Source organism: Ricinus communis, chromosome 4, assembly GCF_019578655.1.
Source record: "Ricinus communis isolate WT05 ecotype wild-type chromosome 4, ASM1957865v1, whole genome shotgun sequence".
In the NCBI taxonomy this organism is placed as follows: Eukaryota; Viridiplantae; Streptophyta; class Magnoliopsida; order Malpighiales; family Euphorbiaceae; genus Ricinus; species Ricinus communis.
The window spans coordinates 30854960-30987509 of NC_063259.1; the positions used below are offsets into that span (position 1 = coordinate 30854960).

At 33.9% G+C, this 132550-nt stretch overlaps 19 protein-coding genes and 2 pseudogenes across 45 annotated transcripts; 7 read left to right on the top strand and 14 right to left on the bottom strand.

Annotated features, from left to right (window-relative positions):
• Nucleotides 1-8929: 8929 nt before the first annotated feature.
• LOC8274378 (probable trehalose-phosphate phosphatase C) lies at nt 8930-16079 on the bottom strand. 5 transcript variants are annotated; one of them, XM_048372512.1, is made up of 12 exons: nt 15731-16079; nt 12963-13065; nt 11870-11950; nt 11480-11647; nt 11201-11341; nt 11037-11108; nt 10810-10935; nt 10490-10543; nt 10166-10267; nt 9940-10017; nt 9723-9863; nt 8930-9319 (listed from the first exon to the last, which is right to left on the bottom strand). In XM_048372512.1, the coding sequence occupies exons 4-12, from the start codon at nt 11636-11638 to the stop codon at nt 9137-9139; spliced, it is 1056 nt and encodes a 351-aa protein (XP_048228469.1). In that variant the 5' UTR covers nt 11639-11647; nt 11870-11950; nt 12963-13065; nt 15731-16079; the 3' UTR covers nt 8930-9136. The 5 variants fall into 5 exon arrangements, with proteins under 5 accessions (XP_048228469.1, XP_002513579.2, XP_048228468.1 ...); XM_002513533.4 differs by lacking the exon at nt 12963-13065; XM_048372511.1 differs by lacking the exons at nt 12963-13065; nt 15731-16079 and adding an exon at nt 12142-12206.
• A 1681-nt stretch (nt 16080-17760) lies between these two features.
• Nucleotides 17761-23163, bottom strand: LOC8274377. 5 transcript variants are annotated; one of them, XR_001534846.3, is made up of 3 exons: nt 22919-23160; nt 18366-20858; nt 17761-18116 (listed from the first exon to the last, which is right to left on the bottom strand). XR_001534846.3 is itself a non-coding variant. In XM_015715829.3 (3 exons), the coding sequence occupies exons 2-3, from the start codon at nt 20726-20728 to the stop codon at nt 18467-18469; spliced, it is 2166 nt and encodes a 721-aa protein (XP_015571315.2). In that variant the 5' UTR covers nt 20729-20858; nt 22919-23163; the 3' UTR covers nt 18162-18466. The 5 variants fall into 5 exon arrangements, 4 of the variants coding, with proteins under 4 accessions (XP_015571315.2, XP_015571313.2, XP_015571314.2 ...); XM_015715829.3 differs by lacking the exon at nt 17761-18116 and having other exon boundaries at nt 18162-19269; nt 19366-20858; nt 22919-23163; XM_015715827.3 differs by lacking the exon at nt 17761-18116 and having other exon boundaries at nt 18162-20858.
• A 2887-nt stretch (nt 23164-26050) lies between these two features.
• Nucleotides 26051-30624, top strand: LOC8274376. 5 transcript variants are annotated; one of them, XM_048372500.1, is made up of 9 exons: nt 26051-26299; nt 26492-26585; nt 27064-27201; nt 27295-27400; nt 27547-27729; nt 28561-28696; nt 29388-29698; nt 30197-30268; nt 30356-30624. In XM_048372500.1, the coding sequence occupies exons 2-9, from the start codon at nt 26571-26573 to the stop codon at nt 30415-30417; spliced, it is 1023 nt and encodes a 340-aa protein (XP_048228457.1). In that variant the 5' UTR covers nt 26051-26299; nt 26492-26570; the 3' UTR covers nt 30418-30624. The 5 variants fall into 5 exon arrangements, with proteins under 5 accessions (XP_048228457.1, XP_048228459.1, XP_048228458.1 ...); XM_048372502.1 differs by having other exon boundaries at nt 26492-26576; XM_048372501.1 differs by having other exon boundaries at nt 26501-26585.
• A 1120-nt stretch (nt 30625-31744) lies between these two features.
• LOC8274374 (probable protein phosphatase 2C 76) lies at nt 31745-37491 on the bottom strand. 3 transcript variants are annotated; one of them, XM_048372497.1, is made up of 9 exons: nt 37029-37491; nt 36255-36562; nt 35318-35445; nt 34550-34648; nt 33968-34126; nt 33237-33323; nt 32573-32664; nt 32320-32394; nt 31745-32185 (listed from the first exon to the last, which is right to left on the bottom strand). In XM_048372497.1, the coding sequence occupies exons 2-9, from the start codon at nt 36503-36505 to the stop codon at nt 32027-32029; spliced, it is 1050 nt and encodes a 349-aa protein (XP_048228454.1). In that variant the 5' UTR covers nt 36506-36562; nt 37029-37491; the 3' UTR covers nt 31745-32026. The 3 variants fall into 3 exon arrangements, with proteins under 3 accessions (XP_048228454.1, XP_048228455.1, XP_048228456.1); XM_048372498.1 differs by having other exon boundaries at nt 37438-37460; XM_048372499.1 differs by lacking the exon at nt 37029-37491 and having other exon boundaries at nt 35318-35440; nt 36255-36393.
• A 4188-nt stretch (nt 37492-41679) lies between these two features.
• Nucleotides 41680-47996, top strand: LOC8274372 (cyclic nucleotide-gated ion channel 1). 2 transcript variants are annotated; one of them, XM_015715719.3, is made up of 8 exons: nt 41680-41916; nt 42568-42719; nt 43127-43694; nt 44146-44358; nt 44798-45081; nt 45630-45741; nt 46383-46619; nt 47067-47996. In XM_015715719.3, the coding sequence occupies exons 2-8, from the start codon at nt 42691-42693 to the stop codon at nt 47763-47765; spliced, it is 2142 nt and encodes a 713-aa protein (XP_015571205.1). In that variant the 5' UTR covers nt 41680-41916; nt 42568-42690; the 3' UTR covers nt 47766-47996. The 2 variants fall into 2 exon arrangements, with proteins under 2 accessions (XP_015571205.1, XP_048228555.1); XM_048372598.1 differs by lacking the exon at nt 41680-41916 and adding an exon at nt 41976-42210.
• A 108-nt stretch (nt 47997-48104) lies between these two features.
• LOC8274371 (plastidial pyruvate kinase 4, chloroplastic) lies at nt 48105-53910 on the bottom strand. 4 transcript variants are annotated; one of them, XR_007215421.1, is made up of 7 exons: nt 53554-53910; nt 53383-53466; nt 52846-53255; nt 50593-52242; nt 50088-50336; nt 49100-49212; nt 48105-48830 (listed from the first exon to the last, which is right to left on the bottom strand). XR_007215421.1 is itself a non-coding variant. In XM_002513526.4 (5 exons), the coding sequence occupies exons 2-5, from the start codon at nt 53428-53430 to the stop codon at nt 50201-50203; spliced, it is 2244 nt and encodes a 747-aa protein (XP_002513572.2). In that variant the 5' UTR covers nt 53431-53466; nt 53554-53910; the 3' UTR covers nt 49937-50200. The 4 variants fall into 4 exon arrangements, 2 of the variants coding, with proteins under 2 accessions (XP_002513572.2, XP_048228554.1); XR_007215422.1 differs by lacking the exon at nt 49100-49212; XM_002513526.4 differs by lacking the exons at nt 48105-48830; nt 49100-49212 and having other exon boundaries at nt 49937-50336.
• A 769-nt stretch (nt 53911-54679) lies between these two features.
• On the bottom strand, nt 54680-59900 carry LOC8274370 (spermine synthase). 5 transcript variants are annotated; one of them, XM_002513525.3, is made up of 12 exons: nt 59632-59898; nt 58557-58600; nt 58130-58347; nt 57975-58019; nt 57467-57543; nt 57228-57350; nt 56582-56686; nt 56415-56487; nt 56204-56275; nt 55764-55959; nt 55362-55491; nt 54680-55021 (listed from the first exon to the last, which is right to left on the bottom strand). In XM_002513525.3, exons 3-12 carry the CDS (start codon nt 58314-58316, stop codon nt 54923-54925), a joined length of 1107 nt encoding a protein of 368 aa, XP_002513571.2. In that variant the 5' UTR covers nt 58317-58347; nt 58557-58600; nt 59632-59898; the 3' UTR covers nt 54680-54922. The 5 variants fall into 5 exon arrangements, with proteins under 5 accessions (XP_002513571.2, XP_048229226.1, XP_015571353.2 ...); XM_048373269.1 differs by lacking the exons at nt 58557-58600; nt 59632-59898 and adding exons at nt 58982-59192; nt 59300-59538; XM_015715867.2 differs by lacking the exon at nt 58557-58600 and having other exon boundaries at nt 55764-55953; nt 59632-59900.
• A 3195-nt stretch (nt 59901-63095) lies between these two features.
• Nucleotides 63096-66614, bottom strand: LOC8274369 (protein phosphatase 2C 51). Its single transcript, XM_002513524.4, has 3 exons — nt 65825-66614; nt 64534-64639; nt 63096-63693 (listed from the first exon to the last, which is right to left on the bottom strand). Exons 1-3 carry the CDS (start codon nt 66485-66487, stop codon nt 63404-63406), a joined length of 1059 nt encoding a protein of 352 aa, XP_002513570.1. The 5' UTR covers nt 66488-66614; the 3' UTR covers nt 63096-63403.
• Nucleotides 66615-69071: 2457 nt separating this feature from the next.
• Nucleotides 69072-70372, bottom strand: LOC8274368 (rust resistance kinase Lr10-like). Its single transcript, XM_048372924.1, is given in 3 exon segments — nt 69072-69343; nt 69346-69912; nt 69914-70372. Coding segments are annotated over 3 exon segments (957 nt in total). The 5' UTR covers nt 70169-70372; the 3' UTR covers nt 69072-69208.
• Nucleotides 70373-72713: 2341 nt separating this feature from the next.
• Nucleotides 72714-74838, top strand: LOC8274367 (annotated as a pseudogene).
• Nucleotides 74839-74972: 134 nt separating this feature from the next.
• LOC8274366 (rust resistance kinase Lr10) lies at nt 74973-78083 on the bottom strand. Of its 2 annotated transcripts, none has more exons than XM_015715869.3 (4): nt 77165-78083; nt 76661-76696; nt 76382-76411; nt 74973-76225 (listed from the first exon to the last, which is right to left on the bottom strand). In XM_015715869.3, exons 1-4 carry the CDS (start codon nt 77967-77969, stop codon nt 75090-75092), a joined length of 2007 nt encoding a protein of 668 aa, XP_015571355.2. In that variant the 5' UTR covers nt 77970-78083; the 3' UTR covers nt 74973-75089. The 2 variants fall into 2 exon arrangements, with proteins under 2 accessions (XP_015571355.2, XP_048228880.1); XM_048372923.1 differs by having other exon boundaries at nt 76684-76696; nt 77165-77336.
• A 552-nt stretch (nt 78084-78635) lies between these two features.
• On the top strand, nt 78636-80437 carry LOC8274365 (rust resistance kinase Lr10). Its single transcript, XM_048373152.1, has 2 exons — nt 78636-78832; nt 79130-80437. The coding sequence occupies exons 1-2, from the start codon at nt 78636-78638 to the stop codon at nt 80286-80288; spliced, it is 1356 nt and encodes a 451-aa protein (XP_048229109.1). The 3' UTR covers nt 80289-80437.
• Nucleotides 80438-80641: 204 nt separating this feature from the next.
• On the bottom strand, nt 80642-83438 carry LOC8274364 (rust resistance kinase Lr10). The gene is made up of 4 exons (XM_025156343.2): nt 82607-83438; nt 82171-82227; nt 82024-82050; nt 80642-81916 (listed from the first exon to the last, which is right to left on the bottom strand). Exons 1-4 carry the CDS (start codon nt 83376-83378, stop codon nt 80754-80756), a joined length of 2019 nt encoding a protein of 672 aa, XP_025012111.2. The 5' UTR covers nt 83379-83438; the 3' UTR covers nt 80642-80753.
• Nucleotides 83439-84142: 704 nt separating this feature from the next.
• LOC8274362 (rust resistance kinase Lr10) lies at nt 84143-86735 on the top strand. Its single transcript, XM_002513517.4, has 3 exons — nt 84143-84902; nt 85409-85435; nt 85517-86735. The coding sequence occupies exons 1-3, from the start codon at nt 84227-84229 to the stop codon at nt 86602-86604; spliced, it is 1791 nt and encodes a 596-aa protein (XP_002513563.3). The 5' UTR covers nt 84143-84226; the 3' UTR covers nt 86605-86735.
• Nucleotides 86736-90097: 3362 nt separating this feature from the next.
• Nucleotides 90098-98332, top strand: LOC8274361. The gene is made up of 8 exons (XM_048373153.1): nt 90098-90928; nt 91154-91180; nt 91265-92378; nt 92491-92626; nt 93096-93218; nt 96060-96825; nt 96937-96963; nt 97036-98332. The coding sequence occupies exons 1-8, from the start codon at nt 90274-90276 to the stop codon at nt 98142-98144; spliced, it is 3957 nt and encodes a 1318-aa protein (XP_048229110.1). The 5' UTR covers nt 90098-90273; the 3' UTR covers nt 98145-98332.
• Nucleotides 92808-95788, bottom strand: LOC8274359 (rust resistance kinase Lr10). Of its 2 annotated transcripts, XM_025156329.2 has the most exons (4): nt 94758-95788; nt 94541-94561; nt 94347-94376; nt 92808-94139 (listed from the first exon to the last, which is right to left on the bottom strand). In XM_025156329.2, the coding sequence occupies exons 1-4, from the start codon at nt 95500-95502 to the stop codon at nt 93010-93012; spliced, it is 1926 nt and encodes a 641-aa protein (XP_025012097.2). In that variant the 5' UTR covers nt 95503-95788; the 3' UTR covers nt 92808-93009. The 2 variants fall into 2 exon arrangements, with proteins under 2 accessions (XP_025012097.2, XP_015571317.3); XM_015715831.3 differs by lacking the exon at nt 94347-94376.
• A 2576-nt stretch (nt 98333-100908) lies between the features above and the next one.
• LOC8274357 (putative RING-H2 finger protein ATL21B) lies at nt 100909-104054 on the bottom strand. Its single transcript, XM_002513512.4, has 2 exons — nt 103181-104054; nt 100909-101440 (listed from the first exon to the last, which is right to left on the bottom strand). The coding sequence occupies exons 1-2, from the start codon at nt 103872-103874 to the stop codon at nt 101001-101003; spliced, it is 1134 nt and encodes a 377-aa protein (XP_002513558.2). The 5' UTR covers nt 103875-104054; the 3' UTR covers nt 100909-101000.
• A 1171-nt stretch (nt 104055-105225) lies between these two features.
• Nucleotides 105226-106835, bottom strand: LOC8274356 (succinate dehydrogenase assembly factor 4, mitochondrial). Its single transcript, XM_002513511.4, has 2 exons — nt 106549-106835; nt 105226-105646 (listed from the first exon to the last, which is right to left on the bottom strand). The coding sequence occupies exon 2, from the start codon at nt 105629-105631 to the stop codon at nt 105311-105313; it is 321 nt and encodes a 106-aa protein (XP_002513557.2). The 5' UTR covers nt 105632-105646; nt 106549-106835; the 3' UTR covers nt 105226-105310.
• Nucleotides 106550-106821, bottom strand: LOC112533894 (annotated as a pseudogene).
• Nucleotides 106836-107228: 393 nt separating the features above from the next.
• On the top strand, nt 107229-108564 carry LOC8274354. Its single transcript, XM_015715714.3, has 3 exons — nt 107229-107433; nt 107983-108131; nt 108391-108564. The coding sequence occupies exons 1-3, from the start codon at nt 107349-107351 to the stop codon at nt 108406-108408; spliced, it is 252 nt and encodes an 83-aa protein (XP_015571200.1). The 5' UTR covers nt 107229-107348; the 3' UTR covers nt 108409-108564.
• Nucleotides 108565-108952: 388 nt separating this feature from the next.
• Nucleotides 108953-120111, bottom strand: LOC8274353 (glutamate synthase [NADH], amyloplastic). 3 transcript variants are annotated; one of them, XM_002513508.4, is made up of 22 exons: nt 119117-120111; nt 118875-118994; nt 118614-118727; nt 118371-118523; nt 117999-118099; nt 117818-117914; nt 117220-117329; nt 116960-117063; nt 116662-116841; nt 116235-116578; nt 116064-116134; nt 115506-115975; nt 114545-115414; nt 114250-114404; nt 113828-113989; nt 112033-113622; nt 111571-111789; nt 111179-111447; nt 110675-110980; nt 110258-110525; nt 109866-110123; nt 108953-109626 (listed from the first exon to the last, which is right to left on the bottom strand). In XM_002513508.4, exons 1-22 carry the CDS (start codon nt 119510-119512, stop codon nt 109336-109338), a joined length of 6648 nt encoding a protein of 2215 aa, XP_002513554.2. In that variant the 5' UTR covers nt 119513-120111; the 3' UTR covers nt 108953-109335. The 3 variants fall into 3 exon arrangements, with proteins under 3 accessions (XP_002513554.2, XP_015571198.2, XP_015571199.2); XM_015715712.3 differs by lacking the exons at nt 117999-118099; nt 118371-118523; nt 118614-118727; nt 118875-118994; nt 119117-120111 and adding an exon at nt 117624-117758 and having other exon boundaries at nt 117840-117914; XM_015715713.3 differs by lacking the exons at nt 117818-117914; nt 117999-118099; nt 118371-118523; ... (1 more) ...; nt 118875-118994; nt 119117-120111 and adding an exon at nt 117611-117751.
• Between the last annotated feature and the right edge of the window lie 12439 nt (nt 120112-132550).

Below are 132550 nucleotides of genomic sequence, written 5' to 3' on the forward strand. Positions count from 1 at the left end.
ATTTATATTTTATATAAATAAATAAATTATAAATTTTAATTTCGTAAAGTGTACTAAATACATAAATTTTAAAGCCTCAATTCAAAGGACGTTTTTGTTTTTTGGAATTTTCTTGAGGCGCAAACTAATACTATGAAGTCTATGGCCGGATGTATTTCTATTGGGAAAAATAAAAAATAAAAATTTTGTCCAAAGACCTGACATAAGTTTTTTCTTTCTTTAAGAAAAAAAAGGGAAATAAAATCGGAGCTATGGTGAGCCACGAGTTACATCAAATGTCGGCGCCAAACACTCGAGTCGATTCTTTTTGCTTTTCTAGACGGGCCAAAAAAGTGCTATAATAAGCATTCTCTTACATAGAAATATAATCTTTATATATATATATATATATATATATATATATATATGTATTATTTAATATATGTTATTATTTTAAAAAATAATATTATTTTACTGTTATTCATTATAAAATTATTTTTATCATCTAGCTTATGCATACGAGATCCTTTAAGAAATTAAATATAAATAATATATTTGATTAAACTACCATATTTTCATATGATTTAAAAAGTTTATAATAATTATACTTCATATAAATATTGAAAACTTAATCCTGCCTTTTAATAATTTAAAATTTTTTTTAGAGAAAAAAAAATTTATTGTCTATTCTTGATATACGTCTCTACTTAAACATCAAATCAATAAATAATTGATACATATTTATTAGTTTTAGATTATGAGTATTGTCAATCATCTAATATCACAATATAAAATACTCGTGCATACGTGTCATTTTTCTATTAGTTGTTGTGTATATAACTAATATAGGTAATTTTTTTATAAAAATAAAAAGATAAAAAAATTTAGATGTCTTTAAATATTAAAAAAAATAAAAAACGCAAGTCCCGATAACTTAGATTTTTCTTAAGAAAAGCTAAAGTGCTTACTAGTGAATTGGATGTTATTTGTTAGGGTTGGACCAACCAAATCTGAAAAGGATAATGCAAGTTGCATAAGCATAGATTAAGATCACACAGCCCACTTGTCAGCCTGCTCACAAATCACCAGCTAGCTTTTACAGTCTTTTTCCCGATGTGTGAATTTAGTCGGACACTTTTATGGGATACGGGACTCCAACGTGGAATAGCATTTAGAACTAAACTCGGGTTTAAATTTAAACTGGATTAAATATATATAAGAGTCATGTAAATATTAATACATTTTTAATGAATAAAAAAATAGTCACACAATTAAATTTTAATTATTTAGTCATTTTAGTATTTTAATTTAATAAGTATTCTAATTTTAATTTTTATAATTTATTATATTTTTTATTTTTTATTTTAATCTAATAAATATCTAAATTTACTGTAATTACTATTATATATTACAAATCAATAAAAGTATTAATATTATTTTTATAAAATAAAAATATATATAAAATTTTATCCAACATTATTATTCTCATCACTTTATCAATCTTCACACAATTTTACTTATTAATTTAGAATCTAAAATACATAAAAAAATTTATTATATAAATCTAATTATATAATTAAATCAAACTACAATTCAAATTATTTTTAAAGTTAAATTAAACTGCAAAGTCAAAAAATTAAATTGTGCTTAAATTAAAAGTTAAGTTATCAAATTGACTCTATAGTACGTCCATTTTATCTTAAATTTATCTGAAAAATGAAAAATTAAAATTAATAATAGGAATTTAAGAAAGCTAAATTAAATATAATTATAAAATTTAAAGATGAAATTAAATCATATTTTATATATAAATTTATATTACTGAAAATAGAAATACTATAGAATATTGTGTATCGGGTATATCCTCGTACTTGAAGGAATAGTATTGTATTCCTTGAGAAGGATTCGAGAGTGCATTTCACGCTCAAGGGATTGAGCTTGAGAAACTAGTATTTTCTTTTAGATATTTAGCTGGGAAAACGTGCCTAGATGGGTACGTGCACGTGATAGAGAAATTTCTTACTACTTCTCTCAGTAAATTTAGTCTAGATGCATTGAATAATTCGTCGTGTCAGAAATAACAGGAAGAAAGATTTTCTTTTTCTTTTTCTATTTTCAGCCGATTGATCGTCAATGACAAAAAGCACCTTATTTTTTTATTTATTTTAATTTTAATAATAATTTATTACAATTTGAGAAAAATAAAATTATTTTAGCGTAGATTGTTAGATAATTAAATATAATTTAGTCACACATATTTTTGCTAAAAGTAAACAACTCAAAATAAAAAGTCTAAATAAGGTTCTGTAAAGTGAGATTTAAAATGAGATGTTTTTTAAATGCTAAATATCATAAATTTGAGAAATTTATTTATACTAAATTTGAAAAGTCTAATTCGAAGATGCAAATAAGAAAAAATAATATAGACCCGTTACCTCTTACTAAATTTCAAAAGATTCACTGAATTTGGACAACAAACCATATGAACATTCCCCAAGCTTACGTCACTCATTAGGAAAAGCTAGCATAAACCGTAGTTTGATGACCAACGCAATTACCTCCTACAACAAAATACTGGCTAGAATTAATTGTTCAAATTTTAAGTACAAATTCTCATGAAAAAGAAACATTACTGTCCCTTTTTGTGATTACTGTATCCTTATCATCACTACTGTTAATAAGTATCCGATTAAATGATTACATATAATTAATATAAAGTTTGTGATTGTCGTGTTACAATATAATAAGCTAATAAATTTTGTAAATTATTTTTCTCAAACTTAGTTTTATAAGAAAATACTAATTCAGTTAGTTTTCTAAAAAATAATTTTACAAATTAAAAGAAAATGCTGACTAGCGATAAGGGCGAGAGTTGGAAGTATATGAAAGTGATATAGAACTGAACCAAGACCTGTTTCAAAGGAATCGGTTAGCTGCAGCTGTTAGATTGTGCCTTTGCAAGTGCCCTTTAGCGTTAAGCTGTAGGGGGTGTCATTTGATTTGCAAAACCCTATAAAAAAAAAACATTACAACTATTATATCTTCGTCGGTCTTTTTTATTTCTTTAAATTTTCAACTAAATTCTTAATTTAAATTCTAATTAAACACAAGAATGATATACTGCTAACAGCCAACACCTGTAGCTATCAGCAATTCAGCGTCAGATTTCACATTAAAAGTTGATCAATGCTACTGCCAAGTGTTAATACCAATGCTTGTCATGATTTGCCTTTTTTATTTGAGAAAACCACTATGATTTTTTACGGATTCTTATAATTTTCATTTTTTAATTTGAAATTTAGTGTATTTTGGTATTAATTAAGATTTAATTATAATTTTTATTTAATTCTATCTCATTAAATTCGTAGAATTAATTATGACTAAATTACATTTTAAATTCCAAACTAATGAATTTCTTTATTATATGATAAAAATAGAATTATCTTTATTTCTATTTTTCTCTTTCATTTCTCTTATTTTAACTTTTCTAATAAAAAATTACTTAAATTACACTATTATATATACACACAAAACACATTTTTAAAAAACTAAAGTATCGAATTGAATTTTATATTTATTGTACAGTATATTACTAAATAAAATTTATTTAAAAATGAATTTCTCAACCAAAAACAGAATAAGGATATAGCTAGCGAGAATTTAAGGCACCAGTGTCATTATAGAAATCAAGGAATAAAGTTGGCCGTTGGTTAAGAGACTGCCATTTTCATTAGGAAATTACTAGGGCCAAGTATTTCTTATCTTCCATAAGACTCTAATAATATACAGACCAATCATATTGCTACGATTCTCTGAAAATATGATGCAATTTTGCTATAAAAAAAAAACATCATATACATTCATACATAAACACAAGTGATCAGGTTGTAACAAATGTGTCAGATTCTAACATGCAATGATCTCCAAGGAATCCTCGTGTACACATGAAAAAGCGACCACTTTCAGGACTGAGAAAAAAAGAAGAACCACTTTCGGACACGTTTCATGCCTTTTATCAGTACCATTTGTTGCTGCTGTCGCTGTGGCTGTATTGTATTATTGAGCATTATGTCTAGAACAATTTTTGGACATGGAAATAAGAGCTTTTTTTAGCTCAATTTAGCAGCCTCGAATTGCCTCCTACAAGCTTGATGGTACATTTCCAGTACCTATATTGCCTCCTATAAGGGTGAAGTGAGATTTCTGTGATTTGAAGGCAAAATGTCCTTGAAAAGTATGGCCCCTGCCTCCCATCTCTATGCACCACCACACATATATATGTACCAGAAGGTTCAAATGTTCCAGTGTACGTACAAAATGTTCCAGTGTTGCCAGACTCAATTTAAAAGGATTTATGCATGTGAAAATCTTCGAGGGTCGATATAACAGGAACAAATTAAATCGTTAATCTGGGTTTTGATGTCTAATACTTGCAATTTGCAAACATATACGGAGAAAACGATGTCCATACCGCTGAAACGAAATCCCTATCTTGCAGCCATTTTTATAATGATTAAACTTTTTATCAATAAACACACGCAAAAAGAGGGAGAGAATATAATAATGGGTTACAATTGGAATCGCACTCACTTCACTTGAAGAATTGAAAGGATATATATATATTATATATATCTAATTTTTTCTTTTGATTTTTCTTTAAGGGGAGAATAAAATTGCAATGGCATTAGAGAAGACAAACAGTACTTGCAAAGTATATACAGCTAACTAATATACCTGACACTTAACATAATCGCATTAAATAAGAGCAGTGGGAGGGGGAAAAACAAAAAATAATGTAGTGGGAGATCTACAAATTTTTATTATGCTTCAATTAACAGAGTACTGTCTATATGGAACGTACCAAATTCTTCCACCAAATCAGCACGTGCAATCCATAGTGGTTAATGGCATTCGTATGCTCGCAAGAAATAAATAATATTATAGAATTAATTCCTGAAACTATATGAGAATGATTGAGGCACTCATCATATATATTATAGATATCCAACTAAGTGAAGTTTTAATTAGGTATCTAGATTAGTGATATTTATTAATTAGTTTTTGATATCTTTCAGATCTTTAGCATAGTGCGTATTGGTGTAACCCTGTAAGTGTAACGCAATAGAAATGATTTGTTGGCACTAAAACAATTTCACCAATAAGAACCCTGATATTGAATTGAGGGTGTGTCTGTTTTTTTCTTAAGACAAATAAATTAATTCAGATATTTAAGTTGTATGTTTGGTAGGATTTTCATTTTCCTGTTTAGAAAGTGCCTTCTGGTGGGACAGTAGAGATATGCTGTGCCATTTCTGGGTTCTTTAATCACTGTTTTCATATTTTGATATCCAAGAAGCTAACAAGTGTTATAGAACCCTACTTAGATTAAACATGACTATATAATAATAATAATAATATTTCTTTTGATATCTCTGTATAAATTAATGTCTACGTTTGTTTTGTCCTTGTAAATTATAATGCACTTTTTTCTTTTAATTATTTTTTAATTTATAAAAAATTTAATAAATTTGGTCTATACAATATGGATAATCTTTTCTTAGACTCACTATAAAAGTAAAAATAATAATTTGAACTCAAGACACTCATATCTAAAAAAGTAATCCATCCTGCCACTTTAATTAAATCTCAATTGTTTCTTTCTTAATTATTAAATATATTTTTCGTTGATTAATAGAGATATTATCAGATTTATATTTTATATTTTAAAATTAAAATTTTTGCAAAATATCTAATAAAAGATATTTTAAAGAAATATGTAGGATGTTAATTAAAAACAATTCATGTCAAAAGTAAATTGTTATTTGGCAAGGAGAAAATAAGACCTTTTATATTATTGATCATTCTCGTTTTATATTTAATTTTTGTGGCAATTCAATGTGTACCAGTCACAACTGGAGGAATCGTAACAAGTAGATTGGGTTTGGCTGTTTTTGTAGTAAAGTTTGAAAAATTCTAAGGATCATTTAACAGAAAACGAGGTAGACTACGTGGCTGTTTGTAGCCCACTACGTACAGAATATGATATGAATACCCAGAGAGCTACAGTTTTTTTTATGCACTGTTGCCCCTTTTCTTATGCATATGCTCCTATTGGTTTTAATTGAAAAAAGAAAAGATGTCAGTGTTGTTCATTTATCCAAACAAAGTCGATAGATTTTAATTATTTACATTAAAAAAATTAAACCATTCAATCACGGCCTGTGAAGAGTTTGAATTACATTTAGAAGTATACAAAAATACAAGACTAATAACTGGTAGCAGAAAACCGTGTCCATGAACACGGATCGGCCGAGAAAAAGCAGCCTAGGGAATCAAAAATAAAATCTTGGGTCATTTTCCTTAAAATATTTATAGAATAAAAACAAAATACATGAATTCTATCAAATTTATAAATTCTGTTTGATACAAGCACTGGGTAAAAAATAATATATATAGTATTTTAATATTTTAATATTAAATTTTATATATATATATATATATTATTAATATTTAATTATTTAAAATTAATAACATATATATATATATATATATATATTTATCATTTATATTTTGTTATATAAATAATAATATACATCTAATTAGCCAAAAAAAAATTAAATTTCTGTTGTTTTACAGTTTTAAGGGTTTTAAATGTACATTTCAGTAGCGTATTTGTAGGGCCAGCCCAAAACAAGCAATACAAATTATGAAGAACAAAAGGCACTAGATTTTATTCGAGGGAGTAAGCCAGATGTTCTGAAAGGAGCATTGCTGTCCAAGTAAGTAAGTCCTACAGAAAGCACGATTAGGGCCAAGATTTGCAAAAGCCGAGTACTGTTGTACCATATATTGCCTTACGACAGATAAGAGATAATAATTAATGGAAATGGTCGCTTAATCTCATTTTTTAGTTATATATTTCTAATTATTTAATTTTAATTACATTAATTTATTTATTTTCATAAACAAAAAATCTACATGTTGTAAAAATAACTAAAAACAAAAATATAACATATCAATTTCTACATGTATAACTAATTGCAATTAAAGTCTAAAATCATTAAAATGAAATGAATTAACCAAGCATGTTCATTATCCACATAAATTGTTGTGTAAAAGGAAGAAGATGTGTAAGCAAGCAAGTGTATCAATCTTAACTTGGATTACACGTCAATATCAAATTGCATAGAATTTCTTTTTTGGGTTCTATATTCGTCTTAGCTTTTCAATGAAAGAGTGATGGATTCCCTGATCTCACGAGAGTATATGAAGTTTGAATGCTTTCTTGGATTTTTGCCCTTCTAGGTTCTTTTCTTGACAAATAATAATCCAAACTACTTCGAATATTCTATTAAAAGAAAAAAGAAAAATCTGATTGATACTGCTTATGAGGGAAAATCATTAAACGAACATGTAACAAAGTGAAAGAATATCTACTTTTTTCATATGCCTATGAATGTAGTCAGAGTTCAAAGGCTTTGGAGTTGATGCATACAAGTAGGTATCTCTCAACATATACGGGTAGATATAGTGATGTTTTATTTATATATTTCTTTTAATTTTTTTACAAGAGGGGCTTAGTTAGCCCCCAGAAAGAAAAGAAAAATAGTAACAAGTATCTGCTTCCTGTAATTAAGTTGCCCACTTCAACAAGCAACCGTCTTAAGTCTCTTTAAGTCCCATGCAAGCTTGTAATTCGTTAAAAATCACCCAGCACAATTGACTCTGGTTATAGAGCATTCGCATCCCATTCCCAAGCCACCTAACCAGACTTTTACATGACTTCTAGTTAAAACCACCCGCTACTCCCATTCCACTGTTTATTAACTCTAAAGAACTGCCATTAGCGTTCAGTTTAAACAAGCCAAATGAAGGAGAATCCCAATTAATATTATGCAGCAATTTGTTCTTACAATATCACACAACCACTATACACCTGCCAGGATGCCTTGTTCCATTGCTCTTTCTAGGTTCCATAAGTAAAACATTTACTAAAGAAAGTTTCTACATCAATCCTACCTATTAAAATAATGTTATATGTGTTATATATATCCCAAGCACTGCATGAATTATTTTGTTATTAATTAATCGTTTAATATGATTATACAAACATATTGAGTTAATTATGCCTAGACATTTAATAAAAGAAATTAAGTCTGGACCAACCTCTAAACATCTCTAAGACGACAGACAAACCTCTACTTGTATAGCATATTCTGAAAAACCGAATACTAACATCAAAATCAACCTTGAATTCAAGTCTTCCATTTTTCTTTTCTTTTTCTCAGTCATTGATTATATATTATATAAATGAGGTTGATGCTCAAATCCGCAGGAAAGGCCCAAGTCAAGATGGAGGCTATAAAAGGCTTGCGAGCTTATTGAATGAACCCAAAGACTGATCCTCTTTTGCTGCGATAGAGACTAACCGTCGTATAGTAGGAAATTTGTCGTCGTTTAAACTAAAGAGAGCAGCTCTTGGCTATAAAGCATTACATATCTTGCGAAACAATAGACGACAAGTTGCCCACTTCGACAGCTCTTGGCTAGTTCAGTTTGTCTTTGAATATGTGCAGCCGTAGTGAATTTCATGTGTTTAGTTCAACTGATTTAAAAGGGAGAAGTAGCTAAGAACAGTTGTGTTTGGTTTGATAAATAGTTGAGTGTTTGTTTGCTGTGATTGTTACTTTGAATGTAGGCTCTATTTCTTTCGTGGACTTTTGTGGTAACCAAACAGAAAATTAGGCCCGTCTGCACATGCAAAGTTGCCAATGATTGCTTTATACCTATTGCAGAAGCTAGAAAATTCGAGAAAGGTTCTCTATCTTGAATAAGGTGTGTGTCTGGATGTCAAATTGAAATGATTTTAAACATTTTTACTGATAAGCAATCTGTTGCGGTTGGCAATTGCATAACTCTGACTGCTTGACACTGTAGACATACACCGAAAGGACAAAGCTGCATTCTTTTAGCCTTATGGAAAACTTATTTACATACATTGTGTGTCAAATTTGGTTGCTGAATCAGGAGCGGGAAGCATACAACACTAAAAGACTCATATCTCTTCCACAGTCTCCCTTTCCCATTATTTCTATCTATAGACCTTTTTCTATTTGTTCCTCTAACTTTGACTCTGCGGTACAAGAAAGACTCGGTTTCAGTTACCTACCCCCCAGATTTGGGTTAGTGACCTGCTTGAAGTGGAAGACTTCCTCCACCTTGCTAGACGTAGCAAGAAAGTTAACACTTCCGATGGGTTACTCAAGGAGTATGAAGCTTTAGTATCCTTTGGACTGGAAGTTACAATTATTGGAAAGCCTTGTCCCCTTCTTTGTATTACCTGCAAAAAAACATCATTAAACCGCTTAGGTTTTAACATCTTCAAGGAAACAACTAGAACCATGAAAAACACAGTGGAAGAGCTATATTATTTTAGTTTTTCTCTAGTATTTTTCTATTTGGAATATGATGAATTGCATAATTCCTACAATCCTCAGTGATAGAAACACACTCATTAAGGAATGGCTTTTGATTGCTTGCTAACTGAAAGTGATTTCATTTTCAGACAATATTAAGAACAGTTACAGAGGTACAGACATCGTAAAAGGATCCACTTCTGGATTGAGCTTCTTTTGACCCATAACCTGCGTTGTCCGCGTTCTAGATCATGAACCATAGACCAAGGTCTTAAACCATGCATTAAAGCATAATTAATTATCAAAATTTGTTATATAATTGTATACCTGGAAAGCATCTTCGTCAGTCCGATCATCTCCAATATAGACTGGGAGAACATCGTTGGAGTTGCTTAAGCCTAGGGTGTCAAGTAAATATTCCAGGGCATGACCTTTGTCCCACTCTATTGATGGTCGAATTTCCATTACCTTCGTATGAATTTCACAAGTATTAGAGGAAAATCTTTAAAGTTGGACACAAAAAGGTTGACAGATTTATCCCTACCTTTTTACCCCAATTTAAATGAAACTCCGGATAATGTTCAAGAACCGACTTCACCTTCTCTTCTAATTTTCCGTAGTCCTGTTTAACAACAAACCTTATGTTATAGTTACTTCTCGCAAATGCCACTAACCATGTCGATGAACAAATAACAATAAATAGAATTTGAATCTAGTATACTGAAGTGGAGATACCATGAAAAAGTTTATATCATTGCTGAGTTTCTCACCTCTTCTCTAACCTGTCGAAAATGTACAGAGACACAAAACCTATTATCCTCTACCCTGGCACCTTGTATTTTCTTGACTTTCTCTTTCAACGCTGTCAGTATCTGTCATAAACACATCAGAACTTGTTATTATATGACAAAATGCAACAAGTAAAATATAACTTTAATTGCTAGGCATAATATGATATTCATTGTAAGCAGATATTATTAGTTCTTTAAAATGAATTTATCATATATGATGAACCGTCTGTGCACTTGGCATGGAATAAAAAGGTCGACTTTGGTATCTAACAAGACCAAAAGTTACATTCACAGCTAGCTTACCTTCTGCATCGCAGGCAAAAACTTCTTAGCGGGTTGAAAGAGAACTTCATTTCCCTGCAAACCAAACAAGGCATGTTATTAGTTAGAAACAAGTCCTTTCTTCCAAAAAATCAATGTACGATACAAAAATTCTCCTTGGCTTTCTTGGTATTACAAACTAAATTCCTTTAAAAAGTTTGCTTAGTTTCTCTTAATTGTCACTCAGAAGTAACTGCCTTTTTTATAAATTAGATGGACCAGGATGATCTTGTGGCAGTGGCATAACTCAAAAGATTAAAAGGAAAAAAAGAAAGAAGCAAAAAAGAAATGATCATATTTACCTTTTTATTAAGGGTGATGGTATTGTACTTCCCATCGCAGGACTTAACTGGCCTTGGTGGTGCCATGATGTCCATGCCATGGCTTCCTGCGTAGTATACATTACTTAACTTCACAAATTCTTTTACCTGCAATAAAAAGACGACGATAATTATCAACATGTCACGAACTTTGCCTCATTCTTTTGTACCTTTGAAAATTTAGAAAATGAAGAAAGCTCTGTTGTTACCTTGTCTCTGCTCCTACCACTAATTATAGCTGTTGGAAAATATTTTGCAACTTCACGTACAGCTGCTCGCATCTGCAAGGAAAGAGATAAAAGTTCTAGCTTTAGCATTGATTGCATATGCTATACATTAGTATGCACATATTTGTATCCATATCAACATTTACCTCATCAGACATGAAGGCAAGATCAGGATTATCTACAATTGGTGAGAGAGTACCGTCGTAATCTAGAAACACGACGATCTTCTTCCCCTTTGCTGCTTTCATCATCTGATCAAATAGACTCAAGGCAGAAGGGTGTTCCACCTGATGAATCCATATTTAAGTATTGTTATTCAGTATTGATAATGTGCACTATAGTTTAATTTGCATTATAGGCTGTATTGCTTGCCAACTATATAAAATAAACATATAAAAGTGCGAGAAGCATTGGTGACAGCTTACCACCCATGAGTTATAATTTGCATCTCTTGGACTACATCCACCAGTTATACGATTGCTTGCTTTTTTTATATTATCACCAGATTGCGATTTTTGTTTATTGGAAGAACATCTTTGAAAACACATGGCCTGATTCAACTTTGCGATATTTTTCTTGAACATACCTACGTACTGTGATAGCATAAAACATGAAGCAAGCGTCATTAGCAAAAATTGATTAGAACACAAATATAATTCTAAAGCACAAGTTAGGATTAGAGCTGAACGATGATGAAACTCCATGCACAATCTCACAAAACTCAGCCTCAAGGGCACAGAAGAAAAGGCGGTGTCAGTCTTGGGCTAGACATCTTATGAAAATCTTCCTATATTATAATTTTCATGATCATTTACCTGAGAAACACTGATATAAATAGGCCGCCTGAGTTGATAAAACTTGTCAGAGCTTCACTAGTCACTTCCTGAATTCCTTACCTGCAATCACACCAGCCTATCAGACATAATTTGTGGCAAATTAAGCCTAGAAAAATGAAAACAGACTTGCTGAAACAGAGAAAGACAGACAAATATGCATGTGACCCTTAAAAGAGATGGACAATAAGGAAAATGAGATGACCCAACGAGGCAAAACACTTTCAAAAGTAAAGCATCCTTGTTATTAAAACCTAACAAAATATGAACCACGTCCTTAAGTTTGCAACGTTGCTCTAAATTTTTCTTCCTTTTCTAGTTACATGCATCCTTTTCATGTGGGTCCCTTCAACAGAGATAGAGAGTCCCCGTGAAATATGAAAAATATATACATAAAAACAACCTTATTTCATTTATAAATATGCATTGATAATGACAATCTTTATTATCACCATGTCAATCTTCTAACATGCGTAATATGATAGGTCTACTAATATTACACAAATAGTTTTATAACGACTAATTTAATTATCTTTTTTATAAATCATACCATCATATATCATGACCAGCAGTAGGCCATAACAAGATACATTAATCTTCTGCAATGGCAGAAATCTAAATTAATGTTTGATTTTAGGGCTCGAAAAGAAAGAAAGTCTCTCGATTGATGAGTACAATTCAAAATGAATCTTTTTCTACCTGAAGAAAATTATATAAAAAAAATCGTTGAAATTATTACGAATGCTCTTCCTCCTAAAGATGGTTTAAGAGAGGTCTCTTTCAGAATACATAATATTATTACACAGCAACAGAGAAACAAGAAGGGAACAAAAGAAATTAAAATAATTAGAAAAGAATAAAAAAACAGGTTGAATGACTAGGCATATACATGGCTTATTTGAAAGGTTGTTAAGTAGGGTTTCTATCAGCCGATTCAGATGATAACGACATGGGCTAGTGTTTAAATGTTTAAGACAAATTTAGACGAATAATACAATGCAGGGTTTCCTGGTCTGACTCCACTCCTAACTGCCATTTTATCTCATTCAAACTGAATTGGATTGCGGAAATTTACATTATATATTGTATAAAATCTTGCCAATCTTTCATGCGACTGATCTAAGGCCTCTTAACCAGTAAGGTTACATTTCATCTTTAATGTCGTCTTCCTCTTCTGTCTACATTGAAAAGGAAATTCTAAAAATAAATTTGACACCTCCAAGAAATTAGATATTAATCTTCCTTAAGATTAACGCAGCTTAGTAACATCATGAGTATTGATTCCTAGATATACATGCAAATTATACCTGCCACTGGACAGATACTTAATATATAAATTGTCTAATTAAATTAGAACAAACAGTTTAATAAAGGAAAATTCGCTATTCTGTATGATGCTTTCCGATGTGTTTGAAAAATTATATCCAATTATTCAAAGTAGCATGAGCATGCATAGATCTTCCAAATCATTTCTTTTTTACGTTCTAACTTCAGAGAGGTGTCACAGATCCTACTGAGAGAGAAATAAAAGAATAACAAAAGCAAACCCAAGAACCAAAGACGGACAAAGAGAACCTCCAAACCCCAGCAGATGCCACGTCCTTGGAGGACATGTGTAACCTTGTTTGGCAATAATATTTTAACTGGACCCATTATCTATTGTTTATTTTGTTGTTAGTACAATTTCTCCTTTTAAAAAAAAGAATAATTATGAAGAAATTGACTTTTGAAACCGTCAGCATAAACATTGGAAAACAAAAGAAAATTAAAATAAACCAGAACAGATTAAATTAAGACAGCAAGTACAAAAGACCAATATCACGTGTCAGCTGGTTAAAGGGTTAATCATGAAGCTTTAGACATCTGGTTATTGTAAAAGCTTTAGCTGGTAGCTAGATACGTCTTTGACCTAAAAAGAAAAGTAAAAAGTGGTATATAGGATAGGACGAAAGTGTCCAAATCTTAAAGAAACTACCACCAACTGCTTAAAAAGAAGTAGTTTTTATACTAAACAATTCAACTACATGTATATGAAATGTTTACATGTTAAATCTATATTTACGTAGAAACCAAGTAATAAAAGTAGCCAATGCTCGTCTTCTTTTTGCAACACTTTTCATAGGATAATCACTTTGAATTTTTAGGTTACTTGTCTTTGTGTTCTCATCTAATCCTATTCTTTTGAGAAAATTATAATATAATGCAAAAGATTAAAGGCTGTTATAAAGATATTAGAAAATTCTACAACCCACATGAGCCTTGATTAAATAAAATAAAGACTACCCTTTTGCTTGCTTGATTCACGCAAACCAAACGCTTAATTAATTATTAATTGCTTTTGTTTAAGATTGTTGGTTATTAGTTAGCCTTTGGTATCCAAGATTAATAATTAACTGAAGCTATGACTCATGAGTTAGTATTAATTAATGAGGTTATACAACAATTTAAGCACAATTATTTTTTAAAATAATGCATGGCAATTAGCAAATAATGTAGAGCCTCTCGCTATCATGACATGCCTATAACCGTTAATTTAGGTACAAGTCGCCTTTCTTAACCCACAAAAAAAGAGAAAGACTTCTGTTACTGGGTCTTAACTTTTTCCAAAGACAACTCGACCTTTTGCCAGAGCTACATGTCGGTGGACCCTAGAATCTCCATCCAACACGTGGGATTTCCAACATCTGACACTACACACGTGTCATTTCTTTGGGGTCCATTTAAGCTCCGTAGCACTAACAGTTCAAGAAAGGCCTGGATATGGAAAAGCAATGTAACGTACAAAACAATATTATATTTACCACTATGTGGGTCCAATGGGCCTACATACGGGGTAGACCCAGTCAACTCATGGGCCCATTTAAGCTACGTGTAGAGTCCAGGTGCCACACCAACTTCCAAAAGGCAAAAGATAGAAAAAGGACCATAAGTAACTAACTATAAAAGTGTATCGAACTCGTTAGGGTAGAGTTCAAAAGGAAAGGATCGCATTTGAGTGCTTCACCATTCTTCCATGGAAGATATTTTAAAACAAAAACCCGGTTTTCCTTTTTTTTTTTTAACATTAATAGCGGTTTATCAATAATATATAATTTTCAAAATATTATTCTCATATTGTGTGCTCCGTTTTGAAGAATTATTATTTTTGGAGTAAATATATATAAAGAAAGAAGCAGTTATGAATAAAACGACCAAAACAAAAGAGCGCGTGAGTTGCATTTTCAAGTGCAGATGATGTACACGGTCACGTGAATCGCGTGGTGGTACTAAATTATGTTTATGCAGCCGAACTAAGCTAACAGCAAGTGCTTTTTCTTCTCATTCGCAATGTTTCTCGCTATTGTTTGAACTCTTAAAGCTTCTTTTTTTCTCATAAAATAAGATTTATTGTGTAAATAAGTGAATTTCTGATCGAAACAAAATGGATATCGAATCCGGGAAAAGAAAAGTAACCACAAAACGCAGTCAAGGGCTCAAGGCACCTTTCTTGAGAATATAAAATAACAAAAACCTTTTTAAAGAAAAAGTAAGCAAATCGTATGGCGGTTATATATCTATAATATATTAGTCCACTTGTTTTAGTAGTTGCCGGTGACCGGAGGACACAGTCTATATATAGATAGATGATGGTGACGGGAAATTTGGAAAGACAAAAAAGAACATGCATGCATGAGGGTGAAAAAAAAAAAAGATAAAAAGAAAATGAGATTAAGAGGAAAAGAAACAGAGAAAGAAAGTATATGCTCGTTCTTGATTAATTAAAGGAATGAATGTACATATATATGTATATACATGCAAAATAATAATCAAGAAACGGAATGATAAAGCAGTCTAAAGGCTTACCTGCTGTTTCTTGTAGAATCTTGAAAAATCTCGACAGAGTCAAATTAAGAGCTTGCAAGAGGGGAACGAAAGAGAGAAGGAATGGCAAAAAAATAGATAGAAAAAGAGTTAAATTGATATGAAAGGAGAGGTGTAACGAGGAGGTGAAATGGGTTTATTTAGATATGTATTTATAGAGTGAAAGAAAAAAAAAAAAAAAAGGTGAAGAAAATAAAGGAGGGTTTTAGTATTCATGGATTTTGGAAGTTAGCAAAGAGAGAGGCATTTCTTTGGATCCCATTGCCTCATAACTTCCTAACTTTTTACTACTTTTGAATACAATATTTCAGATATTGACATCTTTTTTGACCAAATGGGGTCTGTGTATGTATTTCTTCTCTGGCCTATGTGTCCTTGCAACAATTTAAAGGTTTGTAATTTTCTTTTGAAGTTACCTCCTCCAAGTTTTAGATAAACTGCAAAATCATGGCATATAATTTCTATTAAATTGTAGGAGCATCCCCTTTTCCTAGGTGTATGACATTATTGACACCATTATTTTTCCTTTGTCATTCTTTATTTGATAGTCCATTTGATTGTGGGTACAAAAGCTAAGATACTGCTTTTTAAGCTCGACATTATTACATATGATGAATAAAATAACCACTAGTTATTTATTTTGAGAAAGTCTTTGTTTTTTTTAATCTAACTATTAAATACTTTTACATCCAAATAATTGTCTTATGTATGAATTATTGTTATTATACTATTATTATTATTATTATCATTAGAGTCAGTCCAAAGAAAATCTCGAATTAAACAAAAATAAGTATTAACTATTGAGTAGCTCTGTGAATATGAATGGAATCTTAAGAAAAGAATAGCAAAGCCAAACGAGAGTATGAATATACAGAATATTCTACCTGCAATCATGGTATGATTTAGCATTTAAAATTTTGCTTGCTAAGTAAGAAAAGAATTAATGATTATGGTAAACATTTATAATATTCCATCAATTGGCAACATGAAAACAAAAAATTAATTTAATACACGTATACATGCAGTAGCCCTAGATCAGACCACCAAATCCTTTTGTCTTCTATACATAACGTGTTCTTCTTCTAGTAGAACAAACCTAGAAACGTAGGTCTATGTTAGAGGGAGCAACTGTGTTCCCACTTAACACTGCAAGAGCACTGCCCCTCCATCAGTTTCCTGCCATGGAGAAAAGAAAAGAAATCTTAAAAAAAGAACTATAGTAAGTCTTCAAAGCTTAAAGAAAGAAACAAAAGGTGTCGGCATTGAGTGCAGTTTCTCTTTAGAATTCCATGAATTTGACCCGTAAGAGGAGAGCTATTATTGCCCACGAAACTTCTTTGCAATTTACTTATGGGTTTTCTTTCTTTAATCTTTTTTCTCATTAATAATAAGGTTTTCTCCTCTTTCTTAGGTTTACAACTTTTCCGTATGGTGTCTTCAACGAAGACACCCGGTAATTAATACGAAAAGAATATAATTGTAAATTAACAATGTCCATGTTGAATTTAAGATTAGATATATATTTTTTTGAGTTTTATTATTATTATTTTTTTTTTTTGAAAAAAAAAAGCTGATAGGAAAGAGAACCCTAGCTAACTAGATAGCAGGAGAAATTATTTACTAGTATATTATATGGGAATGGTGGTGGCGGTGGTGGTTGGCTGTTAGCCTGTTGCAGTGTAGACTGTAGACTTTGTATAGCGAATATTTATTTTTCTTGTTCTACTTCTACAGGAAGAAGTTGAATGTCGAGGCCGTCCTGCCCACGTTACCGACCATGTGATTTTATTCAGATTCCCTTTTCTTTTCTTTTCTTTTTCTTCTTCTTATTTATTTTCCGTTCTACTTTTCTGGTGCAAGAGATTTTATTCGGATTTAGTGCTGTGATGGGTACGAGATTCTATAATATAGATAGATAGAAGATAATTAATCATTCTTTTAATTGTGGAAAAGAAGATTATTTACTAGTCGACTACTCCCATTTGATAAATTTGAAAAAATAGAAGGAAGAATTTGCACTGAAAAAAATTTATACCATGCATGATTCTACGTTTCATGATAAATTACTTGTAAGCCTGAACTCTTCCTTCCTGGGTCGTGGACGTTGTGTTACTACTAATAACACTGTTTGTTTACAATCTGATCATGCGGCCCTGCAGGCTCACTAAAAGCTGGCCCAAGCCTACTAAACTTCTTCCTAATTTCCAACCTCCTGAGAAAATGGCTCAGCAATTTCAATCCACTCAACAAACAGAAGCAGCAAAGCAAAACAGCATTTGCAATTTCGCACGGCAGCCACACCACAAGGCACATCTCTTGAAAGTGCTTTTCTTTTATCATTTTGCTAAATAGCCGGAGAAGAAAGAAACTGAAAATTCAAAAGCACAAAGTATAAAGGTTGCTGCCACCGAACTTGATAATGGTCAAGCATTAGTTCTGTTGTATCCCCCAATTTAACTGTGCTAAAATTATACAAACACAATAACCAAGAAAATAAGGACTTTGGAGCACTAGCTGATCAAGTATGGTGCAAAAAAAGCATCTACAATTTGGATCAGCTTTACAAAATGGCAAAAAGAGAAAAATCGTTTTAACCAAAAAAAAAAAAAAAAATTACCTATATTGGTGTGTATTAAGCAGTTTCCATTAGGTAATTTCTCAGCTTTTTCAGGATCATCTACAACATTGGCTTCCTCAGCCATCTATATACCAACCTTGTTAATTTTCATTGGCTTGTTCGTAACTTTCTATGGTCCCATCCTCCTTGGGTTTAAAGGCATTCTCCACCATGTCATCAACCTTGATTTCTGTGGAAATTGGTGCCACTTCTTCCTCCGTTTTCAAAGTAGTATCTACTGTTTCTGCCTCATTGGCTTCTGTAATGACCTGAAGTAGTTCCAAAGGAGTAGCTGCTGGATCCAACTCCCGGCACCCCTTTGGAGCATTTGGGGCTTCCTCATCAGTAAGCAGATGATCTGGGACCTGATGAGAGAAGCGAAGCATCTCTTCTTTTGGAATCTTCTTGACTTTATTAGGGTCCATATGCCGATGGAAAACTGTCTTGAATCCAGCAACCTTAATAAGAGGAGCAACAGAAACACCTTGTTCTTCACTATAGTCATCAAGCACTTCCACCATGTCATATTGGTGTACAACTTCATCCGGAGTATGCTGATTCCAGTCTGGAGACCAGTTTGTGTAAAGAGCCCAAACATCTCCCTTACTAGGAAGTATGCGGATGACCCCACGATTGCCTTTTATCCATTTAACCTTGTGGGAAAAAGAATTTAATGTCCCAGTGACTTCATGTCTGCCAGCCCTGAAATCCCCACAAGTCTTAGGGAAACCAGAACCTACCCAATCTAGAGAGCTGAATTCAAGGTTGCTTCTGGAGTTGAGCCAACTGATCCTCATCTTGAATGGTTTCAAGGATATCACCTTATGAATTCGAGCATAGTAACGTGGCATCCCATCATTTTCATCATAGGCAGCCCAAACTTGGTCATCTCCAAAAGAACTTTCTGTTCGGTCCAAATCAAAATTGTGAAAATCAGGATCTGGAACATTAATAGACATTGGTGCACGGGAATTTTTACTTGAATTATCAGACGAAAAACCTGGGAAAGATTTCTTGCTTTTGTTTCCTTCCATAACAGCAGAATCGTCATGCTTCTTATGGTTATTAGCACCATTCCTCACAACGCTTTTTTGTTTTTTATTTTCTTCCAGTTTCATTTGCTTTAATCTCCATTCTTCAAGCTTTTTACGAATATCAAATCGTGCCTTCTCCATCAACATATTCCGAAGCTCAATAAATGACAACTCTCTCTTGCTATTGGGCTTACTATTAATACCAGAAAAACCATAGTGTCTTTCTGTCTCATAATAGCCCTTTCTTTGTTCAGATGCACTCCCCAACCCTGCCCTTCCATTCCCTACATCAGCTCCAAAATAATTCATGGAAATTTCGTCAGATCTTCTCCTTTTAAAGAGTTGGTCAACTCCAAATGCTGAGTTACCAGTCTTCCACTCAGCCAATGCCTCGGTTTCCTCATGCTCTCTCTTCACTTGTTGATGAGCCTGATGAACCGCGTCCCCAGCACCAGCCATTCGAGAAAAATGATTCCATTGTCGGTCTGAATCATTGGATGAATTCACTCCAAACCCCTCGGGTCCACAACTTTGACCAACTCCACCATTTCTTCCAATGTTAAACATGCTACTATAGGCAGCACGATGTCTTGAGTGATGTTTCTGGCGAGAAGAATGATTGGCTGGCTTCATCACATTTGGAGGGGCCTTCTCCACAGCATAAAAAGCCTCGTGACAGTTTGGGCATAGGAGGGTGTGATTTAGATAAATCCTCAGGTATTCATACTGTGTCTTACATCTGTTGCAGATAGTCCAGAAGGTATCAGGTTTTTTATAAGAAGATGGAACTGGTGGTGGCCCTGCCCGAGCATTCTTGTTCTGAGTCCTTGCATCTGATTGTACAGCACTGCTACTATTATGAAAGCCATTAGCAGTAGGTGGTGCTGAGGGAACCTTAGTGTGGGTTGAAATATTCTGATGAAATCCTATCACATTCAATTTCTCATTGTATGCCAGTCTCTTAGCCTTGTCAGATAATAAACTCCATGCCTCTGACACCAGCTTAAAAGCACCATCTGCACCCAATGATTTGTTTTTGTCAGGATGAAGCATAAGGGCTAGCTTCCGGTATTGTTTCTTGACTGTCTCATCATCAGCCCAGGGGCTTACACCAAGCACACAATAATAATCAACTTCACCCGTAATTGTTCTTTTCTCTGCAGAGGCATACACATCCAACGTCACCAACATTTGAGATAGACCATCAAGCTCAGGATACAAGTGTTGGGCCTTCAAAGCAAATTTCTTTGCCCCAGCAAAATCTCTGTCCGTAAACTTCCTCTCGGCAATTTCCTTAGCCCTGACTGCTTCATCTTTATTACACTCCATATTTCCCTACGTATGATAACTCTTGCTCTATAATGTATTAAAAAAGCATCAACCACAAGGATCAGTTTCCACAGCTTGATGTTCTTTCATACTTCACGACAAATAAACAGTCCTTTCAATTATTTGAGACCTGAGCAAAGAAAATGAAACTATCTCATGAAAAACATTAATTAAACAGGAATAATCATCAAGTGCATCCTAATATGATTATAACCTTACAACTACACATGTCTGTATGTGTGTGTATGCACATATCACATGATGCTTTTATTGACTTCAAAATCTATCATGGTTGTATAAACAAATTAGGAGCAAGTTTAACTATTTTGAGCATAGAAGCATGTCCCTATGCACCTCTAATTAGAGCAATAATGTCAGCAATGATAGAAGCTCAAGGTAAATTTCATTTTGATAGAAGCATTAAAGTTCTGTAGAAATGCTCATCACTCAAATAAAATTGTTTCTTGGAAATGTACAGGCATATGAATCACATCAAAGGTCTCTAGTAATTCTCTAGTGAAAAGAAAACCACATTGCTTCTACTAATTTCTTGTGCATCCTCATGTCTAAGAGTAAAAAATACTTTCAGACCCATAAACTTTAGACATGCATCATATATATGATGTTCTAGAAAGTGATACCACGCCAATAAATATTTATGATGATGGACTGACATTTAACATGATTAATAACAGGTATGATATCAGTAAACTCAAGGGCAAAAGAAACAGATTCAGGATAAAGGACCTCAATTACTCTTCATAAAATATCTAAAAGTGCCTAGTGAATGCGTTCACTACTGGCACTAAGATGACTTTATAATTTGAATATTTTCATGAATCTGGAATGATTTTAGCCATCAAACTTCCAACAAAGAGAGAAATCAATTTGCAATATCAAGTATGACTGCATTTATATATTAAACAGCGGATTGTAATATGTCATAATGAGAAAGTGTCTGCTAATAAAGCAGAACAGTACCCTGTGATTACCCTGGGACTTGCCTGCCTATAATTATAGTTTCATGTAGGCATGCTAGCTTTATTATTTTTACAGCACTTTTCATACTTGGAACTTCAAAACCCAACTGACTGTTTTTAGTGCATGATGGCCCAGAAAATGAAATAGGTTTACCTAAACAAGCTTCCATAAGCGTTAGACAACCAAATCAGATTAGCCACTAAGTTTCTTATCTGAAAAGCTAATCAAAAGTGTGCCAGTGCTGGTCAACCATGTCGAGAAAGAGCTATGTATACTACAATTTTCACAATGCAATTTCAACATTCACTAACCACAGGAAAACAGTGTGCGCATTTGCAAACCAGAACGCTTACATCATTTGATAAGCTAATCAAGATTTTTCAAAAAAAGAAGAAGTTATTAAACCTCACAAACCAGAGACATGCCCGATGCTTGTTAAATAAATTTAAAAAGTAAGTATCTGAAATATAGTTAAATATATCTACAGGTCAATATAGAGAAAAAGATATTATATCTGCTCCTCTTTTTTATACAAATGAAGATCTAAATGGAGTTTTCAGTATCTAAAATTCACTTTCTAAGAACAAACGAAATAAAAGGAGTTTTTGGCAAATTTACACATTATAAATTCTCCCTTTTCTCAACAAATACGTAATGTTTTTTTCTTCAACTGAACACAAAATGTACATTTGTTTCATTTTTCTAATTTTTACCTTTCTCCTTATGTCCTTCTCAAGTCCAGCGGATTAACAGACTACAAAAACAGAAATTATACTGATTCCAGCTAAATAAAACTTAAATTCACACATCAATTTTAAAGCTGTCAACCTTTTTTTCTTCTCAACTTATCACAGTACTTGCTTTAGATAACTAAACTCTCGAATTTTGGATAAGCAAACAATGTTAAGAGGCTTCAAACTTAACAAACAATCAAAAGAAACTATGACAAATTCAACAGAATACAAATCAAGCAACAACCTTTGTGATGGATCTACAGTGAAAGAAGTTTAAAATACAAACCTGCAACGTTCAAATTTTACAATTTGAACTATCTAATTCAGTTCAAACTGAAAACCCTAAATTATACAATTTTGAAATGCCCAAATTAAAAGTGAAGACCAAAAAAAGAAAAAAAAAATGCTTTTTTACTACAACAAAAATTGTGGGATGAAAAAATAAAAAGGAAAGGGAAAAAATTTGAGCAGTTACCTATTGAAGGAAATTGTCTTTTAAGTGGAGAAACTTTGAAATCTGAGAGACCAATCAGCACAAACAGTGACTCATTTGTCAGAAACTCGTTCCAACCTGAGAAGAATTCTCAAAGGTGCCCAAATAAAAATAATAAAAAAATAATTTAATGCCTGAATATATAAATGGGAAAAAAAGGTATGGGTTTGCTTCATTTTCCTTTTTCTTTTCTTTCTCTCTCTCTTTTTTTGTTTTTTTTAATAATCAACCCAAATACAACTTTTTATTAGGAGGAAACTTTACTAGGGTCGAATGTTAACTCTTGAAATGAGTTTGCAATCTTTTTAAGTCAACTATGGTTAACTTTTCACTCTAGATTTACTTGATGTGCCAATTTTTAGAAATATATCTTAAAATATTTTTTTCTTTCAATTAAATTCCTATTCATACCACTTTTCATACTAATTTTTAAATTATCACGTGGTCGGATTATTGCTTAATTAGAATATTAATTCTAATTCAACATTCTTTATCTAACTAAAATGAAAATCAAATGTGCTTTTCTTACTTATAATGTAAAATTGTAAATTCTAGTTAATTGATCGAAAGAATATTAAAAATTTACAACTAAATTATTTATAAATTCTCTATTTTAATAATACTGATTTTTATTAAAAAATTATATATAAATAATGAGGAAGAATCACATTTTTATAATAAAAATAAGAGATTCTTATAATCAATCTCTGTCTCCTCATTTCTTAAGATTTTATTTTTAAGATATCATTATTACTTCTTCTTTGAAAAGAAAAATACTCTTTTATTAATTCACCAATTTTATTGATTAACATGTGTGATATTTTTTTTCCTTATAGTTGGTCAAATAATATATAAAAAATCCTTTTTATCTCTCTTTTAGCCCTATATTTTTAGAGATTAAATTTTTTGCAACTATAGAAAAGCTTAATGAAATTTTTAGTCCAAAATAGATTGTCTCGTAAATACTTTTTAGTAATTATATTCGAGAAAAATAAATCTCCTTTAAAAAGAAATTTATTAATTATTTATAAATTACATAAATTAATTATAAAAATTATTCACCAATTTAATTTAATATCAACCCGAGAGTGGATGCATTATCTAAATTATGTATTTTAAAGTGCATATTTTTTCTTATAGAAAGAAAACAACATACATATATCACTGGAAAGATTATATTTTAATGTTAGAAATTTTTTATTTTGTTAAAATTTAATTTTTAACACATTTAATTTTTATTTTAATATATGAGGTTCAAGTTTATGTGTAATTTTATAATTTTTTTATTAATTTATTGTTTAATAAATTACATTCATAATTAAACACTGATTTTAATCATAAGCAATAATATACTAATAACAAATTAGTTTTCTAATTAGATAGTAATTATTTCAAAAATAGCATATTAATTATATTTTAATATTATATTAATTAATCTAATTAGATAATAATTATAATTATAAAAATAATATTTTTAAATATTATATTCATTAATAAATTAATTTTAATTGTATAATAATTTCTAATTTTAAAAATAATAATATCAATTACATTGATACTAATAATTTATACAATATTAGATTAGTCAATATATATTTTTAAAATAGTTTTTATATTACTGCATTAATAAAATCTTAAATTAAAAATAGTTAATTTGCTATTTTTCTAAATATTGTAAAGTAATATTAAATATTAGAATTTATTAAATTATATAATATAATTTTAATTTTTTTGTAACTTAAATAATAATAACGGCAGTTAAATGCACGGGTAAAACATTAGTACTATTAAATTTATTATGAATATATTTTCTAAAAAGATATGTACTTCTTTATCATGAAATAAAATATATTTCCGACTATACAAATATTAATAAATAAATATTTTTAATTGATATTATTAATTATTATTATTATTATTATTATTACTTATTAAAATACTTTTATTAGGTAATCTTTCACTGACAAAATCTGTTCGTGTCATTTATTGTCTAATTAAACAAGTAATATCTCAATTTAAAAGTGTGAATTGTGATGTATTTTGATATGAAGATATTTTGTTATACCAGAAATTTCAATTTAAAAATGAGAATTTATGTCAGGACATGTTCATTTAATATTTTTTGGAGGCATTTAAATTAGTTTATTGTGTTGTAACTTGATAATTTGTTTGAAAAAGATAAAATTTTATTCTATTTCATACTAATTATTATGTTTTAATATCTCATTTAGAATAAAAAGCATTTAATAGATTTAATCACATAAAAAAAATTATTAAATGAGATTAAATTATTCTTCCATATATATTTTTTTAAATCTATTATATATATTTCAATACAATAAAAAATAATATTATATTAAATATATAAAAATAACAAATAATTAAATTACTCTTATTTAAAAAAAAAAGCCTCTATTATAATATGCATAATTTCAACTTTTGCATAAATATTAAATCACGAGTTTGAGTTGTCTTGGAAATCATCATAATTATAGTTGGTAATTAATTGCTCATTGACTCTTCTATTTTCTGTCTTTTATGGGAAGTCTGTTATTTTCTTTAAATTAAAATGAATTTACCTATTTTGGATTTTTTCCTTTTTTGTTTTATAATTATGTAATTTGATAATAAACTATCCATAAGAATTTCATATAGTTTTATGTCGAACGCTTCCGAATTTATATTATTGCTTATTATTATTATTATAAAAGATATAAAATTAAAATAAAAAATTTTAGAAATATTTTAAAATTAAATAAAAATATTTTTATTATGTAATTTTTTCTAAAATTTTTAAAATACGGTATATAATTTTTTTTGATTATTATTTAGCTGTTCTTTAATTGTTTTATCAAAAAGGAATTAAAGAAAAATAAAAGAATAATCAATACAATATCAATAAAAATTGAAAAACTACATTTTTATATTTTTATACAATAAAAAAAAAAAAATTACACCATATTTTCTATAAAAAGATAAAAAAAAGGAGTATTTCAATTATTATTTTTTCAAATTAAAATGAAGGTTAAAATTATAGCCCAGTCCATAGTACCTACTGATTTTGATGAGTCCAATCTTGAGGCGGAAAGCCCAAAACTACAGTATAATAATTTGCAGGCTTCTCCTTCATCTTCACCCGAGTTCAACTCTTTATAAACCCTAGCCAAAAGAAATTAAAAAAGAAAAAGAGAGAATTATAATGTCAAATTTCGGCTGCCATTTTTTTTCCTTTACAGCTCCAGACTTGTCAGTATCCAGAGACTGAGCACGAAAAAGTGATAATCTTCTTCGAAAACGGTTACAGCATTCAGTAACGTATAAAAAGGGTTCGAAACGGTTACAGCATTCAATATCGTATAAAAGGTTTCCCACTCTCCTTAAAATTCTTTATTTCTGTTACTTTTCTTTTTTTATGGAAATTATCAATCTTTGTGCAAAAGCATTTTATTGGTCTATCAACTCAAATAATCTTGTTAATGTGAATTATTATTCTTCTTGATTTTCTAATCCAGTTAATATCTTAGTTCTTGAATCTCACATAACTTTTTTATGAAGGCATTGCAGGTTTCTAGTTCAAAACCATTTGGTTCATTTAATAATCTTATCACAAAAGCGGCCATGTATTAAATTTCAAATGAAGGTGTTACAGGTTTGACCTATTTGGCTTAAGTTCTATCTCATTCTTTAGGTAAAAAGTACCATAAGTACATGATTAAACCTCTATTAATTTCAAACTAACTCAATTATCCTTCAAGTTATCTCATCTATGCACCGTGTAATTTCACGAGAAGCCGTTACCGCATTAATTCTCACTCACATTTTTTTTGCATGTAAGCAAGTATTGACTTTGCTTTTAGGGGAAAAATCATAAAATAATGATTTCTCTCACTTTGACAAAGAAAAATCAAAACCATCATCATTAGTTTATTAGCTTCTAGAATATAATTGTTCCCTTTTCAAATTTTAAGGGTATAGCTATTTTGAGGTTTAGGGATTTAATTGCATTTTGGCAAAAGTTCAAGTTCAACTCTTCCTCCTTTATAGTTCTTCCTTGAAGAGTAGGAAGTTATTGGATCACGTTGTTTCCTTTTGTTTAAATCATTAATTAATTCAAAGAACTTTAACAGGACTCATCGAATTCGGCAGAAATAAAATTTTCAACGCAAGCATCACACGAATCACCGATTGACCAACAAAATGAACGGTCTGAGGTTCTTGGTTCAAGCAACAATAGTAGGAAAATTACTCGGGAAGATATTGAAGTTGTAAGACATTTAATATGATCTCTATTTTATCAATATGAATATGATTATTTCTTATATAGTTGATTTTTGTTTTCTTGGGTAATGCATTCATAGGTCCAAAACCTGATTGAAAGGTGTCTTCAACTGTATATGAATAGAAGTGAGGTGGTAAATATTCTTTTGAATCAAGCTAGAATTGAGCCTGGTTTTACAACCCTAGGTAGACCTCTGATACTTTTCAGTCATCATCGGTCATTAAATGTTCTCAATAAATTCATAATGGACATACAGAGTTTATCATAATTTTTAGCATTATTTTCTCCTCAAAGTGATCTACATCTAGCTTCTATGCTTCCTGTAATTTAGTGTGGCAGAAATTGGAAGAAGAAAATGCAGACTTTTTTAAGGCCTACTATGCGAGGCTAATGTTGAAGAAACAAATTACTGTGTTTAATCAATTACTCGAGCATCAGTACTATCTCATGAAGTCTTCTGCACCTCCAAGGGTTCCATTAGCTCCAGTTCAGAATGGGATTCAGCACATGTCAGGTAACTTAGTCCTGTAAGAGGCTACTATCTTCAGTACAAAGTGAAGTTAAAAATATATTCTGGTCTCCAGAACAATTGGAATGTGGTCAACTTACTGTGATCAGTGATCTCATTCCAGTATTAGGAGATCCTGGAGTCTTATATTTGTATAGCACTAAGAAAGTAGAAGTCCTTGCATTTTCCTCATACGAGATATCATTTAGCTTTGACTTGTCTGCAAGGAGGCACAACTTTTGAACCAGGCCTCTGATGCCATGCTATTGAGGTTCTCATGTGGTTTGCATAGGGATTGTCTGAATGATATAGATTCTCACGAGATAGCAAAAGTTTTATGATGTTGATCACATCACTGAGGTTTTTCAAGGGCTAGATATGTTACTCCGTAGTCTGCAGAGAGACTATAATGGTACTTTGAGGCACTTATTGGACATGTGAGGTTGTCCAAATTTTCTCTGCAATATATAATTACTAGCAGATTATATATGTAATTTCAGTGAGACTTTAGTGAATTGATCTGGTCATCTCTTTGCTGCTGCTTCTATGTGACCTTCTTGCTACATGGACTCTTGCCTATTCCTGGAGCAAACCAAAAAAAAACACTCTTGCCTATTCTATTTTGATATGTTGCATAATTGTTTCCTTGGGATGGGAAGTGGGAGGGGTGAATACTTTATATTGCCAAATTTTAAGAAAATATCTCTGAGTGCTCTTTGTTTCTTGTATTAATAGTGTTTTCTAATCTATTGGGATCCTTGGTCCAAGTTTCTTAAGAGTGTCTTACCCTGTGCCATCATCCCTTTTTGATCAAGGCTGCTTTTTCTTGAAGCTCAGTCAACAATGTGCCTATGGGATACTCCATGCTGCATCAGCCTCCTATGCCATCAATGGGTCTTCCCCAGATTGATGTGGTAAATGGAATCCCTGCATCAGGTCTTCTTCATCCAATGCAAATGAACTATGGGAAAGAGTGAGTTCCTTCTCGTGTGGTTCTTCTCCTCTCCCTTTTTATGTTCATGCTTAAGTGGTCTAGTAAAATGGTAGGTCCTTGACCTTTTGATGCATATGGTTCAACAAAAATTGCGAAAATAAAATAAATAATCAATCTGTAGTTCCTATCTCATATAATTGCTTCAAGGATCCTTCTCATTGAGATCATAATGCTATTTGTTTCTAAAGAGAAAATCTAAAGATAAAAGGTGCTTTTTAATTAATTAGATTGAAAGCAACAAAGAATCTATTAGAGTGGCTCCGCTCCTTTCTTTCGCCTCAGTAGTGAGCATTACTAGATCTGATTTGACTGAATATTGGACTTGGATATGCTTTCGATCAAGATGTTCTTGCCTCCCCCATAATTTTAGATTCTGTATCATGCGATTACTGATCCAACTGGAAATTTTGTGTATCAAATTGAAACAGTTATTGACTAAGATGCTCTCTTGGAAACTAATACCCACTAGAATTGCACTGTTCAAAAGAAATAGGTTCCTACAGTAGAGAAAGAGAGGGGAGCACCCGGGGTGGGGGGGGATGTGTGTCTGTTAGCTTCATAACCATGTGCTCTTGTGTAGGTTTTTAAATAAGTTCAAGAATATATTATATGTCTGTTAGCATCACAAGTGTATGTCTTTGTGGGCTTACTGCTTATTTGTTTATTGAAGGACCGTGATAAATAGAGGCTCAGCTGAACTAGTTTCTGCTGTCCCTGCTATCAAGTCAGAGGTGACTTTAAGTCCTGCATCAGCTACAGCCAATGGTCAATATCCTTTCACCTCAACAGAAATATCAGATTTGGGAATGAATGCATTAGCGCTCGACTCTGTGTATACATCACAAGTACGAAGTCCAGAGGCACTGCCAGTTGGGCCCAATTGTGGGACTTATAGTTCTAAGGAGTCTCTTCAACCACTTTGTCATATTCCATGGAATTTTAGCTTCTCAGATCTAGCGGCAGACTTTATAACTGCGGAAGGTTAGAGGCTAGATGATGTATTTCTATATTTCTGTTAATTATTTTCAGCTTCATGAGGTAGCCTTTGATGTCATAGTCCTATTGCTAAGATCTGGATTGGAAAGCTAAACATACTTTATCTGAATTGGAAAGCTAAACATACTTTAAGTGTATATGATGTTTGAGTACTTCATTAATTAGTGATCCTAAGTTTTAGTGCAATCTAAAATTGGTATGGCGAAATACGGTTATGATTATTCATGATCTTCAGATTAGGAAAGAAATGTGCAGTTCCTTTTAAGCTCTTTATTGGTGAAAACTGCCTTGAGTTCAAGACAGGATTATAGTTGCTTCCTGTTGATGTCACAGTAAGATCATTCCTCACTATCTGCAATGTGCATCTGTTCATTACTACAAATTTACAACATCATACATGTAAACATGGTCACATCGATTGCTCTGGCACTGTGTTACCTTGCATCGCTTTTAATTGCACAATTCTCACGTGTGTATTTCCAGTGGATCGTGCGCAGCTGGGAAATTATGCAGGATCTGATATATTACTTGATTCTCCAGAGCAAAACGACATCGGTAAGTTTAATTTTCTGTTCTAATGATTCTCATTAAATCTCGAGTCCTCTTTCACGTTTTAATGGAATGTATTTATCCTTATTTCAGTTGAGGAGTTCTTTGTTGATGCTGTTCCTGCCCCCAATGCTCGAACAGAAGAAAAATCTTAATTTGAACAGCAAGGTTTGACTAGTTAGATTGAGGTAGGGTTTTAAGCTGTACAGAAGCATATCAACGTAAAATTTGGAACCTCAGGAATAGGCTGGCATGAAGTTAGTTCTCTGTTATAATTTTCTTATCTTTACTTCTTAGCCACAATTTCTGCTTGGCCAATTTCTGAATGCAGTCACAAATTACGTTGAAAATTAACGTAGTTATGATCATTGTGTACATAATTTAAGCTTACCGTTTCAGTTATCGATGTACCTTCTATAGTGGATTCGGCTCCACAAGAGGGGAGATGGTAATCACGTGTCAATAAAAATATAATTTAAATAAAACTCGCATCACATTAGTGGGATGCAGCAGCTAAAATATTTTGCAATAATGTTGCAAAGATGTTATACAAGTGCACTAGAGCGAAGATTGTGGAATGGGAAGTTGAATTCGGTGAAACATAAGAAAACTGGTGGCCGGCACGCTGCCTCCGATTAAGGCCTGCTCGTAGTTAGTTTTGCTTGAAAGTTCAAGGTTGTGGGCTTTCCATGGGAATGAGCCTGTCTGCGGTGGAAGCGACGATGGCAATCGACCCATGGTTCCTTGCTCCTTTTTGCTGCTCGTCTCCAATTGAAGTTGGGAGTGGAAAGAAGAGGTGGCGGGCAAGCTTTAAAGCTTAGAATTTAACAAATTTAGTAGCAAAATGGGCGATGAACGCAGTGTTTGGTGGGACTATTCGTTTCATATCAGAACGAGCTGAATCTAATGGGTTCGAGCTTGTTTCATTCAAGTCAAGATTTATCGAGACTTTCTAGTTGATCTAAACCTAAATAAGTTTAATCCACACAGATAAAAAAAATAAAATACTCATAATTTATAAAAAAAATAAAATATTCATTATAAGAATATAAAATATTTAGTAATACTTAGAAAAAATTGTTAACAACTAAGTTTCCCATAAAAGTAAATTACAAAAATTGAATTGAGTCGCTTGTGTATCGTTTTGGTGTTACACGACTTTGAAGAATTTTTGCCAGTTAATTTAATCAATTTATGGAATAGTTTCTCACGCCCTAACCAATTAACCAAAGTAAATAACTTTTTGGAGGAGTTACTAGCCTATGCAACTTCACATAGTCAGTTCGTTGCTACCTATGCCTTAGTTCTTTTAAGTTTTTTTCTTTAAAAAAAAAATCCCGCCTTCGTGCTGATTGCAATAGAATTTGAAAGAAAAAACAAGGAGATCGATTGCACTCAATATCTAGAAAATACTCTTTGAGGTCATGATGCCATCAGCTTAATCGGGCAGACGGCTTAACCACAGAGGAGATGACACACAAGTGACAGCACAGAAGACTCAATAACTTTATTAGATGAAGATTAAAAAAAGAAAAAAAAGAAAAGCAAAGCAAGGTAAACATACAGATCTATGAACTTTGGAAGAAAACAGGACGCTTAAATCCACCTTCTTGATACAGAGCAAATTGAGAAACAAAATGAATAAACAAATGGACTCTCCTCCATATGCACATTCAGGTGTCATGCATGCATGCACAAATTTCAAAATTAGATCAACTATAGGATCAATAATTCTACGCCATGCAATTTAAGCAGCAACCATTACTAATTATGTTGGGGATTGGCTGGATCTGCCTTATCATGCTGGAATCTCACTACGATGCATGTTATATTGTCAGCGCTTCCTCGAGTAAAAGCAGCCTCTGTTAACTTTCTGGCTGCTGCCTCAGGTTCTTCTTCTGTTCGAGCAAGCGAAACAGCATCCTGAAAGTAATGCATGCCCCACCAAGCCAACAGGTTAGCTCTCTAGCACTTGTGTGTGTGTGTGTGTATAAGAGAGAGAGAGAGAGAGAGAGAGAGAGAGAGAGATGCAACACCGGTGTTGCGGGCAAGCTTACCTCATTTGGTACAACGTCCCAAAGTCCATCACTTGCAAGCACAAGCAACTCAAACTCTTCATCTATTTTCTGATCCTGGAGAGAAAAGGAACCAAAAAAAGAAAGTTGGTGCATGTCTTGTACATTGCAATTAGCAAAAGCATGCACAATCTGACCTGCAACTCCTGACTCAGTTCTTTTTCCAGAAGACTAAATGTCTGCTATAAACTAAAATGGCGGGAAAGCTTTTCAATGAAATGATATCAAATCTCACCTGGATCTCAGGTTCTGCAACGACAAATTGCTTCAGCATGCGGTTACCAAAAGCCCGTGACATAGCCAATACGCCTCCTACCCTCCAGGTGCCTGACATAACAAAACAGTATGCATGATTTTTGGCTTTCAGAAGCAAAACCCCTTAAAGTGAAAACACAATTAAGTAAAGTAGCCGCCTCCAAACAGATACATATTTATCTGCCATGTTAACTAAACTGCCAGAAACCTATATGGAGACAAACATGGAGGGAGAAAATGTACTAATTGAATAAAGCTAGCAGCCTTCTGCTAACTCTGCTGGATTAGCAGTTTATGGTCGGTCTAGGATGGAATCATGACAAGTTTCTTGATATCTTCAGCTTTGCAGTTTATTGGGTAAAGAACCCAATCGCTGGATGCTACACCCAGAACATTGTCAGTCTCTCAATTCTCGAACTATTTTGGCAAATTGAGCACATATAATCCTCATCTAGAACATAAGATAATTTGAAACAGAAGGGCATATACGGATGCCACCACACCTTTCACATGGACTCATACCATAAAATGCCAAAATCAATTCTATCAGATGATCCCTCAAATCGCTGAGTAGTATTCCAACATGCCTGCATCAAACCCTATAAGAAAGACAAAGAAAGAAACACAAATACAAAAATGAATACCTGCCCACATTACTACACCACCAGCATTTTCAATTCTCTTCCGTTCATCACTTCTATTTGGTTTATGATCCTCAGAAAGGGGTATTGCTGTTCATTGAATAAAAGTATAATCAGATATTAATAATTTAATACTCACAAGCATTCATGAAAGGACTGGATAATACTTAATACTCAGTTGCAGATTTAGAAATATTATAAAACACCTGATAACACAATATCCTCAAATAAAGAGCATTACAAGGTACTAAGAAGACCTAAAGTATGTTCTGCAATTTGAATATGCATGAAACGCAACCCATAAAAAACTATATTAATGCCCATTATAATATATGTTTATACAATAAACATAAAGAGACAATTCACATACATTTGAAGCATATTATTACTTATAGATGTATGTATTAATTTGTTTCTATGAGCGGGCACCACTAGTAGAGCACAGATATTGTATCCAATATGGCCCTGAAGCACCAGCTATACCAATATATGTGGATAATACTTAAAAGACTACAGTACAGTACAGCAGTTTTGGCTTTGATCCCCAAGCTAAAAGTATTAATAAGTCAATCTCCGTAGTTCAGTGACTGTTTTATCTGTTCAGAAGTTGTTAATTTAAAAACTATACAACTAGCAGGTCAATGAGATATAGAAGGACATTCTTCAATATAATATTTCCTAGAGTCCCATTACCAACTATGCGACTAAAGTTCAAGTTATCACGCAAGTAGTACCATTTCCAGCCTTTGATATCACAGTCCTGGAATCTCCAACATTGGCAACATATAGATGGCTACCAACTAAAACTGCTGTTGAAGCAGTGGAACCATCATCTCTGTAGGAGTCCTTTTCAGAGTCCAAGAAGTCCACATCAGTCTGTTGATATGTTTCACCTGCAAACTTAATAAAGTCATCATATAGAAGTGGTTTGAGAAAAACCTTCGGTTTAGGTTTTTTATATATATATGCTTAAAATTAAGGGTAAAGTATCATTCATAAGTTAAAGAATAGCATACAAAGATTTTTCTTCTAGACATAATATTGTTATTAAAATTTGAAATAATGAGACCATAAAGGTACAAAATTCACATAATTTTTAAAAAATCAGTAAATTGATACTAAACTAATAATAGATGAAGATCACAGTTACCTATAAAATTAAAATGATATGAAAGAAGCCACAACCTATAAAGTGAAAAGCACGAAATCATAGGGTAAGTTTTTAAACCTTTCCCCTAAGAATCTCAAACAATATAACATGATCCTGCTTATGGCAAGTGGTCCATAAATATGAGCATCAGAAAACCTTAACATACTTATAGCCAATTTAGTGTTTTCCAGGAACTGTGGATGCTTCATTAAGTTATCAAATAGGTGCTGCTTCAAATACTCAGCGGCACGGGAACCACCATGACCTAAAGCAATGTGCCAATTAAGGTTAAAATGAAACCCCCAAAATACATGCAAAAACATAATTAAAAGAGAAAGGAAGAAAGAAGGAAATACACTCATCAACTCAATGATAACAGTCATTGGCATGCAAATAAGAATACAACTGATGAAAAGCAGAGACGCCAAGATGATTAGATCATGTAGACCAGCTTTAGACTACACCACTTAGTAAGATGCAGTAATATATTTCTTTGTTCAATGCTCATATATTAACTGAAATTATATGGAAAGTCAGATGCCAATGGACTAATATGTAAGTATTTCTTTCTTCAATGCTCATATATTAACTGAAATTATATGGCAGGTCAGATGCCAATGGACTAATATGCAGGTAATTACCTGTCAGAGGTCAATATGCAAGACTGCATTTAAAAAAATAAATAAATGAATAAGTCAGTTCCATTTCCACGTGTTTATGCATCCCATTCCATTGATATATGATTGAAACACAAAATAGTAAATAGTAATAGATCAGGTGGGGGCTGATAATTGGTAGAACACTAATTCTCATGCAAAAGCATCTATGTTTTCAGCATCACCAGGTAGTGCACTAACTCGCTCAAGTCAGAAAACAGATAGTGATCCATAACAGCTATAATTTGGTAAAACATAAAGAGATTAGGCAATCAAACCATCAAAGATTCCAAACATGCAGACTGTCTGCCCATCAATCTTGGTGTTTTTAATATCATAGAAATCCTCCATAGTTGCTCTCTTTCCCCTGAAACTTGAATACCCGCAACTTAGTTTCCCGTCTTCACTGTCAACAAAAGAAAAACCAAATTAGAGCTTATTAAAGTTGCAAAATACAGTTCTTCAAAAAAAAAAAAAAAAGGTTACATAATACAGTCTCTAAACTAAACTTATTATTATGATCTAAAGCTATTATAGACCTCTTCTCCTTTAATTCTAGTAACACAAACAACAGAAAAGTACAAATCCAGAGAGCAGAAAAATGAAGGGATTTGAAGAGACAGTTGCACCATTATATATCAATTTTGTGAGAACATCAAAAAGAAATGCTAACAATGACAATGACAGTGTGAAGTCCTTTCATGCGGGACCAAAATAGGACAAAATTAAAAACAAAATAAACTGGTAATTGAAACTACATCCCCATTTTTTATATAAAACAAAATGGAGAGGAAACAAAAGCTTTCAAAGGCAATTCATATGGTTGCTAATTTTTAAAAGCTTCTTTAATTTCTGAATAAATGAGCAACATTTTATAGTGATATCAGTTATTTCTTGTAACTTACTAATTAACTAGCACTCTAGACACCAAAATCCACATAAAAGCTATCTCACATGAATATCCCTTTTAGTTAAAGTTGGTGCACAAGAAGGCATCAAAATTAAAATATCAAATTTGTTGGCCACAAAAAAGGGGAGAAATCCACAAAAGCTTTATTTCATAAGTTGCCACATAGCTAATAGTTCACAAGTCCTATGCAAGATTGATACTAAACAGTCAGATGCATAAGTAGACATAGTTGTATGTAATTTTCAGGTAATATTTCCTTAATTTTTCACTACTATAACCATGACCGGGAGAGAACCATAAATCACCTTTTCCAACCTCCACTGACATATCCACCATCATCATCTTTCTCCTGGAGGACGTCGACAATGAGTCCCCGTTTAGCAGTTGAGCTCGAATCGATCATCATACTTATATTCATCAATGATTTATGATTGAACGAATAATTTAGGTGGAGACCCGCATGTAATCTCCTCCTGATATTGCCGAATCGAGACCTTGTTCCAGAGAATATTGCACCTTGAGCAATCACACTCCTTATGCAAGTATTGCATATCATCTAAATAGACCAAGTATTTTGGCCTTCAAATTTAGATCCGTTAACAGAGGAAACTACCTGAACAACAACAACAACAACATCACGTTGAAAATCTACATATTACAAACAATTCATCAACTTTTACATAATGCTAAAAAAACAAGTGCAAGAGGTGAGCAATTGATGCTAGAACCATCATTGTCCTCAGAAAAGGAAAAAGATAAGCAGATGATGCCATGTACCATTGAATGATCATCAAATTAAAATCTAATAGTACTTTGAAGATTGAACATCTTTTGGAAGATTCAAAATATTCCATCTAAAAATACAATCATGAAAAGTAATAAAGCTGATTAGCATAACCGAGCTGCTTTATTATGAGATTAAACATACAAACAAACACAGCAAGATATAATGGTCCAAAAGAAAAGAATTCTGTTTGTATTTACTTAAAAGATACAAAAAGGTCTGAACTCTCAAAAGGAAATGAAATAAAATCAATCACTAAATAACAATAAAAAGAAAAATTTGAAATCAGTCTCACCTTTTGTAACCTAGCAGACTCATAAAGCTGAGAAATCAAACATTATTTAAAATTAAAGGAAAAAGAAAAAAAGAGCGAGAGAAGGAGTTCTTTCTCCTTAAAATATTTTTTTAAAAAAGAAAAAATAAGTTGAAGAAAAATACGGATCTAAGGTTGAAAAATCGAGAGATTTTTGGGGTCGGATCGGATCCGAGCGAATGATCTGGATTAAAAAAAAAAGAAAAAAAGAAAAAGAAAAGTAAAGGATCTGAATCTATATTTATTTTTAGTTCTGTTGAATCAGAGCTCAATAATATGCTTTCATTTCCCTTTCTAGAAACTAATAATACAATCTGGAAAGAAAAGAAGACGAAACAGAAAGAGAAAGAGAGTGAAGGAGATGTATTGGATTATATAGCAATGGGCTTACTGCGTGAGAGAGAGAGAGAGAGAGAGAGAGAGGAGAGAGCAGCAGCAAGAGGTGGCCTTTTGTAGCTTGGCACCGAAGAGAAGTGGCAACGTTTCCCACTCTAGTTGAGCCTCTCTATCCACGCATTACAGTGGGCCCCTTCCACAACAAAATAATTGAGCCTCTTGCTGGACTACTGTGCTGTTATTTTTATTATCTTTCTTACAAAATTTTGTTTTTGAGGGAATTTTATTTTTAAAATTACTCGATTAAATAAAATTCAGTATGATCTTAGGCACGTTTAATCTTTGTATTAATTTAATTTCGAATTTTAGGGTTAAAAGATGAGCAATTTGACCTCAATCAAAGGAGACAAAAGATAAAATAAAATTGCCAAGTGAAGAGAGTCGACAGGAGCGTCACCTTTGTTTCAAATACAAGTATTTAAAGCTCTATTAATTAGCTCCTAATTTCTTTTTCAAGTTGAGAATTGCTGCTTTTTGAGAAAGCTTGCCAAAAGCAAACTCATCTTTTCTTTTAGTAAATTCTTACATGTTCTTTCTTTTCTTTTGAGAAAATGAGAATAGAAAATGGCATTAAACGGCAGAAGCTAAATTACCTCTCATGATCAACTGAATGTGAAAATCAAATAGGAAAGTTTTCAAACAGGAAATAAGTCTCTGATCTATTAGAAAAAGCAAATGAAGCCGTTTCTGCATGAGCTACTTTATTATTATTTCTTGGAATCCAACGAAGAGTGCATCAACAGTTTGACATCCTTCGGAAGAAAAAATGAGCAGGAAAAAGGCCATAATATCTGAATTAACCGCCTGCAAATAGTCTGATTCAACCTGAACGCCATGCACCTGACTTCAAACAGCGACATTAAGCTTGAATCTCCCTTGGTGGAAGCGATTTAGGAGTTCTAACTGTTGACAGCAGCTTTTGAAGGTCTAGTTTTGTATGATTTTCTAAAGTCACTCAACCTACTGTTGTTAGAAATCTCCTTCGCTTCAAGCATCTAATTATCACGGAAACAAAGGATCTCAGCAACAAATCCATGGCATGCAGCTCTCGTCACTTCTTTGATATCGGAGAAATATTCAATCTTTAACATCCAAATCAATGCTCACTTTGCCGATTTGATTGCGCAGCTACTTCCCAAATTTTCTTAGCCCAACCGCAGTCTCTAAAGATATGTTCCATAATCTCTATATCAAAATTGCATCTGGAAAACATACCCCACGATAAACCAAGTTTGCTTTGACTGGCATAGAGAGCTTACGCACCTGCCACAGAAATTTTATAAGCCTTCAGAGGCACATTAAGTCTCCAAAATAGCAGTCTACGACTAATCCGTAACTTGAGAGATCGAGGCTACCTGATCATACATTAGGGAAAGCTCCATCTCCATTGCAAAATCACAGTCACTTCTAACAGTATACAATTCAATATATTTACTAAAACTCCAAAATCAGTATGCCCTTCGGTTTCGAATAGGCAATCGGGACTTGCAAGATTTGACTAGCTTCTAAAGGGACAAATATATTATTAAGGATTTGGAGGGATCAAGATGGCTTTCGGTTCTTTCTCCAATTACGAAGGATCAAGGGTATGTGCTGGAACTTTATAATTAATAACATTAGTAGGCTTAATTAATTAGCAATTTTCCCTCTGAAATTTTTTGGTCAAGTCTAAATCATTGTTTTAGCCAAATTATTTAATATATGCTGCATTTTGGCTAATTCCTCCAATTTATCACAAAATTTCACTCTCTTCCAGACATATATATATATTTCAATATTTTGAAAGATATATTTTGTCTTGCTTATTGAATATTAAGATTGACTTAGGAAATATTTTCATGATTTACTTTGAAAATTTGAGAGAAAAAAAAGCGTGAAGGAGAGAAAGAAAAATTTAATATAATATTTTGTTTATTTATATTTTTCAGTTTGTCTCACTTGCTTATAAAAAGAGTGTATCACAATTTCTTTGATTTGGTACGAAAGCAAAATGATTCGGTCAAAAAGTTAATTTTGGATTGATTTGGATGTTAGAAAATTTAGGAGGCAAATTTCCTTTATTTTAGTAGGATTAGTATATCAATAACGAGAAGAATGCTAATTATTAGGACTGCTATCTTTAATTACTGAATCACACAGTATTTGTGGATTGAGGGAATTATTAAATGGTCTAATCGGAGGTTAGCAGATTTGGATAAACGTCAGCCTGCTTGTGGTCATATATCAGTCGGTTCCGAGTCAGATTCACTTACAATGAATTGACGTGCATCTGTCGCAACAAACAAAGAGAAAAATGGGCATACGGTATGTATCAAGGACAAGGGCATTGCCATTTACTTTTGGATAATATAATACAAACACTTGAGCAATTGCCATTGAAGTTGTATTACGGAACAGCTGAATTTGCAATATTCTGCTCCTGAGTTTGTGTAAGATTTGTTGGCAACTCGATGGAAGTCCAAGCTGTTGAACTTCTAGATTTTAATCCCCTTATAAAACCAAGTAAGATTAAGTTATGCTAATTAAGTTTTCTAAGGATTTTTCTTTTAACAAGAATATTTCATTATTCCAAGCTAAAACGGCAACAAAGTACGGTTAAACCTTAATTTGCTAAGAATGATGTCCTTATGCTCAATCTAATTGGTTAGAGGTCATTTCTTTTGTTCTTACGGTCTCGCCCCGTGTAGTGGTTCTTTTTTACCATTGGCATGTCTTCAACTAGAAAATTAATAGCAAGAGAAAAAGTTTGCCTCACAGCAAAGAGGCTCTTGCTATATATATATATATATATATCGCCGTGACTGCAAGTGCGTAGTCCACTTGTCTTTCACATAAATGCTCGTTGGCTTGGAGCTGAAACTTTTGCTGTCACTCTAGCAAGCTAGAGTAGTTGTCTTCAATAATTGAATAAAAAGTATGCCTCGCTAAAGTTACTATTTCCTAAATATTTATCCATTGTTTGGGAAGCGATAAACGGTTGAGAAAGAAAAGGAGGGTCGATGGATGAGAATGTGAGAGCCAAGAGGAAATATAAATATAACAAAATATGCATATGAAAGATTTTCTGGTCTTTCATTTTAATTTTTCACTTTCTTTTTTTATATCACACTTCTTTTCTAAACAAAACCTTAGAATAATATTAAAAATAGTAAAGAATAGTAGATAAGGCATTTCACAAATAAAATTTTCTTATAAATAAACTATAATTTCTAATATATATTCAATTATTTAATATTATAACTCGTCTATTAATTTAGAATATAAGTATGAACACAGATATTTAATTTATTAATTTTATAAAATAAATTTTTTGAAAAAAAAAAAAAAAGGAGAAGAGTTCACCAGCCGCCATATATTTAAGTTTGACCTTCCCAATATGCTCTTACATGTTTTTCTTTGAATATTATCCTGCATTGCTTCTGCTAATTCTGTAAATTTCATATATATACATCATATTTTTGTTTTAAGGATGCTCCTTATGGGGCACAAGAAAGTGGATGATGAGTGAGGGTCCCCGTGAATGAATTCTAACACACAGCAGAAGAAATGCTGATGAATGATAGTGCAGAATATGACTTTGGTGACAAGAATTATATCTTTAGCGACAGCGAATCCTCTAAATCATAGTGACGGAGACATCCATAAAGAAAGAAAGTACAGTCGTGATGCCCAAAATAAATTTAGTAGTTCTTACTGCTCTTTTTTTATTCACGAGTTGTAATTTGATATCTTGATTCGTGGAATTTGGTCCTCCAGGCTTGTCAATACAAATTTTCATTTAAATCCCCAAAACCATAGTAAACAATACGTATTATTATGAGTACATACTGAAAATCTAACATTTTAACCGTGGAGAAAAATCCAAAGGTAGCCAATTTCCACTGAGGCCAAACTCATAGACGACAACGAATTTAAAATTTTAGCCACTCGCATTGACTTGGCGTATAAAAAACAGTGCCAAACGACGACGTAAGCGCCCAAATCACTTAACGCACTTTCACAGCAACTCCCCAAAGTCAGGTGTTTACTGCAGCCATACTGTGGTACCGTCATTTTTAATCTTCCAGCAGTTACGATTTGCCGCTAAATCCCATCAATTTATAAACGACAGTTGAAAAGAAACCTATGGCAACTTACAGGTAAGACCCATAAAGTAAGAGAGTGGGACCCAACATCACAAGAATTTCCTTCTTGGTCATCTATGACAGCACTGTTTGGGACTGTCTTGAAACCTAAAAAAAAAAAGTTTTGTATTCTTTTCCAAAATAATTTATTCAAAAAACGATTAGAGAAGAACCAGTCGTTGCTCTGGACATTTCCAGGAAGCTTCCCTTTTACAATCTCTCTTCTCTCTCCCTTTCTTACAAGAAGATGTAGAAGAAACAAAAAGTCTTTACTCTGATAAGAACCTCCAGTCTCTTTTGATCATTCACTGCGATATTTATTTTTTATTTTAGTTTTTCTCGCTTCCTTGGTACGTTGTCTTGTATTTTCTTTTCCTTTCTTGCTCGAATTCTTCATTTTCTGAGTTTTTGCTGTTTAATAAGTTTCTGTTTTGAAATTAGATGTTTTGACTATGAATTTTGAATTTGAGTCAACAAAAATGTTTTGAAGATAGTTATAAAGCGGTTAACATTCCTTTTATTTATTTATTTTTTAAAAACCCCGATAATTTAGGTATCACTGAAAATTTAAACTTTTTTCGGATAGGAAATGAATAAACGTAAGTTTTTTTTTTCCCACTTTCGTACGGATACATGTACTGCAGGTATTTCTCTTATCTGTGAAGATATTTGTGTAAAAATGTTATTGGCATATGTGAAATTGGTATCTTTTGTGGAATTTCACCACCTGTCACTCTTATCTAATCCTAATTGAGAAAACGTTATTTTTATTCTTTTGATTTACTGCATTGTTTACTTGACATGCTGTAATTCTCGATATTTATTTTTTTTGTTAAAGAGGACGGCTTATGAATTTGTTTTACTTATTGTTTCTAATGAGTGAAACATACATTCAATTATTAGCACTGGCATTGATATTCCCGGCCTGCAAAGGTTGCATTTTAGATGTCGCGTTGAAAAGAGGAGTGATTCTAATATCAATTTTTGGAAATGTTTTTCAGGGGTTGCTATTGGCCTACTTTGTGGTGCATGAAGAAGTTTTCTTGGATATATTGTTTTTATTAATTACAGGTTGATCTCTGGATAGACTTTGTAACTTGAACAAGTTAACTCAAGTTACAGTCATGAATTATTCACAGGAGAAGTTTGTGAGGTTAGTTCCTATTTGAACTGCATTCCCCAGTTTGAATGTTTGTTTTTTTTTGTTGTTGTCCTTTTAGCCTTTCTATAGCTAGTTACTTCTTCCTGGCATTTTATGTTTGAGTTTAAGGCACCATTAGGGCATTTTAGAAGTACTTCTCTTGATTGTGCAAGCACTCTTAATTATATTGCCATGTGTGATAACAATTACAGTTTTTCTTTTAGCAAATTCCACCATCAGTTGTCTTATGTTGGTTCTGTGCCACTGTCAATTTTGTCTATATTGGTGGTGTAGAAGTGTTATTTTGAGATGGTCTATAATCTATTTTCTGCTTTTTCCATTGCTGGTAGTTGTCTCACAATAAGTTTTATAATCTACAGATGGTATATAGTGAGTTTTCTTGTTGATTATATTTTCAGGTTTCAGGATTGGAGGTCGGAGAAAAGTATGGAAACACAGTATTCCGTGAGTGATGGGATACATTCAAGAAAAATTAGGATGAGTATAACCTCTGTCTCGGAGAAGTTTCAAAGAGGATTAGAATCTGGCTCTGAAAGAATCAAAAGGATTAGAAAATCATTAAAATCGTATTCGTTCGGAAGTGCTGTTACTAAAGGCTTGAATTCTGGGAATAAGATTCTTGACCCCCAGGGACCTTTCCTTCAAAGATGGAATAAGATATTTGTATTGTCATGTCTAATTGCTGTTTCGCTGGATCCTTTGTTCTTTTATGTACCTGTGATTAATGATATTGAGAAGTGCCTTGGTTTGGACAGCAGGATGGAGATTGTAGCCAGCGTTCTGCGTTGGTTCACAGATATTTTCTATATAATTCATATTATTTTTCAGTTTCGTACTGGTTTTATTGCTCCATCTTCTCGAGTATTTGGAAGAGGTGTTTTAGTTGAAGATACTTGGGAAATAGCTAAGAGGTATCTGTCATCATATTTCTTAATTGACATTCTTGCAGTCCTTCCACTTCCGCAGGTGAGGAAAATTCTGCTCTGCTGTATATTCTTCCGACTTAACTTATTGGCAGGCTTATGAATAGGACAACAATTATTAAATCTTAATACTGTAATTGATGGTTAATCTGTCCTCATGAGGTAGTTGGTGAACAGTATGTCTCCTTATTTATTTACTTTGAATAGGGAGTTCTGAATGATGGTTGTTGCGTGATCCCCATATGGAGTTTATGGAGACTTTTGTATCTCCCCAACCTTAGGCCTCTTAAATGTAACCTAGAAGATGGCCTCAAATTTTCAAACTAATTATAGTTGGGATCTGTTAGAAAAAAGACCTGACATTTTAAAGGAGCTCTAGGTTTTTGAAATTGCTCACATGAAATTTTCACTGATCAATAAATATAATAATATGTTAGATTATATTTCTCAGTTTGATACTTTCTGTTTATTTCTAACTTGCTCTTTTCATCTAGGTCGTGATTTTAATTATCATTCCAAAAATGAAGGGCTCGAGATCTTTGAATACAAAGAACTTGTTAAAATTTGTTGTTCTCTTCCAGTATATACCAAGGTTTATGCGTATCTATCCATTGTATAAAGAAGTTACAAGAACTTCTGGCATACTTACAGAAACTGCATGGGCTGGAGCTGCATTTAATCTGTTTCTTTACATGCTTGCCAGTCATGTAAGTGTAATTACTTGGAAGCTATGTTATGCTTGCACCACTTTAATGCAAAATTTTACTTTTCAGCAACATGATGTATAAGATACATATACTTTTCATCTGTAGAATACGGGCATGAGTGGACATAACTAGCTCAAATATTTTAATTACTATTCTGCTGCTTACATGGTAAATCTCACAAGTTGCAAGGAGAGTACATAATGAACTGGAGGCAGACACCAAGTAGGGGGGCTTATCGTCTTATCTTTATAGATTAGAATGCATTTACTTTTATGTGTATACAGATTTAAGTGCAATTATGCGAATGAAATAATGCATTTACTTTTATGTGTATACAGATTTAAGTGCAATTATGCGAAAAATTTCATTCTTGCATTCTTTTTATTCTTTTGATCTTTTGCTTGTTATTATTTACTAATTGACTAGTTACTCTTTCTAGGTACTTGGAGCCTTTTGGTACTTGGTTTCCATAGAAAGAGAAACAGTATGCTGGAAAAAAGCCTGTGATGATCATATTGGTTGTGTACGTGATTCTTTGTATTGTGGTAATCAAGCAGGAGTAAACAAGACTTTTCTGGATGGGGCTTGCCCTGTACAAATACCAAATACAGAGATATTTAACTTTGGAATATTCCTTGATGCCCTTCAATCTGGTGTTGTGGCAACTCATGATTTTCCAAAGAAGTTCTTTTACTGTTTCTGGTGGGGCCTGCGAAATCTAAGGTGTGTATGCAATATCTTCTTCGCATATCTGTCAGGAACAATCTTTTAATCTTCTTTCTGCTGTGTTCTCCTGTTAAAACATACCATCATTTGATTTGACTTATAATATGGGATAGTATTGATTCTGTTATATATGTATCTCAGCTGGTTGTGGTTCAATCCTAGTTTTATGCAACCATCTTCAGTCCCATGTAAATTATGCTTAATGACATTTTCTATTTTCTGTTATCTCCATCAATATCCCGTATAATCGTGTTGGGTCATACGATCGTGTCAGGTGAGCAACAGCAATATCTATCGAGTATGAAAATAACTAGCGAATATGGTCCACAAAAACCTGAAAAAGATGGATCGTTTTTGTGAAAGAATTTTTGGCCTTTGTTGCAAATAATATCTTGTTGTTGCATCGAAACTATATTAATGTTGACTAATCTGAAAAAACTTGGATTTTTTTTTTTGTAAAAATAGAAGTTGATTTTTCTTTTAATACTTAGTCCATGCATTTTTGAAACGCTATCTGATATCTTATACCCTTGTCCTTTTTGCAGCTCTCTTGGTCAAAACCTTGAAACGAGTACTTTTGTTTGGGAAATCTGCTTTGCAGTTTCCATTTCTATATTTGGCTTGGTACTATTTTCGTTTCTCATTGGAAATATGCAGGTTGGTGCTCTTTTTCGATTTTGTAGTCTATTTATGCAATTATGTTTAATGGTATGTGGAGAACTAGTTTCTCAAGCCAATTGTTTATGCTACTTATTGTCTGGACTATTGATCTTATCAATATGGGTCAGTCACAATTGGTTTAGGCATAACCCTATCATTTTCACATGTAAAATGAAGCCTCTGTGTAAGTTATACTTTGATGTTCTTAGAGTTAGTTTTTAAATTTGTGATGGAATTTTTTTCTTTAGCAATTTGTTTTTTTTTTGCTTGCATCTATATTAATATTCTCTCTTTCCTTCTTCATTTTTTTTAAAATTTTTTCAACTTTTATGTTTAAGATAAAATTAAAAAAGTTACTTCACCAAGATCTTTTGACAGGTTCATATGTAACTGGGCACACACATTTGATCTGCTATGTAAGAAATTTTTTTTATTTGTCATCAAGAATGCTATAGTGTTTTTCTTTAAAAAGATATTTTATTGGATACTCAGCCAGATCTTTAAGAAACACTACTTTTGGAAAGTTAACAATGTTTTGGTTCAGCTGACTAGTTTACACGAGTAAAAAGAGACAGTTGGGTACAAAATTTGTACTGCTAGGTTTTAAAATTTTTTGAACTGAAGCTGCTTTGAAACAGACATATCTGCAATCCACAACCACAAGATTGGAGGAAATGAGAGTTAAGAGGCGTGATGCAGAACAGTGGATGTCTCATCGCTTACTTCCTGAGAATCTCAGAGAACGTATCAGGCGACATGAACAATACAAATGGCAAGAAACCAGGGGTGTTGATGAGGAGAATTTGGTTTGCAATCTTCCCAGAGACCTCAGAAGGGACATAAAACGTCATCTCTGCTTGGCCTTGCTTATGAGGGTGGGTCTTTTCTCCTCTTATCTCTAAGAGGTTGATGCACTGTTGTTTGTTTAATATTTTTCCTTACAAAATGGTTTCTACTTGTTTGAATTATTTCAGGATATCTTACCATTATTTGTATTTTACTTGGCATCATTAGTTATTCTTGATATGTCCATAGATTTTTTTTTTTTTTAAATGTTAATCTTGCTAGTAAGACCATTAAAAAAATTGGCTCCTTATTAATTGTTTATGGTAGTTGAGGTAATAATTTAATGAAATGACTTCTTGTTTCTGTGAATATCATTGGTGTTTTGCAAGAAAGTGCAGCTATTTCAAGTTTTTCTTTTCTCAATATGTATAGATACTCGTTTATATTTATGTAGATCAAGTTTGTGTATAGAATCTCTATCCATCTTTGCTTAGCTCTGGATCTTTAATTTTTTCTCATGTCCTGGATGTTCACAGGTGCCTATGTTTGAGAAAATGGATGAGCAACTACTGGATGCAATGTGTGACCGTCTCAAGCCAGCTCTCTACACAGAGGAAAGCTACATTGTTCGAGAGGGAGACCCTGTTGATGAGATGCTTTTCATCATGCGAGGCAAGCTATTAACGATGACCACTAATGGTGGAAGAACTGGCTTCTTCAACTCTGAGTACCTTAAGGCTGGTGATTTCTGTGGAGAGGAATTGCTGACGTGGGCCCTAGATCCCAACTCCTCTTCTAACCTTCCTATCTCAACAAGAACTGTTCAAACCCTTACTGAAGTCGAAGCATTTGCCTTAATGGCTGATGACTTGAAATTTGTCGCGTCCCAATTCCGGAGACTTCACAGCAAGCAACTCCGCCACACTTTCAGGTTTTACTCACAGCAATGGAGGACTTGGGCAGCATGTTTTATACAAGCTGCCTGGCGACGATATAGTAAAAAGAAACTTGAAGAGTCCCTCCGTCAAGAGGAGAACAGGTTGCAAGATGCATTAGCCAAGACGAGTGGAAACTCACCTAGTTTAGGTGCCACCATATACGCCTCAAGATTTGCTGCAAATGCGCTTCGTGCTCTTCGGCGTACGGGTACTCGCAAGGCAAGGTTACTGGAGAGGGTGCCACCAATGCTGCTTCAGAAACCTGCAGAACCAGATTTTACAGCTGAAGAACGGTAGGTGTAGACTATGTTTTATGATTTTTGTATTTGATTGTTGTGTACAAAGTAAAATTAGAACTACTTCAGCCAACAAAGAAATGAAAATAGGGGAAGGGGGGAAGGGTTGGAATTGACGAATGACCGATGGTGGCTGGATGAGGATTGTGTAATTTATATATGTTGTATATGGTGATGTATAATTGTATTCATTTTCAGCTTCCAGTGATCTTTCAATTTCACATGTTTTTCACTATGATTTGCATATACCATAGGCTACCAGATTATTGGATTTCTTCGCCTTTGAATTTCAATAACTTGAATGTCAATTAACATGAGAAAATAAAGTAAACGAGCCGGATTCAAGTCTTAATTGAGTTGATAAACTAATATGAGATGGCTTTCACAGAATAGACCATTGGTAGCTTCGCCCTTCTATGCGGATGCTAGTGTTAGCTTTTGTGCTTATCAGTTAATAGTTCAAATGACTCAGCATACTACCAGATCCAATCTATGATCGTCTCAAGCACAGGGTATAGCTAGGGACTCCCAGTTGATGAGATGCTCTTCAATCTTCATTATGCGCGCCAGGCTAGAACCTATTATTAGCACCAATGGTGGAAGAACTTGCTTCTTCAACGTATGCTGACGTGGACCCTAGATCCTCACACCCTCATTTAACCTTCCTACCTCAACAAGAACTGTTCAATGCCTTACTGAAGCTGAAGCTTTTTCCTTTTTCAGCCGATGACCTAAATTGGTTACCTCTCAATTCCAGCTGCTTCGGGGCAGGCAAGACAGAACACGCTCTTATGTTTTACTCGCAGCAAGGCAGAACTTGGGTAGCATGCTGTACACATATATATTCAAGGTGCATGGCGAAAGGAATAGAAAAAAGAAGCTCGAGGAGTTTCCCCGTCCACAGGAGAATAGGTTGCAAGAAGCATCCAAGACAATCGGGAAACCGCCGAGCTTAACAGCCACCACATATCCCTCGAGATTTGCTGCTAATATACTTCGAGCTCCACCGCGTACCAGCACTCGCAAGGCAAGGTTCCATTGCTGCTACTTCAGAAGCCTGTGGAACCTGATTTTACAGTTGACGAACTATACTTAAGTTGTTGTGTAGCAAGTAAAATTAGAATTATTTCAGAGTTCAGCCAACAAAGAAATGGAACTGGGGTTTGGCATAGTGAGGTTTATGTAATTCATAGTATCTTGTATATGGTAAAAACACATGTAACAAATGAGATTCAGAAAATGCACCAGAAGTTCATTTTAAAAGCATGAATCTCCTATTTAACACCATTAGAACTGATGCAAGTTTTGATCGTAAATCACTTTCTATTTACCGACCTATAATAAGCCTGTACTCAACTTCAGGTGAAGAGATGACGTCCTCTTCATCTCCATAAAACGTTTATCAATTTTCTTGTTGTTGTCTTCTTCCTCCGTTGCTAACTCATCAGCTTCTCAAACGGCAATGGATGCAAAAAAGAAAATTGTCAGGAAATTCAGACGACAAGGATTTGTTTCCTGCCGCCTTTTCTTGCCGTCCATAATGGAATTTAGACGACAACGGATCTTCTCCCATCATTTTCAACGACCAGCTACTTAAAAAGGACACACCCGGAGAGTCATTAATGTTAAAAAGCGCGAAAGGGGATGTTAGTTAGTTTATTTTTGAACATTTGAAGCTTCAGTGTAGCGTTTTTCAGTCTCTAGGTTTTTGCTCTATAATTCCATTAGATTATTCGATTTTTTTTCCTTCTCTTTTTCTTAATCTTTCCCAAATTTTGCAGAAAGAAAATGCAGAAGTTACAACGAGTAAAAATATGAGTTTTAGTTTAATTGGGTAAGGAAGAAAAGATAATTATTATAAAACAGAAAGAAAAATAGAAAAAGCACACTAAAGGCTATTACATGATCCATTAGGTTATATATGAGTATATATATATATATTGGGTTCAAAATGCTATAGATTTTTTGCACTCGAGATGGGTTATAAACTTCTAATTATGACCATGTTGTCTTTTGTAATTCCGAAAGTTCGCTTGCATTGCGATTCAGGACCTAGTTGAAACAATAAATTCGTCCTATATTGTTTCTAAAACGATTTCTAAATTATTGCAATCTCAGGGTGACTTTATTTTGCGTTTGGTGCATCTCCCAACTCCCATATATTTTTGAAAATTGAAAAGAAACTACAGTTTATTGTGCTAGCTACTATCACTGGGCTGTTTAATTTGTATCATTATGACATCAATCACCGTTGAATTTCGTGATCAAAATTTACAGATATTAACTCTAGATAAATGCACCACCTCGATCAAAAGATACTTACAAAATGTTGTAGTTATGGATGCTGATCTTGGGTGTCTCAAATTCAAGTCAGCTGCGAATTATACGAAGAATGGGAGCTTAAAATCCCCAATAAAATGGTGAAACTGATAAAAATCAGAAGAGGTGGCTGCAGAGTAAAATGGACTTCAATTCTGTTTTCATCTTCGTGGAGTTCGAATGGAGGATTTTGTCTAAAGTTGAAACAGCTCCCGCAATGTGTTTCCCTTTATTCAGCATTATACAGCTTACCCTGTCACGATGAGATAAAGGCACCTCAGGTATCTTGTTGAGCCATATCAGAGAAATCTTTAAATAAATATGCGGAGAGCCATTACTAGAAAACACAAGGCCAGGTGAAATTCTGGATGTTGGTCCTATGATAGCAACATGCTTAAATACTTTATAGCAATTAGCAATACAGACATGAAGGAAAGACAATCTGACAAACTTTAAGAAGCTAATCTCATTTATCAATAATTGAAATGATGGCATGAAGGACATATTACCTCCTTCCATTGGCTGCATCAGTGATTTCTGCTCGAGTGGGGACACCAGACTTTACGAGCGACTCCAAGACCTGAGTTGCCCAAATGACTGGTACATGTGCAGCATCGCAAAGAGAGATAATTTCTTCCTGCATATCAGCCAGCCTTTCCCACCCACACTCCACCGCAAGATCTCCTCTAGCAATCATGACTCCCAATGGATTTGGAGACTTCATCGCCTCCAACAGCAATAAAGGCAATGTTTCAAAACCACTCTTTGTCTCAATCTTCAATACAATCCCAAGATTTTCAAGTTTCCGTCTCTCCAATTCTTGGCGGAGCATAGTAATATCATGAGCATCTCGGACAAAAGAAATACCTAACATGTCAGCATGAGCAGCTATGAACTCAAGATCCATAAGATCCTTTGAAGTAAGCCCCTCGTACTGAACAGTGCTCTCTGGGATGTTTATGGATTTTTCGGATCCAAGTTTCGTGCCTTTAGGACCGGCATGAGTGATTGAAACTGTGATCTCTGATATACTTGTTCCTTGGATAACTCCCCAAATCTTCCCGTCATCAAAAGCAATTGGCTCACCAGGTTTCACTGAATCAAATAGGTACCCAGAGGAACAAGTAAGCCTATGAGTGCCACTTGTGGATACAGATAGTTCATCTTCTTTAGAAGCACTGCCTCGTGATATAATCAGTAGGTCCCCAACTTTCAGTCTGACAAATGGCTCAGTCACTGGGACATCAACCACCTCTCCAACAGGAGACCTGCTTTTCTTTCCCTTCATAAACAGTTGTGTTCCTGACTGAACATAAGCAGTGCTAGTACACTCCGCCACATATCCAGTTCCAGAAAAAACATGAAACTTTCCAGAAATCTTGAGTCTCCTTTTTTTCCCTCTAGCATCAGAAAATCTTAAACTGTCACCTACCTCAAGCTTAGTAAGAAATTCTTGGTCATCTAAGAATAAAACTGCATTGGTAGAAAAATGAGAAGGAGGAGGACCTGCTTCTTTGTGTGACAGCCAAACTTGAGCAGGAAAGATTACATTTCCAGCAGCAGATTTTTTAGGGGATATTTTCATCACAGCTGGACCAGGCTTCAGCTTTCCTGTTCGGAGCTTTGGTCCAGCTAAATCCATGAGAACTCGACAAGGTTTTTCTAGCATTTGAGAACTCTCTCTTACTCTTCTGATTATCTCACTCCAAGTACTAGGACTTCCATGTGCACAGTTGATACGAATAATTGAGGCCCCTGCCTTCATGAGCTCAGTAATAAACGCTTCACTCTCAATAGCTTCCTCCCCAACCGTTACCATGATATGAGTAGTTCTACCATCTTCCAGTTGGCCCAACAACAACTCTCTGTTAGAGAATACCTTCTTCCTCATTGTTTGTATTGTAAAGGCTGCAAACTCTTGTTGGTTTAATCTTTTATGAGAGAAAATGCCTCCATCGATGTTTTCATCAGGTTTTCGAGGATCAGTGTTTGAGTTCTCCAATACTTGAATACTTGCAGTAAGACTTGCAAGGACATGTGAATTGATAGTCTCCAAATTCAGAAGACCAATCAAAGAGAGATCATACTTCAGCTGCTCGACATCAAGGCATCTCAATGCCAGATAATGAATCAAGTTATTTGCACTAGCCAAGTAATTTCTGCTAACATAGAAAAAGAGAGATTAGATGGTGCTCATAATATAAGATATTCTTTTTCTTGTTTTTTTTAGAAAGGACAATTTTGATAAATTGAGAAAAGATGTGCATCTAGAACACTAAAGGTGAGGTCTCAGTATGGCGTAAGAGCATATCACACCTCTGGTACAATTTATAAACACGATGATGCAGCAATCATTGCAAATAGTAAATAGTCCAATGATAAATGTACCACAAGGTTATTTCAGCATGACAAATAGATGGGGAATTTCAATAGCAGAATATTTAAAGAAATACGCTAATAGCATGGAAAATTATATCCTCACTTAAAAAGGCATGGTTCTGCTTTCAAGCAATTATGGGAAGAAAAGGCATGGAATTATCTGATTTCTGTCACAGCAAGGCATATGCATGAATCTATTACAACAATCTTGTGAAATTATTAAACTACACACTCATTCATTGGTCTAATGTGGTCCACAACGTAATCTGACGGTGAAACGTTTCAGACTAGACCACACAATCGCCCCTAGCTGACATGTACTCAACATAATGCATAGGACCATGAGTTAAAGGATAACTGTATCTCAAAGCAATAAAACATACTTGTGACACAATTGAAGTTTAGAAGCATTCCATTGCTCCGAAGCTAAGATATGCAATTTAATGGCCTTTAATTTATCAAGTAAGCTTCCTTGTCTCCCCAGAAGCTCAACCGTATGAGCAAGGCTAGCTTCTGAAACAGAAGAAACAACTCTGGCATCCTCCGAAACACTGGAAGTCTCATCATCTTCCAGAGGAAGTTCCATTTGATGATCATCAGTGCAACCACGAAAGCTGCCCCAATCGTTTTCATCGGGAATGGAAAAAGCCAAAGTTGTTGACTTTGATTTAATAGCTAATAATTGAATAATGCAACTGGGCTGCCTTCCATTAAGTCTACAGGACACATTTGTAAAAGGCTTCACCTTTAAGTTGGAAAATACAAACCCTAAGAAATCAACAGATTGAATAGCCTGAGAAAGCAAAAGAAATAATACATTACAAAACAGGAGTTATCTCAGAAGTATCTTAAACTGGACTGTGTAATTTTATTAACCTAATCACAATAGAAGTGCATGTTGCAAACAAGGAGGCAATTACATGGTAATGACTTGTGAATGTAAGAGCTGAAATTGCATTAAGCGACATCTAGAATCCCCAGAAGTGAGCAGACATAAACAAGACCTGCCAAAAAAAAAAAAAAAAAGATCGACAATTTGAAGAATTTTGTGCAGAGTTTAAGAGAGGGAGAAGAATTTATAAGAATGGTACCTTTATAGCGAGAGACGGCGAGAGAGAAAGGATTAGAAATTATCAAATTATTTCTATAGGAAATTTGTGATCTTTTTATGTTGTTTCAGGGAGAGCTAATCAATTATTAGAATTCTTTTGTGTAGAGACGAGAACTATAGAGAGGCAAAAGAAAGAAAGAAATGAGAAAGAGGAGTGTGGACGGCGTGTGCCAGATTCACTCTAGATTCAATACGTGGCAGTACCTAGAAAAGTCGTCGCCTCCGATATTATTATTCTTTTTTTGATATTATTTCTCATTTACCTACTTTTCTTTTTTCTTTTTTCTTTATATAATTTCTTTTTGGTTTTTAAATAGTTCAGCAAGAAATTAACTATAAATTCCCCTCTATTATTATAGAATAAAGTCAAAGTAAAAAAGACTCGAGTTTTACTTTTTGTAAATATATTAGAAAAATAATAAACCTGGTATTTAATTTTTTTATTTTTACTATTTTAGTATTTAGGTGATTTTTTATAAGAGTGCATATTTTATTCGGCTAAAACTGCTGAAATAATTTTAAATAATAAAATAATTTAAATATTTTCCATTATTCTTATAATCTCACGTTCTTATTCTTCTTCTTTTTTTCTATCAATTTTAATCACCATTTTCTTAAAAGTTTTTATTTATTTCTGAGGAAATTAGAAGAATAAAAATGATAAATTTTAATTTTTCTCATTCATTTCCATTTTTATTCTTCTATTCTTCTTTTCTTAGAGAAAGGGGAGAAATTCTTCTTTTATCAGAAAAAGGTGAGAAACGGAGAGAGATGTCCAGTTAATTTTTTCAAGAGTTTTTAAACAACAACAAATAATAAATTTATTTATTTTTTATAAAAATAAATAAAATACCTAAAACTAAAAAAAAATACATATATATATATATAATAAAAAATAAAATATTAATAATTTTATTATTGAATTGTATTATTACTTTAATTTGTAAAAATTTGCTTAAAATACTATATTAACTGATGATTGAATAAAAAACAAATAGTTGTTTGTTTAAATATTATTTTATAATGACTTTTGATTTTACACGATGGTTATCCTTATTATTAATAAGAAACATATTAATTTATCAACTGAATAATATAAACTGTAGTAGTTGACAAGGCAAGTGTTATATATTTATCAGATTCTGCTCATAGGCCGTGACACAAATAAGTAGCATTACAGTCGCTAACACTAATAACTCATCTGCTTGCTACCTACTTACTTTATAGATACTGAGACAGAGAAACCGTAAATATATGACACGATAAAATCATGGCTATCATGTCTCTAAGGCAGATTCTGTATAATAACCGTCTACCCAGTAGTTCCACTGATCATGGAACTCCAATAACTAGGAAACGTGGATTCCTTTTGCCCCTATTGGAGAATCACGAAGCAACCTCACCTCTCTCTTCAAAAACGTTGGCAATGCAAATGCAGCCGAGTGAATCTGTCCAGAAAAAACCCGACAAAAAGAAGTTCGATCAATTAACTGATTAGAGCTAGCCAGGCACTAAAGACACAAAATTTGAACTCTCGGCTACACTAATATTGTACAGTCGAAGTTATCGAAAGTAAACAGACTTAAAACATTTTACATTTTAGACGTTGACATGTAAACTATTTCCCATTTCTTCCTCATGGAATGATTTTGATAGCAGTTGTATTTAAGACATCACATTACCTGCACCTCCTAACCATTCATTAGAGATACTAACTAAAGGTTTTATGTCGGCTAAAACAGGAAGCACACAACCAATGAGAGTAAAATTGAAGACATGAGCTCCTACCTCTGAGTTATAGAATCGAAGTTCTCTTTTATACTTGTCTGCCCCTTCTAACTTCTCTATAGGATTAACAGGATTCAAAAAATCAACAGGTGGCCCCTCTGTTGAGCATATGAGAAATCCAATCACCCCACTGCATCACAACAAAAGAACCATTCACAGCATATTACACCTAACAAACTCCAATTTCATCTATCAGACTGCTAATCTATTACAGAAGCACTAGCTGGCAGAATACCCACAACAAGCACAAGAGTCATTTCCCCCTCAAAGATCAATTTGAACTCTAGAAACACAAGGTGAAGTGTTAAAACCCATACTTGAACTGAACATGCTTTAAGCACGCACATGTACCATTTCCCAGACCTCAAGAATCAATAAAAGAAAATAGAGTTCTGTTGTTACCTTGGATATGTCGGAACACTTGCCCAGGCATAGTGGACAGAACCCTTGAATGTTTCAAGGCAAATAGAGATCATATCCTGAATAAGATGTGTATGAAGCCACATACTTTCTGCCATGTTACAAAGGACGCCGCCAGGCCTTAATGCTTTAGCTATTGTCTGAAAGAAGGGCTTCTCTACAAGCTCTTGAGCTGGACCTAGCCAGAAAGGAATTCCATGGGCGATATAAAGGTAATTACACATTTCTATATGCATTATTAAGCCTTCAACCATAATTGTTTAAGAGTATTAGAAAATAAATTTCCGATACTCTACATGGAACAGCATAAAAGCCAAAATCAGGAACTCAAGAGAAGTATACTCATTGATGATAAGAGAATCGCTACAGTTCCACTCCTAGTGAAGATAAGAGAATCACTACAGTTCAATTCTAGAGCATACCTACAGGGTCTGATGAATCAACAATAATTGCATCATACTTCCCTACAGGAGCAAGCCGGAGAAATTCTACAGCTGTCAGATCAAGGAAGTAAAATCAATTGAGAAGATAGATTAAAGTCTTACTTGAACCAATAACTCAAGACCTTACATTACATAAATCCATTTCATACATAAAAATAAAAAATATGCAAAGAGAACTGTTTGATCATACCATCACCTACATGAAGTCGGACTCGAGGGTCCTCAAATCCAACATATAGCTCTGGAAAGAATTCCTTACAGACCTAGAGTAACAAATGAAGAGTGAGTTTGAGTTTAGAGGGAAGAGGTAAAGATGGAATGAGGAACATATGATAGCATGAAAACTTCATCACTTACATCAATAACCATCTTATCTATCTCACATATATCAATGAGCTCCACGGAACTATGGCGAGAAATCTCTCTAAGAACCCCGCCATCACCGCCTCCAACAACCAGAACCTACATCACAGTATATATAAATCCAGAACAGAACAAGTTGAACATGCATAGTTAAGATACTAAATATGCTATTTGAAAGAACTAATATGGTTTCCTATTGGAAGTATTCATAAATTTTAACTGCAAACTTACTGTCGAATAATAGAGTCGAACAGTATAAATAGAGTCATTATTCCAGATTGAAAACCTAGTAAAATTTGATAGTATTATGGAAGGCCTTAGAACTGAAACTTTTATAGCAAACCAAGTTGATAGGGCAAAAGAAGGGCCTTGCAGCTAGCCAAACTATACACGGGATTGCTATAAGAAACTTACAGCGGATCTAAAATTTGCTTCCTGCTAAAAGAACAAAGGTTATAGAATTTGAATAAAAGGTGCTACAGTAGGAGTTACAAACAGGTTTCTATTAATAAGACAATGTCATGGCTTTTAGTTGAGTCTAAATCCCTTTTTCAAATTATTCCTGTTTAAGGCCAGAACAAGCTGTAATATGCACCAAATAGAAATTTTAAAACCAGAAAAAAATAAAAATGAAGCTCACAGATTTAGGTGACGGAATTGAACAAAGTGGAAGATGAACTATCATCTCCTGGTAGGCACACTCATCTTTCTCAGTCAATTGGACAATACCGTCAAGAACAAGCACTTTGCCATATGCAGATGACTGCAGAAAAGCAAGTATGAGCTAAGTCATATAGCTACATATATAAGACAGAAAATAACAGATCGTAAGCCAGCTCCTAGAAAATTTTCAAGTATGCATAGTTGCAAATTGCAAACCTCAAAAACCAAGATCTCTTGATACTCTGACTTCCCCTTGTACAAAATGTTCTTCACCTCCAATGAATGTGCTTCTCCTGCAAACAAACACTCAAACAACAACAATCATAATTATAATGCTGTTTCATTTTATAAGAAAGAATGGAAAAAAACAAATCCCCAAATAAAGTACTAGTCAGTAGTATGTGTTTTATTTTTAAGAAACAGAAGAAAGCGGGGACACTACAAAGTGAACAACAAGAAGGAAGCAGAACACGTGACCTCCAAAGTTCCTTAGTCAACACTTAATTAGGTTACACATTTACCTGCAGTTTTCTTCTTATATGCAGTACTTTTTACTTAATTTCAACAGGAAGTATAGTTACAAAATGAAAGAGAATTAGCACTTGGGATTAGAAATTACTATTTCATAAAATATATTTCAAAAGGGAAAGGGCGAGATAAATGAATCCTCAATCACAGCAAATGGAAATCCTAAAATATGTAAATATATGAGAAGAATGCTTACCAGGCCACATCGGGTTGTTGAAGTAAACCCTTTTGCTAGCTGTACCTGTAATAAACAAAGAGAAAAGAAGTCAGAAACATCCAATTAAGATATCAAACATGCCAACTGAATTTACACTGTAAAAGAAATATTAAAAAAAAATTAAAGATAATGACCAGAGCCAGACTGAGATTCTGAGAACCACCCAGAAACAACTGTAGAGTGACATTTAGCATCAAGCTCAGGTGCAGAAGCCCTGGCCTTCAAGCAACAAGAAGGAATATCCTCTGAGCCATTCCAATCATTCACCTTCCCATCCATAGTCCTCTGGCATTCCAAACCTCTTCCTACGCCGTCCTCCATAGATTATCCTTTTCTTCTCTGGCTCCAGTCTCTGAATAGATATCAACATATAATCATGACGAACTTCAAGAAAATGTTGAATCACAATAATATATGCAAAGTCTTTGCAGTAAGTTCATGCATCACCAGTTGAACATCGCAAGAAGACAGCAATCATATGTGAAAATAACATGCTAATAAAAGACCGCATACACATAGAAAGAAAGAGAGGATGGGGAATCAAATACAAGTAAAATTTACCGGAACTCCCACAGAGGTGTGCAACAACAACAAGAAGCAAGAGGCTTTCAATTTATAGAAACAGAACCCCCCATTGAAAAAGAAAAGAAAAGGGAAAGTCAGTTTATAACTAAATAAAGTTAGAAGATGAATCTTCGCCAGAAAGACAGGAATAAAGAAATTTAAGATCCAATAACTGATTTGATCTAGAATGATCAACGGAACCAAATAACAACTCTAATATCCAGGCTACTATTAGACATAGTTGCTACTAAAAACACAAGAATCATAATTAAGCAAGCATTAACCTTGCAAAAGTAGAGTCTCTGATTATTAAAGGAACCAAATCACAAACATTAATTTATAGCACCAACTAAAAACACAAGAATCTTAATCAAGCAAGTGTTAATCATGCAAAAGTAGTCTCTGATTAAAAAAGGAATTACCTTTGATTTAGCACAATAACTCAAGAAGTCTAAAAGTCCTTTAAATAAAACAATCTAAAAGCTATCCAGTTTCAACAATATTAGAACATTCAAAAATCTGAAATAGAAAATAGAAATTTAAGAAGAAAAAGGGCAAGAAGTCAAAAGCGAATGAAATAAAAAAATACAAAAAAAGGAATTCCTGCACGCCTGTACTTGATTCTGTAGAGAACTAAAAGAAAAAAAAAAAAACAAAGCAAAAAAGCAATCTCAGTTTGAAAAGAAAATAGTCAAAATCATCTAGATCATTCCACAAAGAACAGCAGGAAATTTACGAACCTCTGTTTGGTTGGCAAGAAACAAAAGAAAAATAGTGAAAAACAAGCAAGTAATTACTCTCTTAAAGCTTTTAATCCCGTTTTCCCCCATGATAATACAATCAGTGATTTTCTCGAGAAACAAACAGAAATATTAGGGTTAACTAAAAGTGACATAAAAAAAGGAAAGCCAGCAAATACACTGCAATACGTCATTATGTTTTGACGAAATAAAAAAGAAATGGAAAAAAATTACATTTTGCATAAAACAGAATATTGATGTTATCATGCAACTAAAAAAAAAAAGATTGCATAAGGCATAAAAAGAAAAGAGAGACAGAGATATGATAATACCTGGTCACTGGTGTTAATGTGAGTGAGATACAGTATTGTTACTAAAGATGAATTAGCAATATAATAGAATATTAGGGTCTTGTGTGATTATTAATATATGGAGTGAGAGCGGGAAACAGAGAATCAAGAAAGTAATTGTATTTTTCGTTTTTCTTTGCAGCAGGCTCCTTCTGCTTTGCTTGGACGGAAATGGCGTCTTATGTATAGTTATACGCCCACTGTCCTGTGACTATTACTCAGATTTTCCTTTTCTCCTTTTTCTTGATAAATGAAAGGTTAATAAAAAATAGGCAAATTATTCAATGTAAGTTTAGTTGTTGGGTCATTTGGTGTAAAAGAAAAGCATGAATTATTATTTTTGACATATATTTTTAAATCCTTGCTTTTTTTTCATTATATTTTGTTTCACATATTAAACCCAAGTTTATATTTATTATATTTCAATGAAAAAGAAAAAGATATTTAAAATATTTTCAATTTACATATTTAATTATATATTTTTTGAAAGTATTTTTTCACAACCGGAATATTAAACACGAGTTTATATTTTATTAAAGTACAATGAAAATGAAGTTGAAATTCAAAAAATAAATAAATATATAACATAAAAAATGTAATTAGATTAAGGAAGCGAAAACGTGTGGCATGTCCTTGTGAGATGATAGTGCACAATCATGTCACTCGTGGACAATAAAAAATGTGCACTTAATTTGATTCGCTCCCTCTCTAAAATAAATCATCAAATATGTACTTTTTTGCAAAATGCTCTTTCACACACACGTAATCATCATCTTAATTTAATTGATAATTAGAATCAATGATATGGTATAAGCACTTTTGATAGCAACCATAATTCTTTTTAAAAGGAAAAAGAGATCAGTAAGGACAACTCATCTTATATTCGACCTAATTAATTCTCTTTGTTAACCCTCGTTGGGTGTCATTATATATGTTCCACAACCATTTTTAAACAACTCTTTTGTTCTTTTGTTGCATTAGATAGTAGTTTATAGGCTAATAATATGATTATGTAGTTGGGTCGTTGGCTTTTTTTTATCAAGTATATAGATAAGGGCCCATAACTTATCAAAGAATACCACGTGGCTAAAGAACCATGTTAAATATTTATGTGGGTCGAATTGATTCTTGCAGTAAAGTACTGTATGCATATATGCTTTCATATTAAAAGCATGCATTACCCACAAAAAAGAAGAAGAAAGAAACCATACCAATGATGATATTTGGTTGATGCTCTTTTGCTTTTTATCTTCTTCAATCTTCTTGGATAGTGTTTAACAGGGGTTGGATAATTTAGAATTATGCATTCTATTTATATAGTATAAATTTTAAAAATTAAAGCACGACTTAATTTTTTAAGATATTTTAATATTATTTTTTATTTTAATAATTTATTTCAACTTCTCATTTTAATTTTAATTTTTCAAGTGATTGGTCGTCTTAATTAAAGAAATTAAACATGGTCTGCATCCAACAAATTATGGACCAAAATTCCAAAACAAGCTCGAAATTACATGTAAGAATTAACAATTATTATATTAGTGGCTTGAAATTTCTGAGTGCCTGGAAAGGAAAGAAAAATATAGAAATGGCATTTTTAGTCTAAAGATGAAGCCGCATTGTCCATCGTTACTATGAATAAAATTGTAAGATAAGAAGGAGAAAAGAAAAGCTCGTCGGTTGCCTTCTACTGCTAATTTCATAGCTTTGCTTCTTTCTTGAAGCGATGATTGCCAATTAGGGATTTCCTGCGGTGACAATTTCAGAACTTTTCCGGTGCTCAAACTAAAACACTTTTTTGGGTCCCTTTGATGTTTATTCAACAAAAATTCAAAATTAAATGAAACACGTTTCTTTAACCAGTAACATGTCATTTTCTAACAAAAAAAAGAAAAGAAAAGAAAACTAGTAACATGTCATGTTTACCTTTTTCTTTTTCTTTCTTTTTTTCTTTTGGTTGAAAAGATAAAAAGATTGTTATATTTATATATTTAAATTTTGTATTAAATATTAAAAAATAAACATATTTTAATTTGAATAAAATATTAAAATCTATCTTTTATAATTATAAAATTCAATCACATGTATCATGAAGTGAAAATTAATTTATTTTTCTTAAATAATCTACGCTGAAATGGGATTGAAAATTTTCGTTGGAAAAAAACTATTCGTATTGTTGGACTTAAATAGAAAAGAAGAAAAGAAAATTTGTCCGACAATTATTGAAGGACCATTACGGGCCAATGTTTAACCATTTATGCTTGGGTCCATTATTATCAATAGACCTTAGCCCACAAGCCGGCCCATGGTTCTGTTGTGTCCCAAGTTCTAAATGTTAGATAGAAGGCTGATTGAAACACACGTCCATTGTATTCTGACTTCGTTTAATTCCATCATTTGATGTGAAGTTACAAACAGTTAAGCTTCTGTTTAAGATTTCAATTGATAGAAAAGGGTTTTAAAAAAGTACCCTTTTCTTTTTACAAAAATATAAAAAATACTCAATTTCTTTTATCAAATTTACAATATTTTTTCTTTTCATTTTTGCAGTGTTAAAATATAAGAGATATGATGATTTTATCTTTATTTTTTTTTTAATTATAGTTTTTATTTTTTTAGTAAAACCGTTGAAAGATAGTAGTTTTGGAAAAAAAGAATTTACACAGTTAAAATGATATTTTTTGTTAATCTTAAAATATATTCCAAAAATTTCTTTTTTCTTTACATTCTCTTAATTTTAAAAATCTTATTTAGAGAAACAGGTAAATTAATAATTTTTTTAAAGCATGTCTAATAAAAATAGTTTATAAAAAGGTAAAAAATAATTTATTGACTTAAGAAAATTAAATTTGTTTTCTACACTAAATAATAATCTTAGCACAAGCTCCAAATAAAATGAACAAAATAAACTTTGCATGAATAAGAATATGAGTTGTAATTTTACTGAGAGTTATTCAATAATCAGTATGAAGATATTTATCTTATTATTAAAAAGTAAATATTTAGAGGACTAATAAATGCTATGAAATTTCATATTTTATTCTATTTGTCTCAGTAAAATAAGGCTTTGAATTAAAAATGGTATAGCAAAGTTAATTATTGTGCACGTATATATTTTGCTATGAACTTGAAAAAAGCTGATAGAGACGGCATCCCACCCTTCATTATTTCGAAAACGACTGGTGTTATAATTATTACATAAACAATTTTACGAATAACTTCTATTCTCGTCTCCGGACGTATATAAAGAGATATGTAAATATAAATATTTTTAAATATAATTCAAAGCGCTAATAGCAGAGCGAGTACATTGCCATCTCTACCGAGTTCCCATAAGTGCTTATCGTGCAGTTCAACTGCTGATACTCCACGATTAAAGTTCTCCAACCCTATTATATAACACTAATAATACCTTGCCAAGTCTTGTCTCGGAGAAGAATAATATATTTGCAAAAGAAACTGATACCAAAGTTTATTAATCAACAATTGAAATGTCCCCGTACAACATACATAGCAACAGAGCCACAGTAACAGAAAACCGATTCAGTTTGTTAAAGAAGTGGAAAAAATAAAATAAAATTACATGTACAATTAAAAGCCATAACCTAGTTATGGTCCTTGAAAGAATTGAGATTTTGGGAAGCTAAGAATTGAAAGAATTCTACATTTCAACAGGTTTATGATATCTCCCAAAACTCAAAAACTTACTATGATAATTAGCTGTAAAGATTTTCACCACTGCCATGATTTTACATCACTTCAGTTCAACCACTATCACGCTAATGTTATCTTTGCTACCTCCAGCAATGGCTAGCTCAACTAGGATTGCTGCCGCCTCAGCTGCACGACCTTCGCTCGAAACTTCTTGGGATTTCCTTCTCATTCTACCCATTAAACATCTCCTCCCAACCTGGCATGCAACTTCATTCGATATCACATCCCATAACCCATCGCTGGCTAGTATCAGAAACTCATCCTTTTCTGTTCGCTTATTCACGGTGACTTCAGGTTTCGATATTACAAAGGGTTTAAGATACTGATCACCTGCATCCAGAATTTTAAACTTTGTAAGAAGACTGACTCACTTTAGTCAATAATCTCTGATATTGTGCCCTCCCTGCACCATGGAAGTCCACATTCAATATTTAAAGCACCCAACAGGAACACCCAGTATTGACAGTGATTATATATAAATTCACAGTTGTATATGAATATTTGACCGCTGTAACTTTATGTTACACTTTATTCAATAAAAACAATAATCTCGACAGTGATATGTAATCTTTCTTGGTTGATCGGACAAAAAAAAAAATAAAAAAAACTTTCATACATAATTGGTATGCAAAGGGCCAAGCTTATCTACTGAAGTGTCCTTGCCAAAGCAGCTCATATATAGTAATTGATTATCAGCATCGGATAGAGATGTTATTAGAATCTCTGCTTAATAAAGATTCTTCTTTTCTTTCTTCTTCTTTCTTCTTTTTTTTCTTTTTTCTTCTCCCCCTCCCTCTCATCAGCAAACTAAAGTCCTGAGTTGAGGACATAACAGGGTGATAAATTATGGGATACATTCATTTTCTCCTACAAATACCAATATAATTGTGCTCTGGACGTGTGAGATTACTTATTGCACATACTCTAAACAAAATTTCATAATCAATTAATTGAATAATCACCGGGAAGCATTTTGCAAGCACCTTTTTACCAGTTAGGTCATGCCTAAATAGCATGCACAATTCTATAATGATCTATAAATGGCAAGAAAAATATTAATGCCAGTGGCAAATAGTTGAGAATTATTTCCATGCAAACATAAACCAAGAGACGAACACTGTAGAGAACAAAAACGAGGACAATAGAAATATGAGACACCATTTTCCATACCTATAGACCTTGAAGTGGCAAGAACTCCTAGAACACGATGCCCATTCCAGTTTATAATTCGTCCACCAGCAGCTTCAACTCTCTCCAATTCATCAGGTCTGTCAGGCTTTGCACAAAACAGGAATCAACATTTGTCTTAAAACTGTACACGAAGTGAAATGATTGCTTCTACCCAGAAGGGCCAAAATATACCAGTACATGTGTAACATCATCAACGATTACCCCGAAAATAAAACTCACCATGAATGACAATTTGTTAAAGTCAAGGCTACAGGACAATACAACTTCTTTATAGTTATACTTTATCTCTATCTAATTACAAAAAATATAAATGGTGGTCTCAATTTGAGCAGTTACAAATGAAAATAATTTTAGTTAAACTTTACCTCTATATAATTATAAAAAATTTAAATTGTGGTCTCAATTTGAGCTGAGAATAAACCTTTTAATAAGTTATAAATTCCTGATCTCTAAATCTTAAGAATATTTGCCTCCACATAAAGAGCTCAAAAAATATATGCTAATAATTTTTTTTATTTTACAATTGAGAAAAGACAGTGAGTGCATAATAATTTATGTTTTAGCTTTATTATTGCATTTTTTGAATTTCTAGATACATAATAACTCCCTAGTATGAGCATTTTCTTGTCTAAACCAATATAACTTTAAATTATTTTAAAATTATATCTCTTTCCTCAATGTAATTTTTCTGACATTACATCCATTTTATTTTCTAAAGTACATCTTAATTCAAATTTTATTAATTAACTATACTACTTAGAATAAAAATAATTAAGTTAATTTTTTTTTTTTTGTGACTATACTTGTATTAAGTTATAACATCTTGAAGTAATAAGATTAGTTGATCCCAAGAGTAAGTATAAAGAATTAAAGATGTTCTACTGTGGTGAAACTGAAATCACTAAAAGAAAACAAATACAAATTCTTCTTTTCAGTTTCCTTTTTTTGTCCGGAAGTGACTGGACAGAGCACTTGCAATTTCGAACATGCGTTGATTAATAGCATAACATCTTCACAAAAATTAACAGTTTTACGTATACGATAACAGGCTGAAACAACATATTACCTTAATCAAATTAATTAGGATCAGGCCAGCAAGATTATCCCTCTTTAATGATCAGTGTCTAGTAAAGCTCAGTACTTTAATATTTGGAGGCTAAATTAGCACGCTTAGTAATTATTGTCCTTGATTTAACTGATAATCAAACAGGTAATTGTATTAATTCAGCACTCAATAATTATAATAACATGAAATTAGCATATTAATTACCTTATGATCAACGGACAAAGGAACAGCAACACCACCTCTACAAAGAACAGCTCTAGAATCACCGCAATTAGCAACTACCAGCTCATCTCTCCCGACAACCGCCACAACCGCTGTGGAGCCCACCATTCTATCTTTCTCAACTTCCTCATCCATTCTCTTAAAACACTCTTCCATCACCTTCTCCCACTCTATCGTTCTTCCCTTATGGCTTTTCCCGTCCTCCTCCTCTACTATTACCTCCTCTAACACTCTATGCAACCTCTCCTTACACGCCTCCGCCACGCGGGCTCCACCATGCCCGTCGTAAACACCAAAAAAATCGTAACTTTCTCCTCCTTTTTCAGTAAACCCTAACTCCACTTTCACTGCATCTTCCATCTCTCTCCTCCTCCCTATCACCGATATCGATCCATATGACATTCCTGCAAACCTCTGCAAATCACCTTCCTCCTCGTCGTTTCTCTCCAATAATTCATCTCGTTTATAACCAGACAAAACGACTTCGTTTTTACAAGATAGCGATATCTCTGCTGAACAATCACTTGTCGTTTTGGCTTCTTGAACAACAGCATCTTTCTTGGCTTGACAAGTGTACTTAAGTCGCCGGATTTTTAACCTTCTCCGTCGAGAATTGATAGTCTTAATCACGGTGAGTTGATTCATGAATATGATCGGAATTTGACGTCAACTTCACAGTTTAAACATAAAAAAAAAGAGAGAAAATGTTAGGTTTAAATACACTTGTTGAGTTGCATGAAGAAAAGGAAAAGAAATACAGAGAGAAAGTGAAAGGGAATGCGCGAATAGGTGTCGATATAAATAGAGATGATTAAAAAAGCAACGAATAATAACCGTTGGATTATTTATTTGGTCCATTTGGTCAGTGCCACATGTGGCTCTATCGGCCACTAAGTTGGATTTCTAAGGGAGACGTGGACGGCAGAGATGCTTTAAGGGAGCACGTGGAGCATGGATCTGTTAGTTCGCGATTTGGTTTGGTGAGAATGTGGGCCCGACCACTCTAGAAGTTCTAATTTAGGGTGATTTTACACCATAAGCCCCAATTTATACCCATAGCTTTAATTTAATCCCCAATATCTTTTTTTCTTACAAGCAAACCCTAATCTTTCCTACCCATTGCAATCTAAACCCTAATCTTCTTAGTTTTTCTTCTACTCTTCTTTCATTTTATCATATACTATTTATCAACTCTATCAATTAAGGTATTGTTCATAATTAAAATAATAATATTTAAATTAATAAAATAAGATGAGAAAAAATAAGAATAATAAATAGGATGATTATAGTTTTAATTATATTCTAAAGCACTCATATAATTTCTCTTGATTTACTAATATGTATGATGAGAATATAAAATTAAATATATTTTATTTCCATTTGAATTACCGATCAATATTATAATTATGCTATTACATTTTGAGAAAAACACATTTTTATAAATTTTATAACTAATATAATATCATCCAACTATTAGGTTTAATTTATTCAGAAAAATCAAAACATGTTCAATCATTATATATATATCGTAAGAAGTTTTAAGCTGGGATTTAAGCTATATTTAGTTGGATGGCTGAGAATTTAAATTTCTAGAAACATTATGGACTGAAGAGCAAAATAAGAGAAAAATGTCGTAGTCTATATTCTTTCCAAAATTACATCTCCGACACTTTCCAAATCCCATCATCTTCCTATAACCCATAAAATGTAGCCTTTCGTTTTATTAATTACGTGGCGTCTCGTGCTGTAAAAGTCTCTTCTTTTTCTACTTTTTTGGGGTTCTGAAAGGGAGAAAGAAAGAAAGTGTTTTGCATCTGACAGGAAATATTTTTTAACTTAGACAGGTTGCTGTTTGTTAGAACACGTGTTGGATGATAAAAGATCGCGTGTCCGACTTGGACCTCGTACGATGTGTCGATGATCAAGATTTATGTATTTTTGGTATTGAAGTGGGCCCGGTGTCTATTATTGTTGAATTTTAACGGTGGAAGGAACAAAAATATCTGTGACTCGGTCGTCGTGGCAGAAGCTGACTGACAGATCCATTGGACGGAAGAAAGCTGATTGGTTGACTTAGCAACTTTTTATTTTGGAAAGAGATTCTAAATTGTTAAATGACTATGAGCACGCAATCTCTTCTGTAAGACGCATGACTCTTGCTTTCTGTTTTTATATTATTTTTTGTTTTTGAATATCTAATAATATCGATTCGAAATCATATAAATTCAATTAATTTAAATGACGACTCCTGATAGTATAGAAGATAGATTAAATAAAATTATATACGTTTCTAATTAAATAGTAAATCCTTATACTATGATACTTGCATGTTCAATGGCCTATTTTACTAAATCACATTCAACAAAATTTAATTTAATTAAATTGATACTAATTAATATATTATGTCAAATTATATCGACTAATCCTATATTTAGAATAGAAAAGGAAGGAAGAATGGAACATAAAAAAGAAAAGTAATTTAATTTATTGTTATGGAAGAAAATGATGAAATAATAGGAGATAATAATAGCATTTACTTTTTTTTTTTTAAAATGAAAAATAAATGCATAAAGTGAGTAGAAATTTTCATGATTTATAATAAAATTATTATTATCTGGATGTAAATTATAATAAAAAGAATAGAACAATAGCAAGAATCAAGAGTAAGAAAAGAGAGAAGAAAAAAGCAGAAAAAGAAAAAAAAAAAAAAAAGAAGAAAGAGAGGAAAATTCGAGGATCAAGAACAGAGGTTGAGAAAAGAGAACAGAGTAGAAATTTAACACCCTACAAACTAACTTTAACGATTATTTTTCTAGTAATTTCCTTCTGAAACCTTGTCATTAATAAGTTGGCAAAATCGTTGCTTGCAGGATACTGCCTCAACTCTTGAAACGTATACTATGACATAACAAATTTAACAACCATGCTCAAGCCATAATATTCACATGCATGATGTACGAAGCTACTACGCAATTGCTTCGTCCATGCTTGAAGTTCGTACGTCAACAATGGGAAGGAAAATAAAATTGTAAAAGTTGGCATTCATACAACTAGAAGAAAGATACTAGTAGCAGAAGGGGATTCTTCTAAAACATTCTCTTGGCTCCAACGGAAATTAAGGAAGATCCATAGGCAGGAGTGATCATTAATTAGGATAAAATCCAGGCTAATTGTCATATAAAATGGGAATCTTGAGTTTTCCCCATAGCTTACGATCATATAGCTAACTGGCCTTTTATGATTCATTAGCAGTCGAACTTGTTGATTCTGTACATCCCACTGATCCTGCAGACCAAGTTGAATTGTCTCCAACATCCTTTACCGATGTTTCTTCAGGATAAAGGAAAAGCCCAGGGGCTATGCATTCTAATTCTCCTTCAAGATCTTCACAACTTCATCCATTGAAGGACGGTTCCTCGGATTAAATTGTATACACCATAATGCTACCATAACTATCTTCTTCACCATTTTCTTTTCATCTGCTGTGGCATCTTCGATCTCTCTATTTCCTTCCCATCAAGAACTTGGTCATACACACAAAAGGGGAAATAACTTTGGCTTGAATTTTCTGCTACTGCATTGTTCTTCCTTTTACCAGCCATTTCCATTAGCAACATTCCAAAACTATAAACATCAGCTTTATAGGAAACGCCGCCGATATTTTTGTAGAACAATTCTGGTGCTATATATCCTATTGTTCCTCTTGCTGCTGTGACAGATACAACCATGTCACTCGTTGGATACAGTTTAGCAAGCCCGAAATCTGAAACTTTTGGAGTGAAACTCTCATCAAGAAGAATGTTGTGAGGTTTTATGTCAAAATGGAGAATTTGCATGTCACAACCTCGATGCAAGTATTCAATACCACGAGCAATTCCTAAAGAAATGTCAAACATTTTTTCCCAACTCAAGGAATTATGATTCTGTTGAGAAAGAATATACTTGTCAAGGGAACCATTAGGCATGGAGTCGTAGACTAGTGCACGTTTTGGACCAACAGCACAAAACCCAATGAGTCGCACAATATTAACATGATGAATCCTTCCTATGGTACCAACTTCATGGATAAAAGTCCTGCCCATTTGCTTTAGATTTACCTAGCATCTTTATTGCAACAAAATTGCCGCTTTGAAGCTTTCCTTTGTATACAGAACCATAGCCTCCTTCACCTAATTTTTCTTTGAAATCATTAGTCATCTGCCTAAGTTTTGAGTAGGAGTACCTTATTGGCATGAGATTATTCTGACTCTGAAGAAATTCTTCAATGAGTCGAACATTGATAAATGTCTCCTTCTCCATTTGTAAATTAAAAAAATGAAGACACATGGAGCCCCAAAGGTTAATCGTAGCCCTAAAAGTGACACTGCATTTGAAAACTAAACATCATCAAGAGGATCTTTCTACTGCAAATTCATTTCAGAATACTTTTCCCTCTACGTGTATTGAATTTACCAAAGAATCGTAGTTGAATAGTTCATGAAGTAGGAAGTAATTAAGTCTTAACAATCACAGGAATTCCATACCGCACCAAAACTGTAACAAAAAAAAAAAAAATGACACAAGATTAAGAAAATTAAACCAGATAGCCATCTAGACATCCGGAAAAATAAAGTTAACTGTAATTGTGAAAAAGAATTTGCAGGTAATGTCACTAGCTAGAAGAGTTTTTTGCGCTCATAGGGAGACAGAACATGAACTAATTCACTCATTCATTACCCTCACGATATAGTCTCAGCTCAAAAAGAGAGAATTATCATCTCCATGAGGTTGAACATTGGTGTTTAATAATAGGAGAGAGATCAGATTGGCATAGGTTAAATTGTGAAATTCTTGCAAAATTAGGTGTATGTCAATTGATAAATGATTGATATATGTTCATTAGTGTTAAATAACATGTCTTTATCCAATGTCATACATATATCTCATTCTTTTATTTGTTACGGTGCATACACCTAGTGTAGGTAAAACTTAGCCGGCTCGATCATTCTCATATAGCCCTACATTTGGTCAAGCTTAATCCAATATACTTTCCATAAATTATCTAAAGCTATATCCAAGAGATTAATTGCATTGTTTAACTGTCTTTCTATAAGAAATTGCACCGTTCTGTCAAGAATACTTCTGAGGCGTCACAATGGAATATTTACACATGATGGAGGAGTCAATACTTACTGATACCGATATAGCTTAATAGCTCCATGGCACCTGCATAAATTAACACACGGGATACAAAATTATTAGACTGATAAAGTTCCGCATCGCATGCTTAAAAAGTCATATATTAACAAATTCAGAGGTATCACAAAATGAAAAACATCAACTCATCACTTACAGTAGACCAGCACCTTACCAAAATGGAGACATGAACTTCTAAAAGATATTATCATTTGTAAGAGTTAATGGCTCAAATTAACTTCATAAAAAGAATAATAATCAGAAAGCTCACGCACAATGGAAGGATGAGACATGGCCAAAACCGTAGGGTGCTGAGCATTTGACATCATAGGTATAACGATCAAGTATGCAATAGCCTTGGCCTCTGCAATCTTCACAGTAAATTCTAGAGCAAGAAAGGTGAAAACCAAACAAAAGACCATTATGTACGTCCATAATCGTAAGGTTACTGAAAATAGTTCTCGGAGTTGTTCTCGCCATTACATTAGATTTATAGCACACCCGTCTACCACATCCGAAGCCATCATTCCGCCAACTAAAGCATATTGGTAGCCATTTCCATCAAGACAAGGTGAAGCATCTATATAGAGTTCTGAATTAATTGCAGTTTCGCAACTCAGGAACATTATAAGTCCATCTGGGATGTATGATAGCCAATATTGAGCTCCATAGCTGAAGTTGTAATTTTTTAACGAATGAAGAGGAAGCAAGAACAATTTCCATACGCCGACATCAGCAACACGGATTGTTGAATTGTTGTAATTGATGGCCTTTACATAGTACTTTCCTGCATACAAGTTTAGAATTGCTTGGTTCTTTTCGCAAGTCAGTTCATAGTTAGGGTCACCACAGTTTGATGGATCACCTTATAGTCTGAAAGGGTAGGCTATGTTAATAAGAGTGCAACAAGAAGAAGGATTTTCACAGCGATGATTCTTTTCAGCACTACAGGGTATTTGGAATAACAGAACTATAACAAAGGCAGAGTTTCCTGCAAATAGAAGGATTTTCCATAACATTGTGGAGTTCTTTGATTCATTAGAAAGTTAGGATAGTTTCAAGTAACATTTGAATAATCTTTTGCCTAGTTTTTGCTTGCTCAACTCCAGATAAATGCAAATAAGCATGCCTAGGATATATAAAAGAAAAGGAAAAAACATAATAAATGAATGTACATAAATTGGGAGCAAGAAAACAAGAACTATAACCACCTAAAAGAAATAAGATATTCTAAATTGAAGAAATTTAGAGAAGAAAATCGCCGCAGAGCATATCCTGTTTTCCAGGCCGGCAGGAAGTGAGGAACTATCTATTTGTCCTACATGGTTGTCGAGTTCCATTTGCCTTAAAAAATATGTCTTAAAAAATGCCCCTTCAATTTATTTGATCAAGACAGGAACTAGGCAACGTGGATGCCCTTAAGATAAATCGTATGTTTTGACTGGTCCTTGGAACGAATTTTCGTCGATCTCTTAACAGAAAAAAAAGTACAAAATACTTTATCTTTTATTATTATAGCAGTGCCCATGTTGTTATTCACTGGCTTTGTAAGAAGGTTTCCATCAACAATTAAATGCTTTTGTGGTTACTTGTCAGGATGATCTTTACTTCAAAGTAGGTTGGACGTTCAAAATGAGCAAATTTTATGAAATAATGATCATTTGCATGTTCTGTTGCTTCATTTTAGTAGTTAGTTATGCAGAGATTGCAGCAGAGGAAGCTGAGTGATTTGGAACAAGGTGCAGTTATAATGGTCCGATTATCCGATTTCCCTTTTGGCTTAAAGGTAAGCAGCCAAGCTATTGTGGGTTTTCCTGGATTTGATCTATCTTGCACAGAAAATCAGCATACTCTTTTAGAGCTGCCGATTTCAGTGAAGATGTATGTCAAGGATATTGATTACAGGTCCCAAACGATTAATGTCTATGACCCAGATATGTGTCTATCAATGCATCTCAAAAACCTCAACCTATCTACCTCGTCTTTCCATTTCTATAAAAATTCCCAAACTGCTTACGGCTTCTTCAATTGTACATCAAGAACTGTTGATTTGGCAGCTAACGGGTACGACATTCCTTGCTTTGCGTATCCTGGATATCAAGTCTTATGTAATTTATTCTAGAACATATATGGGCTGCATGCCCTTCTCACCTTGCACCAAGATGTTTGATATTTTATCACTTCCCTATAACATTTACTTCCCAGATACTGAATTTCTTTTAACATGGTGAAGGCCAAAGTGTGCTTTTTGTGAAGCAGAAAACAAGAGATGTAAATTGAAGAGTAATAGTACATCACAGGAAATCGAATGTTACGAACATCTCAGAACAAGCAGAGGTATTTCTTTCTTGTCTTCCTTTTTTCCTTCTTAATTTCTGCATAATTCAATCAAAGACTTGGTTAGAGTAAAATTTCTTTAAGAAGCTCATGGATATATTGTACTACATTTTCTTAACAGGTGCCAGGGAAACGCCACTGATTACGGGTTTAGTCCTTGTTTCCCTTCTTTTAGTGATAGTGGTCCTTCTGCTGAGTTATAAATACAGGAAAGATAAAGCTGATAGAGAAAATCGAGTCAAGATTGAGAAGTTTCTGGAGGATTACAGGGCTCTGAAGCCTACAAGATACTCGTATGCTGATATTAAGAGGATTACAAATGACTTCAACGATAAACTGGGTGAAGGAGGTTATGGAGCGGTATTCAAAGGAAAGCTTTCACATGAAATTGTTGTCGCTGTTAAGATCCTCAACAATTCTAAAGGAAATGGAGAAGAGTTCATCAACGAAGTAGGAACTATTGGTCGATTCATCACGTCAACGTGGTTCGCTTGGTTGGCTATTGCGCTGATGGGATCAGAAGAGCTTTAGTATACGAGTTTCTACCAAACGAGTCATTAGAGAAGTTCAAATTTGCAACAAACGGGAACAAACATGTCCTTTGTTGGGAGAAACTTTTAGATATTGCTTTGGGTGCGGCCAAAGGGATCCAGAATCTCCACCAAGGATGCGAACAACGAGTCCTCCATTTCGATATAAAACCTAATAATATTCTACTAGATCACAACTTTAATCCAAAAATCTCTGATTTTGGATTGGCTAAGTTGTGTTCCAAGGATCAAAGTGCAGTTCTAATGACTACAGCCAGGGGGACTATGGGTTATATTGCACCTGAAGTATTCACAAGGAACTTTGGGAATGTGCCCTACAAGTCGGATGTTTACAGTTTTGGAATGTTGCTACTAGAAATGGTTGCTGGAAGGAAAAATATTGATGTTAATGTGGAGAATACTAGCCAGTTCTATTTTCCTGAATGGATATATAATCATTTGGAACAAGGGGAAGAGCTGAGGATCTGCATTGGGGAAGAGGGTGAGGCTGAGATTGCGAGGAAACTTGCCATCGTGGGTCTTTGGTGCATTCAGTGGCACCAATGAGCCGCCCTTCTATGAGAATGGCAATTCAAATGTTGGAAGGAGATGACAATTTGACAGTTCCTCCTAATCCCTTTTCCTCTAAAACGTCACACAGAATTATGCATGGGAAGCTACTGGAACAAGAATTGACAGTTATCTCTGAAACATAGTATTCAAATTTGATATATAGCTTGCTCTCAATCTTGTTGTTTCTCAGTTCAAAGGAAAAGAAAATTACTGTTTCTCATTCTGGCTTCAATGTAATGTATTTTGTGTCAGCGGCATCCAGGCCTGGCTTCTTTTCTATCAAGGGATGCAAGTTAGTCATCTCTTCCTCCATTTTGATGAGGATAAAAGAAAACGTCAATAGAAAGGCTGCAACATTTTGACATTAAACCTCACACCGTTCTTCATGGAATTTATGTAATCCACCATATCATAACTCAGGCCATAATCGATTTTAGTTTTTTCATGTCAGTAACCAAATTATAGAGCTGCGACATGCAATACAAAGCTACCTTGAATTGTGAGCAAGGTAAACGTAGATAAGTAAGCCATCATAATGTATATTTCCTCAAGACACTTTTCAGTAATTACAATGTGAATCTTCTTTCTCTATTTATGCACAGGAGAATACACCGTTTGTTATGTTATGTCATTCAGAATGAATTTGTAAGTAAACTAGCTGATTCAGAACAAGCAACTAAGGTAGATGATGACCATGTTTCACCTGTGTAGTCTTCTTCAACTAGTGGCTCTTCTGGCCATAGAGTAGGTTTGGGAGGTAGTGGTAGACTTTCCAAATTGTCTTCAAGCATCTCTACAACTTTTTGCATTGAAGGACGATCACTAGGCTTCATTTGTATGCACCATAATGCTACTGTAATCATCTTCTTCGCTACCATTTCTTCATCCTCTGTGCCATTTCTAATTTCAACTTTTCCATCAATGACTTCGTTGTAGACCCAATCAGGAAAGTAAGTTTGGCTGGAATGGTCTGCTTCTGCGTTCAGATTTTTCTTCTTTCCAACCATTTCCATTAACAACATTCCAAAACTATAAACATCAGCCTTGTATGAAACACCGCCAATGTTTTTGTAGAACAGTTCTGGTGCTATGTATCCAATTGTTCCTCTTGCAGCAGTAAGAGTCACAGTGCTATCACTTGTTGCCTGAAGTTTGGCAAGCCCAAAGTCAGAAACCTTTGGAATAAAATTCTCATCAAGAAGAATGTTATGGGGTTTAATATCAAAATGCAGAATTTGCATCTTACAACCTCGGTGTAGATAATCAATGCCGCGAGCCACTCCAAGAGATATCTCATGCATCTTTTTCCAACTCAGATGGGTATTTCCTTCTCGAGAGAAAACATATTTATCAAGAGATCCATTAGGCATGAAATCATATACAAGAGCACGTTTTGATCCCTCAGCACAAAATCCAATTAATTGTACTACATTAACGTGGTGAACCTGTCCAATGGATGCTACTTCATTGATAAATTCTTGGCCATTTGCTTTGGACTTGCCTAACATCTTTACTGCTGCAAATCGGCCACTGCGAAGTTTCGCTTTATATACAGAGCCATACCCTCCTTCACCCAACTTATCTTTAAAAGCACTGGTCATTTTCCTAATGTCTGAGTAAGAATACCTTACTGGAGTGAGGTTGTTTTGACTTTGCAGGAATTCTTCAATGCTGTCATACATCGAAACATGCCTCCTTGACCATGTATAGACCAAGAATACCAACACACAAGGAGTGCAGAAGATATGTTTTGCCACAACGATTGCTCCTGTGCAGGAAAATTTTAGAGGAGAAAATCAAATGATTTCAGCTAATTTAAGAAATAAAAGTATTCACAAAAACCCTGCAATCCTGTCCTAGATGTTCTGTCTTTTACATTAAGTTGTAATCTTTTTGTCATTTCCTGGAATCACTTGGTGCTTACCGATAACTATCAAGATCAACCACCGGCCAGCTGCAGAAAAGGAAAATCAAAAGCTTAATGGTTATAAAAACTTCACTGCCAATGATAGCCTTAGGCCACTCCTATTTATGGGCTTCATGTATACTGACACAACTTCACGTCCATTTCTAACATACAAAAGAAGGGCCTAGTTTTCGTCTATCATCCTACCAGATCCATTTGGGCTGTTTGCTAATGTTAATTGCCTCAGAAATGGAAGAAAAAGAAAATATTAATAGAGAAACTGGTAATCAACCTTACCATTAATTTGGTCTATTAAGTACCTGAGAGTGAACCCTGCATGGATTGAGAACAGAGAGACCATCAGCTTAATATTGCATAGAAATAAAAAAGACCATGCTATTGCTTACTCATAACAGAAACAAGATAACCCCAAATTAATCAGTAATTCAAATCTCTGAATGTTGCAGCAGTTGCAATAAAGCAAAAAAGAGTTTCATAACAAGAAATGATAGAAGTAAAAGCGTCGCAAATCCATGTTTTCAGTGTAATTAGGGGACGCTTTAGCCTTAACAGAAGCAATCAAGATAGCAAAAAAGTCACTGTAATCTACAGAGTCTATTCTATTGTTTCTTGGGATATGATAATCAATTACGTTAATTTCTTTTGTCTGTATCAACTATACATACTAACTTCAGATTCTGTATACAATCAGCTAGAATCGCACATAAAATAGAATATGAAATTGAAAACCTATAAAATCAAGAAGAATTGTAAATGAATCAAAATTGAAAACAAAAGTACCTTCTGAGCAGTCAGGCCTGAACAGGCCATTTTCTAGAAAGCAATATTCCTTTCCTTTACAAGTTTCACAAATAACTCGATTCCACCATATATCAAACCCATATGCCAAGTCATTAAGAATTTCAAGAATTGAAACATTATTGCCAATCCTAGCAGGTGATGATGACAAAACCATCAACTCGACTCTACAAAAGTTCACTATATCTGCTATATTGACAAAATTATCAATAACATAAGAATAATTCGCACTAGTACAACGATCGGCATTCACATAACGAGGAGAATTCACTGGATTTGCACATTTCAAGAACGTTGTAAGCTTAAGCTTTGGAGACATGTTAAAGTCATAATTCCACCATGGTGCAAAATAATTATATGGATGCCAAAAGCTAAAATTGGACCCAGTCATTGAATATTGAGGAAGTGAAGAACAATCATCCTTCTTAATAGCAGCATCAACGATCCGAAGCGAGGAGTTGCGATAATCAATAGCTTGTACATAGTATTTGCTAGAGTATAAGTATAAAACTGTTCGGTTGTTTTCACAAGATAGTTCATATGAGTGGAACCCACAGTGTTCTGGGTCGCCTTTTAATCGAAAAGGGTAGCTGATGTTGTGAATATTGCCACAAGAAGATGGAGGACAGAAATGGGTAACCTGGGCATTGCATGTTGTGAGGGATAATACAAGAACAAAAAGAAAAGTTGAAAGAACAGGAAAGGAAAGATTTGATGTTGGCATTAAGGAAGAAGAATGAGAAAAAGAAAAGAGAAATTTGAAACAACTAATTTGGGATAATGGCATATTTGATTAGTTTCTGAAAATCAATGATCTTGTTCTCGGAGGGTGTCACTTTCCTATCTGAAAGTGAAGGAACTTGGTACCATTAAACTGTTTTAATCAAGTCAACTTTGCACGCTATGAGTGGTCCAAACATAACACTTTGTTTGTTTTGATGGTAACAGAGGGAAAGCGGAGGAAAAAAAAATGAAATGAAAGAAAGCTATTTCTTTTTTAGTGACAATATTTTAAAGGGGTGAAAATAAAAGATAAATCATCTAAAAAGTTTTTCCCAGGTATATCATAATTTTAATTTACTAATAAGTTCGATTTATTTAGTTTATATATTTATCAGAAAAATAAAATGAAAATCTATTTTTACCTTTTCTTTCATCTATTTTCTTTTCCTTTCATTATCCTCCCTTTTCTTCACATTCCCAGTGACCCCAAACAAGTGCAAAGTCGCGGATTATTTTATTAGCAAGTGGAAAAAATCTGACTATTGACTAGTCCTATTATATTGTAAGAAAACAGCCGGCGGCACTTGTTTTCTCAATTCTTGTATGCAACTATGTTCAAATCCAATCTAATTGCTCGAGATCAAGATAACCCATTCAAAAAAAGTCATTCCTTTTGAAATGAATCTCTGTTTCTCTTGCCTCTTAATGCTACTCCTTTTCCTTATTAACCATGGAGAAAGCCTCAATCTTTGCCAAGAATCAAGATGTGGAAACCATGGCCCAACAATTCGATTTCCTTTCAGGATCAAGAACAAGCAGCCGGATTACTGTGGCTATCCTGGGTTTGATCTATCTTGCACTGAATCACAACATACTTTGCTTGAGCTCCCAAATTCAGTCAAACTCTACATTGATAGAATTGATTATGTATCTCAGATTCTTTATACATTTGATCCAAATAATTGTCTTCCAAAACAGCTCTTAAACTTCAATTTATCTAACACTCCTTTCAAATTACTGACAGCAGTCAAATTGATTACTCACTACTTTAATCGTATGATCTTTACAAAGAAAATTATATTTGTCTATGACCTTACCATTGTACCTTGTATGCTTCATTCCTCACAGGTTTGTATCTTCAGATTCTTCTAAATTATTAGTCGTTAATGTTGCTGAATAGTCAGAATTACTGGCATTTTAAACTTTCATCTGCTAACAAACAAGTTGTTCTTCTAGATATGTGTTGCATGCAGGTATAGTACTAGGTGCCTTTCTTCTTGTAGTTGTTGGCTTTCTGCTTTACCGTATTTACAGTTCAGACAGAGCAGAAAAAGAAAATCAAAGAAGGATTGAAAAGTTTCTTGGGGATTACAAAGCTCTCAAGCCAGCTAGATATTTATATTCTGATATAAAAAGGATTACCAATCATTTTAAGGACAAATTGGGGCAAGGAGCATATGGATCAGTGTTTAAAGGAAGCCTTTCTAGTGAGATTTTTGTGGCTGTAAAGGTCCTAAACAATTCGGCAGGTGACGGGACAGAGTTCATTAATGAAGTGGGAACAATGGGTAAAATTCATCATGTCAATGTGGTTCGCTTGGTTGGGTACTGTGCAGACGGATTTAGAAGAGCTCTAGTTTATGAGTATTTGCCAAATGAATCGCTTGAGAAATTTATATTCTCAAATGATGAAAAGGATATTCCTCTTGGTTGGGAGAAGCTCCGAGATATTGCACTTGGCATAGCCAAAGGAATTGAATATCTTCACCAAGGGTGCGATCAACGAATACTCCATTTCGATATCAAGCCTCACAACATTTTGTTGGATGAAAATTTCAATCCCAAGATTTCTGATTTTGGTCTCGCCAAGTTATGTTCCAAGGATCAGAGTGCTATTTCCATGACTACAGCTAGGGGCACGATGGGCTATATTGCACCTGAAGTGTTCTCTAGGAACTTTGGAAATGTGTCCTATAAATCAGATGTTTATAGTTTTGGAATGGTGTTGCTAGATATGGTTAGGGGGAGGAAGAACATAGATTTTGCAGATGGTAGCCAAGTCTACTTCCCAGAGTGGGTATACAATCGTCTGGATCAAGGAGAAGAGCTGAGGATCAGAATCAAAGAAGTGAATGATGAAAAGATTGCAAAGAAACTCATATTTGTCGGACTATGGTGCATCCAGTGGAATCCCATGGATCGCCCCTCGATGAAGGCTGTAGTACAAATGTTGGAAGGAGAAGGAAACAAGTTAACGATGCCACCTAATCCATTTGGCTCTGCAGGTGCTACATTGGCTTCTGCAGGTGTTACAAGAATGGATGTAAATCTAGCAAGGAGGCATCTTCCCCAGGAGTTGGCAGCGATAGCTGAAACAGAGTGATTCCAAAGCAAGTGCAGTTAATTTGTAGCACTTGTGCATAAGTTTATTGTACTGTTGCATTTTCATTATTTATGGATGAGCAATGAAATTCAGGTACTAGATAATAAGTACCAGTAATGGAGCATATTTTTCCTCCATTATTTGTATTACACAGTTCTAGATTCAGTTAACACAGTGACCTCACTGACATCGATATCTGCTTCAGAAATTTTGAGAAGATTACATGAGTAAATATTAGTATCTATCAGTTAGAACAAATAACTATCACCCAAAAGCCTGTCTGATGTTGATAATAAGTTCCAGAAACAAGAGACTGGTGGTTTATAATAAATGACAAACAGAAAAGCCTGCCATTACTAAGTGTCTTTAAACTAAGTAATAATATTTAAGTAACAAAACTAGAACTAAAGAAACTTATTGTATTACGTGTAAAAATGTGACTTAGTTCTACAATCTATAACTATGCTAAACGTGAGAAATATTGGCAACAGAAAGTGTTTCTGTGGAGCCAAGTAACATAGAAGATGAAGATGATGACCATCCTTCTTCATGTGTATAGTCTTCAGTATCCTTTAATGGCGTCTCCTCTGGATAAAAAGCAGGCTTGGGAGGCAAAACTAGACTTTCTAAATCTTCTTCAAGCATGTTTATTACTCTGTTCATGGGAGGACGACTGCTCGGCTTCATTTGTATGCACCACAATGCTACTATAATCATCTTCTTTCTTATTCTCATCTCATCATCCGTGGCATCTCCAAGTTCTACTTTTCCATTACTCATTTGGTTATAAACCCAGAAGGGAAAGTAATCTTGGCTGGAAGAGGGATCTACCAGCGGATTCCAGTTCTTTCTTTTGCCAATCATTTCCATTAGCAACATTCCAAAACTGTAAACATCAGCTTTGAATGAAACACCACCGATGTTCTTGTAAAATAATTCAGGTGCAATATATCCCATTGTTCCTCTTGCTGCAGTAAGAGAGACAGTATTATGATTTGTTGGATATAATTTAGCAAGTCCAAAATCAGAAACTCTTGGAGTAAAATTCTCATCTAGAAGAATGTTGTGAGGCTTGATATCAAAATGTAGAATTTGCATTTCACAACCTCTGTGTAAATATTCAATACCACGTGCTACTCCTAAAGAAATCTCATACATTTTTCTCCAACTTAATGAAGCATACCCTTCTTCATAAAAGATGTATTTATCAAGAGATCCATTAGGCATGAATTCATATACAAGAGCACGCTTCGACCCCTCAAAACAAAAACCTACTAGTCGCACCACATTAATATGGTGAATTCTTCCAATGGTTGCCACTTCATTCATGAATTCTTGGCCATTTGCTGCTTTGGATTTGCCTAAAATCTTTACTGCTGCAAGACAACCACTGCGAAGCTTCCCTTTGTATACTGATCCATAGCCTCCTTCTCCCAGTTTATCCTTAAAATTATTAGTCATTTTCCTAATATCTAAGTAGGAGTACCTTATAGGCATGAAGTTATTTTGACTTTCCAGGAACTCTTCAATATTATCATACATGGATAAATGCCTCTTGCGCCACTTATAGATCAAGAATGCAAACGCAAAAGGACTGCAGAATACGAACTTTGCTGCAGGCAGCAATGCTGGGCAGAAATTAGAAAAGACAAAGGTATCAGCTATGTTGAGTAGCAAATGGTGGTGTTCAAATTTTTTCAAGATTCATAATTTGGAGGAATGTTCATGTTCTTACCTAAGATTAGAAGAATCAACCAGCTAACTGTAACAAAAGAAAATTAAAGAGTTAGTTAGGAAGGCACATCTATTGACTGGCAACTGAACTCACCCATGAATGATCTCTCTTTTTGTAACATTAAAAAGCAGAGAGAGAAATGCTTACGGTATTTAAGCTGGGAGAGAAATGATTTGATATGGGAAATTAGCGAGTCAAACACTCCTGCAATGAATTAAAGGATATCATAATATCAGCAAAAGATATGCAATAATTATCGACAGACGTTAGAATTAGAGCAGTTCACCATGTCATGAGGATGAGATAAACAGATTTTGAGCCTTGAGTTATTTACTACGAGATAAACCAGCTACTAGCACAATTGCTTACTTGATCAGAATGCTTATAGGAAGGTTCCTCGTGAGAAATTTGTACAAGTAGACTAATGAAAAGGAATTAAAGTGCTTCTATTAGAAGCATTAAGTTATAGTATTCATTTCCTGAATGTATAAAAATAAAATCCGGTTAAAGAGGTCTAGTTAAAGAGAAGTAGTGGAAAAAGAAAAGGCAGCGTCTTTCTCTTTTTAAGTCAGGATTTACATACCGTGCGAGTTGCAGGGAGAAGTGCTGCCCACAGGGTAGCATTTTTCATCACCATGGCAAAACTCACAAGTAATATCAAACCACCGAAGCTCAAATCCGAATGCAAGCTGATTGTGGATGTCCATATAGGAGAGTTTCTTTCCATGTCTTTGCAGCAGCAATGAAGACATAGCAACCAGCTCTATCGTGCACAAGTTCTCCACATTACTCATTTCATCCCTACTAACCATAATATGAGAATACCTTCCATTAGTGCAAGAAGTAGCATCCCCATAAAGAGTAGAATTTACAGGATTCGCACAGTTCATAAACACAATCATGGCCTTTGGCACTTCGTAATCGTATCCGAACCAATGTTTCGCATCAGTGAAGTTGGCTCCACTTAGAGAAAATTGGGGGACGGACGAACAGTTTCCCTTTTCAACAGCAGCATCTACTACTCTGACTGTGGAGTTGTGGTGGTTGATAGACAGAACTCGGTATCTGCCTGAGAACAGGTATAATATTGTTTCATTGTTCTCACAAGATAGCTCATAGACAGGGTAACCGCAGTTTTTTGAATCGGTTCTCAACCTGAAAGGTAATCTAATGTTCTTTACATCGCCACAGGAAGAAGGAGCACATAGACGTGTACCCTGTGCACTGCAACTTTGAAGGACTGTCACGAGGGAAACAAGGGCTAAGAAACCAGCAAAGAGAAACCTTCTTCCTAACATATCAAGAAGCAGAGGAATCCAAGTCATGCGGTCTTGAGGGCGTGCATCACAGCACATTGGAAAAAAGAAAGGATATTAAGTACGGAAGATGGTCATCCTGACTTGTAGATTGTTCATTTAATTTAACAGGCTAGTCTAGATGTACAATGCCTATCTTCTGCTACTTTGAGATCATTTGTCAATGTCCAAAACTTTCAACATTGACATTTTCCAAATGCTAACGAAGTGCCTTTTAAAATATTGAGCTCCCATAACTGTCATTATCTCTTTGGATTTCAGTAAACTCCATTTCCATAAAGAAATCAAAGGAACGGAGACCAAGAAAAGGTGCACAGGACATGGTCACTAATTGACTTTCAAGTATCAAATAATTAAGTCATGGCAAAAGAGAAGGAAACTTCATATCTTAGCTAAAGCTACGATCCATTTAAAAGGATAGGGAGAGAACCATGGATTGAAAGTAGATGAGCCAATCTTGGCTATATAATTAGAATTTCTAAAGATAATTATATTCTGCATCATGCTTACTTTTGCATTATAGCTCATTAAAAAATTTAGGAAAGATAGTTGAATATCTGAACATTATGATAGAATATAGCTGTCTAGCCCTTAAAGAATCATGGACAAGCAATAATTTAGAAATTGTGTCTCTCTGCAGAGATAAGAATGAAGAGTGAAGACTATCCACTTCAGGGTCCACTATAAGATTCCAAATTTGACTTTAGATTTTCTTCAAGATTTGTTTGAATGAATTAATTATTCCACATTATCTATATAGATGAACCAAGTTCATAAACATTAGTTATTGAGTTACAAGTCAACTCAATAAATCACAGAAGAGAGTCAAATCTACATTTATTGAGCAACAACAAAGCTGCTAACCTCAGACCAATTAATCCTTGGAAATGGATCTCTCTTTCAGTGGCTTGTTGATACTAGTACTTGTAAACTATGCTGTAGGCCTTAATGAGTGCCAAGAATCAAGATGTGGGAGACATGGACCAATCATCCGATTTCCATTCCGCCTCAAGGACAAACAACCAGACCGTTGTGGCTATCCTGGGTTTGCACTATCTTGCCAGAGTCATCGTCCATTGCTGGAGTTGCCAAATTCGGTGAAACTTTACGTTGACAAAATTGATTATGCATCTCAGTATATTTTCACATCTGATCCAAACAAATGCCTTCCTAGACACCTCTTAAACTTCAGCTTCAGTTTATCTACTAGTCCTTTCCAGTTTATGGATGAGTCTCGGTATAATGTTTTCTTCTTCAATTGTACATCAATGGATAGAGAAATGCTTCTGCAGATGCGTTGCCTTAGTAGTCCTGGCTATGATATTTATGCTTTTACATCCGATTATCCCCTCAGTTTCGTGTACCTGGCACACTGCACCAAGATGTTCAATATTTCATCAATTTCGAATGAGATGATTGATGGGGCAAATTTTCTGCGCTTGAATTGGTCGAAGCCAGAATGTGGATTTTGTGAAAGTCAAGGCAAGTTCTGTAGATTGAAGAAAAACAGCACATATGAAACGGAATGTTATGACAAGCCTATACCTAAACCAACTGCTCAAGGTATAATAACCTTACTTTCATATTCTACTTTATTTTTTGCAGTTCATAGGTCTGAACATATGCACACACATAAAGTATCTTTATTTCACAGATGGGTTCGTGCCTGATTCGACACCGTCTGTAAGTCCTTGTTGAGCTGATGTGATCCCAGGTTAGCACTGACTTGAAGATGGAAATACTAGTTTAAATAATCACTGAAAAATGTTAAAACATCTCTATTATGTAAAGCAACATATAGAGAGGCTGCTGCAGTTTATGGTAGCCTAATTCACTCCTCTACATTATAAAACTGGGAAGCATCCAGGTAAAAGTGGCGTAGAGAGTTCACCAGTAAGCATAGTTGGGTAATATCTGTCCGTTTAGCAGTCAGGCAGACCTCTTCAGGACCTGTTACACTTGGGAACATTTCTGCTTCTTTATTTAAAAGGAGAACCTATAGAAGTAATAAAACATGACTACCAGATTCCAAGTACATATTAAACTAATGACACCATTACCTTCTGCAGGCATCAAAACAAAGTTGATGGCCACAGGTGAGATGTCTTTACAATACACATTTTAAACTCTTCACTTTTATCATCTTGATTTTAGACTAAAAATTATTTTTTACATAGGTATAACACTAGGTCTATTTCTTCTGGTAGTAGTGGCGTTTGCCCTCTACCGAATCTACAACAATCACCAAGCAGAAGAAGAACATCAATCAAGGATTGAAAAGTTTCTGGAGGATTACAAGGCTCTCAAACCCACAAGGTATTCATACGCAGATATAAAAAGGATTACAAATCAATTTAAAGATAAGTTAGGGCAGGGAGCATATGGAACAGTGTTTAAAGGAAAGCTTTCCGATGAGATATTTGTGGCTGTAAAGATCCTCAATAACTCAACAGGAAATGGGGAAGAGTTCATTAATGAAGTTGGAACCATGGGAAACATCCACCATATCAATGTGGTCCGTTTGATTGGCCACTGTGCAGATGGATTTAGGAGAGCTCTAGTTTATGAGTACCTACCAAATGAATCCTTGGAAAAATTTATATCTTCAGGTGATGGTAAGAATCTTTCTCTCAGTTGGAAGAAGCTTCAAGACATTGCTGTTAGCATAGCCAACGGAATTCAGTATCTGCACCAAGGGTGTGATCACCGAATCCTACATTTCGACATCAAGCCTCATAATATCTTGTTAGACGAGAATTTCAATCCTAAAATTTCAGATTTTGGCCTGGCCAAGTTATGTTCAAAGGATCAGAGTGCTATTTCAATGACTACTGCTAGAGGGACAATGGGCTATATTGCACCTGAAGTCTACTCTAGGAACTTCGGAAATGTGTCATATAAATCAGATGTTTACAGTTTTGGAATGGTGTTGCTTGAAATGGTTGGAGGAAGGAAAAACAATGATGTAACAGTAGAGAACGACAATCAGGTGTACTTCCCAGAACGGGTATACAAGCAGTTGGATGAAGGAGAAGAGCTGAGAATCAGATTAAAGGAAGAAGGAGACGCAGAAATAGTAAAGAAACTAACAATTGTGGGTCTTTGGTGCATTCAGTGGCACCCTATCGATCGTCCATCAATGAAAAGTGTAGTTCAAATGTTAGAAGAAGATGTAAACAAATTAACAATGCCTCCTAATCCTTTTGCCTCTAGAGGTCCTACAGCAATGTCTGGGAAGCATGTTCACCAAGAGTTTTGGCTTTGAATTTTGAAGCAGACTGATTATATCATGTACGTTAATCCACCAAAAAAGAATATTATAAATATTATTTGATCTTGTATTGTTTTGGTGGGCAATAAAAACGCAAAGAAGAGAAAATAAGCTTATGATACTGACATCAACAATCCTTTTCTATATAGAGATAAAAAAAAAAAAAAAAAAAAAAAACATTTAATTTTTGCAAATTTTGATGAAAAATGCATGATTTTTTAATAAGAGAAATTATCTATATAATGACTTAAACATGTAATGAAGGTGTCTGTTGCCATAGAGGAATACTCCAACTGGGAAACTCTCCATTCATTTGAATTTTTTGTAACTTTAACTCTATAATGATTATGTTTTATCTAAATTTAATTGGTTGTATATTTTAAATAATAACAAATATATTAACGGGTTCTTTCATATTGTATCCTAATATTTTGAAAATAGCTGCGTCCATATATTTGTGGCCATGCCCTATAACTTCTTAGGTAGTGTTGCTGTGAAAAACCAAAGCTTTTAAACATCCGGTTGGTTACAATTACATTTCTGAGGGCTGCTTATTAGTCACTTTTATTCTTGTTATTTTAAAATTTGAAACTTGAATAACTCACTTAAACCCTATTCACACCTACAATAATAAAGAGTAAAAAGATTAAAAGAAAATGGTATCAAATTCACCAGGACAATGTCATTCAAAAGTGACACTTCAACTTTAACTAAATCAGATTCCTAACAGTTGATGACTTAAGGACCAAAGTAATATGCCTTCTGCAAACATCAGGGGCTATTAGATATAATTAGTAACAATCGGAACGAAAATGCCCATTAAAGAAAATTGCAGGGATGTCACTTTTCAAGCTTTCTCTCCTGCTCCGATTGTCTTGTTTCTGTTGTTTTGTGCTGGGCTTGGTAGTCTTTATCTTGATCTCGGGATGGCCATTTCTTGTCACAAGTTTGGACCATAGCTCATGGGTTTGTTATATTGACCCATTTAAAGCCGAGCGGAAGTAGACGACTGCTTTTCCACACTGATACGTGGCTTTCTATATAGTCTGGTTAGTGAACTTCGGTAAATTATATTTTGGATCTAAATATAATAAGCATTGTGTATCAGGTGTTCAAAATATAGTCGTTTTATTTAAATGAGAGAGCTGAATTTTAACACACACGTATGTATGAAAGAGTTTCATTTCAAATATAATGTCTACCTATTATTACTGATTTAAAATAAAATCACAAGTTTTCTTTCAACAGTTTGATTTAATTTTGTCTTCTCGATTGTCCATCATTTAAAACTTTAAATTAGATTGAGTAAGTTGTTGTTCTTTATTTTTTTTTCTCTGCTACATAATATTGTTGTTCTTATTTTTTTTCTTTTTTATTTTCATACATAGATTATATATATTTGTAGATTTTATAAATTTATTTTTAACAAACTAAAGTTTTTTTATTTTTTCTCCATTCCTTAGACCTTTAAATCATATTCTACAAGGTTTAATCATTTCTTTCAAAATATGATAACAATTTTATTGCTGAAAAATAATAAATTTACTATGTAGAACATTGAGGTTCATTATATATGAACTACATGTTCATTATGTTGTTCATAATTTTAAAAATAAATTTATTTTTGAAATAAAATAAATTCATTTCGTAGTACAATGAACCTTATATTACTAATAAATAAAAATAAAAGTTTTACGTGATGAACATGTCATATGTGCATACAAATAAATCAGTATTCATGAATTTTAATAAACGGATTCATTATCTACAAACAACAGATTCATTAAAGTATTATTTGAGGTTCATTATATATGAACTATAGGTTCATCATATTGTTTATAATTTTTAAAAAGATATATATTTTTGAAATGGAATATGTTTATTTTGTAGTACAATGAACCTTATATCGTTAAGAGATGAATATAAACGCTTTACGCAATGAACATACTATATGTGTAAATAAATCAGTTTTCGTAAGTTATAATGAACGTGTTCATTATCTACAAAAAATAAGTTCATTAAAATATTGCTTGGGGTTCATTATATATAAACTATATGTTCATCATATTGTTTATAATTCTAAAAAAAATTATTTTTGAAATGAAATATATTCATTTTGTAGTACAATAAATCTTATATTATTAACAAATGAATATAAAAAATTTATATAATAAACATATCATATGTGCATAAAAATAAATAAGTATTCCTGAGTTATAATGAATGGGTTCATTATCTACAAATAACAGGTTCATCAAAGTATCACTTAAGGTTCGTTATATATGAAGTACATGTCGATTATATATGAACTACAAATTTATCATGTTATTCATAATTTTGAAAATAAATATATTTTTAAAATGAAATAGGTTCATTTTGTAGTATAATGAACCTTATATCACTAATATATGACTATTTTTTGATATAATGAATATATCATATGTGCATAAAAATAAATCAGTATTCATGAATTATAATGAACGAGTTTATTATCTACAAACATCAGATTCATTAAAATATCACTACAAGTTCATTATACATGAACTACATGTTCATTATCATGTTCATAATTTTGAAAACAAATTTATTTTTTAAATGAAATAGATTCATTTTGTAGTCCAATAAACTTTATATCATTAACAAATGAATATAAAAATTTTATGTAATAAATAAACCCATATATGCATGCAAATAAATTAGTATTCATAGGTTAATAATGAACGGATCCATTATCTACAAACTATAGGTTCATTAAAGTATCACTTGAAGTTCATTAAATCTATTACACTGTTTATAGTATAGACATATTATTCTTAAAGTTATGATCAACAAGTTCATCGTCTACTAGGAATAGATTCATAACATATCACTTGAAATTCATTAAATATATAACAGAAATTCATTAATTATAGATTATAATCAAGAAGTTCATTATACATATATAAAATGTTTTAAAAGAGTATTTTTATTTATACAAGATAAATAATATTATTCATCAATAACAAAATCTATATAAAACATTAATTTTTCAATTATAAACTTTAGTTTCATAAAATTTAAACTGTAGATTCTTTAATATTTTTACTACTGTCTTTGCAAGCAATTTATGTGATTATATTAAAATGTCATTTCAAATAAATATGAATATGTTCACAAAATAATAACATTTGCATAAATTTTAAATCTTAAAAGATTAAAATCAAAAATCAATAAAATTGTAAAGATTGTAATTTTAAGAACAGAAGAGTCCGTGTAAAATAAAAATATAAAAAAATAAAAAGTTGATTTTTAAATATTGAGAAAGCTAAATGTGTATTTTGATTGAAGAAAAAAATTATATTTTAAGCTGATAATTTTTTTATTTTAATTATAAATAAAAATTGTTAATTAACTTTAATATACTTTTAAAACATGCGGGTTACACGTATAAATAATTCCAGGCACCGGGTACCTGGATATAATAACTCGCGTATTTCCAGGAATGCGCAATAACCGTTGACTGTCACAATCAGTAATTGAACGCTCCCGCAATGCTAAATTTCCACAGTGATGCCTGTACAACACTAGTCAGTCAATTTAAAGAGAAGATAAATCCTTCTGTGCACTCAAATTCAGATTCATTTTCTGAAATTTCAAGAGAACTCGAGAATCATTACCTGGGAAATGAAATTTTTCGTTTTCTTGTTCATTCTAGTCCTGGTAGTCCTAGGACAAGAGGCTGCTGATGACTGCGCACCAGAAAAGTGTGGTGACGAGCTTTTTATTCGATTCCCATTCCGACTGAAAGAGAAACAGCCTAAGCACTGTGGCTATCCTGACCCTCGGTTTGACTTATCTTGCGAAGATAACAAATTTGCAGAGATGGAGCTACCAAACTCTGTCAAAGTCCACATCAGAAGTATTGATTATGCATTACAGACCCTTCATGTATTTGGCACAGATGGCTGTCTAGCAAGAAACGCTAAAGATTTCAAATTATCTACTTCTAATTTCCAATTCTCCGCGTCCTTGAATGATTATGCTTTATTCAATTGTTCATCAGAAAACATAAATTCATATGCCGCAATATCTTGTCTTGGTGGTCCTGGTTATCAAGTTTATGCCTTTGATTCGTATAATCGCATTGATGACTTGCCCTTGACATCTTGTACCAAGATGTATAACCTTTCATCACTTCCACAAGACATGTTCAACGACAAAGATGTGATTAGTTTGACTTGGTCCGAACCCAAGTGTCATGATTGTGAGGTACCGCGGAAACATTGTAGCTGGAAGAATGACTCAATTGTATGTTTAGAGTTGCCCATAAGAAAAGCAGGTATGATTTTATCTTCAAGGTTATTTATTTTTCTTTTGTTTTCTTAATCGAGTATTTCTTCAATTGTCTTTTTTATTGTATGACTTGAGCTTTCTTGGGCACTAAAATAACAAAAAAGATTTGGTATCTGTATAAGCTTAGGACAGAAATCTGCAGAAATTGTAGTTGTATAAAGAACTCTCAGAAAATTTTCTTCCTGCTAATGATGTTATTCATGTTTTACAGATGCCTTAATCAGGTTACGAACTGCAGGTAAGTTGTCAATATAAGACTTGTACTGAAGTTTTGCTAATAATCTTGATAATGTGGTTCCATAACTAGATGTTTTATATGCAGGTATAGTCCTTGGTTCGTGTCTACTGTTGATAGTGTCTGCTGCAGTGTTTCATGTCTACAGGATTTACAGAAAACAAAAGGAAAACCAAGCAAGGATAGAGAAATTTTTGGAAGACTATAAAGCTCTCAAGCCCACAAGATACTCTTATGCTGATTTGAAAAGGATTACGAATCAATTTAAGGACAAATTAGGCCAGGGAGCTTATGGCACTGTGTTTAAAGGGAGGCTTTCTGATGAGATTTTTGTGGCTGTGAAGGAGCTCAATAATTCGACGGGGAATGGAGAAGAGTTCATTAATGAAGTGGGAACAATGGGAAGAATTCACCATGTGAATGTTGTTCGCTTGGTTGGATTTTGTGCTGATGGATTCAGAAGAGCGTTGGTTTATGAGTTCTTGCCAAATGAATCATTAGAGAAATTTATATTCTCAAATGATGGTGATAATAGTTCCCTTGGCTGGGAGAAGCTGGAAGATATTGCTCTTGGCATAGCCAAGGGGATTGAGTATCTTCACCAAGGTTGTGATCAGCGAATCCTCCATTTTGACATCAAACCTCATAATATTTTGCTAGATGACAACTTCACGCCAAAAATTTCTGATTTTGGCCTGGCAAAATTATGTGCTAAAGATCAAAGTGCTGTATCCATGACTGCTGCTAGGGGAACCATGGGCTATATTGCACCTGAAGTGTTCTCTAGGAATTTTGGGAGTGTGTCTTATAAGTCGGACGTTTATAGCTTTGGAATGCTGCTGCTAGAAATGGTTGGAGGAAGAAAAAACATTGATATTGATGTGGAGAACTCTAGCCAAGTCTTCTTCCCAGAGTGGATATACAAGCATTTGGATCAAGAAGAGGAGCTGAGAATTCGCATTTTGGAAATAGGAGATGCTAAAATTGCAAAGAAACTTACAATTGTTGGATTATGGTGCATACAGTGGTACCCAGCAGATCGTCCCTCGATGAAAGTTGTCGTTCAGATGTTGGAAGAGGAAGGAGGCGCTTTAACAATGCCACCTAATCCTTTTAACTCAGAAAGTGCTATGAAAGCCAATGCTGCTATGCGTGGGAGACGTCTGCACCAAGAGTTAGCAGTCATCTCCGAAGTAGAGTGATCATGTCCTGAGGTCCTCCATCTTGAACAAAATACAGTTGCTGTTATATTTATTCATCTGTACACTAAGTACTTGTTTAGGAAGCATAAATGTCTGCTGTATTAATGCAAGTTCTGAAGCATGTAATCTTAGAAGTTACTGTATCACTTTACATCGTATGTATAAAATCTGTTATGATCAAGCTGATGACGAAGAAGCTATTATATGGAAGTTAACATCAACTAGAAGAGTTCATGAAGTAGCTGATGTATTCTACAACTGATAGGAGAGGCTTTAACTCTTCCAAAGTGGCTGTATAGGTTGCTATAAGGAGTGAGCTCGCATTGTAGAATGTTTGAATCATTATCAATTAATGATAAATTACAATTTCTTCTTCTCTGGTTTTCAGTTCTGCAAACCAAATTACATTCTAAAAGAAACAAGGAACGTAACAAACTACTTGAAATCTACTTTTACGCTAGTCTTTTACTCTTTTATCAGAACTGTAGAGACAATAGGTGCAAATATTACAATAGTGTACGCTAACACGCAACAGATTCATGGCTTGTGTAAATGCAGGAAATAGAATAGCTGTCTAATTCTATATTAACTTGGCCTAATAATAGTGGTACTTCATTGGTATATGATCATTCAGGTAGAACTAACAACCGAAGTTGCAGAATCTGTACTACCATTTGGTGGAGTCGGCAATACTGTTGCTTTCTTGTTGATTCCAGCTTCCAGTTGACGCAGCTCTTGTGGAGATAGAAAAGGCTTTGGAGGCATCTGGAGAGATTCAACTTCTCCTTCAAGCATCTCTACAACTCTGTTCATCGAGGGACGATCGCCAGGCTTCATTTGTATACAACATAATGCAATAATCATCATCTTTTTTGTTATTTTCCTTTCCTCTGTTGCATTTTCGATTTCTATCTCGTTGCCTGCATTGAGTTGCTCGTAAACCCATGAAGGGAAGTAAATTTGGCTTGAATGCTCAGCAAATGCATTCAAATTCTTCCTTCTACCTGCCATTTCCATCAATAACATTCCAAAGCTATAAACATCAGCTTTATAAGATATTCCTCCAATGTTCTTGTAGAACAGTTCTGGAGCCATGTAACCCATTGTTCCTCTTGGTGCTGTGAGAGAAACTATGCTACCTTCTATTGGATACAGTTTTGCAAGTCCAAAATCTGAGACTTTCGGAGCAAAATTTTCATCAAGAAGAATATTGTGAGGCTTGATATCAAAATGCAAGATTTGCATGTCACAACCTCTGTGGAGATATTCAATTCCACGAGCTGTGCCGAGAGAAATCTTGTACATTTGTTCACAGCTCAAAGGAACATCTCCATTTTCTGAAAAGATGTATTTTTCAAGAGACCCATTAGGCATGAAATCATATACAAGCGCACGCTTCGATCTCTCAGCACAAAAACCAATAAGTTGCACCACATTGACATGATGAATCCTTCCAATTGTTGCAACCTCATTGATAAAATCTTGCCCGTCGGACTTAGGCTTGCTCAATATCTTTACCGCCACAATTCGGCCGCTTGAAAGTTTTCCTTTGTATACTGAACCAAAGCCTCCCTCACCTAATTTGTCCTTGAAACCTCGAGTGATCTTCTTGATGTCCGAGTAAGAATACATGATAGGCATGAGATTGTTGTGACTTCTTAGGAAAGCTTCAACTTTATCGTACATCGATAAATGTCTTCTTCGCCATTTATATGCCAAAAAGGCAATAACACATGGTGTGCCCAATACACATCTTGCTCCTGTATGCCAAATGCAATTATGCTCAGTAAGCAAGGGCCATTGAAGCCTTGCCATCGTCAATAAGTGAAGAGATGTTTCCAGTGAGCAGATCAAGATTTGTGAGCATTGAGGAGAGCCTCAAAGATAAATATGACTAATGGCAACCATTAAATTTTATGTTATTACCATATCTCAAAAAGAAAAAGAAGAAAACTAGATGGTCTTACCCACTAGTATTGCCAGTTGCATCATTAAACCTACACAGGTATGAAAAGAAAAGGGAATAATTAATTTGTCATATAAAAATTGGTCGAGTTTAGTCTCTCATTCCTTTTCGGCTTTCCTATGACCTTGTCTGAAAGAGTAAATATTATTGCAGTAAATGTAATTAAACAACGTAAAAAGGATAAATAATACTCACTAAGTCCCGTCAGTAACCACACTGCATATACAAGAAATGCATAATGTCAGCAAATCAAGACAAGAAGTGTAGAGAGAGAGAGAGGCAATAACATTAACTGCGAGCAAAGGGGAAAAGGGTGAAGCTAGCTAGTACAAACGCGAATTACACGGCTGTTGCTGCCAAAGGAAAAAAATGAAATATAAAATTTAAGTAAAAAAGGAAAAAAGAATTTTACTTGGATATTCATATGCGAAGTCATTAGAGCAGCCCACGACCTTTGAATAATCATACTCATCTTTAAACCGGCAGTAGCCTCGCCCTTTGCACTGTTCGCAACGGATGAAAGACCATGAAAGCTCAAATCCATTTAGCATTCCCTCGTAAATATCCAAATAGGAACAGTTGTTCATCCTGCACTTGATTGATGAAACCATGGCTTCCCAGTCTACCCTGCACATATCTGGAATCTCTGACACCTCCACATTCCCAAATAGAGCATACTTTGAGCCATGAATTCTACTAAGACAAGGCCCTGTCTCGACATAGGGGGAGAAATTAACTGGATTCTCACAACTCATAAACCTAATTCTTTCACCCAACCTCCAATAATATTCATATTGATTATCACCAGGGCCGCCAAATGGTAAAGGAGAAAGAGGGAGAAAAGAGCAAATATTCTCTTGCAAGGCAACATCGACAACACGGATGGTCTCCTTCTGGCGATTGATTTCCTGCACCAAGTATTTTGCTGAATGCCAGTACAATATCGTCTTATTGTTCTCACAAGTCAGAAGATAGTTAGGGTCGCCACAATTTTTTGGACCCCCTTTTAATCCAAAGGGGTAGGAAATGCTCTGGAAATTGCCACAGGAAAGTGGAATATCACAGAGATACTGGTTTTTCTCAGCCCAGCAAGTTACAGAAAATAGAAAGAAAAAAGGAAGGACTGGATAACTTGCAGAAAAAAGGACCCTGAACATGGCGACAGAGCGAAAGATAGACTCTTCTCCAGCACTACAACATACAGTGGATAATCCTCTGTTTTTTCCTTTAAGATGTTTTGGCTAGTTAGACTTGAAGAATAAAAAGAAACCTGATGGTTCACTTTCGTTATTTTCTTTTGGACTTGATAATTCACTGTTTGTACACTAATTTTTCTCGTTGACTCCAATGGCATACCATTCAAAGTCCTTTTGCTTGTTCTTTTGGGTGTTTGCATCATAACCTTGTAGACACTTCAAATAATTAATTGATATCAAGTAATTCTGTGGGGCACTATTAATCTTCTGCCTTTCATAAGCATTCATACTCTTCAAAGACAGGACTGAATAAAAGAGAAAGGGGCTAGGAAAGTTCTTTCACCCTCAAAAATTGGCAAATTAAGATAATCAAAATAAAAGAAAACTAGGATGAGAAGAAATTTTAGTAAAAGCAATGTTGAGTATGCCTTTCAAACTCTTACCCAGTAGAAGAAGACATTAGAATTTCACATGTACTGTCTAAGCAAGAGAAAGAATGTTACTTGAAACTATTCTAAACAAGCGAAGAAAGAGATTGTTACTTAAAACTGTTCTATCTCGACACATTTCAAGACATGGCTAGTGGGTTAATGGATTTTCTTTTCTCTCGCTGCTGCATCTGCATCTTGCTCTTGTTAAGATCTACAGTAGTTTGTGCAGGCATGGGGTGCCCTGAAATGAAGTGCAACCGACATGGACCGCCCATCAAGTTTCCATTCAGTATAAAAGGAAGCCACCAAGCTGATTGTGGCTATCCTGGTTTTTATGTTTCCTGCACCAGCACAAATGAGACGTTGCTGGAGCTTCCATTTTCAGTGAAGCTCTTCATCTCCAAGATTAATTACAAATCACAGAAGCTTCATGTATATGAACCTACTGGTTGCCTCTCAAAACATCTTCGAAATCTTAATTTATCAGCTTCTCCATTCCAGTTCGGAGATAAGTACCTAGATGATTTTACTGTATTCAGTTGTTCAATAGGAGAATTTGTTTCCTGGTCAGAAGGACATATATTATCCTGTGTCAATAATTCCCCTGATCGTGGTATTATTGCTTTCTATTCTCGGCGGTCAATAAACTACATGCCGTCCCTGTTATCTTGCACCAAGCTTTACAATGTTTCTTCAGTCCCACACAACATGCTGTTTCCAGAAAGAAAGATTATCTTTAAATGGTCCACGCCGAATTGCAGAAAATGTGAAGCAGAAGGCAAGTTATGCAGGTTGAATGAAACTAGTTTGCAGTCTGAAACTGAGTGCTTAAACATCCTCAAACAACATAAAGGTATTATACTCTTTTAACTCTTTAAAAAAAGTTTGGCAAATTGATGATCTATAAATTTTTCAACTTTTCTTACCACCGGTAACTTCTTGTTGATTTTATTGCCTATTACAGGTGCATCCACAAAAATGAAAGTCACAGGTAAAATTTTATCCATTTCAATCTTTATTAATAGAGAAAGAAGAGATGTCAACTAAATTCAATGTCGTGCAGGTGCAGTGCTGGGTTCATTTTTTCTTGGACTAGTTATTGCAGTGTACCATTTTTATAGATTAGATAAAACTGAAAAGGAGAATCAAAAAAGAATCAGAATATTTTTAGAGGATTACAAAGCACTCAAGCCCACAAGGTACTCATATGCTGATATTAAGAGAATCACAAATGAATTTATGGAGCAACTTGGTCAAGGAACTTACGGAACTGTCTACAAAGGAAAGTTATCCAATGAAATTCTAGTAGCTGTTAAGGTCCTCAACAATTCCATAGGAAATGGGAATGAATTTATAAATGAAGTGAGTACCATGGGTAGAATCCACCATGTTAATGTAGTTCGCTTGGTAGGTTATTGCGCTGATGGTTTTAGACGAGCTCTAGTTTACGAGTATTTACCAAGAAATTCACTTCAAAAGTACATCTCTTCAGCAGACACCGAGAATCATTTTCTTGGGTGGAAGAAGCTACAGGATATTGCTGTTGGCATAGCAAAAGGGATTGAGTATCTTCACCAGGGTTGCGATCAACGGATCCTTCATTTCGATATCAAACCACATAATATCCTGCTTGATGACAATTGGAATCCAAAAATCTCGGATTTCGGTACGGCCAAGTTATGCTCCAAGGACCAAAGCGCAGTTTCCATGACAGCAGCTAGGGGCACCATGGGCTACATTGCACCTGAAGTATTCTCCAGGAACTTTGGGAATGTGTCCCATAAGTCTGATGTTTATAGTTTTGGAATGTTAGTGCTTGAGATGGTTGGAGGAAGGAAGAATGTTGAAGTTACGCCGGAGAATGCTTGCCAGGTCTATTTTCCAGAATGGATCTATAATCTTTTAGAGCATGGAGAAGACCTGAGATTACATATTGAAGAAGAGGGAGATGCAAACATTGCAAAGAAACTTGCAATTGTTGGGCTCCGTTGCATCCAGTGGCACCCAGTGGATCGTCCTTCAATGAACTTTGTCGTTCAGATGTTGGAAGGAGAGGAAAATTTAACTATCCCTCCAAATCCTTTTGCCTCTACAGGTTCCGGAAGAACTTATACAGCGCCTGCTGGAAGACGCCGGCATCAGGAGTTAGAAGTCATTCAAGAACTGGAATGAGCATTACGAGTTGTCCAATCATGTTATGATTATTTAAGTTTCTAATTAATAAAACAGTGAGTTGTATGTTTAATCTATAGTTCATTACAAGAAAAAAGGGCTGATTTATAAAGCTCTGGTTTTTCTGATGATGCTAATAGTTTCACTTGAATAATCAAAATGCAGAAGTAAAAGTCTTTTTTCTCTTCTTCTTCTTCTTTGCTTTCTTCCTGAGCCAATGTCTCATTTAATTATTAATTGTGCACTGTAAGAATCTGATTTTTTTTCAAGTTATTCTGAGACGGGCTAAAAGATTGTGAAAGTCAAACTCTTGATCTTCCACGAAATTGCCTTTTTGCTTGGTTAAGTGGTTTAATCTGTCCGTATAATTTTTTTCTTCTTTTTTGCTTTCTTTTCAAACCAATTTCTCGTCTCTTTCATTTAGTAATCATAGATTGTGACAGTCAACGGTTATCGTGCATTCCTGGAAATAAGCAAGACAGTGAGTGCTCTTCTCTGATTGGCTTGACTAACCACAGCACAAAATGACGTATGTATAACGATTTTTTTTTTAAAGTTTGTTTATATAATTTTTAAAAGATTTTAACAGAAAAAAAAAATATATCTAAAAAATGTCAAAATAATATTATCTTGACATATTTTATTATGAAACTAATTTTTATATTATAATTTTTATTTTTTAAAAATTTTATAAAAAATAATATTAAAAATAGATTTAAAAAATATCAAAAACTTATTTATTTTAATTTATAATATTATTATTTTTAATATTTTATCTTAAAAAATATATTATTAACTTATGTCTTTTTATTTTTATAAAATTTTATTAGCAAAAAATAATATTTAAAAGATATTAAAAATTTATATTTATTTTTTATTTTTAAATGTACTGTTATTGATATACTTTTAGTATATTTTTATCACCGTTAAATAATATTTTAATTATATTTTTATATATTTTAAAATATTTTTAATATATTATAGTATATATGCGTCTTCATATTATTAAAAATATATTAATTACTATAAAAACATATAAAAGTATTAAATTTATAAATATCAAATATAAAAATATAAAATATAAATAATAAATTTATTTTATTTGGGTGATTTCATAAATTAAAATAATATCATTTCAGTATTTTATTAATATATTTTTTTAGATAAAATTTATAATAATAGAAATTAAAATAAGAAATTTTAAGAAAAGAAATATAAAAGAATCTAAGAAAGATCATAAAAAAATTAGCTACTTTCCTGTAGTTATATAAAAGTGGCTAAAAACATTGTGAAAAGAAACTCCCTGTCGAAAATCAAGATCGTGACTACTAATTAAGGCCAGCCCAAAACCATGGCAGCAAAAGACTATCAAAGCGCGGGAGAAAGTTTGAGGGGTACATCAAAATATGGACCAGGGCCACCCATACCAATATAACTAAATATGTTACATTATCATCATAACAAAAATATAAATAGCACATTCTAATCTTAAAATTTTCAATTCTGACCATTTTCTCTCATTGGAGCGCTAAGCGCAAATGAGTCTCATACAACTATTAAATGGAATTTAAATTTTTTAAATTTTGAGTCAAGTTCAATTTATATGCCAATTGATCAAGCTCGTTTTACTTTTAAAATCATAAAATTTTATTTATAATTTTTTTAGTAGATCTCATAAAATAATATTTTTAAATTCATCTAAAATATAATTGAAATTTTTGAATTTAGACTCGAACGGACCAAAAGTAAACATTATATGTCCAAATTTGGAAAAAATTTAGCGGACTTAAAATGAGTATCCAACCCCTTAAAGTCTCAGCATAAGATCTGCCATATTTTCATTCTTTATTGTTGTTTATCATTGCAGTCTCCACTTGCTCGCTTGCTCTTTGCTCTTGCTTCGTTCTTTGAGAAAAAGAGAGAAATGGTGGTAGTATGATGGGTTACAACAAAGAAGAAAGAACAATAAAATGTGGCAAGAAAAAAAAAACTGTAGATTCAAGCTCAAAATAGTTATGAATTCTGTGTCTTAGAGATTGAAATTAAGATTTTGATGTCTAGATAAGTTTTAGATAAAAAGAAGAAAGAGAGTATTAGAATATTTTACTTAATTTTGAACAATATATGGCAAAAATAGAAGGCTTTTTATGGCTGCGTGGATGTATGTAGATTAATTATTATGGCAATGAAGATAATAAATCATCTTGGGTTCTCCTTTAGAAGCTTCAAATAGACATTATAAAACATAGTTACAGTTTTAAATGTGTTGAAGTATGAACAATGTTTGTGCTATTGTTTCAGGCTTTCCTTTTCCCCTGATTGCTAAGACAATAACTTTCCGTATTTGTTTTGGGTAATTGTAGTTTAATTAAAGTTTAACTCATGAATTTAATTATTAATATTTGTCTAAAATTTGTTTATTGTAATGTCAACAAACACTGTCCTTTGAGTTGCCCTAATTTCCTTAAAATGGATTTTATTAACTGGGCTGATATATTTAGCAGATCTTATGCACCTATTGTCTTTATATCTTGCACCCTTCGTGTACATAAAGATTTCAGTATTCTGGTAAAAAATAAAGGGACCAGAAACACCTTTTTGAACATATTTCTTAAAGTTCAAAATTTGAATATATTAGTAGATTTTAAAATGTGTAGACTAGTATAATTGTTCCTAACAAAAATAGAGCATTACCACATAGATTGTGGTTAATGTGCATCCCTTTGGATTTTTCTTTTTATTTTTTGTTCAAGGACTCAAAACAGAAAACAAGGGTTTCTAATTATTAACCCAAGCAAAAACTTTATATACAAATGTTTTCAATGCAGAAAAAAAAGTTTACAAAGGAATCCAAAATCATGAAGGTTGGGCTGGTGGCGGCAGCAAGCGGTCAGGCGATTTCCGACAAATGGGACAAGAAGCATTCAACTTAAGCCATTCATCAATACAATCAGCGTGGAAGCAATGCTGGCATTCAGGAATGGTCTTAAGCGTTTCTTTAGGCTTGTATTCAGACAAGCAAATTGAGCAAGTGATATCATCAGGCTTGGGCAACCTTCGGCTTTCTCCAAGGACTATTTTCGGATAGGATTCCAATGTTTGTCCGTCCAGGCCTCTTGCGCTGACAGTGGGCTGTTGATTAACTACGAAATTGGATTCTGGGAAAAGATGGCTCCTCCTCCTTCCTGTGTAATAGCTTGCCCTGTTACATATGAAACATAGCAGACCTAGCACACACAATGCCACTGGTATTCCTCCTCCAATTGTGATGATGTAACGAGCACTCTTTGGAATTCCTGACCAAATAGTAGGTTTATTCAGTTTGATAATATCAATGTAACAGTTGCTACGACACAACATAGTACTCTAATTAAAAGGTCTTCTTGATTCATCCTCTTCATCCCATTTCTTTTTTTTTTCTTTTTTTTTTTGTTATTGTCCTCTTCATTTCAATTATTACTTATAGTATGTCTAAATATATAGCATAATCATCCTGTAATGTATGAATCGACAAGATACACACATCTACTCTCCTTCCGAGGATAGCAATTCCTCTGAAAAGTCTAAACTAATGACTATGATGGTTCAGTATTTGGAAATTAACAGGCCGAATGGTCAACACGCAAACAAACCACAGATGCCAGAACTCCATAACAATAATTCAAGACTTTGAAATAAGGGAACAAACACTAATAGGTAATCTTCAAAAGGGTTTGGAAATATAAAATGACAATATACTATTATATAAAGTATATAAAGAAAAAGAAAGACAACCATATTCTTTTGGCTGATTGGTAGTGGAGCAGCAATATTGCTATTAGTGTTGTCCGCATTTAGAGGTAGAGGAGTCTAACACTTGTACATACATTGTTGGAGCTGATAAGAAGTATATGAATGTCAAAGTCTACCCACAAAACTATCATTACCATTTTCCAAAGGGTTAACGGCGCTTTAGGTAAGGAATAAGTCTAAGCTCTTTTTCATTTTGGGTTTTTGTTTTTGTTGCTGGTCCAATGTTTTGAGACATTCATAAATTATATATTGTCAACTCTTATCTTGAACAATGTTCCCGTCACTAGCAAAGTTCACAGGCTTCTATGAACACGTTAATAGATTATGAGGTTATATAATAAAAGTCAATACAGGCAGCAATTATCTTTAACATATCCACACCATAATTCATACATAAATTAAGTTTCTTTACTGCTTTTGTATTTTTTATTAGAAGTTTCAGAATTTGATGGATAAGGATATAGCATATTATGTGAGTTGAGAAAAGAAAAATATTAACAATAATGATAATCATAACGGTAATTAACTACAATAATTGAGTTATTATATAGTCATCAATTTATACTTTTAGCATCTGACTGGTTCTTGTTAGCATATCCTTACCTTAATGTATTATTATATTAATTATGTTGGAATATATGTCCTTTCAGGCTTAATCACATTTCTTTATTTTTCGTTCTATCTTTAAGATGTGTAGTCAAAATGTAAATAAACATTATCTTACTCTACATCAACCTCAACATGTCTTATATGTAATTGTGAATTAAGGTATTAAAACGACTACCAGTAGGCCGGTCCATGAGAGTCAACTTGACCTAATCAAACTGTATCCGTAAATCAAACCCTAGGCACTATCATTAGACCATTCACTTCAAGTATCGAGCACCTCAAGTTCTTAATTATTCTAAATAAGTACATTAAGAGTGAATGTTGCGCAAAGAAACTCTTCAGAGTTTTTAAAGTACTTCAAACTTTTCCTTTTTAATAAAAGAATTATTCTGACTTAATTAGACGAATACTCTATTATTGGATTACTAGTTATTAAAAAATATTTATTTTTGGGTAATTTGTATCGGTTCTTGAATGCTAAGTTTTCTGGCACTTTAATCCTTCTAAACACAACCCACTATAGCAGATGTTAAGCAAAATTTCTCTAACAAAACTGCTTGTTTTTCCAATGTAAACTGAGCTTTTTAAGGTCCTTATAAACCGCTGACAGGGAGAGGGAGAGTAAGCAAAGTTACCACGTAATTTTGGATTAGCGCAAACAATGAGACGCGAAGAATTACTCCTTGGCCCGCACCGTCCACCATGAGACTCGCACTTTCCACACCTGGGTACAGCCCAAGTCAACCTCAGATCATCGCTGAGGTCCGACGACAGTATTTGCCCATAAAACGGCCACTCCACAGGCACCTCCATGCTTGCAAACGCCTCGCAGCTTGATAATCCTGATAGATGATTTATAACCCTTAAAGACGACGTAGCAAACACTGTATTCGTTGAACTACTAAGACAGGCAATCGGGTTTAGCTGAAAGTTGGTGTAATTGGTCAGTGAACAATTAAAGAAAGTGAAATTCTGATAAAAGAGACCAACAAATGGAGAATTTGAGAGATTAAGAGAAAGAATTCGTTTTGGCAAGCAGTTGTTCGGGTCGTTGATCCATAATTCTTGAGTGGCATAGTCTATTGCTTGAACTGTAAAAGTTCCCGAATAAGGTAGCTCGAGTAATGTATGATTTGTGTTGGTATCACAGGATACATCAAAACCTGGATACCCACATGACTTGAACTGGCGATTTTCGATCCTGAAAGGGAATCGGATCACGGGTTCATTGCGTGCGCAAGCAGAGTTGAGGCAAAGATGTTGGCTTGCTATGATTTGCAAGAAGGAGAAAAGAAAAATGGTGGAAAAAATAAGCTTAACAATATCCATCTGACGGACAAAGAATTGATATTTGACGGGTAGTTCCTGATTAGCTAGTAGCTACCTGCTTCATTAAATAGATATGCACTAATATGTTTTTTTTCTTTTCCTTTAAAAAGAAGGCTGAAAGAATGAATAGGGTCTGAATATGAAAGGGAGGAATTGGTAGTGCAGGGCTCCACTTGATGTCAGGTTGGACCTTGGAAACCGGATAGAGCAAGTCATTGTGTACATTTTGTTTGCAAGAAAATAACATAGCCCCAAGAGAACCCAATTCTTCATTTAATATATAATTTTGACCACAATTAGTTCATGTACCAATATGACCTCATTTACTAAAGTAATTTAAGATTCAGCTCTCCATTGACAGAGCCCCTTTCAGTACAGCACAAGGTAAAAATCATTGTGTGCAAGGACAGTCTACCTGGCAGTCTATAAATTCTCTCTCAAGTAAAAAAAAGAGAAAAGAAGGGAGATGACATAGAGGGCGATTTAGCATGTAATGTTGCACTTCTTGTCCTTAATTATTGCCACACAAATGGTTGTTTCTATTCATTGAATAGTAAGTTGTCATGCTTCTATAACATTTTTTTTTTACTTTGGGACATATTCATGGTTTTCTATAACTAAGTACTTCTTTTTCCATCTATCCAACACAATATTTTCCTAACTTTAAATATTAGTAGCTAAATTTGTGAATAAAATTACTTTGAACCGAGCTACTTATAATTTTAAATTTGAGTACTCTGGAAGTTATTTTTCTTAATTTGAAGAGAAATGCTTAACACTGCATGTTCAAATCTTTGTGCGGTTGGCAGATCAATTGATTCACATATACTTGCTTTAATCCAAGTTGGAAAGAAACAAATAATATGATTTTCCATTTTAACTTTCTAAAAACGGGTCATCGAGCTTAATTAATATAGGCTATATACAAGTGGAGGTTTTTTCTTCTTCTCATTCTGGCCATTAACAAAAATCCCAGTTGCAAATTAATAATAGATTAGGTTGAATCTTACATTATGCAAGAGTAAGATTCCATAATTCTCGGCTGAACCAATAATGCTCGAGCCATGAATAAAATAATATAATGAAATCATACAACTAACAAGGTTATATTCAGTTTAAAATATGTTGTAAAGCCGACATCATAATGCGTGCTTCTATTGCAGTACACAAGAAGAACGGACATTGGCTTCCTTGAAAGATCAGTACCCGAATTAAGAAAGAAGAAATTTGTCAAATCTGTAAATTATATATAAATAATACCCAATTGTTAATGCCTAATTCACAAATGTAAAGCAAGAATATTTCTTCGAATGAAATAAATCGTGAGCTCAGCTCTCATTCAAAAAGTGAGTACCGGAAGGAACAATCTTTTATTACTTTCAGATAATGGAAGAAACAAAAGACAAGTAATTTAATTAAAAACAAACACGGAGAAATCAGAAATCAGAGCAGCGACCGTTTCGCTCCCAATCGCCGTATCGAGTTGGTTCGGGTCCTTTAGGTCCACCGATTTCTCCAGTCTCTTTATTCACAAATTCATCATCGTATTCTTGATCTTCTTTGCTTCCGATTTCAGGCTTCTTTTTGTTTTCTTCTTCTCCTTCTTTGTTATTTTGGGTGTCTTGAGATTGTGGTTGACTCGTCGATGAGCTGCTTATCATTCGACTCGATGAGCGAATCACCGACTCGGATCTTGTGGAGAGATTCGATAATGATGCCGATGATGAAAGTAGACGGCCCAAATTGTTTCTCGCCATTATTAATTTTCTTCTCTGAAACAAAAGAAAGAAACCCTAACGTAACTGAAACCAGTCGACGAAACTTAAGTCGGCAATGTTGTTTTAGAGAGGAAGAATGCAAAATGTCAAATTTGGCATCTTTTGGGGCCCAAGAGAAATTCAAAAAAATAAAAAAGAGTTAGGGCTAAAGTTTAAAAGGAAATGGCCCAACTCAACAAACATGTTATGGATTGAATATGGGTAAAAGCTCATTTTTGCGCCTAATATCAGAGTGGAGAAACAAATATGGCTCTAAATAAAAATGAGGGACATTTAACTGTTAAATTCATGTTTTCCTGCAATATTAGCCCCTCACTAGACGGAGCCTAATTATCAACGGATCTCTGTTAGAATTTGCTGACTTGGAATGAGGTGGGTCCTTTATAACGATAAAAAATTAATTGCAATGTTCGAGTTTGAGTTTGAGCTTGAGTTTGAGTTGGAGTGGTAGAGAGGAGAGCGAGTTTGATTTTTTACACTAGATGGTGAAGTTGATTTGGCCATCATCTTGATTTCCATTTTGAGTTAAACCAGCTTGATCTGGCCATGGTGATTTCAACTAGAAGTGGCTCCAATTGAATATGGGGTCAGATAATAAAAAGAAAGCTAACACCTTGCAAAAAGACAAAAAGTGATTTCAAGGAATGAAATACTTTTTTTTTATTTTTACAGTAATGCGTCATTTGAAAATTCAACCACATAAACCAGAAGATACAATTTAAGCACTTCAAAAGAGAACCCAAGTAATTAATAGCCAAACAATTGTAGTATGAAAATCCTCGTTGAAATTCAAAACTACATATAAAGGAAAAGCGTGCAATGTTGATTACATAACATGAAAAGTGAATACCATCCATCAAAAAGCCTAAATTTTGCCTAAAATGACTATTTCACACCTTATGCAGATGTTGCTGCTGTTGCTCCCTTCTTCTTTAGTGCTGCTTCAGTACCTTCTCTAAAACCACTTTTGATTCTCCGAGGCAGGTGGCGGAGGTACCTTATCCTTCCAGTTCTGGTTGTCTTTCTTCGGATAGCCTTCACACTCCAATTGTAGCTTCTCTTGCGGGCGACGCTTCTGAAGGTGGAAGCTACGGCGGGCACACCTGACACAAAGTGTGTGTGTGTGTCTTGTTCCTTCTCTTTCCAAAACTTCCTGTTCCCTAACCCATTGCAGAGAAACCCTAGCTGTAGATGTGTAAGTTTGTTTTGGGTTAAGAAATGAAATACTTGATGGATAAAACTCAAAATCAAGAAAAGAAGTAGTGAAAAAATTGGATTAGAAATATTGAAAACGGAAAAAAAAGCGAAGTGGGTATGAAGAAAAGAAAGCATTAAAGGTGTTTGAAAATATGATATTTTTTGTTTGTATTGTAGGACAGAAAAATCAAGTAAACATAACCCTCAATTACTGTCATGTCATTGGTTGGGCCCAAGATTAACGCCACATCATTATCTTGGTAACGGTTCTCCCAATCAAAAATAAGTTCCGTTTAGTGAGGGGCCAGTATACCAAGAAAACATGAATTTGACGGATAAATGTCCTTCATCTTCTTTTAGGGGCATATTTGTTCCTCGACCCTAATATTAGGGGCAAAAATGAGCTTTTTCCCATTGAATATTGAATCATTATTAGTCAAGTCACGGGCAAAATAGAAGAAGGAACAACAGAGAGGTAAAGTTGGAAAGAGAAGAAAGTATGGGAGGAGGAAGGCAGGTTATGAAGAGAATTCCACTCATCCAATTCCCAAAACGACATGCTAAATCCTCAGCTTCAGTTTCAGGTGTGTGAGTCCGTGTCTACCTTTTTCTTTTTAATTGATTGCTTACTTTCTGCTGTGATAGAATCAACTTGCTTAAAGTTTCTGTTTGGATTTTCAGAAGATTTCCTTTGTAATTGCGCTTAAACTTGTGATAATACTCAAGGCTTTTGCCCCTTCTTGTGGATTTGAACTTCTCTTGTTTTGTAACTTTCCATACGGAGGAGTTTATGTACCCTTGAGGGTTCCCTTCTTTCCACATTTGGGTCATCCGTGCTGTTGCTGAGGCATTTATCGTGGCCTTCAGTTTGCCTAATCTTTTTTTCTTTGGGCGTACTTGATTAGACTCTTAGGGAGCATCTCCTTGATAGCAAGAGATGTTGTATGATCTCATTTTGTTCAAGCCTGCCTTTGGCTTAGTCACGAAATGGGACACGTGGTATGTTACTTTTTAATTTCATGAGAAACAATAAAAAATGTGAATTTTGGTTCTCGGCTGCTTACAGTATTTAGTTATCTTGTATACTGTAATCATACTGGTCAGGGAAGAATTTAACGTTTTGGCATGTGTAGGTTCCACTTCCCAAACTCAAGACATTCATCATATCTCTATGTCAAGTTCTGATGTTCCGGCTCCACCCTCCAACACTGCTGTGGGTGGCAAAGCTTCTCTTCAGCCTAAGCGTACGCCTGTCTCTCACAGAGAAATAGAGGCTATTCTGGTAAAGCATTAAATCCTTTTTGGTGTTTATTTTTAGGTAGAAATTACTCTTTTCTTTCTTTCTTTCTTTCTTTCTTTTTTTTTTTTTTTTTTTGCTTTCAGAATAGTTGGAGCATAAGGATACCCCTAAACATGTGTTAAATGATAGGACTTGGTTGACTACATATTTTCACATTCATACTTCAATTTTAGCATGTCAAGTCATCCAAGTATATTTCTTTGGGAAATGCTGATTTGCATGATCTTGTTACCCTATGCAGCTTGGAGGGTGCTTTTGATTTCCATCCATCAATATGGTTCGTGGAGGATCTGCAATGCGAATAAATATTTCTGTTTTCTATGTGATCCTATGCTTTATTGTGTGTTCACATTGTGTTTTGGTGTTGTATCTATGAATTAAGTTTTAATGGAAGAATGAGATTCTTGAAGATTAATTATAGTTATATACTTAAATAGGATACAGTTATACAACGAATTCCTGAATTGGAAGCCGATGAGGCTACTTATCCAATATCAGGATTCGCAAGTGCTCAATCGATAATAAAAAGAAAAAAAAAATCTAGGCATCTATTATCTTGATCGAAATTCTTAGACGTGATAATCAGAATACATTTCCTAGGCACTAACAGATAAGAGACAGAATAATGAACCGCCTGCAATGAGCAAGACAATATATAAATGAAGGCTTCTTCTATGTTTTTCAAAAGACGAGGTACTCAAATTGATTACAAAGATTTCTAAGAATTGTCCGATGTTCAGTTTGATCAATCAAACTGATTCACAATAATATGCAAAGAAGAAACAGAAAAGAAAAAAAGAACATATTCAGAAATAGAAAAAATTTCCCCATATATATCTCAAGATGAGAGAAACAAAACTGTACATTATTATTATTCCTCAAAAACAAGAGTAACAAAGCTAACTTTCAAACAAGCTGGGCGAAGCTATCAACTATATGACATAGAAAAAGGAATATAATAATATAATATCCTACTTTCTGTACCAGCCCCCATGGAAACCACTTCTATATTCCTGCTCCCTGTTTTCTGCATCACTCAGCTCCATAACTGTAAATTTGATATTATCCTTCAACTTGCGTCGTCCGTATAACAATTGATTTCATGATTGTTTGAAGTAAAAGGTGAATCTGTTCCTACTTCTTTCAAGCACTGTTGCAACAACAACAAGAAGAAGAAAAGATTCACCTATGTCATAACCGTGTGTTTGTTATCTTGGTGCTTCTTGGTAAGATCCTGGCGTCTCTTCACAAGATCATCCTGGGCGTCGGGGCTAATTGTCACATCCTCTCTCATGAGATACTTGTCCACCTGGGAAGCAGTTTGTCGACCCTCTGATATCGCCCAGACAACAAGAGACTGCCCACGCCTGCAATCCCCAGCCGCAAAGACACCTTCAACACTGGTTGAGAATCGGCCATAATCTGCCTTGAAGTTTGATCTATTGTCCCGCTCCAAGCCCAACTTGTCTGCCACATTCTGAAACGTAGCGAGAGAACTAGTGAGCACGGGTCAAAGTAATATATATAAATGTGTATCTTGACTAACTTGTGGTAAAATAATATATTCAAATTGGTGCAGTATCCTTTTTCTTAAAAACTTAAATAAAACTTCCATAAATACGGTGTTCCAGAACTCTTTTTTTTTTTAAACCAAGTTGCAAAATTCATATCATCCCAAAGAAGGGTCTGAGAAAGCAAAATGTATATAATACTAACCGCCTCAGGACCAAGGAATCCCATGGCTAATAGAACAAGGTCAGCCTCAATAATCTCCTCACTGCCCTCGACCTCCTTGAACTGAAATTTCCCACTAGCATCTTTCTCCCAGCGGACACATACCACCTCCAGTCCTTTCACATCCCCATTCTCATCTCCAATAAAACGCTTAGTCAGCACCTCATAGGACCTTGGGTCTTTACCAAACTTTGCAGCAGCTTCTTGATGCCCATAATCAACACGGAATGTACGAGGCCACTGCAAAATGACAAGGCATTGAAAACCAAGTTTACAAATGTTTCATGAACCTGAGGGAGGCATAAAGAGAATAAATGGACAAGAATTTCAATCTAGCACACATTATCTATAAACAGATGAAGAAAAAGTAAAACCTGTGGCCAGGGGTTGCCAGGAGCTCTACTTCGTGGTGGCTCTGGTAGAAGCTCCAGATTTACAATGCTGCTACAACCATGACGGATAGATGTCCCGATACAATCTGTACCAGTGTCACCACCGCCAATTACAACTACCTTCTTCCACTTAGCGGATATGTAGTTACCATCCTCTAGATTGCTGTCGAGCAAACTTTTTGTATTTGCATGAAGAAACTCCATGGCAAAATGGACACCTGATAATTCCCGTCCTGGTACAGGAAGGTCCCTGCACGAGAAACAATTGATGAGATTTGATCATCCTTTCCTTTTCACATTATTTACCTGGGCTGGCCAAGCTTTTTGTCATAATATGGATCAAGCCTTGAAATGATAAAAAATTTCAGTAAAATGCTCAGAATGCTCGATATGACTTACCTTGGCTTTGTGGCTCCTACTGCCAAAACAATGGCATCATTCTCCTCATGAAGCCGCTCAAAAGAGTAAAGAGGATCAATTCCGACATTAGCACTGACCACAAAATTGATGCCTTCTTCAGCCATGAGGTTAACACGGCGTTGAACTATATCCACTTTGTCAGCCTTCATGTTGGGTACTCCATACATCATTAGTCCTCCAATTCGATCAGCGCGCTCATATACAGTCACTAAGTGACCCATTCTATTTAGTTGATCAGCAGCCGCTAAGCCAGCCGGTCCACTCCCAACAATAGCAACCTTTTTCCTGTAAGCAAAAGCATTGATCATCATAACCAAAAACTTAATTCCATTCAGTGAAGGTTATCATCAAGGAAATTGATTTTTTTAAAACAATGGATGTCATAAATGAATTGATTTATTAAACAATATGAGTCTCAGAGTCATTCTATTTAGTTTTTAGAGCAACAATCAAGAGTAGTAGAGGCTCATGCTAAATACATACCCAGTTCTCTTCAGGGGTGGCCGTGGCACCATCCATCCTTCCTCAAAAGCCTTATCAATGATGGAACACTCTATGCTTTTGATAGATACAGGATTCTCAATAATACCAAGAACACAAGACCCTTCACAAGGGGCAGGGCACACTCTGCCAGTGAACTCTGGGAAGTTATTTGTCTCAAGGAGACGATCTAATGCTTCACGCCACCGATTCTGGTACACTAATTCATTGAATTCAGGTATTTTGTTCCCCAAGGGGCATCCAGAGTTCTCCTGAAATATTTTGTTTCGGAGTTTAGTGTGGTGGCACTTGATTAATATATTCATATGGAAAAAGATGCACATGTATATGCAAAAGAAATTAAAAATTAACGGAGAAAGAACAGCAACTCTTACCTGATGGCAGAAAGGAGTGCCACAGTCCATGCAACGAGCTGATTGAGTCTTTAAAAGTGGGCCAGGTTCCGATTCCTGCATAACTTCATTCCAGTCATTCATTCGAACATTAGGATCCCTGTACTGAACACCCTCACGCTCATAAGCAATGAACCCACGATGCTTAACAGCACCATTAACCTGAGTAGGCCTTTTCAATGGCTCGGAGTCTTCATCCTTCTGCAAATTTAGATATCTCAGATGTTTGTATCGATAAGAATATTAACACCACATTAACTGCATTTGTCCAGCTATAAAGCATGAAAGGTCCAAAGAGAATGACAACAATTTGAACTTTTTAACACCAAGAAGAAGACATGCTTTGCCACAGAAAGAGAGTGGGAGAGAGAAGAGTGTGGGTTTGTTGAGGAGAAGCATATTCACATGCCTAAAGCAGAACCATTGCTAAAAATAGAAGTTTACCTGACTAGACGCGCCGTTCAAAGATGCTGCTGCCATCTTTTTGAGCTCCTCAAAAGCATCCTTCTCCTTCAACTCTGCTTCATCCTGCTCCTCATCCTCCTCTGCAGAATCTTTTAAGGCTTCTTCTTGTTTCATCTTTGCAAGAACACGCTTGTAATCTCTAGGGAAGACCTTAATAAATTTTGGCAGGAGCGTTTCAAAATCAGCAAGTACTTCTCTAGCTAGTTGACTGTTTGTGTGACGTTGATGTTGCTGTATCATCATTCTGAGAGTCATGATATCCTCTTCTTCCTCAACTTTATCAAGATCTACCAGTTCAGGGTTGCATCGAGAATGAAATTTCCCATCCACATCAAGAACATAAGCAACACCACCACTCATACCTGCTGCAAAATTTCTTCCAGTTGTTCCAAGCACAACGACAGTCCCACCAGTCATGTACTCGCAACCATGATCACCAACACCCTCTACAACTGCCCTGGCACCAGAATTACGGACACAGAATCTTTCTGCTGCCATTCCATTGAAATATGCCTCACCATTTGTGGCACCATATAGAGCTACATTGCCAATGACAATGTTCTCTTTTGGATCAAATAGGCTACCTTTTGGAGGATAAACTACAACCTTGCCACCTGATAATCCTTTACCAACATAGTCGTTGCTGTCACCCTCAAGCTCTAGTGTAATCCCAGGGCAGAGGAAAGCTCCCAGGCTCTGTCCTGCACTTCCTGTCAGCTTGACATGTATGGTATCCGCAGGAAGTCCAGCCAAGTGATACCGCTTAGTAACTTCATGGCTAAGCATTGTACCAACAGCGCGGTTCACATTGCATATTGGTGACTCGATGTACACAGGAAGTTTCTTCTCCAGAGAAGCCTGGGAGAGGGTGATTAATTTTTTATCCAAAGCCATGTCCAAGCCATGATCCTGCTTTTGGACACAATATTGGGCAGCTTCAGGGCGAATGTCAGCAGCAGGTCTAAGTAATAGAGAGAGATCAATATTTTCCAGCTTCTCATTATTCTTAATAACTTCTTTATCAACTTCAAGCATGTCAGAGCGACCAACCATCTCCTTGAGTGTACGGAAACCGAGCTGAGATATTATCTCCCTGAGCTCCTCTGCTAGCATAAAGAAGAAATTGATAACATGTTCAGGCTCCCCAGCAAACTTCTCCCTCAGTACTGGATCTTGAGTGGCAATGCCAACAGGACAAGTGTTCTTATGGCATTTTCGCATCATAATACAGCCAAGTGTTATGAGCGGTGCGGTGCTGAAGCCAAATTCTTCTGCACCAAGAAGTGCAGCAATGGCCACATCTCTTCCAGTTTTCAGTTGGCCATCTGTCTGAAGAACAGTGCGGCCACGAAGATCATTAGCAACAAGAGTTTGGTGGGTCTCGGCCAATCCTAGTTCCCATGGGAGCCCAGCATTCTTGATGCCAGTCCATCTAGAAGCTCCTGTACCTCCATCATGACCTGAGATCAAAACATGGTCAGCATGGCCCTTCACCACCCCACTGGCAATTACACCTACACCAGCTTCAGATACTAATTTGACACTAATACGAGCTCCTGGATTGGAATTCTGCAAAGAAAAGCAAAGCAATGACATCAACAAGACAGAACAATTCAATGGATAGAAGTGATACTATATAGCTCAAATTGTCCCTAAAGGAGCAACACTATAGTTACTTCAAGGAGACAAGTAATCAAAACATCAAACCACCTTAAAGAGGCATAGGCCATAAAAATCTATGAACCTAAGCGCATAAAGCAGTAAATGCTCATACCTTAAGGTCATGAATCAACTGGGCAAGGTCTTCAATTGAATAAATATCATGGTGAGGAGGAGGACTGATAAGTCCCACACCAGCTGTAGAGTTTCTGGTAACTGCAATGTCTCCTATGACCTTGTGGCCTGGAAGCTCACCTCCCTCCCCAGGTTTGGCCCCCTGTGAGTCAAGGTAGAGCGTCTTAGAACAAAGGAGTTGATGCATTAATAAACGAATTCAGTTTTTATTTAACCTCACCAAATGCCAAAGTAGGTATCAGTTAAAGAGCAAATGCACCGATAGGTGCTTTGCAACACAGCATCATCTGCCATGAACATAAATCCATAAACAATAGGAACCTCTGTTCCAACAGGCAAACAGGGGCTAAATGGGAATGAACAAGCATCAACTGTCAACAATGCAAGTTATCTGAAATATACCTGAGCCATCTTGATCTGGAGTTCATCAGCATTTGTGAGATAATAACTTGAAACTCCAAACCTCCCACTAGCAACCTGTTTGATTGCACTTCTCCTTGGATTCATTGAACCATCTGGAAGAGGCTCCATGCGAGATGGCTGTTCACCTCCCTCACCTTCAGCCACATAAGAACAAAATTAAGAAAAGGAACATAGTAGTTATATGGAAACTGAGACCGCAACATTGAACCAAATTATATGGAGAACGTAAAACTCCCCATTTGAAAAATGACGAGCAGGTTGCATCAAAATATACCTGTGTTTGATTTCCCTCCAAGACTATTCATAGCAATAGCCAGTGTCGAGTGTGCCTCCAATGATATTGATCCATAACTCATAGCCCCAGTACAGAATCGTTTAACAATCTCACTGGCTGGTTCCACTTCATCCAGTGGAACTTTTACATCTGCCTCTTTGAACTTTAGAAGTCCACGCAAATTGCAAGATTTGTTTAACTCCTGGATACGTTTAGAATATTCCTTGTAGGCTGCCACACTATTACCTCTGGCAGCTTCTTGGAGCTTTGCTATAGCAAGAGGATCGTTCAAGTGGATTTCACCTCCTTTTCTCCAATGGTAATCCCCAGGATTTGGGAGAGCTACAGACTCAGCACTTCCAGGAGGAAAGACTCGGGTGGGAAATGCCAACCCATGCAAATGAAGTGCATCACTGGCAAGCATCTCAAAGGTTGCTCCCTCCACTCTGCTGGGAGTTCCTGCAAAGCACTTCTCAATCACTTCTGAAGAAAGACCTAGAGCTTCAAAAATCTGAGCACCCTTGTATGAGGCCAAAGTTGAAATCCCCATCTTAGCTAGAACCTTCATCATTCCATAGTTGCTTGCTTTGAAATACTTTTTGACTAGCTCTTCCTTTGAGTGGAAGTCTCCAGTAGATTTGGGTGGGATCTTCCCATCAACCTGTAATCTCCATATGGCCTCTATGGCTAAGTATGGACATATGGCATCAGCACCAAATCCAACTAAGGTACAAAAATGGTGGACTTCACGTGGTTCAGCAGATTCAACTATCAAACCTATTCGGGTTCGCTCAAGTTTTTTAACCAGATGATGATGGACAGCACCAACAGCCAAGAGAGAGCTTACAGCAACACGCTCTGATGAGAAGGCTATACATGAAAGACCAGCAAAAAAAAGAGATTAATTTGTTGACCAATTAAATGGAGGATACTTATATTTCAAACCACTTGAATTTCATACCTCTGTCAGATAGAACCAACAAAGTATATCCCTCTCTAATTGCATCACGAGCTTCAGCACATATCCTATCCAAAGTCTCCTCCAACCCCTTTCTACCACGTTCCTTTGAATAAGTAATGTCAAGAACTTTGCTTCGCCAACCTCTATAGTTCATCTTTTTTATAGATTCCATTTCCTCAATGGATAAGAGAGGACCTTTTAGTGATAGGCGATGGCATTGTTCCTCGGTTGTTTCTGTCAGATCACCTTCTGGTCCAATCATGCACTCCATGGAAGTAACTATCTTCTCTCTAATAGGATCAATTGGAGGGTTTGTCACTTGGGCAAACATTTGCTTGAAGTACTCAAAAGTGAGCTTTTCTCTATCAGACATGACAGCCAAGGGAGCATCATTTCCCATTGAACCAAGAGCCTCAGTCCCATCTTTTGCCATAGGAAGCAACAGCATCTCCAAGGCTTCGACAGTATAACTGCATATGGTTTTAAGAGTATGATGTCATATCACATTTTATAAAAAATGAAGTCAAAAATACTTGGAGCAGGTAGTGTTTTACATACCCAAAAGCTTTCAATGGTGCCACTAAACCATGAATGCCCATGTTCTCCATGTTGTCATCGTCATTAGATGCCTGGAGTTACAAAAGATTCATATCACAATAAGAACTGCTACTGCAGGGAAACAGGAAAAAGGAAGGAAAGTAATTCCAATGAAGTATATATGAAACATACAGGAAGGACTCCAGCTATAGCAGGGAGAGCTATATCAGATTCTGGAACTGAGGTAACAATATCCTTGAGTGTAATCTTTTGCCTTTTCAGCCACTCCCCATAGGGCCTTGATAGGGAGTATTGCTGCTTCAATGCTTCATCATCTACAACAGTATGCTTCTCAAAATCCACCAGAAGCATCATTCCAGGGTTTAGTCTTCCTTTCCTAAGGACATCTTCAGGTGGAATGTCCACAACACCAACTTCACTAGCCATAATAACTCGTCCACTTCGTGTTACATAAAACCTTCCAGGACGCAGTCCATTGCGATCCAATGTGGCTCCAAGGTATCGGCCATCCGTAACTGTAAGTTGCACCCAATAAGCAAAAGCTACAGACGGCATATAACAATTTTTAAAGAGCATGTATAAACTAAAAGACAATTACATGAGATAAGTGCAGGCCCATCCCATGGTTCCATAAGGGCTGAAAAGTATTCATACAAGGCCTTTCGTTGAGGATCCATATTTTTATCATTTTGCCAAGCCTCAGGGATCATCATCATTACAGCTTCAGGGAGACTTCTACCAGCTCGAACTAGAAGCTCAAGGACACCATCAAAAGCCCCTATAAAATTGGTAACATTCCCAAAACAGACCAATCGGGAAATAACAAAGTCAGAAAAGCAGAAAGCAGATACTTATACTAATGCAATCCTCTGTTACTTAGTATTAAAAATTTTAACCTGAGTCCGAAGAACTAGCATCCACAATTGGTAGAAGCTTCTTCATCTCATTCTTGGACAGACCTAGCTCCTTGCACTTTAAGAGACCTTCACGTGCCTTCATCCTGAACCGCAAGTCTTAAAGTTCATATTTCTTTTTGCACACAAAATAAACATTCAATACTATTTAAGAAAATAGATCGATAAAAGGGTATCTTGATGCAAATACTGATCCTTAATAATTAACAAAGGAAGTATCTCATAGTAAGTTAGTAACATACCAGTTGACGTTGCCTCTAAGTGTATTAATTTCCCCATTATGGCCTAAGACACGCATGGGTTGGGCACGGTCCCAACTAGGAAATGTATTGGTAGAAAACCGCGAGTGTATCTGCACCAGTAAAGAACAATAGTCATTTTACAATTCCATCTGCTCAATTTAAAATAGTGAAACTGATCTGAAAATCAAAAACATCCAACTGTCTCAAAGGCCCTAGACGTTATCCCGATGCACCAATAATATAGCATTATGCAAACACTAAGGTACCATGACTAAACAAATTTTTCCTTTCAACCGCCAACTTGAAATTCCCACCTCAAACAACTGATCACAGAGAGCAGTGCAGTAAATTTCTGCAAACATGATTTACTTTTGACAATGAGGTTCCTTACCAACTCAACTCACCCAAAGCATCCAATCCAGCATCCAAATTCAATTAGTAATCAAGGGAGTGGAAGAACTTAAGAGATCATTCAAACTTCAATGCCTCAGAAGTCTTTCCTCAACCTTGCATATCTTCAGTTACCGGTGATTGCCATGCTGTTTGTTGAAGTATGAGTTAGTGGAGAAGAAGGAAAGTGAATGGATAAAATATTTACCAGGGCCATGTAGCTCGTAAACCTTTCATTCCCAAGATCTGCATAATAGTAATCCTTAACCTGTACTGGCTTCAATTGACCTTTGTAGACAATAGTCCTGCATATACACAACCAAGCAATTAACAATATGTTAGATAAAATCTATCCTGAAACAAATAGTGGACTCTTATTAAGTACAAACCTCGAGGAAAGAGAACATATGTAGAAGTCCCTAACACCACCATGCTGAAGGTTCAATGCAGCTCGAATGGCAACCATTGACACTCTTCTTAATATATACATCTGGAAAGCAGTAAAAAACAATCATCAGTTTATAGAACTGACGTCTAGGAATTAAAAAGACTTTTAACTTTATTCACAATCAGATGGTCTTAACATTGAGAATTATCTAGCATGAAGCTTTTTATTTTTGTTTTATTTGTAACCGACATGTAATACCTAAATGTGAAACAATGAGAAATATATATTACTAACTAGAATTATATTGTATTCGACAAAAAGAACAAAAAAAATAACTCGAATTGTTGTGACACGTTATGAAGCTAAAAACTACCTGCTGTTCAAAATCAGCTTTTGATCTAGGACTAGGAGTGAGAAACACTTGCTCAACAACTGGTTCAGTTTGCAAAGCAGCATTGCCCAAACCTGAATTGTCTGTTGGTACTCGCCTCCAACCAAGAACTGTATGCCCGAGTGACTCCGCAACCTTTAACACCAAAAAATAATAAATATCAAAATCAAAATCAAATTGTTTCATATATATAAGAAATTAAAACAGAATTTGATCTCAAGTTACCTTAGTGAAAACATTCTTGCTCTCTTCCCTTCGGTTGTCTGATGTGGGCAAAAAGAACATGCCAACTGCATATTCTCCAGGTCCCGGTAGCTCAAACCCACTCTCCTTCGCAACCTAGCAAAAAGACATTAAATTAAAATAATAATATAAATCTAATAAAACTTTTATTACAATATTAGATTCAATTAATCTTTCTCCATTAATCAGAAATGTAAATAAAATTACAAAAAAAAATATATAAGAAAAGATAAGATAAGATACCTCCTTGTAAAAATCATGAGGAAGAGCAACAAGAATACCAGCGCCATCACCAGTATTAGTTTCACAACCACATGCCCCTCTATGAGACATGCGTATCAACATCTCCAACGCATCAGTCACCTACATCAAATTAAACAGAACAAAAAACAAAACCATCCATTCAAAAACACAAATCTATATTTATATAAATGTCCTTTGGATGTATTTTTTTTATTAATAAAAAAATAGAAAATAGAACTCACCGTTTTACGGCTATTTTCACCGGATAACTCAGCAACAAACCCGACCCCACAAGAATCCTTATCAAAAGATGGGTCATAAAGACCGAGAGGCTTCTCTGGGACTCCGGACAATGCGGAGCGAACCATAACCCGGAGCTTGGGAGAGCATCCAGGTCCATCGGATTGCCAGAAATGGAGCCTCTCGGTTCCTGCAGCCCTAAGTCTAGTTCCAAAGATCTTTTTGTCCAAAACCGCTGATTTCTTGGTAACGGAGCATCGTGTAGGTCTAGAGGTTCGGCGAGATATAGGAGCAATAACGTTTAGTTTAGGAGAAATGGAACAGGGCTGTTTCGTTATGTTAAGATTAGCTCCTCGTCGAGGTTGAAGAAGAGAACTAGAAGAAGAGGTCGCCGACATTATTGACAAACCAAAACTGTTTCTTTTTTTCTTTTAACGTGTCTAATATAAATATAAGAGATGGAGATGAGATCCGAAGAGAACCGAAGCTTAAGGGATTCGATTGGATAAGTGTTCCTTTTTCTTATCACAAATCAAGTTAACATGCAGAGTTTCAGATCTGAATACGTTAACTGTTTTTTTAATGAGATGATTTCGCAGCCAAATCCAACGAGTTCGAGATTAAAATGTAAACTTAAAAGAAAAAGGGAAATCTGAAAGGGAACGAGAAAGAGAGAGAAAGATCTTAAATTAACTGTGGAATTTACGAAGGTCTCCTAAGAAAAACAAAGAAATATAAAAATCTAATGTTGCTTCATGCACAGACGGATTTTACGAGATCCAGTATTGAAGAACTCGAAACAAAGAAGCAGCAAACAAGCAAAGCCGTGAATAGAGCGAGCGAACAGAGAGGAAGCGAAAAGATTTATGATTGGGCAGAGGCAAAATAAAAAGGAAAAAGAAAAACAGAGAGAGAGAGAGGCGGAGCAGAGCAGAGGGGAGGAGAGCACCGACGTGATGACCTGCTCTCTTTGTTTGTTTCTTTTTTTTTTTTTTTTTCTAAGACTAGTAGTGATCTAAATGGCAGCGAGAGTTTAGATTTTATAGAGAGAAATGCAGACATAAAAGCGAGAGAGTCTTTGAATGTGGGGACCACGAACCGATGGGGCCAGCGGTTTCCTTTTTCTTTAATACTATTATTATTATTATTATTATTTGAATGAATAAGATTTAAACTTGAAATTATTATTTTTAATCATGTGAATTTATAGTTCGTCCGCCACAAAAATTAGGAATTCATAAAATTAAAATTTTTAAGATTAAGCTTCCCACTTCATTCAACTGATGATCTAAATAAAAAGAGAAAAACATATACAAAGAAGAATTGGCCGATGATCGCTATCGTAAAGTGACTCGACAGCTCAAGGATTTTGAGATGTGCCACGTGTACATAGGCTCTATGCGGCACGCGACAACCGCTCATGGTGGGTCCCATTCTATAGGTGATAGACTCACCTCTGTTTTTTAACTCAACTCTTTTCTAGGCTCGGCTCCGAACCTCCGCCTTTGTCTCTTGCGGTAACTTCTCTGTTTGTTTTGTTTTTCACATCTAATCCCACACTCAGGTTCAACTTTTAACTCTTGTAATGTTAGTTTGTATGCGATTATGACTTTTCAACTCTTCTTACTTCCAGAAACTACTAACGACTTCTGAATCAATAGTGTTACACTTTCCGTCTTTTGTAACCGACTTTGTGATATTCCAAAATAGTTTTTTTTTTTCTTATCTTTTCTTATCTATTTAAGTGGTACTTATCATTTATTGATTTACTGATAACTATGAGGATTACAGATTAAATTGCGATAAAGTACTTTTTGATTTTATTTGGATCGATAGATTCTATAATTTATATTAATAATATCATAAATTTTAATGATTTCATAAAAAAAATTAAAAGCAATAGGTTGATTGTGTTTTCTAGAATTAACATAGTTTTAAGATTTTATAAATTTATCATGGATAATTTTAGCAGTGTTTGGCTGAAATACATAAAATTTATATAATTTATTTAAAAAATTTAAATTTAAATATTTTAAATTGAGTGACAGTTAATTTGATATTATATTATATAAAATTGACTGTAGCTAAATTAAATTGTAACAAAATAGATAGAATTTTCAAATGAGCTTTACATTAGTAAGTCAATATATTTCATAACACTAAAATATCTCTTTTAATTTTATTATTTCTATTTTATTTTTTTATATCTTTTTTTTAAATAAAATAAAAAAATTTATAAGATTCGATCAAACATAGCATTATCTAGTGGATTATATTTTTTTTAAAAAAAGCTTATAAATTATTTTGTTAAATGATTTTTAAAAAATATTAATTTATCTATCGCTTAACAAAATAATATTTGAACCTCCAAAGAATTCAAAAATCACTTATTCAATTTCATCTCAAACTCGGATTTAATATAATTATTGTCATTCAAAACCTGTTGCTGCACTAGAGTTGAATTATTTAAATTTAATTGAGTAGCTAGCTTGAATTTGCTGTGGAACAAATTAAATGTCATTTTCTTAGAACAAGGTAAATATTTATTTCGGAATAAATAAAATGAAAATCTCATATACAGACGGTAAAGGAATGAGTTAACGGTGGACGAAGTAAAAAATATATATATATATATTGTCCCTGGAAATGAAGGGGTGACCTTTCCATGTGACGCGAGGAATGAGGAAATGAAATGCTATAAAAAGTATAAACAGCCTATACGCGGCCAATAGTATACGTGATTTGCCGGGAGGTTTGTAATGCGGCCAATAGTCAGCGACTGATCCATCCATCTAATCTGAATGGGATCTAGGCTTTTATATAATTAAAATTAGTTGCCAAATACAACGTTTTATGTTTCCAGGATTGGAAAAAAAAAGGGTGGATTCTTCTAAAAATGTCAATTGTCTTTTTGTTGATTATTATTATTATTACTATCATGAATCATGACCGGAGATTTGCTTTTCTTTGGATAGCACATTGGATTTGAAACAAAACAATTAGCAGTTGGCTGTTTGTTGGCTTTTAACTCCAATAAATCATGACTACCATTTATGCTTCGCATGTGAATTTTTCCCATCTCTACGACAAATGGGCATCGACAATTGCAAGTCCATATTGACCCACTTATTGGCGCTTGTAAAGTGTGAATCTGTGTGCTGTAATACGGAGTAAAAAAGGAAAAACCAAAGCTCCATCCACGCATATCCAATCCAAACAAGAGATGGGTGAAAATGGAAAAACCCAAAAGTGGGTTCCCACCATTGCGACTTTTACATTTGGCACTAAACGACAGGGAAGCTTCACAAACAGGACACGCTGCATCAAATCAAAAGACCCTTTATAATCAAAAAAAAGGGGGAAAAGAAAAAGAAAAGTGCTGAGGCACAAAATTAGTAGCATGGAATTTACCTGATTCAAGCAGGGACTATAAAAATATTACTAATAGCACATTAAAGTTATTCGCTTTCTACCTTTTTAATTATTTGTATTCTATGGCTGATGCATGTTTTTAATTAAAAGTTTGTAAATATTAAATCATTATATTTCAATCGCCTGGGAAATTTTCGCCCAATGCAATTTGTTGGTAACATCCGCATGTGTTTCACTGGGGTAGAGAATCATAGACAGATTTCTTTCCTTTTCTTTTTCTTTATTTGTTTATATTTGTCTTTATATTTTATAAATTATTTAAATCCATTCTATTAAAAGTCTATTCTATTTCTTTGTCAATTAAGCATGTCTTTAACGTGGTTCTTCTGGAGAATGTTATCATCTGTTTATTAACAAAGTTTTAAATTCATTCACTTTACATAATCTCTCAAAAAATATTAGTTTTCTAATTACGGTACCATTATACTTTTATCTATCAGTTTATTATTTTGCATGTCCTCACTTTACTGGCTTTTGGTTATAAATATTTAATACTCTCTCATTCTCAATAAGAGAATCATTTTTTATGTTTCAATTGTTAGTTTAGTAGAGTAGTTATCACATGCAATTAGTTTTTTTTTACTATATATTTGGAACTAGTAATTTCTTAAAAAAAAAAGAATTAATAAAAGTACATTAAAGAAAGAGTAAAAGAATTAAAAACATCGACTAGAAAATTTATGTTTTTTTCGTCTAAGCGTAAATTATAAGTGTACGATTCTAAATCTCAATAATAAAAGAATTGATACTAAACTAACCATAATGTTTAACTTTTACTACAAGTAATTGCTATTATATTTTTCTACTCTGAGTATTTTAGGAAAAGAAAAAGAATTCAGATTTTAATTTTTATCTTGTATGTTATGAAACAGGTACATAATCAATGAGCATTAGTACAATAATTAGAACAGTCCACAAAATTTATGGTGAAGTGGCACAATCATAAGAGTAGAAGTTGAAGCCCACATGCTCCACCATGCTACCTACTGCCAAGTCTCAATCAAAGTATGGAGTAGCAAGCTGCTAAATCAAACTCAAACCCCCCCCACCCACCCACATCAAAGGGAGGGAGATCAAAATGTGGAATTTAGGAAAAGTAAGGGTACTTATTTGTAAAATAAAGTTATAAGGACTCCTTATTATCAAAACTTCATAACAGAGAAAAGAAAAGTACGGACTCTTGACTCCCCACTCTTGACTTGTTATCGTATCTATCCATCCTCGTTAACCCAAGCAGAGGCCACGGTTTCGTCAATTCATGTCTCTCAAAGTCCACGCCGGACTGCCTAATTTTTACCTTCGCTTATTACAAGTGTCGCTGCTTTCTCTATCTGACACGTATCCCAATGAATTTTTAAATTTTTTCTCTTAAATAGATTATAAATAAAATAAAATTTATCACCACCACCCGATGAATCCTTTTTATTTTTCCACCAACCTCAATAATTGAGCGTGGGGGAGAGTGAGTTAGGTGAAGCAAATGTCAAATTTTTAAAAAAGCACAAAAATTATTATTTATGTGTCCCTATGTCCCATCGAGCTTTTCTTTTTCTTTTTTTTTATAACAACCGAACGAAATTGTGAAAGGTTTTCAGAAATGATTGTATAATTCAATTAAATCTTTAAAAGGAAAAAAGGCTTTAAAATCTATGAGGCCATTCGTTTCCAATTGTCAATGATTTCGTTTGATATTTGTATTTTCCATGTAGGCACGGATCAATTGAGTTGGCCCAAATGCACATAAATTTGTTCTCCTCTAATTATTTTGATATTATAAATATGCAACATATTTCTATCTCAAAAATAATCTATTTTTCGTACTACATTATACTTTTTCTAATTATTAGATAAATATCTAAGTCCCAATATAGTATTTATATCCTATTACTTAAATCTCACTAATTATAAATCATATGGCAATAATGGTTGAGTTGGCAAATACAATAAATTTAATATGAATAGTTTATGCTTAAAATATATATGTATAAAATATTTTAATAAGAAACTAATTTTCTTAATTTATGTGTAAATCAAAGTATAATTTTTAAGGCAGGAAATATAATCTTAGGTTTGATTTTATATACTACTACATTTTAATCTGATAATATTAAAGTCATTTCAAAAATTAAGAAGTTTTAACTTCTAACTCTCGTCCTATCCTGTTAATGAAAAATCCAATCTCATAAGAATAGATATGTACGTAAATATATCTATCCATTATCATGTCTATAAAACCAAGGCTGTGGTTCAGAAGTAGACATTCAGGAGAAGAAATTGACCACGATGGTCTTGTCCAAGTCACTGCAAAGGTCCCAACCACATGGAAACAAATGTGCCGTATGCTTCAACTTGGGTTGATTATGGACATTATTGTATTAAAGAAACGAAAGACAAACAAAAAGATGCCAACTCTTTTATTTTTATTTGTTTTCAATGTCTTTGTATCACAGAAAATTGACATAGTAGCATTGTTGTACTCTTTGGATAGATTGACCTTTTAGTTACCTGTTGCCCATTGTTGAAGGATAAGATAATGACTTGGTGATTAGCCTGTACATTGGGACATCCATCGTGCCCTGTTTTTTCATTTTTCTCCTTTTTCCTGGTTAATCAATATTTACTTGTTTTTATTAGTTATCAAACGAATGGACACACAGATAATTGTTGAATTACTACATGATTACTGAATTTTAATCATAATTTCAGTTTTAGTACTGAACCTAATTTCAACCTATGATGGGCAGTAATTTTGTCATTATTCTGTTTGAATAGGACATTTCGGATTTGGAAGTTAGAATGAGATGAAAATCACAATACTGAGTTATGCATCAATAGGACAACCTTTGATCCATTAGCATTTATTTAAAATCAACACCATCTGATAATACATATAGTTTATATGATAAGGAATTTCACTAAATAAACCAGAGAAATTTATATATAATATATACAATTTTGAAAATAATTAAGCATTCCAAACAAATTTTAATGCCTTAGGTATATAAAAGAACTCGAAGCTTTCTCTTCTTCTTTTTTTTTTTCCTTAAATAACTGGCAAGAATATATGTTTGCTAATTAACAGCACATGAATGTCCAGCGGAGGTGTTGAAGAATGAAGAATTTTTTTTTTTTTTTACTTAAAAGAAAGAACGGATGAACTACTATTTCTTTTTTTTTTTAAATTAAATATATCGTAAAATCTCTCTATAGTCATACACCTAAAAATAAATAAAATTTATGAATATAAAGAGATTATAATTTAATAAAATATTTAATACTAATTTTTTTTTAGACTTAACACTTGATCATATTGGTTAATTGATAGAAATTAGAGATAAAATACATTACCATATAAATAAAATTGATGAGATAAAATAATACTTTAAAAAATAAAATAGACTATAATATATATTTTTAAAGTCATACATAAATATTACCATATAAAGAAATATTTACTTAAAATGGATTTTAAAAATTATAATTTATTATAATAGAAAATTTATTTTTATTTATAATTGATCTAAATTAGAATCATAATTTTTTATATCACTGTGTAGAAGAAAAGTTATTCATGTATATAATATCACTATTCATAGAAAGTTATTTATCAAAATTATTAAAAAGAGTTATGTGGAAATCATATTTTATAATAATTGAGGTGTACATTAAAAGAACAAAGACAATAGCTTCTTTTATTTGGCCGCCCCAATTGGGAAATGTGATAGAATTATTTGAGAAGAAAAAGAAGAAAAAAAGAATGTCCAGCTAGGAGTATAGCACAGATGCACCGCCAGAATATTCAACCGCAGCCGTGCAACTGTATTTAGTTTGATGCGATTGTGAAGCATCCAATAAGGCAATAACCCTTTTAATTGCTGCTAATTATTATAACCAAACAATAAAATGGAAAACGTTTATTCACAGAAGACTGTAAAAATGCTGCTGCAGAAGCAGAAGAAGGTGGCCTTTGACATGACTTCCTAAATATGGTTCGTGCCTGGGTTACACGTTGGTGATAGCTTTCATTTGACTGTGTTTTCTGGTGTTAGGCACATATGTATGATCAAGGGTCCACGTTGCCACCTAACCTCCAATCAGGGCTGTGGAAATTATGTTAAGGGAGGTTTTAGCAAGTTTAATTCATTCATTCTTCTTGTCTTTGAACATAAGCAATATTACAGCATTCACACACACACAAAAAGAAAACATAATAATATGAGGTTGTTATATAATTAACCATATGATATATAATTTTAAGCCTTTTATCACAAGTGAATTCTTTTAACCCTTTGCATATCCACCTGCCTTTGGACAATTGTCCTACTATCAGCATTCATCGTGATGATGTGTTGGGTGGGTGTGAATCCATGTTAGCCTTTCTTTAGTTTTAATATTATTAGAACTATTCGCAAGTACTTGTTCTCACACAATTAATCTTGATGTGAAAAACAACAAATAACAATAATAATGTTGATAAAAAGACAAAAAAAGAAGAGAAGAGAATGTAAATATATTCCTGGATCGTTTCGTTGTTCCTATTCTCTTCAATGTTCCAAAAACCCAAAATAATAGCAGGGGACTTGGCACCAGTGGCTCCATGATTGCACTTGGAATATGGAAATCGGAACACCATTATTATTCAAAAGATACAATCGTAAAAGGAAAGGTCTTAACATTATTCATTCAGTATCGAAATCTAAAGAACAAAGAATATATTTTATAACTTGTTGTTTTTGTTTTTCTTTTTTCTAAAGGAAGGGCGGGGGAGTAGAGGGGACAACTTCATTATTCTTTATCTTTAATTTTGTAAAGCATAATAAGGTGTAAAGGTTTTCTTTTTCCAACGGTTCCTTCATTCAGTGCAATTATTAGCCTCTCTTATTTACTTAACTTATTGCTAATTTATCTTATTTTATTTCTGCTTTCTAGTTCCTCTAACATGTATCACCCATGTGCATCAACCTCTCATAGATAAACATCTATTATTATTATTATTATTATTATCATTCTCTAATAAAATATAGCCAGGATCTTGTATATTTAAATTATAAAATTGCTGAATTAGCTCAATTAGAATTAGTTTTAGAGTTGTCTCTATAATTATAAAGACAATCTTCATGAAATTAACCATATTAATTCAGTTTAGTTATTAGCTATTTTCACAATAACCCACCTTAAAACTCCTACGTAATAACATATTTATATTATTATTTGGTAATATTCGCAAACAACAATTAGAGTACTCACTTGAATTCCATAAAGAAAACATCAAGTAAAACTCTATAATTTTAAATTTTACAAAGAAAGAGTTTAATCTCAATGATGTATGAAAATGACTACTGCATTCTTCCTATAAAAGAATTATGCAATTATTTAATAGATGGTACTGTAGGGTCAAAAGGTGCAGCATTGTCATGTAAATGTCACAATGACAAGACGGAAACACAAAACAAATGAACATAAAAATCCATAATAATTATGATTTTGCACTTTTTCTCCATTATTATTAGTATTATTGCAAGACAAGTTGAAAATTTGAGTGGGATACTCTTATTATTTGTGAAAATATTTTAATAATAAATAAAATGATGATGATAATGACCTCCCACCTATTTCTTTTTGTTGGTATAACATATACATTTAGCAATATATTTTTATAACTGCAGCCCTTCTTCTAACACAAGAGAGAATCCTCAAGGATACAATAATGTAAAATAATTAAAATCTTAATTTATTTGGCTTGCTTGGAGCCTTTTTAATGAGCTAGAATCTTTGACCTGAATCTACAATTTTGTTCACTTAATTTAGCTTTTTTTTTTTTTTCTTTTCGTTAATAACACTTCTCAGATTTAATAATTATTTATTAACTGTTTCAATTCAATTTTCTTCGGTCGATAATAAATTTAATTGATATTGTTCTTTTCTAGAGATTTTGTAAATAATGAAAAGTAACTTAATAATGTTGAATTATGAATTGGAAGACCGTTAGATTGGTTTGGACTCCTTTATCAAATTTGATAATAAGCTTGATGTGAGAACAAATCCAGTACTAATAGGAAATATCAAAAGGGAATACAAAATATTCCTAAAAAGAAAAAAAAAAAAAAGGAAGACAAAATGAACATTAAGCATGGACAAGAATGAAAGAGGGAATAAATTCAATTCAACCACCTAATTCTTCCAACACCTACCATCCTTTTTAGGGTATGATTTGATAATTTATCTATTTTATGATTTTACGAAATTTAAAATTTTATAAATCATTTATATTCTTTTTAAATACTGAAATTAAAAATAAATAGATAGAATAAGACGGAATAAAAATACATGAGATGATTAATATTTTCTAAATAATTATAATAAAATATGTTTTCGATATTATTAAAAGTCTCCTATTCAATAAATTTTTTAAATTAATTTAAAAAATCTGTACAACAAATTTAATAAATTTGAAAAGTTTAAAGTTTTAAATATAATAATAATAGCAGTGATAAAATTAGAATTTTTAATATTTTTTTTTGTTGTGTTGACATTTTTGTACCAGAAACAGTTATTTCCTTATCATCACTGACATGGAATTCCAAAATTGAGTTTAGATTTCTTAGAAGATAAGAGAGTCAGTTTCCTATTGAATTTAGAGCTAAATTGTGTAATCAGTGACCTAATTTGGTTTCCATCTTCCGGCAGTTAAAAGTTCAAATTTCTTACTGAAACCAAACCTAGTCAACTGAGAAGCTACCAGGTTCGGGAATTCATCCGAGCCTAAAACTTAGGTTATGGCTCCTGAGCCCTGATAAAATCCCCACAAAGAAAATCCTGTCACATATCTTCCATCGACACGCAAACAAACAGATTTTTTTTTTGAAAGAAGAGGAATGAGTTCTTATGAACAATTTATTTGTAATCTCCGCTTGTAATTTATTAATTAATGTCATCGTGTTCAAGAAGCAATAAGAACAAGGCATAAGTTGGATCAAATTCATAAACAAATTGGCCAATTTGACCATACCTTAATTTAATTATATTTCTTTATTTGATTCACCATGCTCAATGAATATTCAATAAAATTAGGGCCAGATCTTTGGTGCCACAGCTTAAAGTATTATCAAAATAAATATCAGACACTGTCAGCATTATCCTTTTTTTATTAACTATAGTCCATGTTAAATTGTCATGTTTAGCGAAGAACAAGAATCAATCTGGAGTCATATTATGTATAATCATTACAATTTAATATTAATTTATACAAATTTAATTTTATAAATTATGGAGAATACTTAATTATAAAATGACGGTAGTTGCGTGGGTCATGCGGGGATTGTGCCCAGTGCCAAATGCAATTAAATATATTATATTGGTGCACTTTTATATTTGGTTGCAAAACTCAAATAATCACTTTGTTTAAATCGCAGATAGCCTATAAATTAATGGTTGTTTAGCTGCGTCCCGTGGTACAAAATCACACGCCAGGGCCATATGGGTCAGGTAATGTGTTGATTCTTCTTTGTTTATATCTTTACTTTTTATTTGTAATTACATGTGAATAACTTATTTAGCTAATAATCAATCTACCGCAACATAAATATGATGCATGGCCTACTAAAGAATATAATAATAATGAACAACTTTTAATTAGGCTTTGGAAGCATGTGTATGACCCTTTTTTAACATAATAAAAAAGAATGCCGCCACGTAGACCTACACTATTCTAAGTTGAATTTGTACTCTCTTGATTCATATCCATGCATAGCACATACATAACCAAAAAATTAGAAATAAAAGGTACTATAAATATCCAAATACTAAATGACTAATACCAAACACAATAGTAAATGGAAGAGGCAGTGTCCTTATGGAGATGGGAAAGCCAGCCAATAATGTGTATTCTTCTAATCGTGCATGCACTCGTCGTTTAGCTTTTTGAAAGTCTTTGTCCCTCGTTTCTAAAATTAAAAAAAAAAAAAATAATAATAATAATTTGGTTTTGAGTCCCTCTCTCTCTTTTTCCTTTCTTTTTCAGCTAATTTACTTCGAGAAATGACTTGCAAATATCACTTCACATGATAGGAAATGCAATGGGCTTGTGTGTTGTAATAGGGAAGATTTTATGTGCAAACTTCCTATTTATTGCACTATGACTTGGTTTCACGTGGAAATGGAAAGCAAAGTCCCTCCAATAATTATGCTTTCTTGGCCATATATTACAACCCTTTAACTTTAACTGAATTGTGCACATGCACTAAATCTTATTTGTACATATTGTGTGCCCAGTTCAAAGAACAATTAACAGTAAGATCTTCTTATTACCCCAAGATTTCCTCCATATGAATTCATAAATAAACCAAGAAATCGACGTCGCCAAAAAGTGCTAGTATTTGATTTCTTTATGCTTTACCGACAGTGGCAGAATCGTGCAACCGAAGATTATAATATTATTCAAGAATGTATAGATGAGAATCATTATATTTGTAAATTTTTCTCAATACAGCACCAAACTGTGACCAAAATCATATTTACATAATATGTAAAAAAAAATAAAAAAAAAAAGAAAAAACCCACAAATGTAGAAGCGGCTTCTAGGAGCAGATTGTTTATTTTTAATTAATAAAAGAGGATACAGTTTATAAGATCTGGTAATGGAAGATGAGGGAGGTGATGTAGCAGTTATAGTCACGTAGCTGTGTCCTCTGGCTAGAGGTCATGATCCTTTACAATTGCGGCGTGGACTTTACGACACTGAATGGTCGGCAAAAAATAAGACTAACACATATATCCTCATCTCCTCGGAGTTTTGTTGACTTATTACAACCAATAATTGAATAAGTAACAAGTAACATACTTAAAAATAATTACAGTCAGTAAATTTCTCTCCTTATACGGTATTTTAGAGTGTTATTATGTAGTTCGAGATCCGTATGATGAATATTTTGTATAATTCCCTTTTGTCTTTTCTTTAAAATACCTTCTGTTTATTACCATAAATAGTGTTAGTGTTAGAGAAGCAGTTGAGTTTAAGGATAGACAGACAGGGAGCATAACAGGTCAAGATTGGGGTTAAAAGGAGACTGGCCATTTGATTAACTGAGGAGTCAGTTTTGTAGTCTTTCATAGATTGAAAGGGTCAGAGTATAAGAATGAGGCTAAGAGGCAACCCTTGCGTTTGTTATTCAGTTACAATATTATTTATTTTTTTAGTTTCAGAACAACAGTTATTATTAGGTTACGAGCATAGCAGGCACATGTTAGAATTTGTGTCCAACACGCACCAACCACCCTAAGCTTTAAAGGTAGGGTCCATATCGGCATCAGTTTGTTTGCATTTTTTTTCTTTTTTTTTTTTTTTTGCTACAGAGACGCATGGCTTTGTTAAAAGTATTCGTAATTTCTTAAAGAAAAAGATGATGGCAAATTTACATTTGAATTTCTGTTTCCTGTGATGTGATAGGGACACATTTCTTTATGTAAATTATGTAAGGTGCCTTTCCCTATCAGTCTGTACTAGGTTTCTAAGTATATACTTCACTAATTTCATTGGAAAAGAATCATTTGCATCAGTGATGATGGTCTGCTGCAGTGGTAGCAGTTGTGGCACTTTCAGCCACCGCCGACCGCAGCGGTAGAGCTTTTGGCTGATCTGATAAGGAAGATGGTGGTAAATTTTGATTATAAGTAGTTCGTTGACTATATATTGGAAGTGGGTAGTTGAGAATATTGATGATGGACGTTCAAGCTTGTGGTTTACCACTTTCTTTCTATTATTAATTATTACCATTATGCTGTACTATTTCCCACCAACCCAATCAAATTGCACACTTTTGATCACCTAATCAGTCAAAACCAACCTCATTCTCTTAATCTATTTTGTTTTCGCAGGACACAAAAACTTAAATAAGGCAGAAAGGAGAGTTTTGGTGTTTTGGCATGGCGTACCATCAATATGATTGTGATGTTTAAACAACTATCGTTGTTAATTGCTTTACCAATTAGCCAAATGCTGGTTTTCT

Excerpts from the sequence above, each read along its gene's own strand:
- LOC8274372 (XM_015715719.3), top strand. The coding sequence starts at position 42,691 with ATGAATTATTCACAGGAGAAGTTTGTGAG. Across the intron at positions 42,720-43,126 it reads TCACAGGAGAAGTTTGTGAG|GTTTCAGGATTGGAGGTCGG; the intron begins GTTAGTTCCTAT and ends TTATATTTTCAG. Across the intron at positions 45,082-45,629 it reads TGGGGCCTGCGAAATCTAAG|CTCTCTTGGTCAAAACCTTG; the intron begins GTGTGTATGCAA and ends TCCTTTTTGCAG.
- LOC8274370 (XM_015715865.2), bottom strand. The coding sequence starts at position 58,316 with ATGGAGGACGGCGTAGGAAGAGGTTTGGAATGCCAGAGGACTATGGAT. Across the intron at positions 55,492-55,763 it reads AGTGTTCCGACATATCCAAG|TGGGGTGATTGGATTTCTCA; the intron begins GTAACAACAGAA and ends GTTGTGATGCAG. Across the intron at positions 55,022-55,361 it reads TTCGATTCTATAACTCAGAG|ATTCACTCGGCTGCATTTGC; the intron begins GTAGGAGCTCAT and ends TTTTCTGGACAG.
- LOC8274357 (XM_002513512.4), bottom strand. The coding sequence starts at position 103,874 with ATGGATATTGTTAAGCTTATTTTTTCCACCATTTTTCTTTTCTCCTTC. Across the intron at positions 101,441-103,180 it reads CGCTAATCCAAAATTACGTG|GAATTCCAAAGAGTGCTCGT; the intron begins GTAACTTTGCTT and ends CTATTTGGTCAG.
- LOC8274374 (XM_048372497.1), bottom strand. The coding sequence starts at position 36,505 with ATGATATGCAATACTTGCATAAGGAGTGTGATTGCTCAAGGTGCAATA. Across the intron at positions 34,649-35,317 it reads CATGTTTGGAATCTTTGATG|GTCATGGTGGTTCCCGTGCC; the intron begins GTTTGATTGCCT and ends ACATTGCTTTAG. Across the intron at positions 34,127-34,549 it reads AAACACTAAATTGGCTATAA|GTGAAACATATCAACAGACT; the intron begins GTATGTTAAGGT and ends TTAAGTTTGCAG.
- LOC8274362 (XM_002513517.4), top strand. The coding sequence starts at position 84,227 with ATGGATCTCTCTTTCAGTGGCTTGTTGATACTAGTACTTGTAAACTAT. Across the intron at positions 84,903-85,408 it reads ACCTAAACCAACTGCTCAAG|GCATCAAAACAAAGTTGATG; the intron begins GTATAATAACCT and ends TACCTTCTGCAG. Across the intron at positions 85,436-85,516 it reads AACAAAGTTGATGGCCACAG|GTATAACACTAGGTCTATTT; the intron begins GTGAGATGTCTT and ends TTTTTTACATAG.
- LOC8274361 (XM_048373153.1), top strand. The coding sequence starts at position 90,274 with ATGAAATTTTTCGTTTTCTTGTTCATTCTAGTCCTGGTAGTCCTAGGA. Across the intron at positions 93,219-96,059 it reads ACGATCGCCAGGCTTCATTT|ACAAGCGAAGAAAGAGATTG; the intron begins GTATACAACATA and ends AAACTATTCTAA. Across the intron at positions 96,964-97,035 it reads CACAAAAATGAAAGTCACAG|GTGCAGTGCTGGGTTCATTT; the intron begins GTAAAATTTTAT and ends AATGTCGTGCAG.
- LOC8274354 (XM_015715714.3), top strand. The coding sequence starts at position 107,349 with ATGGGAGGAGGAAGGCAGGTTATGAAGAGAATTCCACTCATCCAATTC. Across the intron at positions 107,434-107,982 it reads ATCCTCAGCTTCAGTTTCAG|GTTCCACTTCCCAAACTCAA; the intron begins GTGTGTGAGTCC and ends TGGCATGTGTAG.
- LOC8274376 (XM_048372500.1), top strand. Across the intron at positions 27,401-27,546 it reads GCCTGGTTTTACAACCCTAG|TGTGGCAGAAATTGGAAGAA; the intron begins GTAGACCTCTGA and ends CCTGTAATTTAG. Across the intron at positions 29,699-30,196 it reads AGACTTTATAACTGCGGAAG|TGGATCGTGCGCAGCTGGGA; the intron begins GTTAGAGGCTAG and ends GTGTATTTCCAG.
- LOC8274353 (XM_002513508.4), bottom strand. The coding sequence starts at position 119,512 with ATGTCGGCGACCTCTTCTTCTAGTTCTCTTCTTCAACCTCGACGAGGA. Across the intron at positions 116,842-116,959 it reads TGCTAGTTCTTCGGACTCAG|GGGCTTTTGATGGTGTCCTT; the intron begins GTTAAAATTTTT and ends CCAATTTTATAG. Across the intron at positions 116,135-116,234 it reads CTATAGCTGGAGTCCTTCCT|GCATCTAATGACGATGACAA; the intron begins GTATGTTTCATA and ends TTGTAACTCCAG.
- LOC8274371 (XM_002513526.4), bottom strand. The coding sequence starts at position 53,430 with ATGTCGCTTAATGCAATTTCAGCTCTTACATTCACAAGTCATTACCAT. Across the intron at positions 52,243-52,845 it reads AAACTTCAATTGTGTCACAA|AAATTACTTGGCTAGTGCAA; the intron begins GTATGTTTTATT and ends CTATGTTAGCAG. Across the intron at positions 50,337-50,592 it reads GATGCAGCCAATGGAAGGAG|GGTAAGCTGTATAATGCTGA; the intron begins GTAATATGTCCT and ends TCATCGTGACAG.
- LOC8274364 (XM_025156343.2), bottom strand. The coding sequence starts at position 83,378 with ATGTGCTGTGATGCACGCCCTCAAGACCGCATGACTTGGATTCCTCTG. Across the intron at positions 82,228-82,606 it reads TTCTCCCTGCAACTCGCACG|GAGTGTTTGACTCGCTAATT; the intron begins GTATGTAAATCC and ends AATTCATTGCAG. Across the intron at positions 81,917-82,023 it reads GTTGATTCTTCTAATCTTAG|CATTGCTGCCTGCAGCAAAG; the intron begins GTAAGAACATGA and ends ATTTCTGCCCAG.
- LOC8274369 (XM_002513524.4), bottom strand. The coding sequence starts at position 66,487 with ATGAATCAACTCACCGTGATTAAGACTATCAATTCTCGACGGAGAAGG. Across the intron at positions 64,640-65,824 it reads CTTTGTCCGTTGATCATAAG|CCTGACAGACCTGATGAATT; the intron begins GTAATTAATATG and ends TTTTGTGCAAAG. Across the intron at positions 63,694-64,533 it reads TGCCACTTCAAGGTCTATAG|GTGATCAGTATCTTAAACCC; the intron begins GTATGGAAAATG and ends TTCTGGATGCAG.
- LOC8274356 (XM_002513511.4), bottom strand. The coding sequence starts at position 105,631 with ATGGCGAGAAACAATTTGGGCCGTCTACTTTCATCATCGGCATCATTA.
- LOC8274366 (XM_015715869.3), bottom strand. The coding sequence starts at position 77,969 with ATGCCATTATCCCAAATTAGTTGTTTCAAATTTCTCTTTTCTTTTTCT. Across the intron at positions 76,697-77,164 it reads CAGGCCTGACTGCTCAGAAG|GGTTCACTCTCAGGTACTTA; the intron begins GTACTTTTGTTT and ends CAATCCATGCAG. Across the intron at positions 76,226-76,381 it reads GTTGATCTTGATAGTTATCG|GAGCAATCGTTGTGGCAAAA; the intron begins GTAAGCACCAAG and ends TTTCCTGCACAG.
- LOC8274365 (XM_048373152.1), top strand. The coding sequence starts at position 78,636 with ATGGAGAAAGCCTCAATCTTTGCCAAGAATCAAGATGTGGAAACCATG. Across the intron at positions 78,833-79,129 it reads ACATTGATAGAATTGATTAT|TTGTTCTTCTAGATATGTGT; the intron begins GTATCTCAGATT and ends CTAACAAACAAG.
- LOC8274378 (XM_002513533.4), bottom strand. The coding sequence starts at position 11,638 with ATGTTCAAGAAAAATATCGCAAAGTTGAATCAGGCCATGTGTTTTCAA. Across the intron at positions 11,342-11,479 it reads CAAATTATAACTCATGGGTG|GTGGAACACCCTTCTGCCTT; the intron begins GTAAGCTGTCAC and ends TGGATTCATCAG. Across the intron at positions 10,018-10,165 it reads TTCGACAGGTTAGAGAAGAG|GACTACGGAAAATTAGAAGA; the intron begins GTGAGAAACTCA and ends GTTGTTAAACAG.
- LOC8274359 (XM_025156329.2), bottom strand. The coding sequence starts at position 95,502 with ATGTTCAGGGTCCTTTTTTCTGCAAGTTATCCAGTCCTTCCTTTTTTC. Across the intron at positions 94,562-94,757 it reads CTTCGCATATGAATATCCAA|TGTGGTTACTGACGGGACTT; the intron begins GTAAAATTCTTT and ends TTGTATATGCAG. Across the intron at positions 94,140-94,346 it reads GCAACTGGCAATACTAGTGG|GAGCAAGATGTGTATTGGGC; the intron begins GTAAGACCATCT and ends TTTGGCATACAG.
- LOC8274377 (XM_015715827.3), bottom strand. The coding sequence starts at position 20,728 with ATGGAGTGTAATAAAGATGAAGCAGTCAGGGCTAAGGAAATTGCCGAG.